Below are 132,889 nucleotides of genomic sequence, written 5' to 3' on the forward strand. Positions count from 1 at the left end.
TTTTTGGTGATGCCCCCTTTTCGGGCCCCCGGTGAAGCATTTATAGCCCCAGTCGGGGTTGTTTTTCGTTTACATCGAGGGTCTTACCCCGTCTCTCGATTTAATCAGGATGACTGATGTTGTTGCTAAAAACCCGGGATGGTGTAGTCCCGGGCTATCCCGATTCGAACGCCGAGAATCTCGGTCGGGGTGATTCAGGCCGTTTGTGACCCTTCTGTTGTTAGCCACTATGCAGCGCTAATGCTTGGGTTCCCGAAACCCTAATCTATTGGGCTTGCTTTGCTAGGTCAAGCTGGCATGGCTCGATTAGGCTTCATTGGACCCAAACAAACTCTTCATTGGACCTGAAAATAAATAATAAATAATATTAATATAATATATATAATGTAATGAGATATATAACTATATAATATGCAAGCATATAATAATATAATATGTTTTCAAAAAAAAAATTAAAACTATATAATATATATATATATTTTTTCAAAATATTGTTTTCAAGACTATATAATATATATTTTCAAAAATCGTTTTCAAAACTATATAATATATATTTCAAAAATCGTTTTCGAAACTATATATATATATTTTCAAAAACCGATTTTTAAAAAGTATATATTATATATTTTCAAAAACCGTTTTCTAAAATCTATATATTATATTTTTTTCAAAACTATTTTCAAAAACTATATATACTAAATAAGCCCTGGACGAAAATTGGTGTCTACAGTTAGAATTTAGAAAATTAATACATAATAAATTTTCATATAGTGTTGATATTATGAAATTATGGACTTAGTTTGTAGTAAGAAGTAAGAAAAAGAGAAGTATAAAACACAAATTGAGAGGAGAAAGTACTTGTCAATTCAATTGCCTTGTATATGATGAGTTCAACAAGACCACTATAGGCAATTTTAAACCCTTTCCTTCACAGTTTCTTAAACCCCATAAAATAAATTAAAAACAAAAAACCTAGAACGGTCTAAACGTAGGAATTCCCTGCAAAAATGGATGTATCTCAAAGAGCAAACGATCTTTTCCAGCTGAAAGTAGCATAAAGATGGAACCAAGTGAAAGCAAAACGTTTGAGCAACAGGGCACAAACTCACTTTTCAAGGAAAGGAATGAGAAAGCCGTTTAAGCTTTTGTAAAGAGAGTAAAACAATTTGTGACATTTTTTGTTATATAAAGGTGAACTAATTTGAGCTGAAGTTACATCAACAGAATGCTTTTATACGTCTGGATTGATATTTTTTTTTTTGTTCCCCTCCGGTTCAAGGCTTTTGTCATGGTTAATCTGAACCGACCCGGGTCGCAACTGACTTTGGTAGGTGAGTCTATCAGTGGAGATTTTCTGCATATACAATGACTCGAACTGAGATATTTCTTAAGCGATATCAAGCTACTTATCACTTGAATCGTTAAATACATACGGATTTTGTTCCAGCTGGTATCATATAAGACTATTATTGGTTTGATTCCCGTGAAAAAGCAAAAATAATTGGGAAAAGTTTACTTGCAGAATGTTAAGAGTGTTATTAATTTGTTATGGTTTGTTATTAGCTTGTTATTAGTTTGTTATGTTGGTTACTTGAGTTATATAAGCCATGCTTTTGTATTAGAATGTAAGCATAGTATTTTCCACTGTTTTTAATAAAGAGCTTCTTCTGTCATCTCTCTCTTACCGTCTCCTTCCTCATTTGTTAACTCTTAGCCTCCGCGGTTGTATTCTCACATGGTATCATTGGTTAAAAGATTTTATCGTCGTTTTCCTCTTTCCGCCGTTGCGCCAACGATTGAGTTCCTTTACTGTTATTTTTTATCTCCCATCAAAATTCGTTTTCAAAGTTCAACAAATTCTCTTCCGCTCAAAATCTGAAACCATGAGCTCCGCCGCAGAAACTATCAAAGGAGGCCGAGGCAAGCCGAAGTCGAAGGTCGTTTCTTGGTCCAGTAAAGCCGGACTCCAGTTCCCCGTCGGTCGTGTGGCTCGTTTCCTTAAGAAAGGACGATACGCCCAGTGTGTCGGATCTGGTTTTTCCAGCTTATCTCTCTGTCGTACTCAAATATCTCGCCGTCGAGGTTCTGGAATTGGCTGGAAACGCGGCAAGGGACAACAAGAAGAACAGAATAATTCTGAGGCATATTCAGTTGGCGGTGAGGAACGATGAAGAATTTTCGTAGTGGCATTTCTTTGTTTAGTTAGTTCTCGTGCTTTTGTAGTTTAGTATGTTGACTTTGTTATCTTGCTGCTCTTGAAAGTTGGTATTTTGTTACGGCATGGTTCTATCTGCTTGGATTTCTTATTGAAGTCTAGATACTATGCTTGTTGGTTCTTTGTATGGTGAGTATATTGCAATTTTGTGTTATATGCGCCTCCAATGTGTTTGGCTAAATGCTTCAATGATATTATTGTTCTGTTATGTGTTACACTGCTGGTTGGAAACAAAATGTTGACTGGTTCAAAGTCGATAAAACCACAGATAAAATTGCACTGCATCCAAAGTCTCAAGTTCAGTCTGAAGCAGGGAAACAAACTTCCATTTGTCCTTGTGATTAATCTTGAGATTCCTGCAAAACCGAACTATAGTTTGGTCCTCTACTATGCTGTTGATCGGCTTGTGAATAACGATTCTTTGCTAGAAAAGTTTTTGGATGGAACAGATGCATTTCGTGATTCAAGATTTAAATTGATACCAAACATTGTTGAGGGGTATTGGATGGTCAAGCATGCAGTTGGAACAAAAGCATGCCTACTTGGGAAAGCTGTTTCGTGCAAATATTTCAGGCAAGACAATTTCCTAGAGATTGACGTGGGCATTGGATCATCATCAGTAGCAAGAAGTGTTGTTGGCCTTGTCCTTGGATATGTCACAAGCTTAGTAGTAGATCTTGCAATACTAATAGAGGCAAACGAAGAGGCAGAACTGCCAGAGTACACTCTAGGCAGTGTTCGACTGAATCGTGTGAGGACAAATTCTTTGTAAGTTGATGTTGAATGTCGGACATTGATTCAACATTGCTTTGCTCAGCTATTGACATTTTGGTTTCTACATTCACTGTTATTTCTTCTCCAAAGTTTGACATGGAACTTTGAGGCTTAACAGCCAAGTTACAATAGAAAATCTCTGGGGAGGGTTAAGTGTTTAACAGCCTTGCCTTCCTTAACCAGACAAAATAGGATGTTTTCTTGCCCAAGAGATGCTTCAGATTGCATCCGGTAGCTCGTAGCTGAACCGCCTTGCTTCCAACAAAAAGAAAGTCACAATAAGTGAAGATGAAAAATAATTCTTGAAAAGCATAAGAAAAAAAGCCGAGGAAAGTTGAAGAAAGATGTTTTTTAGGTGAAAGAGATTTTGTCCGGTAAATTGTTCATCAAGACGGCAAAACGGTTGAATTCCAGCTTATTAAGTTTGCATTCTTTGTTTGATCAACTCTCTAATATCAAGTTCATTTTTGAAGAAAATTGAAAGGTTGAAAAGTAGAGTGAATGTTAAGAGTGTTATTAGTTTGTTATGGTTTGTTATTAGCTTGTTATTAGTTTGTTATGTTGGTTACTTGGGCTATATAAGCCATACTTTTGTATTAGATTGTAGGCATAGTATTTCCCACTGTTTTTAATAAAGAGCTTCTTCTGTCATCTCTCCCTCTTACCGTCTCCTTCCTCATTTGCTAACTCTCAGCCTCCATAGCTGCATTCTCACACAGAATGAGAGCATGGAGTGAAACTATACTTGTTTACGTATCCATTTGCATGTGTACATAATAAAGAATCCAATCATAAACCCGAGATTAGTGGGATTCGAATTGATCCGCCTTTAATTACGTACGCAATTATGGTCGCAGGTGGGTTGAATGATGAATGAACAACTGCCTAGTAAGACCTGAAAAGAACGAAAACCATGTCAAAGCTCTAGCTTGAATTCACATAACCATCCCAAATCCCTTCCTTTTCCTGTATTTAGTGTTCGATCAGACACCGTCCAATTCTATTGTGCGGAACTAGCAAATAAAATACTAGTGGAATGTCAGACAGTGTTAGTCCGTGTATAAACAAAACCAGAGGAAAAAAATGCTAACCAGATAAGACAGATACAAGTCAAAAACTCTGTTGGCTTCTCCCCCGTAAAATTCACTAGTAATATTTTGCTCCAATCTATAGATAAAAAAATAATGGTTTTATTGGAAAGAATGAAAATTCAGTAATGAAGATTTATTTCTATACTACTAGTAGTAGATACAGCATAAGAGAAAAAGTGGGTGACAATTTTTCGACAGAAGACACTAAAAATTGGCAAAGAAAATGAAGCAGAGATTCTTCTTCTGCCCTTTCTCAATCAACAGCTGCTGAGTGCCTCATATTTGACTTGAAGTGGACGATTGAACCCCACTTGTGACAACAGGTTCCCAACTACAGCAAGATCCCTGCAAAACACACCTTGGAACACGTTTGTGTTCGAGCTAATTGGGGTGCTTTTGTTTTCACTCCCACTCAAACTTGTTGAAGAACCCAGACTTGTTTCAGTTTCCGATTTAGACTTACAATAATGGGTTTGCTTCACTTGAATTGCAGCTTTCTTCCTTCTCTTCTCGGCTGCTTCTTCTTCCATAATCGTACACATAACGCTGGAATAACTCTTTTGAAGCAATCTGTAAAGGACCAAAGCCGACATCTTGGCTCGGTCTTTAACCAAGTCGAGATCACGGTGATCGGCAAACTCGCATCGATCGATAAAGCTGGTAGCTTTATCGGGTTTGTGTCTTAAACAGAATAATAAATGAGCCCTCTCCAGTTCAGACCTTGAACATCCACGCCTTAAACCGATCAATGCATGGTAATCAACGTTTCCAGTCTCCCCTGAAGCAATTATTCGTTTCAATTGTTGAATTTTACTCGTTAAGGCACATTGTTTCCCTTGAATCTCTTTGTACGTCACATTGTGACGCTTCCAGACAGGGCCGGGAAGCTTTCGATCTCGCAAAATCGAACTGTAAAGCAGTTTTAAGTGTTCGAAATCGTGTAAAGAGTCCGGTAAGCAGCGGATGGTTTCCAAAAGGGAGGCTCTGGTGTCAAGCGCTTCGATGCAAGTCGGGTCAAGAGCGATGGTTTTGTTACAATCGGAGATTGACTCAGCTATGCGACCCAAGGCCCTGTAGGCGTATGCTCGATGCATGTAACACTCGGCGAGAAACCCTTGCGGGGCAGGGCGGCGACCGTCTACGATTTTGGAGAAATGGCGGATGGCTTCGGAGTATATGCCGGCATCCAAGGCGGCAATGGCGGCGGTTCTACGGCGGATGAGGAGCTTGATGTGGGAGAGAAGCTGGAAAATGTTTTCTGATTCGGAGAGAGATGTGGGGTTCTGTGGAGGGGTGGAAGGAGGCATTGTGGCGGCGGCGGCGGCAGCAGAGATGGAGAAGCTATCGTCAGACCAACAAATGCTTTCACGGCGGAACGCGGCGTAAGCCAGGCGTTTCCCCGTTTGGAGGAGAACCATAGCGTCCTCCATTAAGCCTATATGGAAACATGCTTGGCCTAGCACCAAATACCTCCACTTCCCTTCTTTCTCACCATTCTTCCACAACCCGGCCATGAGTTTCTTCTTCAAATAGGAAACAGAGAAGCATTTGAAGGACGGGTCAGTCCTAGATAAGTCCGAGGACGAGTCACTAGAAGGAAGAAGCTTGACTCGCTCCCTCGACAGCTGCTGAGACGAGTTATCAGAGGAAACGGAGCCAGAGTCGTCGGTTGACATTTTCAAACTCGGAATGTAATCCTGAAGCATATAAACAACATCCCTAAAACGCCTCAGATGCAGCAAATATCTGGCTTTGAGTTCAAGAGCGGTCTCGAGACGAGGCATAAGTGCCAAAGCCGAGTCAAGAAGGTTGAGAGCTGAAGCAATCTCGTCTTCTCCTTGCGTCGCAACCAGGCACTTTGCATCTTTAATGTACTTATCTACAAGCTACATAAAAATAGAACTCTTTCTATATAAAAAAATGGAACTTTGGTTTGAAGACATGATCAAAGTTGAAGGCTTTCAAAGTATTTTACCTTTCTATTGGTAAGCCACCAGTGTTTCTTCTCATCATTACCACTTAAACATGGAGACACAGCCATGTGTTTTTTTCCCCCTTATCAAATGCTATTATCCTTGTTGAGGAAGAATCAAATTCGATCAATCATGAACCTTCCTTCTCTTTTTGCTATCTTGCTCTTAAATCATGCGCATTTATATATTTATAGAGAGACAGAGAATGGGAACTTAATGAAGGAAGGTGTCTCTTTCTTGCCTCAAATAAAGCTTCATTCTCAAGCTTCATAGCTGCCGCAATTCCCTCTCTTTCACTTCATCTAAATAACCCACCACTTAATTAAAACCACTACTAAATATTTAAATAACTTAATTTAAATGTCATTATTTTTTAATTATATTTCTTTTGTTCATTGGTATAAATTTTGGATGTGAGACGTTTATATATCACCCACTAACCTATTACCGTATCAGATTTTATCATACCACAGTCGGCATGTTAATATCCAATTTAGACTATCATCAATTTTTTAACTGAAAATGACCAAACATAAAAATAATTGAATGGTCATTTTGTAACTTTTAATATTCGATGACTCAATAATGTATTATAATTAAGGGATCATTTCATAATTTTAAATAGTCGGGGACTAAACAACATTTGAATTCTTTACCCCTGTTCCAGACTCTTATAATATTCATCTACCCTCAAATCCATTAACTTAAGTCGATATGGCCATTACAATCTTTGTTTAAAGTTAATTTAATCATTATATTTTATTAAGATGTTGATAAGTTTATTTTTAAAAAAATTTAATCGAATCAACTGATATATCCGGTGAATGCATGAATCTGACGGTATGGAGCCGGTGAAGCATCACGGGTTTAACTACAAGGGGAAAAGGATAAGACGGTAACAAACTGGGCCTTGAGGTAAAGAGAGTGTGTTGTTAATTTTTTATCACATTGGAAATCCTCAACCTTTTTAATATAATTTGGAGTGCTTTTCACCACCGAATCCCATGCATCGTCTTTAACATTTCAACACGTCAACGGTCCATTTAAGGTCACAAAATTAGAGGAAAACAGGATGTACAAAAAGAGTCACTCTTGTATGCTAATCCACAAGAAATCAATAATCATGCTCTTTTTTTCTTTCTTTCTTGATCTTGTTTTAATTTCACCCACGTTGATGAATGAATGCAGATGGAGATGTGGCACATGTGTTTGTCTTAAAGGGCCACTTATCCATCTCCTACTTTAACTGTCATTCGCCCCTACAAACGACAGCTCCTGCAATCTTCTTCCTCCCCACATTCTTTGGCTTCCGTCTCAACCATATCGGTAATAAGTCAAGGGAAAACAAAGGTCCTACAACGAGTTTGCTTTTACCGTTGGTGCTGCCGTTTCATGTTCCTATAAGCATGGGACCATAGGACCCAGTGGAGGACAAGTCAAGGTCTTGTAGTAAAAGGGTTTGGTCCCTCTCATAATACATGACATGCACCTCTTGTACAGCTAAGAAATTCCAGGTTGTACACAAGGTCTCGGGACCCTCTTATCTGCTCCGAATTCAGGGCCTCCACAACTTCCATTGCTTTCTCCTCCACCACCAACAGCAGCTTCTATATTTAAAGTTGGTTGTTGTTCCTTTATATTCCAATAGAAATATAGTCTAATTAGTGATATAGATCTCATCAAACTCAAAACTTATTGTATTGTATACAACATCCAGTTGGCTCGTGTTCGTGCTCGTACAATTATATGTCTTCGACCTTTATCGCATATGTTTTACCTTTTTTCTGATAAAATTAGTACATTTTTTTAACTTTTTAATCTATATTTTCATTTCTTTCATTTTGATCCTAAACGCTATGTTGGAAGCTGCCTTTGAAATCCCTGCCATGTCAACAAAGGCATACCCTACAAAATGGGTATTTTTCTAATGTTATTTACATAAATAATTTTAAAATGAATATTGTTCTCATAAAATTTCCTAATCTCAAAACTATACATGAACATTTGTTAGATGTGCAATATAATCCGTGAGCCATTTTATGCAATTTAATTTATGCAAGGAAAAAATCGATTTGATTTGGGTTTCACACATTACTATCAGAATTATCAACATAGTGTATGGTTTTATGATTACATATTGCAAAAAAAAAAAACAATTATATTAATTTAATATAAATATAGATGGATGTATTTATTTTTTAAAATGTATGCAATTGAACTAAAGTGAAAGTTTAATGTGTATATTTGTACAACACAAGGGTGAAGCCATAAAATTTTTCTTCAAGGGTACAAATAAAATTTCATGAGAGTCAAATATAATTTTACCTCTGTGTTGGCTTCTAATTGTATATATTTTAGAAAAGTTAGTCACAGTTTTATCAATTTTTTGGGGAATTATAATTCTACTATGTACTGACTTATGCTTTTATAAATTTCAGAGGAGCTTAAACAAGAATTTACCAATTTGGGGGCATGCCCCTTGTCCGCCCCTCTAAACTCGTCTGAAAACAAATATCAAAATTTTACATTCTTACATCAAATCAAAATTCAGACGGAACTATATATGAAGGGCTTTGTGTTGTATGGAGTCATGGTGTTGATCTGTTGGAAATCCAGACGGATAGCGCGCAAGCCTCAAAGCCTCTTAACTCGTCTGATGCTACAAACCTGAAACCACCCTATTTCGTTAATCAGAGGTATTGTATCCATGTGAAATCGCCAGTGGAAAACTCATGTCTGATGGATTCCTCGTATTACAAATTCAGTTGCAGACTGCCTCGCAAACATGGCTCCTCTGGGCTTGCCTGATATAGCCTTCTTTGACTTAGCTCCAGCCGGCGTTGCTCTTCAAGTGGACCAGGAAGCTCGCCACCCTCCTATGTCTCTTATTTGCTAGCTTAGTTTGTTAAGATTCTCTTCAATTAAAAAATTTATGTATCATATTATATTTCGAATTAATGTCTATCTATAAAAATTTTAATATCTGCATTTTTTAAGGAAAAAAATAAATATGATTCAAGTGATCTCAATAGTTAAAGGGATGATTATTATTTATAGAAGTCATAGGTTCGAAATTCGATGATTGCAAAATAATGAGGTGTTTATTGTCAAATGATTGAGAATTTTCAAAATAGACACTATTACTTGTAATCACCCAAAATTAATAAAATAAACAAATATACCAAACTTTATTTAATTTTTTTCGAGTATATTCTCTAATTAATATCGTTAAAGTGACTCATGAGCAGCACAAACTTTATTATGGGACTGACCTTCTCTAAGTAAAATTTATAAAAGCTAAAAGGAGGGTTGATAGCCGTGACTCGTGAGGAGCCCCACCAACTCACCAGACTGGTTAATGCTACCTTACAAGATATTTAGAGGAAATCCACGTATATAACTCGGATGTGAGTTTAAGCCTTTAAGGAAGCTACCTAAAAATCTTATGTTCGGGTTTTCAACATGGAATCGCCGGGGAAAAAAAAGGACAAAACCGATTACAGGGGAGCTCAAGATTAACATCAACGGGACATTTAACCCACATTTCATGGTAACTGTTATCGGAATGGTTGCACGTGATCACCATAGTCTTGTTGTTGGAGACGTTGCACGAAAGCTTGATGGTGTCCATTCTGTCGAGTCTACGGAGGCTACAACTTTTAAAGAGGGGTTGAAATTTGCTAAGGAAAATGGGTAGAAGCGGGTAATTGTTGAAAGAGATGCAATCTTCGTTGTGAATCGTCTGACAAATCCGACTAAAGATATTTCTGTAATTAGATTGTTGTTTAACGAGGTTAGAGAATTCTTGGAAAAGCATCATCCATTAAGGTGCGTTACGTCAACCGAGAGGCGAATCGAATGACCCATGCCCTTGTCAATTTAACTTTGTAGAAAATTAATGCACTTTGGTTTTATATGGATGAACGAGAATGTATCAAATAATTTGTAATAAATGGTGTCATTAGCATTTAAATGAGATTTACACTTCAAAAAAAAAGATGAAAGTGATGGAAATTTTGTAAGTTCAAATTCAATATGAAGTTTTCGTGATAGCTATAACCAACATAACTAATGAAAAATCAAATCGCAGAAACAATTGGTTTGGATTAATTAAAAGGGTAAAACATAAAGATGGTTGCTAAATTTTTAAGACACTTTCACTTTAATCGCTAAACTTTTAAAATTTCAATTAAAATTTCTATTTTTTGTAATTCATCTGCAAACTTGAATTGATATATTAAAGTCTTCCTCCCAAATAAAGCGTAAGATTTCAAATTGGAAGCCGCCTCATAGGCTCCAACGAATGGAGTAATTATCGGTTAAACCAAACAATGGAAATGTTCAGGGGTGAGCAAAACTTGACTTAACTCAACTCGATCGAACGCTCATCCCTGGGAAGGTTTTGTTTGGCTCAAAGATTAGCATAGTTCGATTTAAAGTTGATATGATAATAGATAATGATAGATAAAGGAATTTAATTCTATGTTTCAATTAAAATTTGAAAAGATTAGAAGGTTTTAAGAAGAGTTTGAACCGATATAAAGAAGAAGAAGAAAAGTAATTCAATTTCTTTTCAATTGGAGAAATCACTTAATGATGAGAGAATCAATAATGAAGGATGTGTGACAATTGTCAGATTATTTTAGAATTTTTAACATATCACATTAATTATCATTAATGATTTAATGGTCTAATAATTGAAATGAAAGTTTTTTTAACAACAATAATTTCAATGAAAGTGTTTCAATTTTATGATTAAAATAATTTTTCCCCTAAAAGTTTAGTGACTACTAGGTTTAATTTACCCTAATTGAAAAAAATGGAATTTGGTTAAAATGGCAGACTCCTCTTTTCTAGACATGTTTGTGCTCATGGGTGCAAGTTCATGACGTGAGAACTCCCAAAAATCCTCTTATCCATTGATAAGAAAAAAACACAAAGACATGCAAATTCAAGGTTAGATTATAGCTTCATAGGAACCACAAACAATGCCTTATTTTAAGCAATCCAATGCTTTGTTTTAAGCCAAGCAATGGTTTTTGTCCTTTTGATTCTCTCTCTTTTCAGATAATGGAATTCGAGGCCACTCTACTTTTTGCTCTCATCGGTGGAAAGCACTGCAGAAACCGGAGAGGCAACGGAGGAACGCACGTGTTTAGTGGATCTGTAATTGATGGCCGGTATGATGTGGGAGAACTGGCGATTATGATAAGAAAGTAAATATAATAGTAGAAACAATGAATAACCCATTTTTATTTGGGTGTATGTACCCTTCTTTCTCTTACATCTAAATTCACACAAAATCTCTCCATTCACAATATTAGCTTATTTTCATAGAGAAAAAAAATCTATTCCTTTAGCATCTCATGTTTCCCATGGACCAATATTAATCTTCAACTATAATGGAAGTAATTTGAACACTTTGAAGTTTCTTTTTAAGGTTTGAATATGGCCTTACTTAGAAATCGCATGCCTGCCTAGGTTTTGATAACCCCTAAAGTTGCAGCCTGAATGGATAACGAATGCTTAACGCCACCGATATGGAGATCGTGTACACCGATCGGAATTCTTCGAACACCGGAACGGTCCACGACACTCAGAAACTTGCACACATGGATGTTGATTCCCACTCGTTCTTGAGACCCTGCTGGAACATGCACTTTCGCAAAGGCCACAAGCTGCTTATGCGGAGCCCAATGCCCGGCCGGTGGCGTCCAAAATATGAGCATAGTGTTAGTACCGTCCATGGAACCCGTATTTTTCACATCTACTTGAAGCCCTACGGAGAGCTTGTTGCATTTTGCATGATTTACTTTTATCCACTTCCCTGAAATGGTTATGTTTCCTGAATGACGGTGGCCATCAATAGAGACGGAGACAATAGTGGGTGCACTAGCGATGGTATGAACAAAGTTGGTGTAACTTAATCCGTGACCAAATGGGTACACTACCGGACCTTTGTAGAATCTATATGTTCTTCCGGGGTAGTTTCGATTTGGGGTCGAACGCATGGTCATGTCTGTCATCAGCAAATTCGAGACATAACCTTGTGGGTACCATGTCATAGGCAGCTTGCCCTCTGGATTGGTTGTTCCATACAACACATCAGCAATGGCGGCACCTCCAGCTTGGCCAGGGTAGCCAGCCCACAAAATGGCACTTATACGTGCGTCATTCTCAGCAAAAGACACATCAATGGGACCACCAGACATCAATACTAGTATGGTTGGACCCTTGGACGCCATTGCCACTTTAGAAACAAGTTCCTGTTGGCGACCAGGCAAAAGCAACCCTGTTCTGTCTTTGAACTCCGCCTCGATCGACTGATCGAGTCCCATTACTAGAACCGTCACATCTGCTTGACGAGCAGCATTTATCGCCCCACTAAATAACTTGTCATCTGTGCAAGCTACGTCGGCACATCCCATTCGGTGAATCGTCTTTGCGTAATTGCCGATCCCTTGCAAGGGAGACGTATATCCACATGCAACACCTAATGTTCGAACAAGAACAAAATTGTTTATAAGGCAAGCCCTTTAACACCCATTCACCAATAGAGAAATATAATTGTTATTAAAGTTTACCAGCATAGTTTCCAATCATGGTAATGGTGGCATTGGAGTTAGGTCCGATGACAGCGACGGTGCGGTGAAGTAAGTGGGATAAAGGCAACGAAGGATTACGATTTTTCAGCAGGACAATGCCTTGTCTTGCAGCTTCAAGAGCAAGCTGTTGGTGAGCAGGGGTGCATAAATCTTTCGGGCCCAAGTTCCCAAATGGTTGAGCAGATGGCTCGCCGTCGAACATTCCGAGTCTCATTTGGACTGCTAGCGTGTTTGCCAAGGCACTGTTAACCTCAGCCTCATTTAACAATCCTCTTGTTACTGCATTTCCAGTGTATTGCGCCAAGAAGGGCCCACAGTCCAAGTCCAAACCTGCTTTAATGGCATCTGCGGCTGCTTCTTCAGGTGTTGATGTGTAATGTTGCGTATTATAAAACACCCCAACCGAATCACAATCCGAAACAATGTACCTACGGCGACCAACATCCAACGGTTATCGACAAATAGATAACGAATCCAATGATGATCAACAGAGAAACAGTTGTGTGATCTTTGATCTTACCCGTTGAGTTTCCATTGACCTCGTACGGTGTTCTTCAGGAGATTAGGGTCGGCACAGGTCGGGACACCATTGACTTGGTTGTAAGAGCACATAACGCTGGCGACATTTCCGTCTTGTACACACATTTTAAATGGTACATTGAATGTGTCCTCGATGTCCTGTTTACTTACCTGATCAAATATGTGAAACCCCGTAAGAACAGGATTAATGAATATAGAAATTTATGTTGAGGGATGATCTAACCTTGGCATTAAAATGGAACCTATCTACTCCATTCCAGTTATCGAGATCATACGCCGTAAAATGCTTACAACAAGCTGCCACCTTCAAGCGGTCACCGTTAGTTCCCTGTAAACCCTTCACATAGCTCGCCGCATATGTTCCGGCCACCACCGGATCTTCACCAGGAGTCTCCTGTCCCCGGCCCCATCGTGGGTCCCTGAAAATATTTACATTTGGACTCCAGTATGTTAGACCAGCCGTTCCCCCGTTGTACATCGCCCTTGCCTCATCTGACACAACCTGCGGCATCGGTGCACAAACTTTACGTTAGACTTTATACATATTGTCCCATCGAAACACCAACCAATGCTATCGTAAAGCGGGTAAAGAGAAGAATGTTACCCGTCCGATGGCTTCCCATAATGTGGCATTGAAAGAAGCAGCGGTTGTGATTACTTGAGGGAAGCTGGTGGCCCCAGGGAAGGCCCCACCGAACTTGGTTCCGGGTCCCACATTGGAGACACCGTGAAGAGCCTCGGACCACCATTCGTACCCTTTGATCCCCATCCGAGGAACGGCTATAGCATTGTTCACCAGCAACCTAACCTTCTCTTGCAACGTCAACCTTCCGAGCAGGTCCTTCACCCTAGCAGGTATCGGCATCGAAACCTTGCAAAACGGCAAGCTCAATGTCTTTGAGTCTTTGGGGTCGCAAGCGAACGCGTCACGGGCTTCTGAGGAAGCACCCAGGAGGAGGATAAGGAAGAGAGCAAGGATTTGGGATGGTAAGGCCATGGGTGCTGAAGAAGAAGAAGCAATGTAGATATGTTGTTGTGATGGTTCGAAGGTGAACAAGAATAACGAATAGTATTTATATGGGTGAAGTTAGCTGAGAATGGACATAGTGATTCAACGAAACTAACTTTGATCATTACATGTTCACATCAATTGTTCTTTAACAGCTCAAAATATTAAAATAATTAAATAAAAATCTAGCTAGGTGACATATTATATATATATTAGTTCTGATATATTCGAAGAGTTTAATTTATTAACAATGTATAAAATTATATATCATAATAAATATTGGCCCATAAAAGTGCATAACATTTTTCCAATATAAAAAAAGCTATTTGAGCAGGGATACATTTATGGTCAGATATTTTATCTTTTACAGAAGTAGTTAACATTATGTGATGCGAGTGGCCTATAGCTTGGCTTTGAACAGAGGGCAGATGCAGTACGCTAGACAGGACCTTCAATTTTCAACCCATATCTGACGGTGGAACGGTCATGGTCAATGGAAGAATTTTTAAAAATAAGGTATTATAAAAAAACAACTTTTACATTTTTAGTTAATTTAATTTTTGTTACCTTCTTAAAATAAAGATTAATTTAGACTACAGTGACGCTAATATTGTTTATATAAATTAGTTGGTGCATGTAAACTACCATATATAATTACACAACACCGTATTACTTGAACTTGAAGTAGAGTAATAAAACAACCTTCGGTTAAAATGTCTAAATAACACATTCATTGATTCATACATGATATTCTTAAGTCTCACTGTTTTGCACTATATTCTTGTTCCTCTACTGATATTTAATAATCTCTATTGCAATGTAATTAGGGTTTATACAGGGTAAATTTATTGAGTGATTTCAGTAATAAAATTAAATATTATTTTTTTGGGTTAACTACATAGATGATCACTTATGTTAAGTGTTTTGTCTACTTTTGGCCACTGATTTTAAAAATACATGAGATATATTCACTTTCGTTTTTATTTAATTAAGATGTGGTCACCCCGATTTAACTGTCGTTAACAACAGTTTAATATTTTAATATAATCACACATTTGGTCCATGTTATTTATATATTCTCTCAATTTAGTCATACTTTTAATAAATTATATATTTTTAAATGAAAATAAAAATAAAATATTTTTAAATTAAGTTAATAATAAAATATATTTAATAAGTTAGTGTAAAAATATTTTAAGTTAATATATATAAAATTATATTCTATATAATTCGGGTCACAGGTACCCGATTCATAATTTTTATTTATTTTTTAATTATTTTTTAAAAACATTATATAGAAAAATTTTAAATTTAAAAATTTAAAAATCTATAATATATATAATAAAATTACATAATCGAAATAAAATTTATTAAAAAATTAAAATAAAGAAATATAATTAAATTTCAAATGCTTTGAAGTTAAAATAAATATTTTAAAAAATAATTTAGAATGTTAAAGTGAAATAATTTAAGAAATTAAGAATTTAAATGTTATGGTGTCAAAATTTAAGAAATTATGATTTTTAGAATGCTAGAGTGATAATTTGAAAATTATGAATAAAAATGAAAAATGAAAAATAATATATATAATAAATCAGGTATCGGGTCGGCAGGTACCCGATTAACCAGCATTTTGTGACCCAGGTAGGACCCAAAAAACCCTAAAAAATAGTGGGTCGGGTACCCGACCTGGAAAATCGAATATTTTTATTATAAATACACGATATTTTTTAACTGGGTAGTATGGTCGAAGGATCGGGTCAATCAGCTCGGGTATTCTTGAACACCCTTACGTGACATGACATGTGTCATCATTCAATTGAATGACTAAATTTATTTTAATTTATTAAAAGTATGACTAAATCGAGAGAATATATAAATAATAACCAAATGTGTGATTATAGCAAAAATTTTCACTACCGTTAACGCAGTTAACTCGGGGTGACCACGTCTTTGTTAAATAAAAACGAAATTGATCATATTTTAATTAAATAAAAACGGAAGTAATTATATTTTACGTTTTTTGAAATCATTGACTAAGAGTTGATAAAATGCAAACATAAGTGATCATCCATGTAGTTAACCTTATTTTTTAAAAAAGATATGATTTTAATTGATCGATTCTGCAAGGTGTATAGCATTGAAATTTTAAATAGATAATCTTATAATTTTATCATTCATAGTAGGTCGAAATAAAATTTCATTATTACGTTAACTTTAAACTTTAAAATATAAAGGGATTAAACTGAAAACGTGATAGTGCAATTACATCTTCTTCTTGTAACCAAACTAGATGATATCGCACTTTTTTTTTTTCAAACTAACATCGACACTTTTCCCTTTAACGACCTCTCCTTTTCATATTAATTTTTTCAAACCTTTGCTTGCATTTTCAAGAAAAAAGAAAGGCAGATTACAACGAACCCCAATGCTTTCTAGTGCAATTCTCAAATATCTCATATTAACGAACGAAAGAAAGAAAGGTACTGTTTACCAATAAGGCAATAACAAGAAGTTTGGCTCAATGTGGGTTAAAATGTAAATCTATTTAAAAATTTAAATAATTTGAGTATTACTATTCAGATTTGAACTTAAAGTAAATATTTTTATTTGCCAGATATCTTTAAAAATCCCTATTCAACATTTCAAATCATATATTGAAAATTTTGGTTTATAAAATCTAAATTCACTAAAATTTGAGATGACCAAAATTCTTTTAGAGACAATTATGTTATCTATTTTGTAATCTAAAAACGAATTTTAATGTTGAAATATACGGATATATGAGCAACAATGGCTACCTAATCATGACTGCTAAGCTGTAACAAATCAAAAACAAATTTGCACCTAAAAATTGGGTCACGAAAAGAGCGAACCCCTTCATCAACTTTAGGGCATGATTGCAATGAGAATTACAGCAAGGCCGGGATGGGGAGAAAGATGAGTGGATAAGTATGTGTTACATGAAAATGATTCTTGTCCAACATGTCACATTAACTTCTACTTTTGAGTTTTGGGGGAATTATAATTCTTATCCATTTAGAAGATTTCAGTTGTCAACATCGGGCCAATCGCATGATATTTAGCCTTAAAAATGTACACCTCGAGTGAAAATATAGTACCAAGTCTTTGGAGTATTTTTTTTATATAAAAAAAACATGTAAATGGGCCTATATTTTAAATTTATTATGAAATTCTAGTTTTATATAAATGTTTTAAATTTATATGATTATGTCAACAATATTTAGGGTGTTTAATCAGTCTGTTAGGTTAACCGACCTAACTGAACTTCTAAAATTTTATTAATCGAAAATATTTTTTACCGTTAATCGAACCGAATTATTTTTTTAAAATAATTAATTGAACCGAGCAAAGTTTGGTTAATCAGTCGGTTAATTGAACTAACCAAAATTTATAAATAATATATATTATTTATTAAATATTTTATATTTTCAACTAATTTGGTTAAACCAAAGTTTAAACACGCTAATATATAAAATAATATACATAATATAATAAAATTTTTAATAATTTCGGTTAATTCGGTTAACCGACAGATTTCAAACTGAATTAACCGATAACCAAAGTTAAAAAAAAAATCATTAACCGTTAACCGACTAAACCTAAAATTAATCGACCTATTAACAAACCAAAAAAACTTTGGTTCATCAGTTAAATCAGTTTTAACCAAACTTTAAACACCCATAACAATATCTAGTGTAGGTGGTTATAAGTTATTTGTTGATATTTTCTTTCTTTCTTAGGTTGTGGATTCAATACTCATTCGGATTAAAAAGCTTATACCCTCCTTCTAAGAAAGAATTTTTAAGTAAGAATTGTTATATATATATATAGAGAGAGAGAGAGAGTTTGAAATGTAATTTGATACTTGTGAGTTTAAAATGATTTTGAATTGTAATAGTCTTGGTGATTTAATGTAGCATCAAAGAATTTTAGATATTTTAAGTTGAATTTGAAGGTGTCATGTCTTTTGTCAATTGATTTATTTTCATAAAAAAAAATTGAAGATGAAATACGAAAAGAAAAGTTTAAAGGTGAAAAATAATTTATTTTTATTTTTATAAAATACTTTACACTCGTAATGTCATAAATCTAAAAATATATAATTTAAGTCATACGCATGAAAACTAAAATGCCATTACGAATACAAATTATTTAATGGACAAGTCAATGTCAACTATGCATCTGCGAATATAAATGTATAAATTTATATAGTTATAGTTTTAATCTAATGGACATCTTTAGAATACCTATACTGCCAAAATGAAAAGAATGAAACTCGAAAGTCTTAACAACAGTAGTAATTTTTAAGAAATTTCGAAATAAGATAGCTGTTGTCAAAACGACATTTAATTGATGGTTATTTAGACAATGAATAATGAGTTTAAACATGCACCGGTGCGTGTTAGAGCGTTTTCGAAATCCGGTCAATAGAATTTAATGTTTTATCCCCGGCCACAGAATTTAGCCAACACATTATTATACGTGACATTTTCTTATATTTAATTTCAATAGAAAATATATTAAAAAAATCTAAAATATATAATAATTTTAAAATTTCAGCGTGAACACTACCTTTATTCGACCCTCTCAGTCTGTCCTTGCTTGACGAGTTGGATTTATGTTTGTGATTGATATATTTGATGTTTATTTAAATTTTATTTAATTTCATTTTTTTAATAAAATAGTTTATATGATAAAAGAGAATGTTATTCTTTTTAGAAATTTGGGGTTGAGCAGTTGAATATGTAGAGTGTGTGTTATTAATGGTTAAGAAAGATTTTGAATATATACATATAAACACTTCATAATTTTGAATCCTCAAATTTTATAATTTATATTTTTGAATTTTATAATATAATTTCTTAAATTATGATTGTAACACATGTGACGTCATATATATTGTTGTCAATCTTTAGTTTAGAGGAATACGTATATTTTATTTCTTAAATAATGCTAACATAATTTTTATGCATATTTATTAATGATTTTTTTAGAGGCCAAAGACTGAAAGTAATATGTATGCCTGTTAGAAAACTGGATTTAAATTATATATAGTGAATATAAAATTTAAACAAACTCAAAGTCTACTAAATTATAATTTAAATGAAGTCAGCTTTATTTATTAATTTATAAATTAATTCATAAACTTTCTTTTATATTTTAACATTTTAAAAGTTTATAATTTACTCCTAATCCAAAAAAAATGGCTTCGTACCGGCTCAAAGCATTTGATAATCAAACAAAGTTGTTCCCTGTAATGATATGAACATAATTGCACAATGTAGACGACTACCCTAACAGTAACAAGTTTTGGTATCCAAGATCTTCAGAGATTTAACTATGGCGGAAAGAAGAAAAAAAATACAGAAACCTAGAGCTAGCCGCTTATTGTATGCTTCAAAACAGCCAATGAGGTACCTTAACCTTTCTCTCAACCAGCTTCTCCTTTATAGTATCCAAGCTTGGCTTCCACCCCTTGCCTGAATATTGCCTAATCAAATACTCCGGCCTACCTTCCACCGTTACCGGAAAAAACTCCGTTAAACATCGAACTTCTCCATGCATCTCACCGCCGTTTTCCTTCTTCTGCGATGGGATTTTACGTCCCATCTCGTGAACATCATTTGCAGGGCAAATCCTAGCGAAAAGAGGGAGAAACTTTGATGACTGTAGAACCGATTTCGACCTCAACACCGAGTTTGCACTCAACAGCACACGACGAGCTTCCGACGACGACAACGTGGCGGGCTTCCCTCGTTTGACGGGTAGCATTACGTAAACCTTTTTCACGTCGAGTTCGTAATCCGCCGGCAACGGAACCGGTTTTTTCTGATTCACCGCCGCCTGGAACTCCGCAACCACCTGTTGCGGATGCTCCAGCATCAGCTCCGCTACTGTCAACGGGCAACTAAACTCCTTCACCGATCCGTCCCATAAGATAACTCTCCTGGACGTCCCGGATGAAGGGCATGCGAGAGCAGCAACATAGTTACCCATATTTGATCTTCCAAAAGCAAATTCTCACTGTATAAAAAGAAAAGGTTTGGGGTTAGAGTTTCATTCATGTGAGTTTGATTATGAAGAAGAAAGCATTTTTATGAAGAAATGTGAAGGAGGTGTTTGTTAAACGGCTCCATCTTGTGAAAGATTTTATGGTGGATTTAGTGGAATGACAATAAAATTTTGGGGTCGTTGGCCCTTTTTTTGGAGGGCACTGACCTATTTTTTGTTTCATCTACATCGTTGATTTTAATTTATTTTATATGAAAAGATGAATTGGGCGTGGATGATTATAAGAGACATGTGGGGTACTGTGTTTGGCGTAGATATAAAGTCAAAGAAATGGTTCAACCGTAACTATATTAACCAAATTAATGGTTTAGATTATTCGTTACGTGACGGAGGATTTACATTAACCTTATAGACCTCCACCGTCCCTCCAACTTCCTGTGTTTTTCTCTCTCTCAATTATGTATATAAATAAACGTATATATGTTCTAAATACACTAAACTATTTGACAATGAATATTCAATCACCCTGCTGCAGCCGCTGGTGCTCAAACATGTGACCTCTAGGAACAACAACGATTCCTTTAACCGCTTAAGTAAGTTGATTCGTGCAAATAAACGTATTAAATAATTTCAGTTATAAAAATTTTAAAAAATATTATTCTTTTAAATTTCAACTTTAACTATATATATATATATATTATCAATACATTAAAAAATTCTAAATATATATTATTTTATATTCATCACAAATTATTTTAAAAACACACTCTTCTATCTCGTTTTTATCAATACTCTTTAACGTAATATTATAATTTGGTAGTGAATATAATATATATAGCATGTTTATATATTTATGATTTTAATATGTATTTTTTTAATTCATCTTGGATAAATATAAGATAGTATATGTTTAAAGATAATTTTAAATCATTTGACATTAGACGTTTAAACTGTTAACAAACTCAATATTTCAAAGAATAACAACAATTCTTACCACCGATATCATTCCAATAGTGCATAATTTTAATCTATATAATATATTATAAAGGTAAAATAATAATTTTAAAAGTCAGACAAAGTAAGCATTTGGTATAATTATCTTGCTTCATAATGTGTTTCTATTTTATTTGATTTTTTAATAAAATTCCCATCTAAAGCATATCATTATCTCATTTAAGGCATATCATTGAGAAACTTTTAAGTGGCATGATTTTCGGCATCTTAATCTGAACATAATGTCAATAGACTTGAAATGTACACAAATCATTACTATTAAACCAAATACTCTGTGGAAATATTTATATTATATGAAATTTGATAAGTTTCTAAAGTTGTATATATATATATATATATATACTTTTAAAAAAAACCGTGAATGATATAAATACGGGTAAATTACAAACTAGTAACTTAAATTTTATCTTTCTTATTTTACTCGTTGAATTTTAAAAAAGTTTATTTTAATCATTCAAGTTTACACATTGAAATTTTTTAGTTACTCTACCTTTTTCCCTAGCCCTGTGATGACGTGGCTGTTTTATTAAAAAATTTATCCATTAATATTTAGGGTTTTCTAAAATGTACTGCTTGTGTGGCTGCCACCCACAATAACCATTGCTACCGTAGAAATGAAATATTAAAGATACAATTTTGTGTTTTTTTAAAATTTTATAATTTATTATATCTAATTTTCATCATAATTTTTTAAAATATCATGTTTTTATATAAAGTTTTATATTCGTTTGTATTCGAACGTCTGATATCGATGTGGATGTAGTAGTAGGGAAATGGCGGTGTCTGTATCCTAAATCTTAAACATAAAGGCTCTGATTTATTTGGTTTAAAAAAAACAAAGGGAGCCGGGGTTAACGTGAAGTTGACAATTGGTGGTTCCTTAATTTGTCGGACAAAAAGGCAATAATAATACATTATTAATTTAGTGAAAAGGACAAAGATGTCAACACCCAATAAACAACGGGGGGGAGTTGGCTAAAGGAATGAAAGCTGCTACACCTTAACTTCGTCAACGTTATGGCATGTAACCAATAAGAATTTGTCAAGATAAAACAATAAAAATTAATTATATTTTTCATATAGTGAAGATTATTTATATTCACAAATACATATATTTTTAGAGAATTGTGATCTATCTTTATCTTTATGTTGTTTCGTCGTTTATATTAGTAGAATTTGAAGGTAAGTAAAATATGCTGAATCTCCCAATCAAACCCTCTTTCAGTTGGTTTTAATCAAATCGTGGCTTGTCTTGAATAAATGGTTCATTGCTTGAAAGAGTTTTATAACTGACATGATTTTTCATGCATCAAGATAGCTTTTTATATAGAGAGACAAAAGAGTGTCTAGCGTGTGAATAGTAAAAAGATTTTTAGGTGTTCGATTTTAAATCTAGTGTATTAAATATAATATTCTAAAATAATCACAAAAGTATAATTTTTATTTGTTAAATGTTCAAGTAAACATCGGTTGATGGTAGAAGAGTAAAATTTGACTCGACTTAAAATAATTAATCTTTTTTTACTTAAATCCACGTGGAAAATCTTAACTCAAATTGATCCGACTCGTATATAAACTCGACTTAGTTTAAAAAAAATAAAATTCGAGTTGAGTTATAAAATAGAACTCGAATAACTGGAAAACTTTAATAATTAGTAGATATGAATGATTTTCAAGTTTGAGTCGAATTCCTCAACTTTCCATTATATATATATATATATATCGTATATGAAAAATATATATGTATATCATTTATGATTATAGAAAATCATTTAAAGTAGAATCAATTAATACTTTAACATAATAAAATTTACAATTAAATTTAAATAGAAACTCAAATAACTCGATTTTAATTTCATAAACCCGACTCCACTAAAAAATAAAATAAAATTTAAATTATAAATAAAGACTAATCAACTTAAATAACTCGAAATCTTTTAACTGAATCCGACTCAACCGAATACTCATCCTTAATTATTCATATAAGAATTTAACATCTCAAAATGGTGAAATAGGAAAGAAAAAGGAGAAAGGGAAAGGGGAAAAGGAAAGAAAGAGACAACGACAAGTGACCAAGTAATATAGAAAAATATAAAAAGAGCGACACAAGAGAAAAAAGACGGTTAGGGATTTATAATATATTGTTATTTTACTAATAAAAATTATAATTTGATTTATATAACACTTTAAATAATTTGTATACATAATTTTTATAAAATATTTTTAATCATTTTCTGTTATCATCTTATTCTACCATTATGATTAAATTCAAATACATGAGCATTTGATTTCAATCTTGTCATCAAACCATTTAATCTTAGTAATATAGTAATGAATTATTTTTTAATTAATTAGAATCAATTTCACCACCAAAATGGATGATTGCTTGAAAACTACTTGTTGGCCTAAACGAAAATTGATCATCCATACCAATACCCTACAACTTGAGAGAGCGATATATAAAAAAAAGGGAGTATAACGATGTGAGCAATGACTAAGCCTTAAAATATGGATTACTAACTTAGAAAATTTATAGACATTTTCTTATTAATTTTACAATGATTATAAATGGCAACATCTATGCTAATAACTCCCACCTATTTAAAAATTTTAATACCTTTTAGTAATATAGCCGAATTTTTAGGAATAATAATCATTTCTTCAATCATATAGATCTTTTGGATTATGTAATATTTTATAGATATTTAATTTATTTTTATAGATTAAAATATTATAGATTTAAATGTTAAAATTATTATTTATTATAGATTTTATGCATATAAAATTATTTATATTTTTTTGCCAGAAGGGTACCTAAGGCTCAAGTACTTTTAAAAAAAAATCAATGTGACCCTTCATTTTTTTTGCACCCAAAGTAAAAAAAAAACTCAATGTGGTCATTTGACCAACGTTTTCTGTCATTGACCAACAATTCCGTTACTTTGTGCCAACGTGGCATGTTAAACAGGCCAACATCATATTTTTTCTTCTCAATTTGGCCCTCCAACTCAAGAAAATAACTCAATGTGACCCTTGACCATCTATTTAATGTTGTCATAAATGAGAAAATTATACCATTCATCAGTCAACTATTTTTTATCTTCTAGTTTAGTCACTATACTTTAAAAGTTTTCAATTTAATCACTCAACTTTTGAACTAATCCTATTTTAATCATCATGATTTATTTTATTAATATTTATGTATGATGTTATTTTATTAATATATTATTAAAATAATATTAATTAAATTAAAATTTTAAAAGTATATTGAAACAAAAAAAATTGCCAAAATTATAATTAAATTAAAAAATATTCTCTTTGCTTTATATATTTCAAAATCTCCACTCTCCTCCTTTATCCTCTCATTTCATTTTTCTTCCTTTTCAACCAAAGATTCAGTAAATAGGGATGCCATCGATTCGATGAGGTCATCAAGTACAATGGTAACAAACACTACACATGTATCAAGGAAAGAAAAGAAAAACCAGAAGGTTAATACTGCTTTTGATAGATTAACAAGAAATAGAAGATACCATAAGATAAGCCTCTACACTAATTTGAGGACTGAGGAGTAGACTTTTTATATAAGAACATATATGTTATGTCATTTTTTAGCAATAATAATTTATGAATGTTTTAATATTCATTAGTTTGTAACAATCTAGATCAATTGTACCAAAGAAGAGGAAATGAGTTGAAGAACCTATGGGTACTCAAGAATCAGTTGCATCAAAGAAGATGAAGAACATAGAAATTGTGGACTTGAATGAGTAGTTCTTTTTGAACTTGTTGCTTTTTGTGCCTAACTTGATATGGGAAACAATTGGCAGTTATAAATAGTTTTTGGTTAGCATGATAAGAAAGGGATAGAAATATTGTCAATTATTTTTTTGCATGAAACATGTTATTTATGGATGAACATGATATTATCCATCATTTTGTATATGACACAAACACTATCAATTAATCAACATCGTACTATCCATCATTTTGTATCTTTACAGGTGTAATTTTTTTTAGATGAATGATATACATCAACGCTAATTACCATAACAAATCAATTATTTTTCACATAAAATTGGTCCAATTAATCAAACAATCTTGATTTTTTTTGAAACAATACAAACAAAATTACATCGAATTATGGATGCACTTATTATGTATAATTCACATAAAATATAGTGTAGATAAATAACTTAATAGTTCATTCTATATAAGTAGTTGTCAAACACTTAATCTTTGACACAAACACTTAATCTTAAAATTTGAACACTGAATAATAGACATACATAAACATATAATTGTCCTGTTACTTAAACCCTAAACCCTAAATTACTATTACAAATACTATTATCACAAAGATAAGTATGACACACAACGTAGAGCAAATGCACATTGTACTATAAAAATCTTTTTGTTTCTTCGATGCTTTAGATTTTTCCTTCAAGCTCTTAATCTTTCGTTTTAATTCATTATTACTGACTTCGCATTGCATACTTTCATTATCTTTCACTTTACTTTGAACACTTTCACTCTCTTCTAGTGGCATACTGTTGATTTGACCAGTGAAAATACATCCACAACTTCTAAGTTGTCTTTTAAGTCTTGTATTCTCCTTCGTTAAATTCCGTTCACTATTACGTAATTGTATTAGCAAGTGGTTTGCTCGTGTAGGCATGATGCCATCTTACCATTCAAAATACCTACAACCATGCTACAGTAAGAGAAAAATCAAATTTCATTATCAGTTTATATATACATATCTTATTAGAAGTCAACTAACATGATAAAGTATCAAATTTTCTTACCGAAAAATTTGGGCAACCATAATACTTTCTTTCGGGGTTTAAATCGCGCCATGAAGTTTCTCTAAGAGTTAGTTTATTACAATAACACTTTTTTTGTTCTCCATCATCCACGAAATTTCGTCTAGAAGAACTAAAGATGGTTGCAAAATCGGACCTGTCCATTAGACAATTTCTACCAACCTAAAATCATACAAACAAGATTATTTATTAAAATAAATCTATTTTCTTATCCTACATACATCAAAATGTGGATTTCAACAACCTACCAACAATGTTTCATACTACAAACCTAAGTAAAAACAAAAAATATATCGAAGTACAAAATAGCCCTAACGAATTCATTTTGAACTATGCTATAGAACAATATTCAAGGGTTATGAACAACTCATTCATAAAATCTAAAAAAATCCAATCGAAATTGGCACAAACCCTAACAATGTTAGACAAATTATTTCAAAACCCATTTAAAAATAGGGAAATTCACATTGATTCGATTCACAAAAATAAACTCACATTCGAAATAATTTGAGGAATGTGGCAATAATCGTTTGGAGAACAAGAAAACCCACCTCTTCTTAATCGATTGGAAGTTGTGGTATAAGGAATTCGAAAAAAATGAGAGGGTAATAAAACCCTAAACCCCAAACTATTCCCCAATCTATTTTAAGAATAATCGGGACTGGGAAGATGAGATTATGAAAAGAGGGGAAAGTGAGATTATAAACGTGTGTTTTAATTTTTTCCATTAAATTCAAATAGAGTATCTATTAAATATCGTTTAATTCATTATTTAACCAAATAAGAAGCTTGATCTTGTTGTAAAAGCCGTGTCATTCCCCAACCTTTGCCCAGGTTCGATTTCCCTCCCGCGTGTTTCCCTTGTAATTGTTACTTTAAACAATCATGGACAAGTCATGTCAGGATGGGCAAAACCCGATCAACTTGGCTCTCTTCCTACGCAACCGCCACCACATCAGGCAAAACCCTAGAACCACCACTTTTTCTCCTCTTATTTCCGCTACAAGCTGCTTCTATTATTGCCATATCCGAATCCGTAACTTTGCAATGCAACCTTTGTAGGGAACCAAAACGTAAACTTGACCAGCCAGCGGTAGATCTTCAGCTCGCATGGCGACCACTCGGCGAGTTCGTCTGAAGTGTTCCACTGGAGAGATGACATGGAGCATGAGATCGGCTGCCTTCGCCAATTGTAATGAGCTCCACTTCCCTCAGGTTCCATTGAGCATTGATTACCGAGCGTGCTGGAGGTGAAGTTCCCCACGTTGAGAGAGTAAAGAAAAACAAGTGTCGTACAACTGGGAATTATTTTGATGGTTGAGTGGTAAGTGGAGGCTGATTGGGTATATATATATAATAAAGGAAAGAGCAAGAGTCAATTATTTTGAAATACACGTCGAGATTAAGTCAAATTTTCATCCATACATCGATTTCATATGATAAATCCTCTTTATAATCTGGGATATGGAGAATGCAACGACGAATTTCATAAAGGCAGCATCTTCTAGCAAATGATGTTAAGAGTTAAATATCATGTCAATAAAATTCTCATTAGAAAAATCCGGTGCACAAAAATGCTGGTCAACCAATTTCACCCTTTCCAGCTAACCAAACTAACACTTTACAAAATGTTAGACGCTAGTCGGTCACAATCATATTCACATCACTATATCCAAAAACGATTCCATCATTGTTGATGCAGAACCATCCTTACCCTCTGTTGAAGTTCAATCAAGGAACTAATACATGTGCCCTCACTTGTGCTTAGGCCTATCAATTCTCGAATCAAAGCTACCACTATCTTATCCGGGCATCTTTGCATCGGCAAGTTGTCTTCCATTCCCTTTCTTCTGTGTTTCCCGTATACAGTCTCGAATTCTCTAGACTTACTCGCAGCTGTTCTTAGCACCGAGTCAGGAAGCCCTGAAATGATTATCAGTCGGGGGATATTCATCATCATAGGCAAAGCTGAAATTTTGCACCTGGGGTTTTCATTCAGCAGATTATGAAGAAATACCTTACTATCACAAAAAATCTATCATGTACGCTCGCAGATCTCTTCTGAAAGGCTCTTAATAACAGGAGTTATTGACTAATGCACCTCTATTTGAGAAAATGAGCTACATTCAAGAAAATGCAACAAAAAGCTAAATCTTTTTCCAGTACAAGAGATGTGCCACATGGATTCTGTAATCTACTGTGTACTCTAATTATACATCACTCAGACTTCAAAATCCCCTTCATTTCGTTAGTTTCAGCCCACAGTAAACATTAGTTATTCGTTACAATATATAAGCAACCATTAAAGATAATGAAGCCTCATTGCCAAAGAAGTCCACGTGATTCACAGCAGAAGGGAACCAAGATTACAAGGAACCTTACCAGCTATCCGAGCAACATTTACACCATAACTTTTTGGACAGGCACCAGAGGTCAACCTGTAAAGAAATGTAACTTCTTCAACACCTTCAACTCCATTTCCTATTTGGCATGCCATATGGCAGAGAGAGACCTGTAAAATTTGGGAAGAGGTTAAAAAACGGACAATAAGAGGAAATTGAAAAAACATTAACATGAGCAATGCATTTTACAGATTCACTCATTGCAAGTACAATGAAATAAACTTGAGTTTTAAAAAAATATGTTATCCCAGACACACCTTGGAATTGTTTTGGTAGTCCACAGCTAAACGGTGGTAGTGTGTTGAAAACATTCCTCGACACTGCACCTTGTGTACAAAATGTTCAAGAACTGATTCCCTGATTGAGTAATGGGAAACTGAGATCAAGTCAAAAAAAATATCAAACAAATACTCAATGGTGTATAAATTGGCAACAACATACGCAATGGCTTGTCCATCAGAAGTTGATGTTCCACGTCCAAGTTCATCTAATGCCACAAGTGAATGTGGAGTTGCTGAGGACTGCATTAACCATCATGAATATGTTCAGAGATACTAAAAATTTAGAATTAACATTTAGTAAATCTACTATTGTTTTTTTTAAAGCTCGAGCAAGATTTCAATACTTGAAAACTGAAATAAATAAAACACTGTTTGTGCTTATGTAGATTGTGAAATTGCAATGCCTAGTAGGCTATTACCAGTGAGAACAAGCAAAAGATGTGAGGGATAACAAGAAAAGTTGTGAAGAAACCTCAAATAAATCCCCTTCAAAGAAATTGTGTAATTTTTTAAAATTCAAAGTAATACAGGTGGGTATGAAAACGTTCACATATTGGTAACCCTCAAAATATCTCATATTTACTGCAATCAGAACAAAACCGACAGACGAGGATTGCTATAGATCAGAATTAAATAAAGTACCAGCATTAATGCAGTTTCTGAAAGCTCAGTTAAAAATGTACTCTGTCCTGCCATAATATGATCTTTGGCACCCATCCGAACAAAGATTTTGTCAACAGGAGATAGTTCAAAATGTTCTGCAGGGACATCAGCTCCGACCTGGGGAGAAGCCAAGCATGAAGACCAATGAACACGAGACAAAATCTACAGTTTATAGGAAGAAAATATTTACTTGGGCCAAAATCGTCGCCAAGCAAACTTGGCGAAGAAGAGTCGACTTTCCACCCATATTAGGACCGGTAAGAAGGATAAAACTTGCATGACCAGTACCACCAATAGTGATGTCATTGGGGACAAATGAACCTTTGCCTATAAAATCACTTGTAAGAATAGGATGTCCTAAACCTTTTGCAGAAAGGCATGGCACTTCATTTGAACATGAAGAGCCCAAGATACGAGGACGACAGGTTGGCCCTTCATAAAAATCACTTGCAATTGCTAGACTGAACAGTACATCCAGTTCTGCAAAATAAAACCACCAGTTCAGATAACCGAAGTAAACAATGTGTATTCTACCAAAATCTTTATGTTGTAACAATTAGTCTTCTAAAATTTCTGTAACTACATGTAGTCTTGGCTCTAAATCAAAGTTATTAGCTAAAATATAAGCATAGATGTTTGCAAGATACACAGGTAACAAGAAAAAAACTTAAACAACTTTAAAGCAACAAATCACTAGGTACATGAAAAAAATGAAATAAATGAAATAAATCAAGCTTCAGTACAGCTTGCACTTTGCATAAAAGTGATCAGGCCTACCCGCTGTTGTTGAAACTAGTTGCCTCCATTTATTGTGATCTTCGCAGAATTGTACAATTAACCTCTGGAGAATGTTCTTTAAAGCTGTCTCCTTTTCAGATTTAGCTAGCGAGAGTTCTCCCAGGAACTTTTTGATACATGGAGTCCAATAACGGAAAAAGCCCTGCACATATCAAGCAGGAAGTGAAAACACTCAAGTCAAAAAGTGCCTTTAAACTGATCAACTTCCAACCAATCTCGACCTATAAATCACAGAAAAAGATTTCTTTCAAGCAGAGGTTATAAAATCTAATATGCTAGAAAGTTACAGGAGGTAAAAATGTAAGATCAACACCGATATTTAAATACGACTTATAATTATGAGTACTTTATTGTGAAACTCTGCCAACATACATAGCAAAATGCTTATAACAAGTAAACAACAAGCATAACAAACCTGCAGCAACTCTGTCAAGATATAAAGTGACTACTTGAAAATTGAAACCGAGTTAGAAAAGCATAATCCATCTGACCAAGCAAAATGCTTGCATGCAGTGATATGATCAATACTTTGTAGTTTACAACATGATAGCTTTGTAACAACAGACATCTACCACCAATAGAATAATAATACCTTGAATTTAATCAAAAAAGAGGGAGACAGTGACAGCGAATTACCTTTTTGGATGAACGTAACTCATAATCTCGAGGTACACTCCCACGCAGGCTTTCTGGCACTTCCAATAGATATGCATCTTTTCCAACTGTGACATAGGTGATCTACAGAAGATATCAAATCAAAGAAAATTTAGTAAAACATTACAAGTAAACAACTACTTGTATCATTGTAACATCCGAGCATTTGTTGACAAACTTACGGATGAATCTCCAAGTAACTTCCGCAGTTCCTTGAGGTGTTTTGCCAAACTAGATTCAATCTCCTCAACTCTTTCACATGCCGAGTCATATTCCAGATCAACTCCTTTATGAGGTATTATACGTCCAGAATTGTTGGCATCAACCCAATCAAAGGCATCTTTGAAATGCTTTAGAATATAATGGATATTTGGAAGACCTTTACCTGTGCAGAGTTAGCAACATAAGATGCCTAATATCATTGAGAAACCATATAAAAAAACATAGTTCACATTACCAGTGGTTAACAAATGATGAAGCAGTGTAGATTCCACATCTTCCAGAACAAAACCAAGGGAAGAACATGCTTGGACCATTAGTTCACAGCCACGCAGCGCTGATACGAATTCCTGGAGTAGCTTCTTTGCTGCATCTTCATATAAAACAACTTTATTTGCATTTCTTCCATTAGCCTCACTGCATTTAAACACAAGTATAATTTAATTATTGAGGAATGCTCAATATATCCCCCATACCTCATGAAGGAATACATACAAATGAGCTGCATTTTATCCAAGATTTACCTGCTAGCAAAGATACGTGCAAGTAGCCTCTCCATGTCGGGAAGCCTGGACAATGCCTTTCGAAACTCAAGGGCATGTGATAGATTTTCCCCCTAAACAACAGAAAAGACAACATTATACACAGTGCTAAATTCAGCAAAAGAGACGCACACTTAGATGAAAACCTAACACCAACCAGAGTAAGAAATAATGGAATGCTTGAAATTGAGTAATTAATTATTCAGACAAATTCAACTGACTGCTTGAATAAATTTCTCCAAGATATAAATCACAATTATAATGGAAAACTCACCTTTAGGCCTGCTACAGCATCTTGCCGCTCCTTAATTAAATGAGTATGATATAACGGTCTAGCAAGCCATGTTCTTAGCAACCTCTTCCCAAATGCAGTTACACAGTGATTCAATTGAGCATAGAGTGTCCTACACATAAAAACCCGACCAAGCATAAGGTTGGATCTCTGGACTAAACTGATTAAGAAAAACTTACTAGTGCATGCGCACATACCTAGAAGAATCTCCATTTAGGCTGTTTTCAAAGATCTCAAGGTTCTCAAGGGCAGCAGCATCAAGAAGCATGTAAGGCTTTTGAGCAACACCACTGAATCCAGAGGATGGAAGTGATTCAAATTTAGCAAATCTAAGCAATGTCACATCTAGAAAGGCCTGTTTCAGGTAATAAAGAGTGCCTCCAAGAGCTGAGAGCGCTAGGCTGCCATTTGCACCAGCACTCAGTAGACTGCAAAGGACAGCTGGCAGGCAGCTCAACTCATCATCCTTGGTAGAATTAGAAGCATCTGCGCCCACATCATTAATAGATCTAGCAGCTCGTTGATCATTAACACACTTGTAGATGGTTTTGACTTCATGAATAGTTTTGTCTGCATCCCAAAATTCTGCAGATGGGACCAAGTCATTCACTAAGGGAGTTCTAAAATGTCTCAGCATAGCCCTCTCAGTTTCAAGGCTGAGCAGGTTAGTGGGTTTTATAATTTCTACTGGTCTTAGCTCAGCCAATAGACAACACAAAGCACTGCACTCAGAATCATCCTCAAACTGGAAAGTGGAAGTTAGAGAGTATATCAGTTTTTTTCGGAGAAAAAGGAGACAATCAGAAATCTTAGATCTTGTAGGATAGCACACATTTTATTTCTAGGAACAAAGCTAAATGTCATGTCTGAACAAAGAATGGATAAAACTAAGCAATTATCATGCAAGGAAAGAAAACCTACCTGTCCAATAATAATCCTGCTGGTTGCAACATCAACGGCACATACACCAAAAACCCTCTCACTTTGGTTTGTTGAACCTTGACAACTTTCGGTCACTGCCAAGAGGTAAGAAGGGTCAGGATTTGCCGACAGCATTTCACCTTCAGTTAGGGTTCCTTTAGTAACCACAGAACATATTTCACGCTTGACAACCTAAACATATTGGAAAATATCAATGAGTAAGTTATACAGCTTAATATCACCCCAACTTCTCTTTTTTCCAGCAGTTTTACCTAATGTACCCCCACAGAAAAAAAATATACGAAACAAATTCCAAAGAGCATACTAAAAAACAAATAATGAATATGAGATAGATGAAAAGACAGAAATGAGCCATCATATGCCCTAGCCAGAACCCAGATGGAATTATTAATGATCCTCAGCATCATACATGTAAAAAAACTTGTACATTTAATAATTCTATTAAGACCACGATGATTAAATATTTGGCAACAATAGACAGTAATTAATCAACACAAAAAGAAGTATGGAGAAAAACACACTCCATTTCCAATCAGGGGAAACTGTAAAAATATGGAAAACCAATAAAAATCAAATTGATCTTCTCTAATATCATGAATGGTATAGCACACCTTATCCTTGGCACCTTTCTCTTTCCGACGAAGCTCCAGCTGTTCAGGAGTTTCTGTTTGCTCTACTACAAGCACTCGATAACCCTGTTAAATCAATAAAGGTCAAGTAAAATTTCCATTTGAGCAGAATATGCTTATTAAAAAAGATGAAATCATAGCAAAGCACGTCATGAGAACTACTAGAAATAAAAATAAATCAGACAAACCTTCCGAGCTAAGTTCTCCACATTCATAGAGAAGTTCCTCTCAGGAAATCCACAGTGAGGTTGTTCCCCCTAAAAATGGCAGTAAAGTAAGAGAAATAGTTAAAAAAAATAACATCATGACAAGGCTTACAGTTTATAATGGAGCTCCTGTCTTATTTTCTATGTTGTCTCCAGGCCATGACAGTGGCTTAAGATAAAAATAAAAAATAGTTTATCCATAAAAGGATTCAGTTTGAGCTGAAGGAACTTGGAAAGGTACCTTCATGTATTGCAAATTCAGTTCTTTTGCCCCTATATGTGCATCCATTTCAAAAAGCTCATAAAATTTACCCATCTACATTAACAACAAAATGTCAAATGACAGAAAACTAATGAAAACAACAAATCAGGGTAGATCATGACATACCTTGAAAAATAGAACTTTGTCCATATGTTTTGACTTAAATTCCCACCATTGCCTCTGCATGATAATAGAGGTCAACCTATAAGTGCCAAGGAAAAATAAATCTCGGCGTACTTGACAATTGAATGCCCTTACTTGGCCGCATGATAGGCTCCTCAAGAAATCAGGAGGCAAGAATAAAGTTTTTGGATTGTAGTTTACATCTCCAGGACGCTTCCTATTCGCATCTCTACGCACCTTTCTTTAGGACCACGAAAATAGAAAACAAAATAAATTACATGTGATTAAAATACTTGCATCAGAACTAACAATCAGCCTCTATATCCAAATAAATTATCAGCATTGCAATGCCATAAACTCACATTTACTACTTAATTGGTAATCAAATAGTTTAAATGGCAAGTGTTAGACTTAGGCTAAAGATGACAGAACGCTGCATTAGTAAAATCTAATTACATAAAGAAAGCCACCACGTGTTTCAAATCCTCAAGGTGTAGTTATATTTATGGGATCGATGTTAATGAAGGAACATGAAAAGAACAAAATTAAAGAACTTACGGTCCAAAGAAGTGCAACTTCTCAGCTTCGCGCTTCCCAAACCTTTCTAATCCATCAGCTACCAAAACCTTGTCAAAATCACTAGATGCCTTCTCAACTGTAGCAAAAAATGTTCATATTCACAACTCAAAGATATGCAACCATTCAATTGAGGTGATTTAAATAGGAACAAGACAGACAGGAAAATAATCTGCGATACATCCAATATTTTGAATGACTTACTAGTTAACATTAGCCACAGTAGAATAAATTTAAATGTAAATAGCAGCAGTAACAAATGAAGACGTATAGAGTTAGAACATAAATAGAAATATTGATAAAAAGAGGAAGAAAACAAATTCCTTTAGAGGTGACAATTAGAGGAAAATAAATAACAAAATTTTCAATGTAAAGGAATTCATTTCTCAAGAAGGGAACTTTATTATTTAATTTTCCATTTCGAAGGCAGCCAACTAAAAAAGAGTGGCACATAAGAATCCTCATTACTTACTTTCAATTTTCTTCACTGGTTCAGACAACCATACCTTAAACTCTTCCTTACTACTAGCATTTGCACTGGTCTTACTCTTCTTACCAGATTCCAATTTCCCTCCCAATCTTCATCACTAGAATCGTCATCATTATCGTCACTCTTTTCGTTCAAATTCTCCGCCACATCCTCGTCCTTATCTTCAATCACCACTTTCTTAAAAACCAAAGAACCCCCACGCCGCAACCGCTTAAACCTGCCTACGGTTTCTTCAACCCACTCAATCTTCTCCTTCCCCAAATCCAGCTCCTCTTCCTCATCATCATCGTACAGAATCAAATGCTTTCCTGTGTTCTTATCAAAAAGACTTCACTACGCCCTCGTACCATTCCTTATCCAACGGCCAGTGAACCCTTAGCCTCTTCTCGATCACTTCATTGCCAAACGTTTTGTTGCTCAGCGACGAAGGACTCGGGGCAGGTGATTGTCCAATGACTAGGAGAGGCTTTTTAAGCCTGGATTCGAAAGGAGACGGAGTTGTAGGGCTGGGACTTGTACTTGGACTGCGGTTACGTTTAGGGTTAGGGTTGAGTTTAGAGGTCTGCTTGGCAAGATGAGGGGGAGTCGGAGAATGAGAGAGGGAAGTAGAGTTCTTTCTAGTGAAGAAGGAAGTGATTTGGCTCTGTTGATTAACGATCGGAGATCTGCCATTGCTCTGCCGACGCGGCGGCGCCATTTTTCCCGAATAATGATAAAAATGAGAGGCGAGAGGGGGAAAAGTTGGAAATGTGAAGTGTGATCACTTTTGTCTTGAAAGCGGAAGGGAGTAAAAAAAAAGGGAAGAACATAAGAGTTAAAGATGGCGGGATTTGCCGGGAAAATGTTGTGGTCGGGGGTTTTCTTTGGCGGGAATTCCAGCAGCTAGACAACTCTTTTGACTGTAACGCATTCAATCTTACTATTTCCGAGAAGGTAAAAGTAATTGGAATTAGGCTCTCATAGACCCAACATGTTGAGCCCAGGGAATCTTTACCCACGCCCAATATCAGCTCAAATTATTTTAATTTTTTTTTTCTTTCGAGAAGACACCATACCAAGGTTTAATATTTTAACTCGTATTAATCGATTCGATATTTATATTTGTCAAACATTATATTTATAGGGTATGTTTGTTTCATTAAAAATATTTTTTTAATTTTTTTCTAGTAAAATGAATTATAATTTTTAAAAAGTATTTTTTAGAAAAAAAATTACGGTGTTTGAAATAGGTTGTGTAAATCATTTTTCACTAGTTAGTAAATTTTCTATAAATTATTTATTAAAAATATTAAATACAATAAATAATATTATTTTTTTATAAAAATTTAATATTATTATTATTAAAATATTAATTGTATAATTTTTGAAATAAAAAATACAAAGACTAGTATATTCTATTAAAATTAAAAATATTATAAATTGTAATAATTATTTATTAAAGTAAGAATATTATATTATTTTAATAATTATTAATAAACATATTTTAATTTTTTATTAAAATGTTATTAAATTATTATATTAATATTAAATACATGAATAACATTATTCATTACTAATAATTTAATAATATTAATTTATGAAATTAATAAATAATATACATTTTATTAATAATTTATTGTATATTATTAAAATAGAATTATAGTGTCATATATTATTATAATATAATTGACTATATTATTACAATAATATAATATTATATTAATAAAAATAATAAAAACTATTTTGAATATTTTAATAACTAATATTTTTATTAAAATAATACTAAAATATTGTATTGATATTAAATATATAGAATAATATTATTTTGAGTATTTATTTTTTGAAGTGAAAAAATTTAGAAAATAATAAAAATCAAATCATAAGTCATTTTTCAGAAAATACAAATGAGAAATCCAAAGCCAAAAAAGGGCCTCAACTGTTGGGAGTCCTAGACCGTCGAGAAGTATATATATGCTGTTTGCAATCCTTTTGTGTGCAGTTTTCTCTTTTATTCCTGGATTTGCAAATAATACTTGTGATTGGATTTCCAAATACGCTAGAAGGGTGCTTTGCCCTGCCAATTGGATTCAAAATGTACCATTGGCTTTCTTTATCTTTTACATGAAAGGGATGCCATCACTACTGCTGGATAAGTATTTACTTGAATTCTTTATTTCCCACAGCAAATATTCTTTAAATATATATATATATATATTTAAAAAAAAGAATAAGCAAAACTCAATTTCATGAAACACACATCCGTGCCCAATACTCGGGATAATTCGCGTTTGACATAGACTCGTACACAAACACAATACTCGTGGTATATCGGTAACAAAGATGAATACTATTGAATTCTGATATTCATGACATAAGCCACTAACATAGTGACACAGCAGACCATGAAAGCATGTAACAAATAGATCGGCTCAATATTACTTTCTAGAAGACAAAATAGGTACATTCTCGGAAGAAAATCATTGAAAATGATGAATCAGTTAATTGATTCTCTGCTAATAAACAAGCCAAAACAAAATCGGATGCTCCTATTACCTAACGAAGAAGCTCAAGGTCAAACCATCGAAAGAAAAAAACAGAACAGTTGCATCAAGAGAAGTGTATACCAGCCTTGCTGAACATAGAGAGTAAAGTTAAAAAGTTTTCCTGTGAAAGCTTGGACGCCCTCTGCTCCTCAAAATTCCCTTCCTTCAACACACTTAAAACCTTATTCTTAAACTCTTCTCCTTCCGCTTCATCGCATTCAACATCCATCTTCCACTTCCATACTCTGATCCCCAAATCTCGCTATGTCGATATCATCATTCCCACTCAAAGGAGCATTTTGTGAGCCCTGCACCGGCTGCAAAGTCTTATAGTTCTTATCCAGAACAGACAGTACATTTTTCTGCTTGAAAATGGAACCCAGTGTTTTATTCTTCCGAATGAAACAAATTCTTATGAACCCATCCCACTCTTTATGATTCACTTCTGGACGCAGTTTCCTCGCTCGATTCTTACTACTGATGAATCAACCTTTGGCGGAGGCCGGAATTTATTCTTTCCAACTTTGAGGAGATGGGAAACCCAAGCATAAAATTGGGTATTAACTGAAAGTCGGCAGTAAAGAGTATCACCCGGCTGAGCAACAAGGCGCATGGCAAATTCTCTCTGGAACATAATAATAGCACACCTAAAAGCAGGCTGATGAAACAGTAACTTGAACGTAAGAGGAGAAGATATTTGATACGGAATATTCGCCACGCAAATATCAAAATACGGTAAATCCGTCTTCACCACATCCCCCTGAATAACCTAAACAACATTGGCAATTTATTCAACATTGTCAAATTCCCAATTCTAAAACATTCAAATTTATCAGGTAATCGACTATTAAAGCTCCTAGGGTTCAGAATTTGGTAAATAGTATACAATCCAACAGAATTCATCAGGTAAATTGAAAATTAATACAAATAAGCATACCTTTAAGCGATGAGAGAAAGGGGTGCCTTGGAAGCGGCGTTGAAGTTCGAGAACCATACGAGGATCAACTTCGACGGCGATGACATTTTTACCGGCTTCGAGAAGCTTCTTGGTAAGGTTTCCGGTACCGGGACCGATCTCGAGGATGGTGTCGGTGGTTTTGATGCCGGCTTTTTTGGACAATAGAGTCGACCAACAAAGGGTTTTTGAGGATGTGTTGGCCTTTGGATTTGTGGAAAGTGACACCGCCTTGGTAGTGATTGGAGGGTGCTCTCCTCTTTCTTCATCTTCCCTCCCGCCATTGGAAATCACGAGTGTAATTGATAAGCAGAAACTAGTTGAAAAATCAGTAGGAAGCTCGATTAGGGTTTTTCAGTTTATAAATGCAACATAAAGTCAGATATAAATTACAAATTTCATCCCTTAACTTTATCTATATTTCATTTTTGGTTATTTAAGATTAAAACATTCAATTTTATCATTAAACTTTCCAAATACATTTATTTTGCCCACTCGATCGTTTACCTTTAACTTTGAATTTAAACAAAATCCATTGAATTTAAGGGACGTAAGAAGTAAGAAAGAACCTGATCTCTGCCTGCCAGGCGCTCTAATTTAGCAAAAGAATACAGGATCTTATCCCTGATCTCAGAATCAAAATGTGGGTGTTCCCATTATTGAGTGTTGGGGTATTACAGCTCCCAAGCACTGTGCCGATACTTACAGCCACCCTCGTAAATAACTTCATTCTTCAGATACAATACCTTTGTATGCTTTCGAAGATAAATTGTCTTCATTTTCCGATATCCCTGCTACTTCATGACCTACTTTTAGCTTCAGGTTATAGTTCCAAGCATCCTGCTCCTGTGAAGCGGCCTTCCTCTTTATGGATTGTGTTGGGTGATTTGCATCAGCTGCTGCTTCGGTAAACACAGTTTCTGAATCATGATCCTTAGTGGACGATCACCTATGGACGGTAAAGATTTATGCATCTCATCAGAAGCAAACTCTTCCATCATAACTCTATCCAGATCTTGCATTGCAATGCAGTAGTAATTAACTGTCCCTCTTCCCCGCATGACAAAACATATCCATGAATGTGGATTTTATGTTGGGAATAAAAATACCTATACATTCTATATTTAACATAACCATTTGAAGACCTCTTTCTGTTAAGAAAAATCTCTCTGTTCACAGAATCTGGTTGAGATTTGGGGTGTTCATGAGACAATACAATGCCCTCAGACTCTTATTCCTTTTCTACGGACTTCAGTTTCAGTCTTTCTCTCAGTTTCACTGTTCTGAGTACTTGAATCTTGAGACACTGACTCCGTATTAGATGAATAACCTTCTGAGTCTACTTCATCTCCATCTGTAGAGGTCCCGGTGATTCTAGACATCAAGCTACGAGCATTACCTGCAGCAACCCTCGGAGGTCTTAATGTCTTTCCTTTGGAAGACTTCCTCTTTGAAGCTTTTCTGCCACCTGAAAAAGATGATATTTAGTTTAGAACATTGTCCAAACAATAATGAAAACAGGTAGAAGGCAAATCCCACTTACTTCAGGGCTGCATTTTCTTAATGATCTGCCAAGTCCATTTTTTGTGACTGCTTGCAACCTCACTGTCGTCTTCACTGCACCTCTGTGCCTCTAAAAGAAACAAAAGGTACCCCTGTTCATCTTCTGCAGAACGTTCCTCGGCAACATTGTACTTCGAATAGTGTCATCACTATAACTTCGTTTTCAGGATCCCAGTACTCCGATAAGGTTCTGGGTATGAAATTATGCCTGGAAGTTCCCACCAAAATCATTAGCTAAATCATATTACGATAGCATGCTAAACAATCCACAAAAGAAAGAATTGTAGTCAAACTGGTGTATCACAAATAAGATCTCGTCTGTTCATGCGATGCGGAGTAGAATGTGTCTCCTGCAGAAAAGTTATATGAGTAGCACATCAATTGCACAATGATGCTCAAGCACTACATAGGAACAAGAACAATCTTTAAAGATCTCCCGGTCATCTATGTATTTCGACCTCGGGATTCTACGGCCTTAGCGTAAAATTCTAACAGCTAAAATATAGCCACAGTATGACATATGTGGCTTCTGGGATTGGAGCCCAGGTTTTTACAGCCACACGTAGAATTCTTACCACTAAACTACAGCCACGTTACTGACAACGGTTACAACTGACTAGGTCATTGTCTTTACTTTCACTAGTATCAAGTCAACTCAGAAAACTTGAGGTGGAAAAAGAAAAGGAACAAAACATTAAGAACTGTGGCTACTTTCACTAGTATCAAATCAACTCAGAAAACTTGAGGTGAAAAAGAAAAGGAACAAAACATTAAGAACTGTGACTGCTGGGATTCGAGCCCAGGTCTCTACGGCCACAACGTACAATTCTCACACTAACCTACAGCCACATTGTTAACGTTGGTTACAACTGACAAAATCACGGTTTATATTTTCACTAATATCCAATCAGCTCAGAAAACTCGAGGTGGAAAAAGAAAAAGAACAAAACGTTACATAATGTAGCTCTGAGAATCAAGCCCAGGTCTCTATAGCCACAACGTAAAATTCGCACCCCTAAGCTACAGTCACAGTGTTGCAGTAAAGATATTAATATTTTAATAAATACAAAAGATGTTTTTAATTTCATTTTTGTGTTTTTTGTTTTCATCTTGATTCAGAACTTAAAATTACAGTTTCATAACTTCCAAATTAATAAGTTTAAAATACGTAAGAACTTCGAGTTCGAGATTTTAACTAAATTTAAATCCACTTTCAAAACACTTCTACTACTCTAAAATACTTTCTATATCTTATTTCATATAATCTGACACACCAAGGTTGGGCAATACTATATATATAAAGGATGTTTACTATATTCATATATATAGTTAACTCATCTTTACAGGATCGTTTACACTATTATTATGAGATTGATTTTATTCTGATTATTGAATAAAGTACTATATCAATTAGGTCATGAAAATTTTATTTTGATGTCAATCAAGTCATGCAGTTAAAAAATTAACAAAAATAGTGTTATGACTTAATATAATAATAATTTTAATCTCTAATGTTATGTATCCAATTAAGACCTTAATTCATGTATTCAATTTGGATTCTTCACTCAGAAGAAGTCGAGTGTCACCCTTGGGAAACTCACAGCCTAATTGGTTTTGTGTAGTTTTTGGGTTACAACCTCAGAACCAAATCAGCCAAATATTGGTGGGCAGGTGAACAGACGTCGGTAATAGGTAGATTTTTTTTTTCTTTTTTGAAGGACGGAAGTAGGTAGATGAACCAACGATACGAGGACAACAATGATGACAATGCATCTTCAATTTGTGTCATCCTCTGTTATTTTCTTTACTTCTTCTTTTTTCTGTCTTTTTCCTCCAATCTTACGGACTTTTGGTATGCTAATAAATAAGTTTTATAAATAAAATAGTAAAAAAACAAAATTACTTTTTAATGAAATTAAATCTATGTGACAAATACATAAAAAATCAATAAATTAATGTATTAGGTTAAATTTTTGTGATTTACATAACAAATTTAATGAATAAACATGTTTGGTCAGTTGACAAAGCTTTTTATATTTATTCTCTTACACTTCATTCAGTTATGGATTCTAGACTCATTAGGAGTACTTTTTCTTTCTCTAGAGTTTATCTTTTCCCTCTCCTTCAGATATTATTAAGATTAGATTTAGAATTTATAAAAAATATATATAAAAAATTTTAATGATTGAGTGTTTGTTTTATTACAAACAAAATATAAATAATAATAATAATAATAATTATATATATATATATATATATTAAATTTTTCATATTTAGAGAAGGGAAATATAAGTTTACTCCTACTTGATATTGAACCCACAACTATAAAGAAAAAATATTTAGTGTTTTTTAATAGAAGTCATTAGTTTTATTAAAAAGTGAAATTACCCAAATTACATTATTATTTACAATTATCATTTTAAACTAAATATATAATTTAGACATTTTCATATAATATTGACACACACAAAATATTCACTTTAGATCATAAAAGGACTATACATGTAAAATGTTAAAAGTTCAACCAAAAGACTCGAATGAAAATCTATATAAACATATCTGATTGCATCGACAAACGAACCACAAAATGGGACTAAACTATTGAAAGACCACCGTAAGCTACAAATTAGAGCCAAACATCGTGAGAAATTATCCATAAATGCACAATCACGTATTTAAATTCAATACGAGGGTTTAGAGCAAGGAATATTAATATGATTATAAATATCATATTGATCAGTCATAGCGTCATCAAATCCAACCTTGATAAAATATAAAAAAAATGACTAAACAAACAATAAATAATACTGAAAACATGTCACAAATTAAAGAAAAGTGTGCAAAAAAAGTAGAGTTGTTTTTATTTTAAAAAAACTTAAAATAACAAAAAAAAAAAGAGATCCATTGATTCACAATTAACATTAAAACAAGTACCGTCGAAGGCTAAATAAAATTAAAGAAAAAAATATTATGTTACCTATAAAAACGACACAATAAAAAAAGTTACACGTCAAACCCTAAAATTAGAGAACGACACTATTAATTGAGTATTTATAATCACTTATTTAAAAAAATGTTTATATGTTTTTTTAAAGCTTTAATGATAGAAGATACCCAAACTTTAGTGATATGGTAGCTTACCCATAGGAAAAATATCATAATAAATAATATGATAGTTTCTATAGTAATATATGAAGTTTTAATATAAAAATAAGTGTTAAAATTACATCTAAAGTAAACTTTTGATATTTAATTTTTTTTTATTAAAAATAGGCATTTAACTTTTTTTTATTATATTTTTAGATATCTACTGTTAAAAAATCGTTAAGTAACACATATTATGTTTATATTTTTTAAATATGAAATATTATTTAAAAACATTTTTATAAAAATCTAAATGTAACACGTGTTATTTAATATATATTTAATAGTAACACCTAAAAAAATAATATAAAAAACATTAAACATGTATTATTAAAAATTATATATAAACATCAAAAATTAATTTTGATTATAATTTCAACATTTATTTCTACATAAGTCATATATTAATAATAAATCTTCAAAAACAAATACAAAATCCCATTCGTTTTTTGGACTACTTGAAAAGTAAATAAAATAAAAATCCATAAGGTTAAAAATCTTTGAAGAGGACAGCAAGAACGCATTAAATGTGCATTGTTGGCGGTGACATCGAACGCACTGCTTCCAAAAGTAATCCGTCGAAAAGACCAAATACACCCTCCACCTCCATTACTATTATTTATTTCCTTTTAACTAACCTAACCACAGTTACCAAATCAAACCCAACCAAACCCCCCATCCTTGCCTATAAAACCCCGTTCCCACTACGATAAAAAGCCTTCTTTCATTTCGCTTTTGGTCGCGAGCGTGTCGTCTACTTTCGGTCTCTCCTCGCATTACCTTTCACCAACCAGCTAAGTATTCTTCATTTTCTTCTTCCTTTCCAGTCTCCATTTTACCTTCTCCTTTTCGTTCAGATCTGGTTTAGATTTAGGATTTTTTTTCTTTGTTATTTCTCTTCTGTTTATTTTCATGTTTGATCTGCGGTTTGTAAAATCGTTTCAATGATTTTAGATTTTCTATGAACTTAATCCTCATGCGGCGAATCCGTATTCTTCACTCGTTTTCGGTTGTCTTCCTTTACTGGTTCTACGTTTTCTCATGAATTTGCTCATCAATCTTGACTATTGAAAGTTCAAATCCCTAATTATCATTCAATTTCTCAAATTCCAATCTAAATACTCTTCTCGATTGAAAAGAAAACCCTTCCCCTATGGCTACCGTTCAAAGGCAGACGAGTTCTTCTGATTCCGATCCTCGATATGCAAACGTTGACGAGAGGAAAAGGAAAAGAATGTTGTCTAACCGTGAATCCGCTAGGCGATCTCGTGTTAGAAAGCAGAAGCAGCTCGAAGATTTGGCGAACGAAACGAGCGCATTGCAGAAAGATAACGGTCTTCTCTCCGAGAAGATCAACATTGCAGCTCAACGCTACATCGAAATGGAAAACGACAACAACGTGTTGAGAGCTCAGGCGATGGAATTGACCGATAGGCTGTGGTCTCTGAACTCAGTGCTGCACATTGTGGAAGAAGTCAGCGGGTTTGCCGTTGATATACCGGAGATTCCGGATCCTCTGATGAAACCATGGCATCTCCCTTTTCCGATAGAACCAATCATGGCATCGGCCGACATGCTTGTGTTGATGGAATAACCATAGACCCATCCTTTCCTGTTTGGCAATCGTGAGTTTGTGCTTGTGAGTCGTTTGTTAATTAGATTTTTGCAACTTTCTCGCAATATTTTATGTAATTAGAAGCATGCAATGTGGAGTCTGTTGAATTGGGAGTTTGGTTTCTTTAGTGTGATTATGCTTTCTATACCATGGAATGTTGGTTTTCGATTTCAATGCTTGCTCTTTTATTGTCAATTTCTTTGTGATTATGTGTTGATTCGGAATCATTAACATGGTTCTCAATTTGGTTTGATTAATCGGGCTCTGATTTTCAGATTTTCAAATTCGAAATGGTTTGAATCAGTAACACTGAATGATTGCTAAATGATTGGATTTAGAAATGAATAGAATTTAAAATATCCTAACACGTAATGATTTAGATCAGATAATTCTACAAATTTACTAGCTGGGATCATCGACCCGTTCAAAATAGATGATCCAAAATCGAGTTTTGTTAGGAGGTGGAATTGGCACATTAATCAAACAAGGATTACTCCATCCTCGTTTGTTATTTTATGTATAATAAATTGTCAATTTCAACATAAACACGTCTGGTAAACATTATCTGTTCCCTAGTCAAACCTTAACTAAATAATATAATAATAAATCACGGATTATTTGAAACCGTTTTCAATTTGGATGGCTGCCGCCAGTCTCAGAAGACAACGCAACGGACTAAAGTTGGAATTAATATGATTTTATCCATTGCACTAATATTCTTCATAGAAGATAGATTTGGCCAACGCCATAAAATAACATATGAAGTTTACAGAGAAAAAAACCACACCTGAATGTCGATATCAGTTTGACCTCCTTGAGCTCCACCAAGAGGTTGATGCATCATTATCCTTGAATTAGGTAAACTGTATCGTTTTCCTTGAGTTTCAAATAAAACACGGGATAAGTGCATTTAGTAGACCGGGGGAAATTACATCAAACAACAGAGCTATGAATGATACAAAACACAAGCATTTGATATACCTTTGGTTCCTCCACTAAGCAGAAAGGCTCCCATCTGTTCGTGGAAAAATAAAACATCTCCATTACTAAAAGAAAACAATTGAATCCACATGAAAATAGAAAATCTTATTCTCGGTAGCATCCGTAAACATCTTCATTCTTAGAAATGCATTTCACGAAAAACGGTTTACAAATTTCCAAAAGTCAATCTCATGGTCTTGCATTAGAAACTTTAACCTGTCATATGATTAATATAGGTGACGCTATAACCCAATTCTAAGCTTCCAAACATCAGGTTAATATTAAATAAAGAGCATAAGACTCTTTTTTTCAGTCAATCGATTGTGTGATTATGGTCATCAAGATTCTAGGACAAAGTTGGGACGCCAAACGTAATGTAAAAAGGTCAATCGAGCAGGGGAACATGAGAAATAAAACAAAACAAAACAAATCCTATCACTAGACCTCCTCGATCTCAAATAAATTCAAGTAGTACGGCCTATTTAGCCAAAAGAAAAATACATATATTACACATATTAACAATATACTCATCAAGGATGCAACATCTGTTAGAATGAATCAAAAACCATAAGTTTCGAAGTTAAGATAAATTATCCCTGATTAATAGACCAAGCAAGCAGGCATAGCTGCAAAACTATTGTTATCTGAATATTCGATATTTAAAAATATAATTGGACTGTGAGCAAAAATAATTTACATCAATCAATTTATACCTAGCTGCAAGGGCTGATTGACCTAATTGACCCGTTTTTTTTTTAAATTCTCCCGTTCTAACACCCGTTGACCAATATTTCCTGAAGTAGCACCCTTTCGGGTGAGGTGACACAAAGGCGCATCCCCAGGGAAGCGCTTTACTTGGGTTTATGCTAAGTCGGATGCCACGTGTGAAAGGCGTATCTCCGGGGATGCGCTTTATATGGGTTCTGCTAAATCAGATGCCACGCTGGTATTTCTTTTAATAATAAAGATTTTATTTTTATTATTATTATAAATAATTAATATATTATGTAAAGTGTTTCGATTATAATTTAAGAATTATCGAATGTATTTTTTAAATGTGTTAAAGGTGGAGCGAATTTAGGTTTTAGTATTATATGTTTCAGGAACTTTGGCATTCACCCATTCCACGCGACATTAATCAGATGGAATAATAGATGAAAATAAGCTTTGATCTTATTGTAGTTATAGGACATATGTATGAAATTATAATATTACATGTATTGTTATATATTAATTATTTATAATAATAATAAAAATAAAATATTTATTATTAAAAGAAATACCAGCGTGACATCCGATCAAGCATAATCCTGTGCTACATAAACCCAGGTAAAGAGCGTCCCCAAGGATGCGTCTTTGTGCCACCTCAACCGAAAGGGTGCTACATCGGAAAATATTGGTCAACGGGTGGGTGTTAGAACGGGAGAATTTAAAAAAAAACGAGTCAGTTAGGTCAAATCTCCAGCTGCAAGTCCAACACACACAGTCGAGACATCGGGCCGTATATGCCTTGTAGTGTCAAATACAGCCATACCTAAAAAGGGGGAGGGGGTGATATTCAAAACCACACAGGTTAGCCAAGTCAATGAACATTGTCCAGAGATTGGTATTTGAAACCAACCAATGGAAGTATAAATACATGATTCCCATTAGATAGATACGTTACCGGCTGTAACTGATCCTCCAGGGGAATTGACATACAGGACAATGTCCTGTTGACAAAGATAAAACAACACACGAATCGTAAATAACATGCATACTGGCTCCAAAGATGTGTATTTTAGAGCAGGAGTGAGCAAACATGAAACATAAGAGACCTTATTAGGATCAACAGAATCAAGATAGAGAAGCTGAGCTACAATAATATTAGCCATATCATCATCAACGGCTCCACCACAGCGAATAATTCTCTAACAACGGAAATAAACACCCAACATAAGAAGCTGAAAAGAGAAAAACCCTAGTTTTGTTAAAGCCAAAATTCACAACCAAACCAAATCCTTACATATTGAAAAAGTTGGCTGACAACACTTTGAAATCTCTATTGCACCATCGGAGGCGGTCCCTGCCCTTGTGCATATGCAGGAAAGTAAGGTGACGATGGAACTTGCAAATCACCCCTGCATAGTTATAGAATAAAATCATTAATCTTTATGTATAACAATTTTACTTTTCATTTTTTAAAAGGGTTATAGTTCCATACAAGCTCTTACCTTATCGACCAAATTCCCTGTCGAGAACTTGTCTCTGGAGCCCAAAACTCTCCGGTGTAAACAGCCTTTGGCTGAGAACTAATCGCATTCTTTTGATTACCAAGTAGCTTCTTCAATTTCCTGAAAAAGAAATAAAAAACACTTTTAAAACATTAGCCAATTAGGTAAAAACAAAAACATAAAAAAAAGGATCATGGACCCTCTCTGAAGAAATTAACATTACAACAAAACATGGGTTCTGTTCAAAGATGAAATTAAAAAGAAAAGGAAGTACCTGGGACGAAGGGGATACAAAGGAAGAGAAAACTTATGAGAATCAAGACTGTTTGGAGAGATTAGCGGAGAACTTAATCGAAGAGACGAAGCCGATGCCGATATGCACGTGCTTGTCATTCTTACCTATGAACCGAGATTAAACCAAACCTGGAAAAAGTTGTTGAATTTAGAGGCTTGTTTATGGTTTTTTTTTTTTAAGAGAAAATCGCCTCAGTGACCAAAAAAAAGTTATAATATACGATTTTAATCAATTTTTTTTGGATTTGCCAAAATGACCAACAAAATCGCAACGCGATCCCCAGAATCGCAAATCAGTTTCCAAAATCGCAACGCGATTCTTGAAAATCGCAATGCGATAGTACAAATTCGCATTGCGATTTTCCAAAATCGCAAACGCGATTCTTGAAAATCGTAACGCGAACACATAAATCGCAACTCGTATCCGTAAATCGCAACGTGTATCCGTAAATCGCAACGCGTATGGGTAAATCGCAATGCGTATCCGTATATCGCAACGCGTATCCGTAAATCGCAACGATAATACATAAAATCGCAACGCGTATCCGTAAATCGCAACGCGATATTTAAAGCGCCATTATAATCGCTACGCGTATTTTATTTTCAAATTACAAAAACGAATATTAAGACAAAATCCCGTAATCGCAACTCATAACCTAAAACCTAAAATCACAACTCAGTCCCATCTCAATCTCTCACTCTCTACGGCGAAGAAATCCGTCCCCATCTCCGAAGATTTCCGTCCCCATCTCCGGCGAAATCCCTCACAACCATTCACGGTCAGAAATCCCTCACAATATTCAGAAATGGAAAATCAACCTCCGAGGGTTAGTTTTTTTAATTATTTTTATTTTGAAATGTTTGCATTATTGTAGGTTTTTCATATTGAAACTGATGATAAGTTTACTGGTCATTTCAATAATAGATTAACCATTTCACTTAGATTTCATTTCGCGTTACGATTCTGTCGTTGCGATTTTCATTTCGCGTTGCTATTCTCTCGTTGCGATTTTCAAGTTAGTATTTGTCTTTGTCTTTGTTCTGTCTTTTGGTTGAAGTAATGCAATCCATTCAAGTTTCAATTTGCAGAAGAGTCGCAACGAGATAAATGAAAATCGCAACGAGAGAATGACTGTCGCAACGAGAGAAATGAAAATCGCAACGAGAGAATCGCAACGCGATATGAAAATCGCAACGAGAGAATCGCAACACGAAACCAAAATCGCATTGCGATTTTCATTTCGCGTTGCGATTCTCTCGTTGCGATTTTCATTTCGCGTTGCGATTCTCTCGTTGCGATTGTCATTTCGCGTTGCGATTCTCTCGTTGCGATTTTCATTTCAACCAAAAGACAAAACAGTGTTGCAAATTTTAGTTTCAAGAATAAACTACTACTTTTTATGTTTATTGTTTTTGGTATATCTTCACAGTGTAGTTTTTGGTATATCTAACTTGGTATGTTTATTGTTTTTGTAGAAATTTTTTTCGGCTCAATTGACCTTGAGAAATAAAGTCAGCCTGGCCACTACAATTGCTTCGAAGCTTTCACCTGCTCAAAGACAATTGTTTGAGGAAACCTGCTTCGGGCCATGGCTGAGAGTACAGCATCCGGGTGGAGATGCTAATTTGACCCATTTGTGGCTTCAGACCATGACATCAAATCTACCCGACAGTATACAACGTGGTGAGGAAGAGATATGGTTTCATTTTCCACCAGCGTATACTTGTTTTGGGCGGAAGGAGTTCTGCTTAATCACTGGTCTACGATTCGGACACGATGATGTAGGCCGGTACACTCGTCATATCGCCCGCCTATCATGGTTATCCCAGGTTTTTCCGGATGAGTCAATGGAGAAGCCGAACCTACATGTCGACGACCTGAAGAAATTGTTTAATAAGAAAGCTGGTTTCACTCGGATGGATGACGTCGATGTTGTCCGAGTATGCCTTCTACTACTTGTGTATGCCGGCTTTTTAGGCAGAGAGGCCAGACAACCTATTCATCGGGAGCTAATAATATTGGTAGAGGACCTGAATGCATGGAATCTGTTTCCGTGGGGTTCGTATATATGGAAAGCTACCTGGACTAAGTTGTCGTCTGCCTTTGATGACCGCAAAAGTTTGCGGGGCGATGGGTCCAAATACACTTTGTCAGGCTTTGTTTGGGCCTTTAAGGTAAGAATTTCTATATAATGTTTCTAAAATTATAATTAATTATTTAACAATTACTAATTTTGTTATTATATTGTTTGTAGATTTGGATATTCGAGGCTTTCCCCAGCATGCGTACATATGCAATAAAAACGTCAAATGATATTCCCAGGGCTATTTCCTGGAAGAGGAAAACTCTGTTGGATTGGGAAGACTTAATACCATATGCGACAATAAATAATGTAAGTTAACACAAATACTTTCATATAATATATAAACAAGTTATTAATAGTAGACGTTTAACTTTGTTTGAGTTTTTATATTTTAGGAGGCCAACATTCCATTACAAAGACTGACACCCACGGAGGAAGAGCTTGCCACTGATTGGTGGCAAGCTAGTCAGAGTTTTTTTGATGGCACGGATGATGAGCAGCATCCACTTCCTCCAATTCGAGAGCCATCACCTCACCTAGAGCCATCACCCGATCGACCCGACTATACACCTCTAGAACGAGAGCCATCACCTATCCCGTCACATCATCGAGCCTCTTCTCCACCATCACCTCATGATAGGCGACCGGCAAAGATGCCACGACTCCTATCTCCCTGTTCTCCACCTCCACCTCAACGGGATGAGTCAAGGGAGTTACGTGATGAGGTCAATGCCTTGCGTGAGGAGATCGGTACTCTACGCGATAACGATGGTGCATGGCGTGTGGAGGTGTCAACTTTACGTGGTGAGGTTGCCGCTCTACGTGAGATGATAGTATCGTTGCAGAATGAGGTTCATACTCTACGCAACGAGGTAAGTTTAAGATTTTCCATATTTAACTTAATGATAAATTTACTCGTAATTTCACTTAGATTAGCCATTTCACTTAGATTGCTTAGTAAATTTATTCGGTTGCTGCCAATTCTGCTAAACTGTGTATTCTTTAACACTGTGAAATAGTATTTGTCTTTGTTTTGTCTTTTGGTTGAAAGTAAATTTGTTCGGTTGCTGCCAATTCTGCTAAACTGTGTATTCTTTAACACTGTGAAATAGTATTTGTCTTTGTTTTGTCTTTTGGTTGAAAGTAAATTTGTTCGGTTACTGCCAATTCTGCTAAACTGTGTATTCTTTAACACTGTGAAATAGTATTTGTCTTTGTTTTGTCTTTTGGTTGAAAGTAAATTTGTTTGGTTGCTGCCAATTCTGCTAAACTGTGTATTCTTTAACACTGTGAAATAGTATTTGTCTTTGTTTTGTCTTTTGGTTGAAAGTAAATTTGTTCGGGTGCTGCCAATTCTGCTAAACTGTGTATTCTTTAACACTGTGAAATAGTATTTGTCTTTGTTTTGTCTTTTGGTTGAAAGTAAATTTGTTCGGTTGCTGCCAATTCTGCTAAACTGTGTATTCTTTAACACTGTGAAATAGTATTTGTCTTTGTTTTGTCTTTTGGTTGAAAGTAAATTTGTTCGGTTGCTGCCAATTCTGCTAAACTGTGTATTCTTTAACACTGTGAAATAGTATTTGTCTTTGTTTTGTCTTTTGGTTGAAGTAATGCAATCCATTCAAGTTTCAATTTGCAGAAGAAGAAATAGTTTACTTTCGCAACACGAAACTTAAAATCGCAACGCGAAACCAAAATCGCAACGCGAAATAAAAATCGCAACGACAGAATCGCAACGCGAAACCAAAATCGCAACGACAAGATCGCAACGCGAAACCAAAATCGCATTGCGATTTTCATTTCGCGTTGCGATTCTTTCGTTGCGATTTTCATTTCGCATTGCGATTCTTTCGTTGCGATTTTCATTTCGCATTGCGATTTTGGTTTCGCGTTGCGATTTTAAGTTTCGTGTTGCGAAAGTAAACTATTTCTTCTTCTGCAAATTGAAACTTGAATGGATTGCATTACTTCAACCAATAGACAAAACAAAGACAAATACTAACTTCAGGGTATTAGTTTGAAACATATTTTTCTTTGTTATCTGATGCATTTTGTGAACTATGATAGAATAATGACTTGGGTGAATACAATGCAAGTTTGAAACATATTTGTCTTTGTTTCACTGTTTAAATATCATGTCTGTTTATTTACTGATTTTTGTATTTAATTATTTAGCGGCCCGATAGAGTGGATGCTTTACGTCGGGTTATGCTTGCACGACGGAGTTCACGCATCAGACAGCGTGCACGTGCTATTAAGTCTCCGTACACCCCAATAGTGCGAAGACACCGTAAGAAGAAGCCCGACTCGCCTGTCATCCCTCAAGAGTCCACTCCTATCGTTGAAGAGGCCCCCCTATCATTCCTCGAGAGTCCCCTCCCACCGTTCAAGAGGCCACTGTCATCATTGAAGAGGTCCCTCCCACCATTCAAGAGCCCGATTCACATGGCGTCATATGTAGGCTTCTTGAGAAACCCTCTGACGTGCCGGACATGATGGATTCAAGTTGGCTCTCGTATGAGTTACCGGCCAGTACCATACCGGTATCTGAAGAGGAGAGGGAACAACTACCGGACACAATTCTGGATAACACCCTTTGGGCTAAGACCGCTGTTGATTTTTATCTACATGAGCAGAGCCAGGGGTGTTTCACTGACATATGCAAGCTCACCGATGATATCTATTTGTTGCTTGATCGGTCTTGGTGGGGCGTATTATTAGGGGTCGAAGACAATGACTATTTCGATGGGGGTAAGTCTTATATTTTCTTATATTTCAATTTGATTAATTTTTTTTTAAAATTTATGTAAGTCACTAATATATGTCTTTTTTTGTAAAACAGCATATCGATGCGTGGGTGACACGTCTTCTAATAATAAGAAACTTAAGAAAATAAAAATATACGATATACAATTATGCCGACGTCTTTTCACGCCGTTCACTTGAAGAATGCACGAGATGAATCATTTGATTTGGGCAATGGACAAGCTAAACTTTATCCTGCATGGTGGGAGGTCGATAAGGTTAGTATTTATTTTAGATTGAGTTTAAAGGTTTTATGAAATAAGTGCGCAAATGAATGAATTATTACTTATGATTGCAGGTGTTTATCCCTGTTTTGGAACGTAAACATTGGATTCTCGTCGAGCTTCAGCTCCCATCCCTTAAGACAATAGTGTATGACAGCATGATAAATTACATATCATTGGCTGATTTAAGAGATGTTATTAAGGGATGGAGCTCTCATTTGGCTAAATTCTTGGATGCGATCAATTATTGGACTCGTTCTGGAAACAAGAAGCCAAAGAAGCTCAATATTACAGTTATTAGAGACGAGACCGCGCCACAACAAACGAGCGGAGCCAGAGGAGATTGTGGTCCTCTCGTATGCTTGGCGTTGGAGCGTTTGACGACGGGAAGCATCAAGTATCTACCTCCCACCGATAGAGATAGAGCTGCAGTAGGCTTGTGGTTTCGGCATTATATGGCTAAATCGATATATACGAGACGCTGCCTACCTGCATCCGCGTTATAAAAATGTCCATAAACAATTGGTAAGTTTATATACTTTTGGTTTGAAAATGTTTGGTTAAGTACCTAGAATTCAATAATTTGCTGTTTGTAGGTTTTAGATGTGTAGAAAGTGTTGTTTGAGCAAATGTTTGGTTTCTGCAGGTTAATCTCAGAAGTGAACTGCGTGAAAATGATGTATGGCTGCAAAAGTTGATTCAATAGTTTAATTGATTGTTTTTTGATTGTTTAATTGATTTGTAAAAGTTGATTCAATAGTAGATGATCGGAAATAAGAATTATTGCTTATTTTTTGATTGTTTAATTGATTTGTAAAAGATGATTTGTAAAAGTTGATTTGTGTAATTGATGCGAACATAATTCTTATTTGTGCTTGTTTAATTGATTGAAATGTAATGGTTGATTTTGTTGATTTCAATCTGCATTATGTTGAAGGCAAAAATGACTATCGCAATGCGAAATGAAAATCGCAATGCGAAATGAAAATCGCAACGAGAGAATCGCAATGCGAAATGAAAATCGCAATGCGAAATGAAAATCGCAAAGAGAGAATCGCAATGCGTTTATAATTTCGCATTGCGATTCTCTCGTTGCGATTTTCATTTCGCATTGCGATTTTCATTTCGCATTGCGATTCTCTCGTTGCGATTTTCATTTCCGCATTGCGATTTTCATTTCGCATTGCGATTCTCTCGTCGCGATTTTCATTTCGCATTGCGATTCTCTCGTTGCGATTTTCATTTCCGCATTGCGATTTTCATGTTGGGATTTTCATTTCGCGTTGCGATTGTAATTTCCGTGTTGCGATAGTCAAATTGATAACAACTGAATAACAAGAGTTGGTTAAGTCAAAATGGTTGGCCTGAGACATTAATTCAACTGAAAATGTTAAAAGTTCACACATAAAATCCACATAATACAACGTTTGCATTTAAAAATCACCTAAGTTAACAGTCCCAAAAGGTGAAGCCAATTGTGATTGGGATTTTAAAGATGATTGCCTTTTGCTTGACACCATATGAGCTTTGGATTTTGATGAGGATCCATATTTTGGTAGAGGAAAAGATGATTTTGATGGCACTGGTGATCCACATGTCAACCTTGTATGACCACTTTCCTTGCACCGACTACATGTCGATCTCTTCTTCTCTTCACCCTTAGACGGTATACGATCGTGACTTTTTGGTCGGCCAGGTAGCCTTCTGTCCATGGCTGGTGGCAAAACTGTTTGTAAGTCATCTGGTATGTCCCACTCAGAAGGATGTGGAATAGGGTAGACAATCTCGGCATAAGTCTGTCGATAAACTTCTGTAGTGTAGCAATCCATAGCGTATGCGCTTGAATCATCTTGGTTTAAATGAAGAGCAACTTTTATAACATGGCCACACGGATAACCAGATGTTTTCCATTTCATACAACTACACGTCTTTGCATTTAGATCGACTAGCTCATTTAAGTTATTATCCAGTACTTGAAACAAAGTGTTTGAACATGGTTCAACTCTCCATGACGTTGACTTCACAACACGTTTCGTTATCTTTTTTTCAGTCCATGGTGTAACACGATGTTCCAATGTTCCTGTAAATTTAAATAAACAATACTTAGTAAAATATATAAATATGATAAGTTACGAATTCAAAGAAATAATACCTGCATGGTTTCTTTTCTTGTAGTACCACTGTTGAATAGAGGCTCGAAAAAACTCCATTAACATAGTAATGGGTAATTTCCGGGAATGACACTTAGAGCGTTGATTGATTCTGCACTATTAGACGTCATGAAACCATATCTTGCTCCAAGTTGATGTACTCTTGACCATCTTTCAAACCCGACATCTTCTAGTGTTTGAGCACACTGAGGCAAAACACGTCTTAAACAATTTATATGCTTATTGAAATCCACTTCCCGATAAGCTTTTACAGCCTTCCAGTATGTCCATTTGTGCTTTTTTATACCAGCAGACCTTGATTTTAGATTTCTATACAAATGAACACCACAAAGTCCATGAAAAGCATCTGGGAAACACCTTCTAACAGCGTTGTCAATTGAGTTTGCCCTATCGGATATGATTGTCAGATTGCTAATAGGACCTATGCAATCCCTAAGATGCCCCATAAACCATGTCCATGAATCAGAGGTTTCAGATTTGCCAACCCCGTAAGCTATTGGCAATATCCCATTGTTAGCATCCATGGCTACTACTAATAAGTTTACTCCAAGGTATCGACCTTTCAAATGTGCTCCGTCAACTATAATAACTGGGCGCATGCAAGTAATAAACGAACGAATCTACAAAATAATATACACAAGAAATATAATCATTTAAATGTGAAATGCATGTAACTAACAAAAATGAGTCAACAAAATTATATTGATTTACTAACCGTAGCACCAATGGCGATAAACAGCAACTCAAAGCGTCCATCTCTATCTGTTTTGATATGAGTTACCGACCCAGGATTTTTCAGCTTTAAATTGTGACAATAAGCCGGCAGTTGGGCAAACGATGCTTCTGGCGACCCCCTCAACAATTCCAAGGCATAACATTTGGCTCTCCAAGCTTGAGAATATGATATACTAATCTTGAACCGAGCATTCATGTCAGTCATAATTTCATGTCCCCGATATACCCTGCCATTCAAAAACATTAACTCAGCCAGAAAACCACCCAACACCTTTTTGTTTGCCTGTCTATGGTGAGGAAAAACTTGGGTTCTTGAACATGTATGTTTATCAATAAAAGTCCTAACTTGAAACATTTTGCAATCTTTTATTCTCTTTGCAATCATACGCCACGTACAGTTTTTGTCAATCATACACCTTGTTTCGAAACGATCTTTGCTTGATTTGTTAACTTTTAGTTGATAGCCATCTTCCACACATTTCGTATATAAAGCTATCTTCAAGTCTTCCTTTGTATCAAAACAATCATCTTTCTTGATACGAATAACTTTTGTGTAACAATCAACTGCTTTCTTTATCAACTCTTCTTCCGGTATCTGAAGTAATTCTGGCATATTCCAGTTATACGCCCGTGGCATTTTCTTTTCTTCGGGGACTTTTTCTTCTTCTTTTTCTTCTTCAGGATTATATGAATTACAGAATGGATGTTCAACATGTTCATTCACAGTCGTAACTTCCTCCTCATTATCATCAACAATACATTCTTCGGCAACGGCTGTTTCATCATCAAAATTCGGGTATTGACCAATATCAATATCATTACACGCATGGTCTGTTTCTTCTTCTGAAACATCATCAAAATCCGTGTATTGACCAATATCAAAGTCCGGATATTGACCAAGACCAAATTTCGAATACTGACTAGTACTCACAATTTTTCTGTTGGCTCATCATCGTCTAACTGGTCAATACGAAAACCGGAATTTGGTGCTGAAAGTTGATTGGGATTTGGATTAGAGAAAGGTTGTGGGTTTTGAGAAAAACTTAGTTGATTACTACCCGCTACTGACCCAACAATACTACTTCTAGGTTCAACAACATACAATGTAACATCATCTTGTGAAACCCTAATGTAAGCAATGAATCGTTCAACATCTTCATTGTCGGTTAACAAATAAACTTTACCATTTATCTGATAAGATAGCCTAAATCCACTTAGGGGCTCTAAATTCAATTTATTTGAAACACGTAGCATTAGAGTTTCATAAGTTAACTTTTGTAAAGACAATTTTAGTTGAAGATTCATGGGTAAAGGCATATATTGTAAAACACCATGAACATTATCCCATGACCCTCCAAAACACAAATCTATCCAAACATGATCAACATTAGATGATTTCATGGTTGTAAATTAATTTACTAAACAGACGAGCTGCGAAACTAAAACCTGTTGCCGGATTGGGAAGGATGTCGTTGGATATAGGAACGGATGTCGCCGGAGAGAGTGATAGATGGAGATGGAATGAGTTGCGATTTAGGGATTTAGTTTATGATTTCAGTGTTATATACCCAAAATTTCAGTGTTGTGATTTACATATTCTCGTTGCGATTTACGGATTATCGTTGCGATTTACAGATTCTCGTTGCGATTTACGGATTATCGTTGCGATTTACGGATACGCGTTGCGATATACGGATACGCATTGCGATTTACCCATACGCGTTGCGATTTACGGATACACGTTGCGATTTACGGATACGAGTTGCGATTTATGTGTTCGCGTTGCGATTTTCATATTCGCGTTGCGATTTTGGAAAATCGCAATGCGAATTTGTACTATCGCATTGCGATTTTCAAGAATCGCGTTGCGATTTTGGAAACTGATTTGCGATTCTGGGGATCGCGTTGCGATTTTTATTTCGCGTTGCGATTTTGTTGGTCATTTTGACAAATCCAAAAAAAGTTGGTTAAAATCGTATATTATAACTTTTTTTTGGTCACTGAGGCGATTTTCTCTTTTTTTTATTTGAATTGGAGTGAGGAGATGCAGGTCATGGCTACGTGTGGCGTTGGCGATAAGGGTAGTGGAGCTGCCTCTAGAGAAGGAGTGCAGTGCTGTAACTACAAACCAAATTTTTGCTTTCGATATCCTTTCCCCAACCAACAAATTATCTCCTTGTTTTGACCCCATTTTGGAATACGGACGGTACCCAGAAACAAAACAAATACTCTTTTGGGTTAAAATGCTCTATATATCTATATGATTTTCATTCTTAGGTTAAACTGCCAATGGTCATGTCTATGTGCGGCAATTTTATTATTATTTTTTAATAAAACCGATAAAAAATTATCATCACTCAACTTTTAAGGTGCTATTAGTTTGGTCACCAAAAATTCCTTCAATTGAATCATCCAATTCTTATATTGTTATGAATTTAGACACCACTGTTATATTTTTTGTTTTGTTTGAATACCATAGCTTAAACCCTATTAGACGCTACTGACATGTCATTTATTGAAATAAAAAATAATTTTGAAATCAAATATTCAAATCCAGGTGCTTCAAGAAAATATTTAAATTTGGTTAGTTAAATTGTTCATCTTTATTCGTTCATATTTTATTAAGTCATGAATTCATATTCACTAAGAGCATTCATATTCCTTCTCCTATTGATAAAATCTTCTTCTTCTCCCTTCTAGGAAGGATTAAGATTAAATTTAAAATTTGTCAAAAAAATATTTATTACAATTAATGTTATAACCTTAATACATATTAGTTACTTTAAAAACAATACTAATATTATAATTAATATATTTTTTATAAAATAAGTGTAAATAAATATCTTAGTTGAGAGTAGCGGTTGTGGTAGTATATTAATATTGAAACTAATTTTTATTTTATTTTATATTCAATCAGATAGTGACACCTCATCATTATAGAATAACAATTAGATGACTTAAGTGATTTTTTTCTTAATAATGGCGCCTAAACTGATAACATTTTAAAAATTGAATGGCCTTTGAAGTAGTTTCTCCTTATTTTTAATACATTAATAACATTTCACTTCATACAATTAATATAAAATAACATCATTCAAATTGCTGAATATAATTAAACATACTTAACTATTTTGATATAATAGCAACAAAAGATAATTAAATTCAAAATGAAAATAATATTATTTTTGAAATTTTGGTTACATGAAATAATTTCAAAATGGCTCATTACCACAAATAGATCGTTACAAAACAAAGCGACAAATCTGATAAAATTAGTCTAGAGAGACGAAATATAGAGTGGCTAGTCGCAATGTTGAACCAAGTGGTCATTTGTCCATAAAGGTGCCAAAGAGAGTTGAGCAATGAGCATGGGGTCAATTCCCAGCTCGACCTCAGGAAACAAACTCAGTAAACTATTTTTTTGTACCTAAAATAATTACATTAATATTATCACCAAAAAGGGGGAGACATTTAGCTCAATTTTTTAATCAGTCCCTCAGATGAAATGAATATATAAATGTGCAGAATTTACCACATGCACAAGAGGGCAGAGCTTGATTTTCAGCAAGACTAGCAGGTCGGCTGCTGTTGAATCGCCTTGTAGCACTGCAGGCTACAAAGAGGTAGCTTCAACTTCGAATCTCGATATTTGTATGGGTTAGTGCACGATGGACCCGCACAGTTTTCACGAGGAGCAGGGTAACTGGATATGCAGACCGACCAAAGACATAAGGAACCAAACATTTGTTAAATTGAATTAACTTCTGAAAGGGGTAAATACCTCAAGGGTTTGGAATCAAACATAGGAGGGAAACCCAAATCCCTGGGAAATGTCACTGTTGTTCCTGTAGGACCCATGACCAATCTGATGGTATTTGATGCAAGCATCTCTTCATTAACAGCCTTTTCCTACATATATACACATGGAAAGATCAAGACAAAATGACATAAATTTATAAGGCTTGCAAAAAAAAAAAAACTTGTGTTTCATAAACTTTTGTTTCCAAATACCTGTGCCAATGCTTCTTGACGCATTTTTATCTTTTCTTCACGCTTCTTCCGACTGGAGTCTTGGCCAAGTATTTTTCTAATAGCCTCAGCCTAAAGAATTAATTCAAACACACTCAACTTTTTGCATAGAAGTTCTAAAATTCATATTCAAACATATGATGATCCGAAGAGGGGAACAAACCTCGGATTCCCTGTTGGCCTTTTCAACTTGCATCCTTCTTCTTTGAGCAGCCTCCGCCTTCTTTAGCTGCTGCTCCACTTCTGAGAGTTTCTCCTTTTGCTCTACAATCCACAACAATTACTGTAAAAAGGGAGGTCAATGACCAATAAATTGCATAGTGTTATGGCTGAAACAAGTGCTTACTTCTCGATGGGGCAGGCGGTAAACCGTTTGGAAACTCAACTAAGCTTGAACCAGGTGCAGAAGTGGCATCTTTGCTTGTTTGAAGAGCACGTTGACGTGTTGTGAGAGTTATTTCCCTTTTACTCTCCATTGATGTGTCAACAGTCTCTTTCCTCTGCTTCTTTTTCTTCTTACCTTCAAGCTCAGTATCAGATACTAATTCATCTTCCTCCTCATAGTTGGTATCCTCAGATACCTTATCTGATTTATGCTTCCTTTTCTCATTTTTGGCAGACCTTGACGTGCCAAACTTTTCTATGTTGGAAACCGTAGAGATCTTTTTCTGTTTCTTACTAGATTCATCCTCTTCTTCCTTATGTTCTGGACTAATCTTTGAAATTTTAAGTTTTTCCATGCATCGGATCTCATCATCACTGAATTCCCCATCAAGTAGACGTCTCTTAGGGACCCGCTTGCTTTTACGAACCGTGCCAGCATGGTCTCCTAGTTTACCAGAGATATTCTTTCCAGAGGTCTTTCCCACCAAAGAATCCTCTTTCACAAAACCAAATCCACCTTTGGAGAAATCTTTCCAGGGTACGCCTTGCAAACCACTCCTATCTGTAGGTGAGTGCCCATCATTGGCACTTCCCTGCAATAAAAAGACATAATAATAAGATCATGTGGAATTCGAAATGTTACTAAAAGATGTAAATAATGATTGTAAAGTACAATGATACATAATTTTCCTTTCAAGTGCCAGACTTCGCAATATTATTATCAAATCATTGAATCCCGCATGATCCATACAGTTCCATCAAAAACCCATACATAATCTAGAGCATGATAATTTATATGCATGCAGTATCATAAGGTATTGTAATTTTTAGCTCCTAAACTAGATCCTTCTTTAACACCATTCCAGTGGCCGCCTGCTATAAAATACATTGTACTAACTTAACTGAGAGGAAAAACATCCACTTTAAACAACAAAGGAGAACACTTTTTCAATATAAAATTGCCATATCAAACCAAAAGCTAACTACCTGGAGATTGTTCTTCCTCACAGAAGACGCAGCCCTTAGCAACCCATTAGCTGCCAAGTTGGCATGAATTGTGCGCATGACTCCTCCAACCTTGAGTTTAACCTTTTTAACCTTGCTTTCATTACTATCAGTAACAGCTTGCACTGAACTCTGAATCTCAGCATCCCTCGACTCTAATTCCGACTACTCCTTCCCCTTGCTTGTGCTTTTCCAATTAGCAGGAGAAAGTACACCCTTGCTAGAACGCTTATTATTTGACCCGCTTCGCCCAGGCTCATTGTCATAAAACGCATTGAACCCTCTGTCTTCTTTCTTTCTTTTATGAGTTTTCTCAACTACAAAATCGGTATCAGGAGAAATCCTAGAAACATATTGATTAAGATTGACTTCTTTCTGCTTCGAATTAGCATCACCACCAGCACTCTCATTGCTAGGGACCTTGCTCACATCATCTGATGGTGGTGTTGATGACAAAGGCGAGTGATCTTGACTTTCAGAAAATGACTGTGAATCAGGACGAGGCCTACGACAAGGCCGACTCCTCTTCTTCTTCACAGCATTGTTCACACCATTAAGACGAGTACCAAACTCTTCCATGGTGATAAAATTGTTATTAGCCAACTTCCCCAGAAGGACGATCCAGCAAGATCACTAATCCTGAAAGAAAGGAAAATCAAAATTATGAGATTTGAATTGCATACATCTTGAATCACAGCAAAGCAACTTCAATTTATCACAGTCAGATCAAATCAAACAAGAAAATGGAGAACAAAAAAGGCTAAAGAATCTCATATATGATATAGCACCCTTCAAAACCTGTAAAATACATAATATAATGACAATTAAGACTAGATCCCTGAAAAACGCTAGAAGCATGATCCAGCTAAAGGAATTTAACCAATGTAAACAATCAGAGACTTGAAATTCCATAAGAAATCGATCAAATTATCAAGATTAAGTAAACCGGGAAAGAAAGCAAAGAAATTCAAATGCAGTATCAGAAGGAATTACCCCAAATCCACATGGTAAAACCAAAAAATTCTATGAAACAAATTGTTACAAACGATTAGAGAACAAAATTATCCCACAATTCAGAAAGGGTCAAATCACCATCAAACGAAAAGCAAACCCGAGATTAGAGAACTCCCAAAATCCCACAAATCAATCCATCGAACGAGAAACTGATAATAGAAAATTAACCAGAATTCAACCCAGATCAGATCATTAAACGGGAAATAGAAAAAACAGAAAGAACCTACGACTAATCGACTACGTACCTTCTCGAGATGGCAATAAAGAAGAAACCCAGGAACCCACGAAAGAGCAGGGAAATAAAAAGGAGAGGAAGGCGGGAAAGAGAGTAAGGAAGAGAGACGAAGGAAATAGGTTCGGTGATGATGTGAAAGAAGAGTATAATGATTTTCGTAGAGGAGGGGAAAAGAAAGGAAGAGAAGGGTTAAAAGGATAAAGAGGTTTTAGGGTTTGAGAAGGATGGACGGATGGTGTGGTAACAAATACAATCGTCTCCTCGTTCACCATTTTTTTGCTATTGCCACACCCTCCCGTTGTGCTCTCCTTTTGGATGTGGGCTGGGAAGTTGGGGATTTTGGATTTTTAGATAATTTGACTCGGTCGCTTGACTCGCTGAACCGACTCACCCCATCTTCTGTGTCTGGCGCCCTTTTTATTTTCTCTCATTCCCGTTCGTCCTTCATTTCTTTCCTTGTCTTTTCTTCACACGGTTTTACGCTGCAAAAGAACGTATATATTATTTTCGATAAAAATAGCGTATTAATCCTTAGACTATAGTTTAAATTGCATTTTAGTCCTTATAATTTAAAAATTTTAAAAAAACGTGTATATTAGAAAGACAATCAAATTGATGATTTTTAGGATTGTTATTTATTACACAAACACTGAAAGATAAAAGATACATCAAATAATATTAGAACGATGACATGTATTTTTGAGTATATTTAATTTGAGTTAATACATTTTTAGGTGTATAAATTATATCTCTAATTAATTTTTGGTGTCTAAAGAATTTTTTTACTACAAATAGGTGCCTAACATTTCTAATATTATTGTCTGAATCATAACGACCTTAAATGTGGCCATTATATGACACATTTCATGCATATAAAATTTAAAAAAATTAAAAAAACACTTTCAGATGCCTAAACTATACCTCAAATTAACTTTTGGTGACTAAAGATTTTTTTTATTAAAAATAGGTGTCTAACGTTTTTTCCGTTATACTTTTAGGTGTCTACCGTTATATTTTTATTTTTAATAATAAAAATATTATTTAAAAAAATCAAACCCTCCCCTGAGTCATTCCTCTCCCTCTCATCTCCCACTTCCGACGAAATCGAAGGATCACCTCCGGATAGGTTTTGTTCGGAGCATGCGAGAAACTCAATGGTGATCATCGTGTAACGTACGATCAACTGTAACTGTTGGAATCATAGAAAAACAACGAAGGAAGTTAGAAAATCCCTTCTCGGCGCTTTTCACGACAATTGATGTAGTTTCACGGTGAGTGGGGGACTGAATTTTGGTCGCAACAGCGAGACAATTCTGATGATATTAACGGTGATGGCCACGAATTGACGGTGGTCAATGGGCGGTGGAATTTGGGGTTTTTTTAATTATAATATTAATTTTTTTTAAATATTTTTTTTTGAAATTTTATATGTTTAACACGTGTCTGTCCAAATTTAATGACCGTTACTGTCTAACACCTAAAAGTGTAACTTGGAAACTTTAGACACCTTGTTTTAGCAAAAAAAATCTTTAGGCACCAAAAGTCATTTTGAGATAAAGTTCAGGCACCTAAATTGTATTAAACCTTAAAAAATAAATAAAAAATTATAATGATAGACATCTAAAACTGTAATATTATATATTTATTTTTAACGAAAAATTTTTTAGACACCAAAAGTCAATTTAAGGTATAATTTAGGCACATGAAATTGTATTAAGCCATTTAATTTTTGAAATATATTAATTAGACACTTGTCAACGTCCTATTTCTATTTGTGAAAATTTTATTTTCTATTTGTAAACTGATCGTTTTATTCATTTTTCTAGCGTACGTGTAGTTTTCTTTTCATTCTCAAGTATAAAGACCAAAATAAAATCTGCATTAACGTATAAGGACTTGCGCAATATCTTTACCTTTATTTTATTGCATGTTACTTTTTTATTAGTTGAGTGAATACAAGATAGTATTTATTCGAAATATTCTTAACAATTTAACAATAAATGTAATACATCCTTACCGACATTGTGTTTGAATCCGAAACTTTAACGGATAACAAGTTAACAACATTCCTTACCGACATCGTGTTTGAAATTGCATATTACTTTTAAATGATAGAAGTTATATTGGATCTTTCAATGGGTAAGCAGTTACTATAATCCTACAAAGCCATTCTGATGAAAAGGGAAAATAAAAGGTTAAATACATATGTACAGAACTTCATCCCAGCATTGCATGCCTGGAACGGTGGTACAACAACGATTGGGAAGAAGCACCCATATTTCATCCATCAAAATTCTACATAAACTAAAACCCCTCCGAAAATACTATTTCAAAATTTTCAAGTTCCTACTGCGAAATTTTCTTCTCCATGTATTCCATTGTCGAGCTTCCGTATACAAGAGTCTGCTTCAGTATACAAGAGTCTGCTTCAATTACTCTCCCTTGGAAAGCGTTCATCGTCCCTCGTGAAGATCTTCAGAGGAAACTGCTGTACGTGAGATGTCATTTTCGAAAGCACCGAGACCAGAGAAATGACCAGAAGAGAACATTGAAGATGTCTCTTCAGACTCGAAAGTAGTAGAAGAATGCCTCCGGTTGGGCCGGTTATTGTAAATGGTTGATGCGGAATCCTGATATTCTGTAATGCGCTGCACCATTTTTAATGACTGTACTACTTCACCCATTGCTGGCCTTTGACACGCCTCATGAGCAACACAAGCTGCGGCAATTGTGCAAACCCGTATGAAATCCTCCTTCGGGTACTGCCCTCCAAGCCTTGGATCAGAAGGCAAGAGATTAATAGAGGTTTATGCGTATGGATCCTTAATCAAATAAAATCTGGATAAAGAAACATTAGCAACAGCAAGGCTAACCCTAGGTTACTACTCACCCAGGAGACGAGGTTCTCCTGTTCCGATGGCTGAGCATTTCGGCAGGTGTCCTTCCAGTGAGCAACTCGATAGTACAACTCCATAGCTGTAAACATCACTTTTTACAAGTAGATGTCCAGTCATAGCATACTCAGGAGCTACATACCTAAAATCGATCTCATTCTACATTCGTGTCAAATTTAAACAAGAGAGCAAGATTTCTGGTAGTGTATGAAAACCAACCCAAAGGTGCCCATTACGCGAGTAGACAGGTAATTTGTTCTGCCTTCGGGTGCTTGTTTGGCAAGGCCAAAATCAGCAACTTTAGCATGAAAGTTATTCTCGAGTAATATGTTGGATGCTTTGAAATCTTGGTGGATAACGCATGGTTGGGAATCCTCGTGCAGGTATGCAAGTCCTCTTGCAGCATCAAGTGCAATCTTCATTCTGGTGTCCCAGTCCAAAGGACACTTTACTCCCAAGGGGCCTGAGGCAAAACAGGAGCAAAGACAGTATAATGTATCACAACTGGCTGTAGATAAAAGGATAACATCAACGAACAAACTGCACATGGGGTCAAATTTAGAGAGACAAGATACCATGGAGCCAGGCTTCTAAGCTTCCATTCGGAACAAGCTCATAACAAAGCAGGTTTTGTGAAGACTCACAACTGCTATAGTAACCTACAAGTTTCACATGATTACGATGATGCAACTTGCTAAGCATCTCAACTTCAACCAAAAAATCTTTATCTCCTTCAGGCCCTCCATTGGTAAGCCTTTTAATTGCTACAGCAGTACCATCAGTTAAAACACCCTTGAAAACTCTGCCGAACCCCCCTTCCCCTAGTATGCTTGAAGGTGTAAAGTTGTTTGTTGCTTCTTTGAATTCTTCATACTGTAGAAACCTTGTACTGCTTGGGTGGGGGAAAGACCCTGCTTGGGCAACAGCATCAGCTGTCCTCGGCTTTATTGAAAATAAACAAATAAAAATAGGAGTTAGAACATTCATATTATCAGCAAGAATCTGAATACTGATATTCATAAAGTGTTAATTTTTTCGGTTCTGCTAATGTTTAGGGTTCTGAAACCCTTTCTCCGTCAACTATTTTAGCTCAATACTGATATTCAGTTCACAGTGATAGTCATACATGAAAAAAAGTCTTCTTATTCAATATTTCATCCACGTCATATAAACTCATAGTTTTTGTGCTTATACACATACCAGATTCCTTGCGAAACGCCTTTGTCCTTCCTTCATGAAATATGCACGAACAAATTATAAGCACTGATATTATAGAAAAAACCAGTATGCCAGCAGAAATACCAAAAAAAAATTGATTTTTTTCTCTTGTTTGAGGAGTTGAGTGATGTAGAATTGTAGGATTGATGTGCTGATGCTGCTCTCGGTCTAGAAACTGAGACAGGAGTTGTAAATAAGATGGCACTTCGTCAGGACAAATAGAACAAGATAAGGTAATCCCCATATATAAAATTATGGTAAAACAAAAGCTATGAACTGTCAGGAAGACCAGAGATATAAGGACAACCATTATCCAACCAAGAAAAAAATAGAAGTCATTTGATCCTAGAATAATTTAAGTTCTATCATAAGTTACCTGGGGAAGGCGCTGGAGGCTCAAACCAGGTAAAATTAAGGATTTTGTAGTCTCCAACTACACTTGAGTCAAAACGAATCCTATGCATCACAAGTGAAGAGTTAATTTTTGATGCATCACTGGCAGAGAAACTATCTCCGTGTGTGGAATAATATCCATAGAGATATTTAATCTTGATAAGCTGAGCATATAAAAATTGATAATCTCGACTTGATCAGGCAACAAATCAAGCTGAGAAGTTAACTCAACTAGAAAAGCATTCCAATTTGCGTTTTGAGAGACATTTAAAAGGAGAAGCTCAAGCTTTATGGGACACACACAATGACAAGCATGAGTCCCTCGTTTCAAAATTGAACCTGGTTTGCAACAACCTGGCCAAGTGAGAAAATACCATGTAAGCATCTCATACAGTGTAAATATATAAATTATAAATTCTCAGGATGCTACCTTCTAACCACATCGTGCATAGAAGTGCTATAAAGGATGTTGAGTTGTGATATTACGTAATGAATACATAAAGAAGAAAAATATAATAAAGTTGGTAGTAAAATGATTTAGAAAATATCTTACTGGACCCTTCAGGAGACAATGGTGGTTGAGCTAAACCAGCAGAAATTAGACCAGGACTGATCTGTGCAGGAGCAATATTTGGCAAGTCCACACCAGGAGGCAGTAATGCACTCCTCTTCATCAAAGGTTTTGATAGGCGTGAACTGATAGGAGGGTGACTGGCAATTATTAATGGACAACGAAGAGGAGGTAGGGTTGGTGCTAAAAGTGTTGGTGCACTGCGTGGTGACAAATGTCTACGGTGTGGTCTGTAAACCAATGGCAGATTGGAAGGTGAGGGAAGATCAGAAACAGCTGGTGCACCCTCAGCCGCCAAGGTGGGAGATTGTACTGGAGCTTGGAGTAGATTACTGGAAAAATCAGCATTGGTGATGGAAACTGAACTCAGAACAACAACTTTGACAAGAAATGAACAGACAGTTCCCAATGCTCCTGTTGACGAAGAAAACACTCAATCAAGCAAGGATGGAACCATATATATGTATCAACGATTAAACAAAATCAATTTTCTACACTACAACACGAAAGAACTCCAAAATTAAATGTGCATCACAAACGTGACTGGCTACAAAAGATTGTAAATCTAAATCACCTAGGTGAAAGTATACTTCCTTCTTTGCAAAATAATCAACCTTCTTTCGTTCAAGGACTTATGCAGCTAAAACTACAGCTATTCTGCGAAAAAAAAATCTATCTACTGATAAAATTCTTTGATTATTAGAATTCTATCTCTCTTCTCTCGCTCACTTCTTCTCACTCTTTACCCCAAACACAGTGATAATTGTAGCATGAAAAACAACTAGCAGGAAATTTACTGTCCCAAAACTAAGTTTCCAGCTAAACAAAAATGATTGCATGAAACAGTGAAAGCTTTTCCTTCTTATATCTCTAGTGCAAGAAGCAAAATGAAAATAAAATAATACATAAAACTCTACTTCTTGACTAATTAGGTTATCTTTAATCTAGGCTGAAAAGAAAAACGACGATATAGCTTGTTCTTAGTCCTCGATTTTCCTAAGCAACCAAATTGAAAAGCGTGAATAGTTAAATTTCTACTCTGACATGGAAAGTCGAAGAGAGTAATTACCAGTGGGATTTGAAAGGGAAATAAGCGACATCACTAACGCCGTTGATTTTAACCAAATATAACTCAGATCTGGCGAGATTCCAACAAACCAACGGCGAGATCACGGTTTCAGATAAGCATAACTCCAAACACATAAAAGCGACACTATGAGAATTAACTTATTTGCGACAGCCAACAAGGGAGGATTCAGCCGTGGAGAGAACATCACAAAAATCAGAACTCGTAAGAAATGACTCGGAGTCGGAGCAGCCATTAATGAGTTACCCAGTGGAAGAACCTCAGCTTAAAGAAAGAAGGGGAGAAAGAGAGTCGAGTTCCAAAATGAGAAAATTGAAATAAAACAGTGAATCAGATTGACTGTTGGTGAAAACTGGATGGCTATCGTTGGCTTTTTCTCACTCAGTTGTACTGGTCCTCAATGGTCGGTCCTTTTTTTTTCTTTTCAATTTTCGATAAGAATAATTGTGTTTGTGACACATTTTTAATTCCTTTATGACATTTTTTTTTAGTTGTTTGACTATTTTTTTATTTTATTTTTTATGGTTAGATTTAATGCCGTTATAACTAATGAAGATGACTTTTACTTGTAATTTAGTTGATTTTTCATGTTATAGATCTTCAAATTGAATTTAGATATGTGATTTTGTATTTGTGGATAATTTCTCATGATGTTCGACTCTGATTTACAATTCTAAGTAGTCTTTTAATAGTTTAATCTCTTTTATGGTTTGTTTGTCGATACAGTCAAATTTATTCGTATCTATTTTACTGTGAGTCTTTTAGTTGGATTCTTAACCTTTTTTATTATGGTCCTTGTATAATCTAAAATAATTATAATATTGTCTTAATGTTATATGAACATGTATAAATTATGTATTTAATTTATTATATTAGTTGTAAATCTTTATTGTAATTTTAGATATTTTTACTTTTTAATAAGATTAGCTACTTCTATTAAGAAAATTAACCAATAAACTACAACTAAAGTATTAGCCTATGCCTTTAATATATATATTTTGTTTTTAAATTTAATGGTACGTGAAATCTTCAGTTTAAAAAAAAATCATCTTTAAGCTAAAAAAGTAGTTTAATCTTACTAAGATTCAAATGTTGATTAGAATAAAAATTTGAGTAATCCAAAATTAACCTAACTTGACCGGTTTAATATAAATTCGAACTAAACCCAAACCATATAAATCTAATTCGAATGAAAGTTAAACCAAATATAATTCATATACGAAACAATCCAACTCAAACTTGATTCGAACGACTCGATTGCTACATCTACATTTATTTATGATGTCGGTCGGCTGCATTATTTTAATAATTTGGGCCAACATTAGGTGTACAGGCTTGATTGAAAAGGCCCAGAGCTCGTCACTAAAATTTTGTTTAAAGATTAAATTGAAGACTAATATCAACTAAAGATTTGCTAATAAAATATGCGACTTCCATGAGATTGTATTTAATAATTTCAATGTTAGGGCTTTCCATCTGAATATTGGTAGTTAATGCTCTGCCACTTATATTATTCCCAGAAAGTCATCAAACATGTGATGTGCTCAAGGAAATGGAGCAGACCATTCATCAATAACAGAAGCTTTACCAAAAGCAGAAAAATAAACTAAAAATAAACTCTCCTTTTTAATTTAAAATTTTTAATAAAGTGGGAAGGAATAGTACAAACTCAAGCTAAGCAGTACAAAAACAAGCAATAGTACAATCTCTAACATGTATGGTAAGCTCGAGCTCAAACTCGAGCTCGATGAATTCTACAATGGCAGACTTGAATATCTATATAATCTAAAGATTTTCCATTGGTGTGAATGGGATATTATTGGGTCTGGAAACTTGGTATGCTACAAATACGGCCACACAAAGAGCTGCTACTGAGAATAAAAGAGAGAATGCAGAGGCGACATCCCAAGAGCTGCTTGGTTTCGTCGACCCCGTTAGCTTAGAACCACCTGAAGCAAAATCCAACGACACCCAATCGCAGTTAATAGTGTAGTGTCCGGATCCATGCCATGGATTCCCGTCAACCGGATACCAGAGTGCAACCGACATCTTGCTCGATCCACCTATTGTGAACTGAACATCCTGCAATGCAACAGAGAAGTTACTCAACAAGGTAAACAGTTTTAACAGAAATGAAACACAGCATTATCGTTTATGTCTTGACATCAGATTTATATAGCATATTCGATTTTCGTTCGAAATGTCAGCCTTCTGCTAAGGTAGCATAGTCTACCAAAACCACTCAACTTTTAGTAAGGAACAGAGACTTCAAAGCCATGATCCATGAACTCGCTTGTATGACAAGCAACAGAAACAACATGCATACATCATAATATACGATGATTAAGAGAATTTTCATAAACACAAAAAATGTGGTTTCTATTTTATAACATTAGTTAAAAGCCTAAAGCCAGAAGATTATTTTCAAACCTGTTGAAGACGGTCCATGGTTCTCAAAGGCCTAGAAATTTAGAAATAATATGTTCCCTCCTGACCTGTAGAGTAAGGGCTGTCTTCCTCCACAAAACCTGTTAAAAGTACGTACTTTTGCCATTAAGAAATTGAAACAGGAAGTATTGACACCAAGGGGTAGTTTAGCATCGATATGTTGGTTGAAAAACACAAGAAATAAACCAATTGTATTCCTTACCTGTTACAGAATATATGGCTCTGTTACGTTTCCTAAAATTATTTTTTAAATTTTTTATTCTCCTATTAGAAACAACTTTCATTTTCTATTTTTTGAATGAAAAAAACATATTTGATAAATAGATATAAAAGTGTGATTTCCATAATTAAAAATGTGAAAATGTGTTTGGTATCTATTTTCTCGTAATAGAAATATGAGAAATAAAATAAAAGAGTTCCTATATTTATATGAATTCGAACTAGGATTAGAAATTTGATTAAAAATTACTGGAAAAGTAATAGTTGTGTTTATAAGGATTTGATTCAATTCATCATTTAAAGTAAAAGTTAAAAATAGTTTTTATTTTAAACTCCATTTTTTCAAAGCATTTTAGTGAAAATAAAGACAACTTTTTTAATTTGGGTAAACTACACTAAGAGTTACTGAACTTTTTAAGCACTTTCACTTTGGTCACAGAAATTGAAAAACTTTCATTAATCATTTCTGTTAAGAAAAACTTCTATTTAGATCATTCGGGTGTTAAACCATTAACAAAAACTAGCATGGCACGCTAAAAACATTAAAAAGAACATGGCAGCCGTTGCTCCTCCTTTCGCCGTCATTTCTGCCTTTGTTCGATGATTTCTCCATTCAAAAAGATCACCGAACTACTCCTCTTTCTTTCCTTCGTTTCAAACTTACTGAAAAACCTTCCAATAACCTAAAATCTCAATCGAAACTGAACACTAAAACTTTTCAATCCGCCATTGTCAAGCATCGGTTTAGCTTGAAACTAAACCATGTTAATCTTGTAGCCAAATGAATGTTAATCTTCTAGCCAAATGAAACCTTTCCACTGTTGACCGACAACCACTCCATCCATCGTAAATTTGGCCTTTGCAGCGGCTTCCAATTTGGAACCTTGGGTTTCTTTAAGAAAACTTCAAGACCATATGAAAGAAGTTCCGTGACTATAATGCAAGTTCTAAAATTTTGGTGACCAAAGTGAAAACACCCTAAAAGCTCAGTGACCATCATTGTAATTTATACCTTTGATTTTTACATATTTTCATTTTCTAAAAACTGTTTTTAAAATTTTCAACCAAAGCAAATTTTCTTCAATCTTTTTCATTTTTCAAGAAAACGCTTGTTTCCTGGAATCAATAGGAGCTTAATGCTTCTTACCAACTTGACACACAGGAAATTGCCTATATAAGCTCCAAAAACATGTAAAAGGAGTGCTTACAACTCGGCAGGTTTGCAAATGGACCATGACTTGTAGAATAAATGCACATCAACCTATATAACCATTCTGTTTGTAAATACAATCATTACAGTTTCATTACCTGAATGAACTGTGAAGCTACTATGCCACCATGCCCCTTTCCAGTCATTCTGTGCACTGGAATCATTTCCTAACAGTGAAGCATAAATCTTATTATTTGAACAATGAGAAAATCAATGTTCTATTACAACCAATACCTTTTAAAGGGGACAACGGGGCAAAGAAAGGAAAGAATCAGAGCAGGAAGTCATCATTGGATAAAGATATTAAATGATATTAAATGAAGCCACAAGAGAAATACAAGTAACAAAAATGTTATTTTTGTCTAGTACGTATCTCAAAATCAATCAATAACTAAAAGACACCAATATGAATCCACTAGCTTTATAGTAAATCAGACCCCTAGATGTACAACCAATACCTTTTAAAGTTGGCCAGGAAGCAAGGAACTATTGCAGACTTAGAAATGCAGCAGCATTTAGACTCATGGAATAAGACTGGTCTGTGTAAGGGATTTAAAAGTTCTCAAATTGAGACAAATTGAGACAAATTGACGCCTTCAACCTAGAGTTAGATCGATAAGTGGTTTAAAGAATAGAGTTTCCTAAAAGAATGTAATCTTCCTGATTCATTCACTGAGAAGGAAGAACACTATTTTATGCATATAGATTGGAAAGGTGGATGACCTTATAAGAGGAAGTTCGCATCTGGATGAAGAGATTCAAATATAAACCAGAGAAGAAACTCGTAGAGTTGTATATAAAGGTAAGTTCTCAAATGAAATATAATCAAGCAAAGCAAAGGAATTTTTGGTCTTCAAAATAAACAATCGTAAAAAAGTGAGAATTGAGAATCTGATTAGTCAGAAATGTACCAGAGAGGAGGAAACAATATCTAAAAAATAAGATCAAAAGGGCCATAATTTCTCCTATGAAGACAATAGTAGGAAATTGGGAGAAACCTAAAACGATAATGAAACAACTGGATTATCCTATCAAAATAGTTCTCTTCCTTCATAAAATAATACAAGATAGCAGAAACAAGCAACACCTAGAATGAGTAAATTTGATCCTGGTTGAAATGAAAAGTTGAAGACAACAAGATAAAAATGTAATTTCAACACTTAAAACAATACCCTGGCAGGATGGTAGCTATCAAAACGCACTAAGATAAATACACAACCCTAGTCAATCAGATTAAAAATAATTGCTGGTGTCTACCCCAAATATTATAACATTAAAGAAGTTATTAATGCTTCAAGATCTTCAAAAAGTTCCTTCTAGTAAGTGCAATATCCATTAAGCAAGCAATCTAGTGTCTCGTATAAGATAAAAACTTGACTTTTGGGAGTTGTTCTCATCCTATGACACCTTGATAACGCCAGTAGTCACTTTCTTTAGTGCCTAATCCCACTTTGTTTCACTATGCTAAAAGGAAGTCCCATCGTTTTCATCTCAAATAAGCAAATATCATACTCAAAAAAAGAGGCCAATAAGACTCAAGGATCTTAGAATTTACCAGAAGGACCCATGCCATCAAGGTATCTACAGTGCGGGTTCCAAGCATACACATCAACCAAATGACCAAACCTGTCAGCAAATAAAAGTATTATCATAAAATACTAAATTCCTGAACATTTTTTCCACAAGAGTACATTGTTTCACTGCACTATCGTGAAGGCGAATGATACATTGTACTACTTCAAACTATGTTGTACTACATTACCTATCACCGCCATTTCCCTCTCCGTTATCTATGGGATTGCCACCATAAAGCCTTCCAGGTATAGCATTTCCAATAGAAAAGTGCATAATGTCAACTTCATGTCCCTTGCAGGTCTTGTTAGTGCAAGAGTCCCTTTGTTCTTTACAGCCACCCATCTTGCACCACAGTAAACTATTTCTCAACTTTCAAACTTGCAACAAAGGGAAGCTAACAAATAGTATAAAAGAAAAATAAACATGGCACAGGATAAAATAACTTACATTATGATAAGTAGCAAGGTCGCCAATTTGAAACATGAGAGCTACAGATGGACATTTGGCGTTGTCCCTGCATTTAAGAGTAGAAACCCGGTTAGCCCCAAGGCATTAACATAGAGAAGTCATGGCATCAGTGACAAATCCAGAAATATTTTTTAGGGTGGGCACAGAGATATTAATAACACGTAAAATCTCAGGGTGGGGACAACTAGTAAAATACGTAACTAAGATCAGGAAATTTGGATGTCAACGGATTCAGCTGAAAATTTCCTCTATTCAGTTCCCGTTACTGAAAGAATGGAAATTGAAACTCATACCACAAGAAACAAAGAAAGTAAACAGATTCCGCATGCCATGGATGATGGCATCATGATTTAATAAGCTTCCTTTTTCGAACCATTTGCGTGAGACACCAGCTTGCTAACCAACTTTACTGGACATCTTAAACAGGACCAAGAAAGACCAACATCTGCTGGGGTTCCAATCTTAATGGCTAACCCGTCAAAAAGTAAACTATATCTAGTTCTAATTAAAAAGAAGCTTACCCTTTGGAGTATGCATAGTCCCCATCAACTTGCAACAAGAAGAAGATATCATTCCCATCGTGTAAGGCCTAAGACAATCCAGCAAAAACGTTTGACATCAAAACTCATGGACAAATGTTCTTCCATTTTGAAATTCAAGCAATAGGCGATAGCATTTACCTTCGCTGTCATTTTCCCATCTTTGTACTCGTGATCCTCGTCGGGGTCAAGAGCAGGGAGGAGAGAGAACTCGAACCCATCAATGTCTTTCCAATCATCGGCGTGACCATCGAGGGTTATGACTCCGGGTCTGAAATCCGCATGGACTTGGATCTCCGAGTTTGACTAGCAACTCCACTCACCAGATTCCTCATGCGAGATGACTCTTCTGGTTAGCCCGGATCCCAACACCAATAACGTTAGCAGGATGAGTCGAAGCATCATCGTCGACCACGAAATCTCGTTATTGGAGCGATTTCTTCGGATTCCGTCTCTTGTTTTACAAATTTAAATCGGTCCACATCCAATAGCCGTCGTTGAATCAGATTCACACTTGACCTTTTAATATTACAAAATTATACAGTAATTGTTCGTTGTATTACAATTTCCTTGCATCTTCATTTGTTTGAATAGTACTACTACTAGTTTTAATCACAAGGGTAAAACTATCAATTTCAATCTGTATTAATATTTAAAATTTTAATTTTTTTAAAATCAGATCTAACGTTTATTTTTCTTTCATTAAAGTACCAATCATTAAAAATTTAACGCATTTTGTACCTATTTTTTTATTTTTTAAAATTTAAAGTTAAATTTGAAACAAATATACTAAAATAAAATAAAATCTAAAAATTTTAATGACCGATACTAAAATAAAACAAAAACTACTAGTTTTAAAATATTAAAATGAGCTAAAATTAATAATTTAAATACTAAAAATATAATTTACCCAATCACAATTACATAAGTACTAAACTTCAATTCCAATGTTTTCATATAAAATACACAAACATAACCTTTTGAGATAATAATGTTTTATTAAAATATAAATTCATCTGATTATTTGTGATAAAATTTTGTTTATATCTTGAATTAATAAATTAAATTAAATATTATATTGTCCCTAATATATAACACTCCTTCAACTAATCACTCTAAGTGGAATTTATATCAAGTTTTATAGACCTTTCCCTTTAAATTTTCACCTTTTTTTTTCTTAACCTGGTGATGGATGAAACACCATGCATCATGCATGTATTGCACCACACCCGCCTTGTTTTTTTACCGATCTTTCTGGGATTTTTTTAGAGTACTCGAACTGCGTGGATGTGCGACACTTGCCCTCATAATTTGTGGATAGGTGTGTAATTCGCCTATTGTCTCTTGACTTTACCAATAACGTAACATTATCCTAAAATGCAATCATTGCATTATTTATAATTTACGAATCAATGGAAAGTAAAATCTATCAAATAAAATGGTATAAAATTATGTGTCGATTTTAATATTATATTAAAGCACAATTTTTTAAATAAAATTAATTACTACTTTCGACCATTCAAAATTTCAATAAAATTTAATTAAACATTTATTATTCATTTGACTTTTAGAAATCTACAATTTAAGATAATTGTTATAAACATATTACCCAATTCCTAGGTCCTACCACTGACTGTTGCTTTTCATTACACTAATAAATAAACCTTTTTAGAATAATTTAAAATTACGATCACAATCAATATAAGTAAAACAATTGCAGTCATAAACACCATGGAACTAACAATCAAAATATATTTAAACCGCAGCATCCCTCCGCCTAAGTCTAATACATACTTTACAAAGCTGCAACTACAGTCCTTTACTAAAATAAACCCAAGTTAATGTGTTCCTGATCTGAGTTTTCCTATCAAAATCACAACAGCAACCAAAGTGTCCATAGCATGCAGATGCTGCCACCTGATTGCAGTTAAACACACGTTGGAACCACAACAGGACTTGTTTCAGACTTCATTTCCAAATGGTCCAGTCCCTGGAAAATCGGAATCAGCCCCCAAGTGAATGACATAATAAGGAAACCGAGTTTGACAAGCAGCATCCACAGACGCAAAATACATCTAGAAAATTCTATGAAGTTTTTGCATTAAAATAAATAAAAAAATCTGTATCGGTTGTTCATCAGTTACTTTGATTGCAAGGACTCTGAGCTGGAAAAGGGTGCAACGAGAAAAATGAAATAACAAGAAAAGTTTAAACAAAAAAATATAGATAAAATAACTTCAGTGACCAAAAATCTCAGATAATATACGATTTTGATCAACTTTTTTTGGATTTGCGAAAATGACCAACAAAATCGCAATGCGATCTCTAATTCGCATTGCGATCTCCACTATCGCAAATTCGCGTTGCATTTCGCGTTGCGATAGTTGGAAATCGCGTTGCGATTTTCCATTTCGCGTTGCGATAGTTGAAAATCGCGTTGCGATTTTCCATTTCGCGTTGCGATTTTCTATTTCGCGTTGCGATAGTTGAAAATCGCGTTGCGATTTTCCATTTCGCGTTGCGATAGTTGAAAATCGCAACGCGATTTTCCATTTCGCATTGCGATAGTCTACAATGTCGTTGCGATTTTCCAAATTCGTTGCGATAGTGTACAGTTTTTGTTGCGAAAGTCTACAGTTGTCGTTGCGATTTTCCAAATTCGTTGCGATAGTTAAAAAAAGATTTTGTTTCTTAAGAATTTTCTCTAAAAAAATAGTATCCGCGCGGACGTATCGAAGACACGTATTACCACGACGACGACCACGAGACGAGACGGACGGACGGCGGCGGCGGCGCGCGAGAGTCTCCCTTGTTCTCTATCACTCAACAAGGAAGTGAGAAAGCCAAGCCTTAAATACCATTCCCAATAGTGTTTCCAATACTATGTGGGATTTGAGCATTACCAACACTTGTTCCCAATACTATGTGGGATTGAGCCTTAAATAGTGATATTATTTTTGAATGTTTTGCTTAAAATTGCAATAATCGCGATTGATTGTAGATTGACTTTTAATTATGACATATTTAATCGTATAATACTAATGCAATTGGTTGCTGATTCAGTTGTTTTAAGGTGCATGATTGTTAATTGTTTCCTGAATAATCACATTGTATTGGAAACAAGTGTTGGTAATGCTCAATCCCACATAGTATTGGAAACACTATTGAGAATGGTATTTAAGGCTTGGCTTTCCCACTTCCTTGTTGAGTGATAGAGAACAAGGGGGACTCTCGCGCGCCGCCGCCGCCGTCCGTCTCGGGTCGGGTCTGGTCTGGTCTGGTCTGGTCGTGGTCGTGGTCGTGGTAATACGTGTCTTCGACACGTCCGCGCGAATACTATCGCAACGCGAACTGGAAAATCGCAACGCGATTTTCGCAACGAATTTGGAAAATCGCAACGACAACTGTAGACTATCGCAACGCGAACTAGAAAATCGCAACGCGATTTTCAACTATCGCAACGCGAAACGGAAAATCGCAACGCGATTTTCAATTATCGCAACGCGAATTTGCGATAGTGGAGATCGCAATGCGAATTATAGATCGCATTGCGATTTTGTTGGTCATTTTCGCAAATCTAAAAAAAGTTGATCAAAATCGTATATTATCTGGGATTTTTGGTCACTGAGATTATTTTCTCAAAAATATATTGTAATTTCTAACCATTGTAGAAAAAGGTTGTTCAACTTTGGGTTTCTGATGCATTGGGCTGGTCTGAAGCTGCACCTCTGGACTTTGAGAAACTTGGTCTGCAAGACCAGTCAAGTCGGGCTGAATATGTTCACCTGATTTTGCTGCTTCTGCAACAGTTTCTCAAATACTGCGAATTCCTCTGGCTTATTCCATTGCAACACAGATTGCTAGTCACTTGGAAAGAAAAACTACAAGCTGCAAAATGCAACAACCGAGTAAGGCAGGAAAATTATTCTGCTTTCACAAGTGACGCAATTATAACAGTACTTGTTCCCCTATGGGCAGGTGTATTCACTCTAATCACACTCTTGCAAAGTCTCAAGACTCTGCGGTCCTGCAGGCGCAACTGAAGTAGCAGCAATTGCCTGGCCACTTCCACTCTGTGGAAACTGAAGAAACATGAGAAATTGGAGTCGAATTTTCAATTAAAGCACATTATCATAAGAGGAAAAAATGAACAAAGATAAGTGAATAAAAAGACGAGTGTTAATATTATTGAAAGGGATCCTTTTGATAGGCATCTACATGGGCAAATGACATTGACATGATAGTTACATCTGTTTCCTATTCAAGTTCAACAGATAAAAGCTCCAACAATAAATTGGATTCTCAAGCCACATTTGTGCTTGGCATTTAACATTTCCAGACTCCTATAAAGAAAATAATAAAATAAAAATACTTTCTCTAAATTTATAAAATAAACCTTGAACCTCTAGCTTGGGCACATTTGAATTCTGCTGGGCTATAACCTGTGATGATGGTGGTATAAGAGGCAACTGTTTCTGCTCAGAGACAGCTGGGTGAGATGATTGAGAACTTTCCTGTGGAGTTTGTGTTTGCTGCAATGGCAGTGAAGTTGGTTGTGAGTGTTCGTGCTGAACTGGAGAATATGATTGGTAAGTACCATGACATGCTGCAACTTGAGGGTTTTTCCAATGAGAAACACCCCGTGGTTGTGAATTTGTAGAAATGTGTTGCATAGGATATGATGCATTGGGTGGCATACGTCCTCCCATTGAGTCACCGAGATTGGGAACAGGTCTGGGACAAGCAAACAACAAAGACGCTCCATCAAATTTCTTGAACATGAATAAAATGTTAAAAGTAATAAAAAAATTATGGGAAAAGAACTTACCTCATAGCAAATTCTTGAGGATGCGAGCCAGAAGTTATGCTATTAAAAGCATAATTGCCCCTGGAAATAGAGCAATATGTTAACATAGTTTAACTATGAAAGAGCATGCTGTGTTAAAGGACTCAACAAAATAATTCTCTATAGTTGAAGGACTATTTTATAATTTTTAATAATTGAGGGATTTAGTAAAGTAATATCCTATATTTAGAGGATCATTTATGTAATTTAACCTAAAAATTATGTATCAAATAATAATTTTATATTACATCAAAATTTATAAGATTTTCATAGAAAGATGATAGTGAGAAACTTATTAGGGATGTGAAAATATAAATTTCAAAAGAAGAGGGTTTAAATGAAGATTATAAAAAATAAGGGTTACAAATGAAATATTTATTAAAAGAAAACCTCGAAGATGTGTCCCAAAAACAGAAGTAAAAGCCGCTATCACAGCCACAGCCCTAGAAGATTTGATATTCGTCGTATAAGTCGTTCGCCGCTCAGAAGGTCCCCCCCCCCCCCCCCGGTATTTTATTTTTTTTCACCGGTGGAACTGATTAATTGCTAATTGCTACCTGGAATGAATTTTCTGTATTGCAGTTTTATAAATAGATTTATGGGAAGCCAATTCAAAACCTATGAATTCTGCTGGAAATTGTTAGCTTATTAGAATTATACATGTTCCCTGCGTTTTTTTTTTGGTTCTCAAAATTTTGCTTCCAGATGATAGATAACGATGAATGTAATTGGTTGGGCAGGGTATTGTATATGGTTAGTTTGTTTTAATATCAATGGCAGGCAGACCAGACCCAGATATCGATGATGATTTCAGTGAACTTTACAAGGAATACACTGGTCCGATAGGGTCCGCAGCTTCCAAGGCACAAGATAGGGTGAAAGAAAACAAACGTCCTCATGCTGGTTCAAATGAGGAAGAAGAACAGCCTGACCCTAATGCGGTGCCCACTGACTTCACCAGCCGGGAAGCTAAGGTTTGGGAGGCTAAATCCAAGGCTACTGAGAGGAATTGGAAGAAGAGGAAAGAAGAAGAAATGATTTGCAAAATATGTGGAGAATCAGGCCACTTCACTCAGGTTTAAATATCAATGGGTTTGTATTTTTATTTTAATAACTAGTTGCTTCAATAATGGATATCATGAAAAACCTTTGTATAATGTTGGAGAGCCCTGTTTAAGTGAGGTAGAGTATCATTTTTTTTATTTTTTGACTGACTTTCCTTGAGAACAGAAGATTTTCCCCTTGTTTCCTCAAGTGTTATTCTGTTTCATACATTTGTAGGGTTGTCCCGCCACTCTCGGAGCAAATCGCAAGTCTCAAGATTTTTTTGAAAGAGTACCCGCTAGAGACCCACATGTAAGAGCTCTTTTCACAGAGAAAGTTATTCGGGGGATCGAGAAAGATATTGGCTGCAAAATCAAAATGGATGAGAAATTTATAATTGTTAGTGGTAAGGATAGGTTAATATTGAAAAAGGGTGTGGATGCTGTACACAAAGTAAAGGATGAAAGTGATCAACGGGGTTCTAGTTCTCGCATGAGCAGATCAAGGTCCCCTGAACGAAGTCCTGTTGGTGCACGGTTGCGACGCCCTGAATCACAAAGGGCTCATTTAGGGCCACATAATTCACCACACTTCCAACAACGATTTGGTAGGCAAGATAAGGCTGTGGAAGACCGTGTCCGTGATGATCTACGGAAAATTTCTAGAGATTCTCCGCAAGGTAGGGACAGCATAGGATATGTTTACGGCATCAATATAAAGCTGGTAATCCCAGGCTCGTGACTTGTTTATTGTCTAGGTTATTATGTACTCATAATTTTTTATTGTACATATTAATAATGCTGCTTACTGCTTATCATTTGTTTGCAGCAAGAGGTAAGTTCTTATGTTCAAGCATTATGTGTACGATTCTGAAGTATTGTCAAGTTTTGGTCTGAATTGAATGAATCGTCTCTAAAACGAACTTATTTAGTGAAAGCATTTGTGGATTTCAACGGATGGATTCACTTTATGAATATAAGATTGTATGTCTAGTTAAAAGCTGATCTTTCCGCATTTGAATCAAGTGCTTACCATTCTCTTCATTTCATGAAGCTTATGGTAATGATGGAGCTAGAGGACACTCGAGCCACTCTAAATCCCCAGGTCGTTTGCCTTATGTGGGTAACTCATTTAATAACTATGAGGGTCATAATCGAAACATGGGAGCTTATAGAACTGATGGATGGGATACTGGGAGACGGGGATCTGATTTGCAATCTGGCAATCAGTTCGAATACCATGCCTTCCCTCAAACGTTAGATGAGTTGGAGTTGGAATATAAGAGAGAGGCAATGGAACTTGGGAGAATTCGTGATAAGGAAGAAGATGAAGAGAATTATAAGCATCGGGAGGTAAGATATTTATCTTGTTTGATTATCAAGAGTGCTTTTGGTGCTAAATGGTTTCTTTGATAAGCCCTGATCATTCTGGGATATGGTTAAAAAAATTAAACTTTAGTTATCAGAATGGGATTGTAATTTTTTTTGAACATTAATTAACTGCAATGAGCACCGTGAATTTCAAAATTCTGAAGCTGGAAAAATTTATTTTTGTTCTTGCTTTGTTTCTTAGTTAGTACAACATATTTTTGGAGTGCTGCATAGATTCCCCCCCTTTTTTCATTGTCTGTCTATCGGTCTATCTCCGTATTCATCTTCGTAGAGCCAATCTTACACCCTAGACCATACGTTTATGGAAAGGCATACTTCATTTAGGTTGTATATGGGGATTCTAATGGTGTGGATTGAATGTTAGAGATGACCATGTGGGGTATCTATCCTTGTCAATGAGCTGTCACATTGAATTATCTGATCTCTTTTACACCGGGGAACAAAAAGAAAGAACTGTTGCGTGGTCTTCATCATTGAATGATGCAGGCAGAGCCATTCCGCTGTTTGTTGTAGGCTTGTAGCAGTATGGAAATTCTGATTCTGACTTCCGGTTTTACAAATTTTAGACAATCAATGAGATGAGAGAGAACTACACCAAGAAATCAGCTATACTGAGGGACACACATGTAAAACAGTGGGAGGAGTTTCTTCAATTGGATGCCCAGAGGCGTCAGCAACAGGCACGGCAACAAATGTCTGCCTCAGGCTTTGGTGGTTATAAACAGCAGGCTTATTCTGAATATGATGAATCATCAGTCCATTCTCATTATGCTGGAGCTAGTTTACCCGTGGATTCTAGGGGCAGGTACCCAAATCCTATGGAAAACTATTCCTCCAGGCTTCATGACTCTTATGGTGTGTTTCAGCATCAGAGGCGTGAAGATTTTGGGAAAGCTTACAATCGATACTAAATCGATTTAATGGGCTTGATTAGGTGAGTTATTGCATGCTTTAATAAATAATGGGAAATGATTGGTTCTGTTCATCTCGTCTTTCTCAATTCCTTGGATGTTCATAATCTTGTCGAAACTTGTGGCAACTAGCAAGTTTCTTGCTGGATAAGACATTATTGGGGTGTGGATGGAAAGCGGTATCCAATTGTTTTTGTGGTTATTTCTGATTTTATTTCCGCTTTGGATTAAAGTTAAAGCTTTGCTCCAAAAATTTTCAGGGTCCATCATAACTTGGTCGGTAAGGGAGTAATACAATGGTGAGCTCAAGTCTAGGAAAGTATGTTGGCTCTGTATCGGAGTTGAGATGGGAACACTGACTCTTTGAATATCTTATTTCAGTTTGTTCCAATTTCGATTTTGTAATTTGGCTCTTAAGAATGTCGGACGAGGTTTTGGTTTTTAGCTAGAGTAGCTACGTTCGGGAATAAACCTTGTCTCGAATTGTTGTTTATTTGCATTAGCTAGTGGACTCGACATTTTAAAGAACATGAGGAAATTTCTCGCTGTTTTTGTATGGTTGGACCAATTATTAGCACCCAGTGTGTCATTATGGAGTATTGAACTGTCTATTCTCCCGAGGTTTATTTTTCTCTTGCAAGCAATTTGGTATTGTGGCGATTCTTTTGGTTTGAAGTGGAAATGTTGTATCGTGGCTTGGAAAATCAGGTTATTTGCCTGAAGAGGTCATATTGAAGCGTTCTTGGTCTTTAATTAGTAAGTTTGGTCAAGAACACCAACCAGTTTAACCATGTCTTCGTTGCAAATGCTTATGTCTGCAAGAGCATTTGGCTACAAAATGCTTGCCGTCTTCACCTTCGTTCTGGCTCATACATTGGTTTTACTCTTGATCATATAATTGAATTATTCCTTCTTTAGAAGGATGATCTATAAACCTGTTTTAGAATGGTTAAAATATGGTTTTAGTCCCATACTTTTTGTACTTTTGGAATTTAATCTTTTTTTTAAAGAATTTAGCCTCTATTGTTTATATTTAATCCAATTATTAGCATCCTTACATTTTCAATGTTACTTTTGAGTTGCATGGATGTCAAATTAGTATGTGGTGATCATATATAAAAGAAATATATATGCTATCGTATATGGTTAGGTTAGACAGATTCTTCTAAATTGGAATGTAGAAATAATTATGATTAAATTTGAATAAAAATTCCAATAAATATATTCAATTAACTTGATTCGAAATTTTCAAATACAATTTAAATAACAAAATAATATTAATCAAATAGATTAACTTATTTTTTAATTGATCAAATATTCACCTCTAAATAAAAACTCTCACTGCGGAAAAGTGGGTGCTCCAGGTTAGATCCAAGTTCATGTTCAATGGCCGAGAAGGTATTATTGCAGGTTTGAACTGTAGATGAAAGTCTCATCCAATAACATCAATGAGCAGCAAAATTGCCACCAGGGCCCTGAGCCTAGGCGTGGGGCGACCGCCTAGGGCCCATTCTTGGAGGGGCCTATTTTTAAAAAAAAAATAATTTAACTATTAAAAACTCAAATTTTTTTTATCTTTTACCCTAGAAGATATGTAAAAAGAAATGGGTATAAAGACTCCACAACATCTGGTCCCTATTTTTTTAATAAGTACTAAAAGCTGGATGACAAATATTGAAAATTGGCATGAACGTGATTGTACCATTTTTCTTACAAATGAATTATAAAATAGGGCCTCATTTCTTTAATAAGCACTAAAAGCTAGATGGCAATTGACATGAACGTTATTGTACCACTACCATTTATATTACAACTGAATTATAAAATAGGCCCCCATTTCTTTAATAAGCACTAAAAGCCGTTTCATTCTCCCCATTTTTCTCTGCAACTCACAGTTGTCTTCTCCAAAACCTTCAGCATCTCATCGACCACCGCTCTATTTACCTTAATCCAAATCAAAACTGAAAATCGCATAAATAAGGCCAAAACGCCCTTAAACAGTTAAATCGAGACTGAACTTTGGTTTCTGTTTTCTCCGATGAACCCGACTTCGATGGCCGATGGGAAGCTCCGATGACTCACAAGTAACGCTTTCCCCTTTCTCTTTGACTCTATTTTGCTTTATAAATTTTTGTTTTTATTCTTGTTGTATTCGAAATAAAAAAACGAATGGATAAAGACTCTTGTATTGATTCTATGGTTTGTGTGTTGGTTCAAGAAATTATGATTTGTCTTGTGTGTAGTAAAGTTTTGGCATATATTTTTGGTGTTAAATTATGATTTGTCTTGTGTGTAGTGAACTTTTGTTATAACTTAAATGCTTTAAAAGGATGATTGATACAATTTGCTAAGGCTCTGTTCGCTTGATGCTTTTTGATGTTTTTATTTTGGTGTTCATGTTATAACTATTAATATTTATGTCAACAGAGTCAATTATCAAATTGGGAAATTGGGTGCAATTGTTACAATTCTAATTGAAGAATCTAGGTGCAATTGTTCTTTTCCTATACTTATTTATTAGAATTAGTTTGTGTTTGACTCTTTGATGAGATGTTGCCTAAAAAACATTTGTCTGGAAGTGAAAAAAGAAAAAAAAAGGAAGCCAGAGAGGAGTTAAAGAAGTCACAAAAAGGTGTTCTTGATAAATTTGTGTTTAAAAAGGTTGATTCTCGTGAAACTTTGAATCAATCAATTGAAAATTTACATACTGAAAATTCTGAAAATGTGAATGATGAAGTGAATGATCCAATTGACTTTAATGATGTGTCAATTGATGAAAATGTTGAAAATTTAGGCATTGGTGAAGAAACACTTCCTCATTTGAATATATATGATCCTATAAATTGGGAGAATCTTGACAATAATGTGAGGGATATATTAGTTGAAAAGGGCCTATAAGAGAAATGGATCTTGAATTTCCTGTTGATAAATATTATAGACATTTCTCATATGCATGCTATTCTAGAAAATTGAGCAATGGTGAGACTAGTGATAGAAAATGGTTAGTTTATTCCAAAAATGTTGACAAAATATATTGTTTTTGTTGCAAGTTGTTCAAATCGATTAGTAATGAAAGTTTGTTAGCAAATGATGGTTAGCCAAAGGCTTAAACAACTTGAAAATAATGTTGAACATATGACTAATATGAATACTTGGAATGAATTGAGAGTTAGATTGGATAAAAATCAAACAATCGATAAAAATTTGCAAGAAGAGATTATGAAAGAGAAAGAGCGTTGGAGACAAGTGTTACAAAGAATATTCTCAGTTGTGAAATGTCTTGCTAAACATAATCTTGCATTTCGAGGATCCAATGAAAAACTATATCAAGATAACAATGGTAATTTTCTGGGATTGATTGAAATGATTGCAGAGTTTGATATGATTATGCAAGATCATGTTAGACGCATTCGGGATCATGAAATTCATTATCATTATCTTGGACATAAAATTCAAAATGAGTTTATTTCCCTTTTGTCTCAAAGTGTGAGAAATTCTATCATTAAGATCATTAAAGAGACCAAATATTTTTCCATAATTCTTGATTGTATGCCTGATGTGAGCCATCAAGAACAACTAACACTCATAGTTCGATGTGTTAATATATTAAATAACAAAGTTAAAATTGAGGAGTTATTTTTTGGAGTTTTTAAATGTGGATGATACATCTGGATTAGGACTCTTTGATGAACTACAAAATGTTTGGAAGTCTCTTGATCTTAATATTGATGATGTGAGGGGACAAGGTTATGATAACGGTTCTAATATGAAAGGAAAGCACCAAGGTGTTCAAAAAAGATTTCTTGAAATTAATCCAAAAGCATTATTCATGCCTTGTGCTTGTCATAGTCTAAATCTCACTCTTGGTGATATGGCACATTCTTGTGTTAAAGCTATTTCTTTTTTTGGAGTTGTTCAACACATATATGCATTGTTTTCGGGTTCTACAAAGAGATGTAAAATTTTACTTGATAATGTTCTTGGATTAACTGTGAAATATTTATCAAATACTCGATGGGAAAGTCTAATTAAAAGTGTCAAAGCTATTAGATTTCAATGTCCCCAAATAAGATTGGATTTGTGTGAATTATATGAATCTTGTGAAAATGATGCAAAGTCAAAAAGTGAAGCTGAAAGTTTGGTGAATGCACTCTCAAGTTTTGAGTTTTTGCTTGGTGTTGTGATTTGGCATGTCATTTTATTTTATGTTAATATGGTAAACAAGAAATTACAATCTAAGTCTATGTACATTGATACTACCATAAGGCAATTAGGTGTGATGTCATACTTTGAAAAATATAGAGATGAAGGCTTTACAACTAGTATGAACGTAGCTAAAAGTCTTGCACTTGAAATGGATGTGGAGCCTATCTTTCCCACAAAACGTCGTGTGATTAGGAAGAATTTTTTTGGAGAGAATAATGAGGATAACGAAGTTGAATCGCCTGATGAGTCATTTAGAGTCAATTATTTTTTGGTTGTGGTAGATATGGCAATTACTTTTTCGAAGCATAGATTTGAGCAATTGAAGACATCTGAAAGTATTTTTGGATTTTTATATGATTCAAATAAGTTAAAGTCATTAGATGATAATGAGTTGAAAGAATGTTGTGCTCATTTTCATTCTACCTTTTCTCATGGCAATTAATCGGATGTTGATTTAGATGATATTTTCTCTGAATTGAAAGTCTTACAAATGACTTTGCTGACACAATTGTTATCTGCCACTGAAATTCTTAAGTTTTTCAAATCTGCAGATTGTTATTCAAATGCTTCAATTGCTTATCGAATTTTATTAACTATGCCTGTGACCGTAGCTTCAGCCGAAAGAAGTTTCTCGAAGCTTCAACCGAAAGAAGTTTCTCGAAGCTTAAATTAATAAAAACGTACTTGAGGTCATCAATGTCACAAGAAAGATTGAATGGTTTAGCAACATTAGTTATTGAGAAGGAGATGATAGGAAACATTGATGTTGATGTTATTATCAATGACTTTGCATCTCAAAATGCTAGAAGAAACCGTTTCTTATGAGAATTTGTGTATGTTGTTTTGTAGGTAAGAGACGTCAATTTTCAATTGAGAGAAACGATTCTAAGAGATGATTGAAGACATAATAGGAGAAAATTGAGTGAAAAATTGTGATGTCTCTTTATATATTTGGTAAAATAATGTTGGTTAATGAAATAGAATCTACTCGTATAATTTTTAATGAAAAAATCTGTTAGACGTTAACCGAAATTTATTCTTGAATTTTAAGTTATTTGTTTTAAGGGCCCTTATCTCTTATTTTGCCTAGGACCCTTAAAATGTTAGGACCGACCCTAATTGCCACCTTACAACTGCGTCGACACCCAACTCCTTTATATGAACGACATGCCTCCGTCCATCAAGAGCTTTGCAAGTGACCCGAATGTAATTTTCGTAGGGATCGAAATCGAAGGAACTCTGTTTAAACTCCAGAATGGGTATGGGCCGAGTTGTCGAAAGAAATTTGATGTTCGTTCCATGGCCAAGGCATGGTTCCCACTAAGCTTCTATGGGAAACCTGGTCTGAAAGCCCTTGCCATCCCATAAATTGAGACAGAGTGATGATGATTGATGAGTGCTTCAATCAGACGGACTCGGGGATAAACCAGGTGGGACGACAATCCTCTTTAAAAAATTTAAATTCTCATATATTTTAGATATTTGTCACTCTCCTTAAATTTATAAGTTCATCCCTTTTATAATATTATAAGTTCGTTACCAAAATAAAATCATGTATCTGTCCTTGGATAGACTTCTGGTTTCTAGACGTAGATCAGGTTAGGTTTGCATTTATAAATACGCATGCTTTGTACAGAATTGGTCACAAGCTTCTCAAAGGAGGTTAAGGTCTTCACAAACATATAAATATCATCAGATTATGTTACACTCACAATATGGATGAATGAATACGAGTGAATATTACGTTTCTTCAGGAGTACATAAACATTAATTTCATTAATTATCACAAATTTTATACATTGCGCATAGGCATTCAACACTGCAAACGCCATTTTCCACTTAAAGCAAAGTTACATTTATAGGATAAAAGTAACAGCGGTATCCAGCACACACAAACACGTTACTTCAACTTTTCATATTTTTGCAGCCAAGTTCCGGTAAAGTGCATCGATTTCAGCCTGTTCAAACATCATGCAAAATAACTCGAGTCAGTTTCCAGATAACTTGAACCAGAAGCATATATGCAAGTGATGTCTAAAATTCGTTACATGCAGATTACCTGATAATATTTGAGCAGATTGTTTCTTTTCTTCTTCAATGTTGCAGTCACCAGATCTCGTTCCATGTCGAAAGGCTGAGCTTCCAAGATCACTCCTTTGATGTACTCGAAACCTCTCATCTGGTTTTCAAAAGATCCAGAAGACGAGTAAATAAACGAACATGTAAATGAAGTTGCAGATTGAACTTAAAAGTAAACGTTACCTTGTTTTTCTCGGCTGTGGATTTCAGCTCGAGAGGACATGATACTGAAGCTTACTCAGGGAACAGAGCTCGGAGAGGGAAGCAGTGTAACCACTTAAATCGGCCCACTTTTTAGCATTTTCTTCATGTAGCACAACTATGGAAACCAGCATTGATTTGAAGCTGTTTCCATAGACCCATACCTAATGAAGGTTTTTAAATGGACTTAGATTACATTTCTTTGTTGGGAAATCAGTAAAGAAGCTAATGAAAGGAGATGCTCACATCGTCGACGATCGGAGTTACTCCATAAACGTTTTCCAAGTGCTCTAGCGCCACATACTCTCCCTGGGAGAGCTTAATAAGATTTTTCTTCCTGTCGATGATCTTAACAACTCCATTAGGAAGCATTTGCCCTATGTCTCCTGCAAGTGTCGACCACGATGGAATTAGAATGCAAAAATGGTGATTAAAAGATCAGTTTGAGAGTTTGACCCAAAACCGAACATCCTAACCTGTATGAAACCATCCATCCTTGAAAGATTCTCTCGTCAGTTCAGGGTTTTTATAGTACTCTGAGAAAATAGTCTTTCCTCTCACGCATACCTCACCACAGGGAGGATTTCCCAGTGGATCGTAACCCATGTCCGGAACCTCCTCTAAACGCAGCTCGTTGTACACAGCTGGGGATCCGACAGCACCAACAAAGCACATCTCGTCCGGAAAACCAATAGTGCATGCTCCACAAGTTTCAGTCAATCCTATAAAAAAACACAAGATAAATTATTTAACATGCACAAAAGCTGTACGACAAGTGACCTGCAGGAACTTAAAAGGAAATAGATAATGTGTGCTTAATTTTCCGTACTTCAACAGACAGGAATTTACCATATCCTTGGACAACAAAGCAACAAGAAGTGACCCGCAGGAACTCCTCCACTTCAGAGCTCAATGGTGCGCCTCCAGATAGTAACAACCGAAGGCGTCCACCTAACTTAGCTTTGACCTTGTAGAAATCGAAAAGAGATGATAACACATTAGAACACACTTTTCACCTCTGGAGACGATAACACGGGAAGGATTCGGCTGGTTTTGGCCAAATTTTTAGTTCAGAAGTTTTTAGAGTACACCAAGAAACTACCTTCCTGAAGGCCAACAAATCAGCTAACGGTGATGCATATTTATGCTTATACCCTCGATCCATCCATGAAAGTTTGCTGTAAACAAAAACAAGCATGCATCAGCATCATGGTCATTCTGTATGCACTTTCCTTGCAAATCGAAGGGAATGTGCCTCTATCTGTAGGGAGAATTGTCTTACTGTTTATAGAGGGCGTCAAAAATCCACTTCCTCAATGGATTGAGTTCTTGTAGTGCTTTTTGAATACCTGAAACACATAAACTTCGATGAGGGAACCATTGTCACTCAAAATAAATCAGAGATAAAGATTTTTCAATGACTTGCCTTCATGAATCATATCATAAACTCGGGGTACACCAGCTAAAAATGTCGGTTTTAACTCCATTATGTCATCCCTGAGTTCCTTCAAGTTCTGTATAAACATATCTTTTATATTTAAGTTATGATTAAGTTGCGAACAAAAATTATGAAAGAGGGTTCCAGCAGCAAACCCCGTGGTAGTAGCCAACTGATGCTCCTCTATGGAAAAAGTATTCCTCGATTGTGCGGTCAAGGCTATGAGCAAGGGGGAGGAAGGACAGATACACATCATCCACTGTCATCTGCGTAACAAAGTACGTATGAGGAAGGTGAACTGACATTATACTTATACGAATGCACACTTGAAATCGGTCCCAAACTAATTGTCTATATGGAGAAGATCCCATTTTGAAGAGATAGTATATATCGAGTTCAAGCATTATATATACCTTGTCCTCAAATTGATCCATGAAAATATCGACCCCGTTTACAAATGTTGCAATTGTTTCATGAGTTAACACAACACCTTTAGGATCGCCACTGGTGCCACTAGTATACATTATGGTGCAAATGTCAAACGGTTGAGGTGCTGAAATCTCCTGAGGATTTTCCTTGCCCTGTTGAAGCAATAGGCTCAAACAAAAAGATCACAACGAAATCTCGAGAGTACAGACGTTAAGATTGGATCCTAACTGTGCGGAGAAACTCGTTCCACGAGTATGTCTTAATCCCCATTTGAGATGCCTTAGCATTGTCTTCTTCGGTCAACGATGTGAAACAAACCATTGCTGCCACCAGAATAAAATTTAGTACACATGATTCAAGCAGTTTCAAAAACCTTAAGCTTATTTAATCATTTTTCACCTTTCAACCGTTGAGTAGATCTACAATTTGGATTCAAAAGCTGCAAAGGCATGAGTAACATCAGAATGTTGATTCGGACATCGTAGAAAAATATGGCAATAGGCATAGGTTAAACGGAAACCTTACTTCTTTTACTTTTATGTCTTGAACGAACACGAAATCAATCTCTGCGTGATCTATAATATAATTTACGGCTCCAGGACCTGCATAAAGTTACAAGAAGATAGATCCTTAAGCTCATGCTGTTAAGAAGAATGCTGATTTTTCTCCAAAAGAACGAAATTTCTCAAGAGGCATTTACCGAGTGTATCATAGAGAGGCACACAAGCCAACCTGTGGGCACCACAAGCCTACAAGCATTGGAAGAAAAGATGTTATCACATTGATACAATAGCACTGAATTCAGAAAGATTATTGCATTTGATGCAATAACCTCTATAAACTAGTGAACCTATTACTCAAAGTTCTGGAAAACATTTCATATAGAAAATCCGGAAGCAGACCTCCATCGCCATGATCCACTGAGGGCAGTTTGCTCCATAAATCCCCACTCGACATCCCTGCCACAAATATGTGAGTAGAACAACAAAGAGGAAAGATCAGAATAAACAGCAAACTTGCCGCTTTTCTGCCAAGGCCTTAGAAAATTGACATGTTTATGCTTACTGGTTCAGCACCAGATGCTCGCAATGCGGAACCGACATGCAGAACTTCATCATAAACTTCCTTATATGTTTTCCAGATATAAGGGCCCACCTAAAAACTAAACAAAGTAAACAAAACAGCTGGTACAAATCTGGCACAATACTGAAATCGGCTTGTGAAAATAAATTTAACCTTGCCATCAATGATTTTCCGCCATCCAAGCATCCTGTTTCCAGGGTACTTCTCAACAGATGAACTGCAGAATAAGATATCCTTCTTGTTGTCAAGATTCTAGCATGCTAACTATGAGCTAAATTGTATTAGTCTAATCACATACTAGATAAGGCCTTCCTTCTCACAGGCTTTGTCCATGCAAATTCCTTATCTAGTATGCTAATTCATCAAAATAAATGCAACATGGAAAGTTACCTGAAAAGAGTCCATGTAGTAGACATATCGGGATCGAGTGGAGGGTATCCTTGCTTGGCGAGTAGGTTACGATAGACGGGACCAACCGATGGCTTACCGTCTTGTCCTTCCCTTCCATCCTCCACCTTAGCGGAAAAAACCTTCATTGTTTCCATCTACAGAAGCTGTGCAGGGAAAACTCTAAGCTCTTAAAAAGACTTCCAAAAGGCCTTAAAAAAACCAATTAGTCAATTACAGTTCAACGAATTCAAAGCTAACAATTAACAAAGGTCAATGCAAGGGAGAAAAACAAGTCCTCCATCCTAACAAATTTCATTGAACAGCAATAACTGAGACACACTAAGGTCCATCACAATATCTAACAAAGAAAAATCAAAGTAAAAACTGATAACAAAGAAAAATCACATTTTTACCTGAAAATATGAAATCCTTAATGTTAAAAGCAAGTAGACACATAGAACACATACACACACACGTGTATATATATATATAGTATTAAAAGTAAAAACTAATACCCAAAGCCCACCATATATCATAATAAAACTGTCAACAATGAAAACAAATACCCATAGGCTATAACCCAAAAGTAAAACAACCTTTATGAAAACCATTGCCAGACGGCAACTTACAGAACAAAACAAAACTTAAAAAAAAAAAAAAGAATCCGGAGCTGCTTACCATAAAGTAGAGAAAACCCGGAGTTGAGATGAAAGCAAGGGAGTTGCTTATGAAGTGCAACCATGAAAGCCTGCGATGATTGTGACGAATTTAAGGGGAGAAAAGGAGAGTGGGAAGCGAGTTTCCTGGCCATGGTTAATGAGTTTGTAGAAACAGGTATACAGTGTGTTAGTACTTGCATTACTTGCGAAATATTAATAGCGCCTTTAGCTTTAACTCTTTCACGCCGTCTCTCTTCTCTTTGCTTTGTGGACCAATCAACAATCCTGAACTGTAGGGTTGTACTTTGTGATAGTTGAAGGGAGTAGATGGATCATTACATCTTGGGTGAACTATCGAAATATTTATTCTCGTTTCATAAGTCTTCACTTTTGATCATCAATTTTTTTTTAAAAATAAATTTATATTATTAATTTATAAAGTTTTAATCACAAACACGTTAAATATTGTTAGTTTAGTGATGTAACACATTAATAAATGTGTTAATTGTTTATTTGAATCATAAATTTTAAATAAAATATAAACTTAACTCTTAAACTTTAGATAAAATATCTAATTAACTCTTAAATTTTAGATTAAAAAATCAATAAATTTGATTAGATTTAAAGATTAAAACAATATTTTATCAAAAAATGAAGGTTCAATTTGAAGGATTACAATAAAATTACTCAATTAATTGATTGTAACAATTACGTTAATCATCAAAAGGCCCCTGTCTCAGGATATTCATAAAAAATAAACTCTTCAATGTTCAAATCGTCGAATGGAGATTATGATCTTTTAAAATTCCAAAACCTAAAATGAGTTTTCTTTCCTAGTTAATTCAGTGATTCATTTATATATATATATATATATATATATATATTTTTTGAAATTTGGATCACTCGTACGTAGTCTTACCAATAATTAGTTGATTTATGGTGTAATTTATCCAATAAAAAAATATCAAAAAATTCCTGACGACACTTGACAGATGGTTCATTTTTAATGGTCCGTTATTTATTATGACAACCGATTATTGAGTGATTTATGATTTTTCAAAAATTAGACAACATACGTGTAATTTTACTAAAACTTGGTGGCCTATAATAAAATGTATTTAGGATTATAAAGTTTTCTTTAGGCTTAATACCAAAATAAGTGCCCAAATTATACCTCAATTCTTGAATAGGTGTCTAAACTATTTTTTGATCCATGCAGGTGCCCAACGTTACAAATGTTACTATTTTAGGTGCTCGGGCTGTCAACGGTGTTAATTTCTCCCGTTATGTGACACGTTTCAAAATCTAGTATTTTGAAATTTATTTTTTAAAAATATTATTATAATTATAAAAACCCTAATTTTTCTTAAATTATAAAAAAAAACCCAAAATACCTAAAATCCCCAAAGCCTATCCTTAATCTGTTGCCGCCCCCTTTTCGACCACGACAACCGTCGATGACATAGTCCCTGTCATCCTCCAAGTCATATGTCATCGTAGTTATCGTCGATTGGCCGTCAAGATCGTGTGGGATCGCGATTTTCATCCTAGGGTTCGCGGGGTATAAAACATCGATCGGTCACGATTTCAAGGAGGTTTTCATTGTCGGGGGGAGATGAGATCAGCTGGAGCTTCATCGACGACAAATGGCGCAGGTCGATATGGGTTTAGAGGTTAAAATGAAGGTTTTTAAAGCTTTGGGGTTATTTCAAAATGTTTATATTTTTCTTTAAAAAATATATATATAATTTTATTTTTATTAATTTTAAACAAAATTTTTAAAATCATTATATTATGACATGTGTCACTTAACGGAAAAATTAACGTCATTAACGGCTCGTGCACCTAAAATGATAACGTTTGTAACGTTAGGCACCTGGATTGGTCAAAAAATAGTTTAGGCACCTATTCGATAATTGAGGTATTTTTTGGACAATTATTTTGATAATAAACATTTTTTATTAATATGGAGTAAGTACAAGTAGTATTTGCTTAAAGATAATTCTCATACATTTGACATTGAAAGTTAATACCTTTATATTTCTAATGTTTGAGCTTAAGACCTAAAGGAATAAAAATATTTTTTAAAAATTATAAAGTTAAATATATGTAAAATTACACTTTGATTTATATAAAACAACATTTTGATCCAATCCTGTGTTACCATATTATATCAATCTTTGCATCACGTTTATACTCATTTTATGCTTACATGACACATTATTATGATGTTGTTACCATGTGGTTTTATGTCACAGATTAAAAAGCAGACCCCCTTCCGGCATTCTGCAGATGGGCTACACGTGGATTATGTTCGTTACCTGGATCGATCTTCACCTTCATGTGGGTAGATTGTTGAGACCCGTCGGGCTCACGTTTATTAGCTTAAAGACTTTATTAGAAGTTAAAACTCATGAATCAATGTCTTTCAGCCTGCTAACATCAAAGGGGCTGGCGGCCCTTAATTCCACTATATAGGCTAGGAAACACTGAAGCAAACGACACCGTTTGGGAGACCCGTCGGGCTCACGTTTATTAGCTTAAAGACTTTATTAGAAGTTAAAACTCATGAATCAATGTCTTTCAGCCTGCTAACATCAAAGGGGCTGGCGGCCCTTAATTCCACTATATAGGCTAGGAAACACTGAAGCAACGACACCGTTTTGGGTTCATTCTTGACCTCATAAAGATCAATTTTCCTGAATTATCAGCAATTATTGATGCTTTTGGCGGTGCTGGCACTTGGCTGGAATTGTTTCTTTCTAATTCCGAATACCAAATATTTGAACGACAAAACCTAAAAGCTAACCAACTTGTAGGAATTGAAAATTACGAGACAAAGATGTCAAAAAGTGTATACAATTCGCAGAAGATTCTGTTGAACATAATAAGGCTAACCTGCCTCATGATTATTATATAACGCAATGCAAGTAGGCTTTTTGAACGGTCACTGTCTGCAGACTGCAAGTCCAAGATTCATTCCGTATGCAAACATTCACAAAGATTTTACAGCTATATGATGCCTGCACTGTCTTCGTCTTCTTTGTTTTCTCCCTGTTTGTCATCATTTCAAAAGTGTTCCGCTTAATCATACCAGATAATTAACAACTCATTCCAATTGGCTCTCACTTTGAATATATATCCCCACGACAGCGAAAGAAATACTGTCTGTAATTTTATTTATGGTTGTCAGTTGACATGTAGAAAGAGCCAGGGAAAATGTCAAAGGCAAATCTTGGTTACACAAAGCCTGGGGGCGACGATCATGTTTTCGACCAGTTTGGAACCTATTGGACGCATTTTGACTACCTATCCTTTTTGGTTGCCGGCTAGAGTCGTTAACACAATAGTTGTTTGCTTTATTATTAAAAGGTTATTATTTAATGCACAAAATTATTTCACAAGCATACTTTTTTATCATTAATATAAGGAGATTACAAGGTAATATATGTTAAAATTTTAAGAAGGTTGAACTAATAAAATATGAGGGGAATGAGTTTATAAAACTTTAGGAATGATACTTTATAAAATTTTAGGAGACGAAAATAGATTATTCATAGAAAATACAAAAAAAAACTTATAAAATATATAAGAATTTGAAATTTTCAAAGAAACGGTTGCTCGCCTAACACCTACCCCATTTGGTCCATCCTTACTTGTTTCAATGTCATTTAATATATTTAAACCATTGAAAATTTTAATTTTTAACTCATAATCCTTATACTATAAACTTTAAATCCCTATAAATTTTAAATCCTTAATCCTAAACTATAGAACCTGTAACTCTAAATGTTCATATCACAACATCAAAATCCTGCCTGTGGAATATTTTTTCTACCGAAAATTGTATTCGTAACAATTTTCTATTATTAAATTGTAGAATTTTAAATATACACTTGGCATTTAATAAAAAAAATGTACATTTGATATATGAACTAGGCATTTTCTCCAAATTGGTATCTTAAATGTTTTTGCTCTGGTACATAAATTAGACACATTCTCCTAAGTTAATACTTAAAGAATTTTTGCTCTCAAATTGGTGCTTAAACTTTAATTTCATCCTCTGCTTTAGTACTTTTAATATATATTTTATAAAATTAATTTTTTAAAAACACATAATAATATCATTATTAACATATAATACAATCTAAAGTTGCCATGTTGTCGCAAATTAACAGTGTGAATGAAAGTATCAAAATAATGGCTAGAACCAGTAGGGGAGCCACGGATTCGACAGGGTAGGCACGTGCCCATCTTGAAATTCGAATTTTCTTCGACTAGTTATTTATTTTATTGATGGTATCCAACTTGAATTTTTTTGTGCCCACCCTGAAATATGAGTTTTCTTATGTTAGTTACTTCTTTTATGGACGGTGCTCACCCTAAAATTTTATTTGTACATGTCTTATTTAAAAAATTTATGTTGTTAATATATGTGTGCTCATTCTAAAAAACATTTTTGGATCCGCCGCTGACTAGAACTAAAGTTTTAATACCAAGTTGAGAGCAAAAATCTTTAGGTACCAATTAAAAAAAATCTATTTAGGAGCAAAATTTTCTTTAAAAATCAACTTGAAATGAAATGGCTAATTTAAATATTAAATGTATATTTAAATCAATTATAAAATTCTATTATTTATTACCCATGACGATCGAAAGATGTGATAATAGATTTTCTTTCAAACATTTGACTCGTTTGAATAAGAAATTATCATTATGAGGATGGTTTTACATAAATATCACACATAAACAAATATACTAATTAATTAATTGTTCAATAATCTTTGCAGGTGTAATTATATATATATAGAGAGAGAGAGGCCTGGCCCAATATATGTGTCAGATGGGCCTTAACCTGGGGCAATATGTTTGAGGGGCATCAGTTTTCTAGAGTTTATAGTGTATATATATATATTTGACTCAAAAAATTAGCCCAAAACACCTGATCGGTCGATGGAAGGCTTAGGGTAGGCGACAAAGATTCAAAAAATTAGTATTGATATTGTTTGACTATAATTTCTATTACATTTTTGTTTAAAAAAATTATTTATGTTTTGTCTATTATATGGTACAAGTGTAGGGGCATAAAATTATTATCTCGCCCAAGACATTAAAATTCATTGGATCGGCCCTATATATATATATGAAAGGGAAGTTAAGAAGCAGGTGGTTCCCAAAAGAAATAAATGGGTGGACTAACTTTCATTAAAGAAGGTTTATTATTGAGGCAGGTTCATATAATTTTCACATTTACCTGCTTAAGCCTAACCCGTAACCATACCATGCATGTTGTACTAATTGTCGTCAAATAATAATTCTATCATGATCTATTAATTAATCGAGTAGTTAAGAATATTAATGTTAGCTCTCTTTATGTGGGTCCAAATCTTGATATTTATCTTAGAAATGTAATACATCTCTACTTAATAAAAAATAATCCTATATTTTTTCATTAAGAATTAATTAACAGATATTTTCCTATAATCATGCAGTTAATCTCTTTACTTTTTGAATTTTCACCATTTGCTTTATTGTTTAGATTTCATCCACATTTGAAGGAGTTTGGTAGCTTTTGTTATGCATATAAATGGCTCTGCAGTAATCAATAAGTTTAAATCAGTTTTCATTCTTCTATCATTAATGTAGTTTCCGTAATATTTATTTAAATAAATATATCATTTTAAAAGATACATAATACTCATTTTACATATTACATATTCTTAATAAATAAGGGTTTTTTTTTAAAAAAAAATGAAACTTGACTAATATGAGTTCAATTCAACAGCGTCAACATGGCTGTTATAAACGTCTATATAAAAAATAAAATGAATTAACAGTTGATGTATTGATGGTGTATATTAGTAAATGAGATGATGATATATAATTTAATTTTAAAATTTTATAATTTAGATCATTAACTAATTTACTAGATATATAAAATTATATACTGTTTATACATTAAATATTAATTTAAAAAAATTACATTAAATTTGAGTATGGCACGAGGAATGGGATTCAAAGCATGCATCACTCTATAACAATGTTATTTATGGTGAAAACTTGGCAATCAGACTTATGTGGCCTGTTGTTTTATTACACGCCACGTGGAGAATGAGGAAGATTATTGAACCAGCCTCTTTTTTGCCCCCGGTTAACAACATGAAAGGATGACACGTTCATGGCATCGCATCGCATGAATTTTATTTTAGTTTAGTTTCGTTGTCTGGTCTAAATGTTTCAAGCCGGCCGGCCTTGTTGTTCGATGGACAACGACAGCCACTATGGAGATTAAATACAATACCAACTCTCCTTTAGCCTTGAGCAGAGATTTGTTTACTACAAAAGCTCTAAATACCATAAACAAATAAGGGATTTGAATATTCCATTCAGTTGATTTTTAAATGGATTCGATGGCCCGGATGATTTTAGTTTTATACTTCAATTGAAAAGAATATTCCACAATTACTTACCTTCATAGTCTTATTAAATATAATTAAAATTATAATATTTTACTTCTATACGTTGATAAGTTGATATAATTTTTTTTTCATGAATAAGTCAATACGCTAAACAGAAGAATTTACTTTAAAAAATATATTTTTTATTTATTTTGCTTCAACGATGAAAATAACTTCAAATGTTAAGACTTTACTCTTCTTTTCGTGTAAGTCATGGGGTTGATCTTCCAAAATTTATTCCTGATTGTTCATATTTAGACTTGCAATTAAACGCAATACGGTTGGAGAAAATTTGATTTCAACCCAATAGTCAATTAAAGACGCAATTAGTTGCGAATGGCCCAGCTTGAATTCTAGGGCTAGAAAATCTTGGTTTGCGTACCATATATGCCTATTGGCCAATTTGGGTACTTACATACGGTTGAAGGTCAAACACTCAAACTAGAATGGTAGTTTCTTTTATCAGTACGTTATGATTATGAAATAATATATATCTAACTAATCCATAATATACTTATATTCTATAAATATAATTGTTTAAATTTAAAAGATTAAGATTTTTAATAAAAATAATATTCTTTTTTATTATCAAGTTACTCAATAAATTTACAAGTAAATTTATAAGTGTATTACTTTGTTATTGTTAACGAAATAAATTAATGGAACAACGTAAAGGTACACGTACGATACTTAATCGGTCTTTTATTATTAATGTCGCTGTCTTTCAATCTATCTCACTTGTATAAATAGTAGGCACCTTCTTACCCAGCCATGATAAAAGCTGAGAGTACTTCATTAAATTCTTTATCTTCCAGTTTCCTATTGATTTAGTCTAAAAAAATATGGTTGCGGTGTCGTCGCCGGCTTGTATGAGAGCCAAGAAAACCAAGGCAGTTCGGATTCCGGTGGTCGATCTTTCACTCGACAGGTCCGTAGTGACGGAGCAGATCGTCAAAGCTTGCGAGGAGTACGGTATCTTTAAGGTCATCAACCATGGTATCCCTTGGGAGGTAACATCTAGACTGGAAGCTGAAGGTGTTCGATTTTTCGGCAAACCAGCTGGTGTTAAGCAGCGGGCGGGTCCGGCCACCCCTTTTGGCTACGGTCTCAAAAACATCGGACTCAATGGCGATAAGGGTGAACTCGAGTATCTTCTTCTCCACACCAATCCTTTCTCCATTGCTGAACGTTCCAAATCCATCTCCAATGAGCCTCAAAATTTCACGTATGATGAACACATTTCAAACGAGTAATCATAAGCATGATTTAAATATGGCATTTTCGGTGGTATTATTATCATTATGGATATTACGATTTTTTAATAATATTTTCGATCCATACCTTTATGTTTATATAATAGTTGTTATTCTTGTAACGGACCATTATTTAATTCCTTGATCATAAATTGAAATATTATGATAATTCGTTTGATGCAGTGCCATTTTCTTTTCTTTCTGCAGCTGTGCTGCGAATGATTATATAGAAGCAGTGAAGGAGCTAGCGAGCCAGGTTCTTAATCTGGTGGCCGAGGGTCTATGGATCCCGGATAAGCACGTCTTCAGTAGGCAAATCAGAGACGTCCAAAGTGACTCAGTCCTGAGGTTCAATTATTATCCGGCAGTGAACAATCGGGACCCATCTTCTAAAGCTTGCAAAGAGGTTCAAATAGGATTTGGAGAGCATTCGGACCCTCAGATCCTCACCGTGTTACGATCCAACGATATTGCTGGACTTGAAATCTGTTTGCATGATGGGTTTTGGATCCCGGTTCCTCCTGACCCGACTCAATTCTATGTGATCATCGGAGATGCCTTGCGGGTCAGTTTTTATAGTTACAATAATGCCACCCTGCATGCTAAACATAAAATGATATTTTTGAAAATTTTAAAATGTGAATTGATTTGATTTGAATTTGATTATAACCGTGTTTGGGGTTATTTGACAGGTTCTAACGAACGACAGATTTGTGAGTGTCAGGCATAGGGCGTTGGCGAACTCGACTCGGAATTCACGGATGTCGATGATGTACTTCGGAGCCCCGCCTCTTACCGGAACCATATCGCCTCTGCCGCAGTTTGTGTCACCCCAGAAGCCTAGGCTATATAGGCCGTTTACATGGGGCGAGTACAAGAAGGCTGCCTACTCCACACGCTTGGGGGATTGCCGTCTTGACCTCTTCAGGCTTCGTCCCAGCGACGACAAATTGGATTTGTTAAGCTAAGACAATTTTCATGCTCTTGCGAGGAGTTCAACTAAATAGAAACATGTTGAAATATCAAAATCATATTAATACACGGTATAGGATTTGAGTTGTAATTATACAATAAACCTCAAAGGGTGGAAATCGGTAATTACGAACGTTTTATATTCTTAAACCACGACTCTGCTGCATCAAAAAGTCAAACTAGTATTATATAATGTATCGGATGAGAAAATAAATGTTATTTAATGTATATAATAAGCATCACATTTTCCTTGCAAACTGTTCTATTGGGGTTTGAAAACTCAATCTTTCTAATTGTAGTGTAGACGATTCTTTAGTGGAGAGAAATGTTTTAAAAAAAACAACAACAACAACAAGAAGTTAGACGGAATGTAGGGGGTATAGTGGAGAGAAATATTAGAGCAGATCATATACTACTGAACATATAGACATATGATAATTGGTAAGGTAGAAAGCTACTGGAATTAGACCAAGAACAAAGTTGAGCAAAAGAAAATATTGAGAGAGCTTTTGAAATAAGAATGTCAAAGTGTCAAACTGTTCAAATTTTTTTAAATTAGTTGTGAGAACTCCTATTGATAAGAGTAGACAACATATTCTACAAAATAATATAAAATAAGAGTCACGGAATCAAATTGCTGATACGATAGTTCATAGTGTTGACGTGATGGTTCACAATATTAATGATGAAGTAAAGAAACTAAATTAATTTTTTGATTAACTTCAAGGGCCAAGTTATTTTTAAAAAAATAAAAATTGTTTTACAAAAGTTGTGTTGATTCATTCGGACTTACTCTCATTTTGTGTTATCTTTTGTCTAGAATTATTCTACTCTCAATTTGTCTAATTTGTACATTTTATATAATCATAAAAAAACCCTAAATTCATTTTATGTTGTTTTTCAAAGTACCAAAATAATTTATTAATGGGCAAACTACACACTTAGAACCTAAACTATCAATTTTGATCCGTTTTAGTACCTAAATTTTAAATTTTTTCAAAACCACGCCTATCGTTTAGTTTTCATTTCATTTAAATACCCTATCATTAAAAACTTAATGCATTTAATACCTAAACTATCATTTTAGTACTTAAACTTCCATTTTTTTTTTCAAAACTTAATGTTAAATTTTGAACAAGTGCTAAGATGAAACAAAAACTAAAGTTTTTAACAACGGGTACTAAAATGAAACAAAAACTAAACTCTAGATATGATTTAATTGAAAGTTTAGATACTAAAACATATAAAATTGATAGTTTAGGTACTAAACATGTAATTTACCCTTTGTTAATTTGCAAGCAATTAGACGTTCAACCATTAATTTTTATTACTATGAGCTGTTGATTAATTCTGAAATATGCTTTGAAGAAAGATTCTTTTAGTAACAAATAAAGATTGGTTTTAAAGGATATATAGATTGATTCGTTTAATCTAAATGCTTATGTTAGGCTATTAAAAAAATGCTTATGTTAGGAAAAATCCTGTACAACTTTATCTTAAGAAACGAATATGCAAATTCATTGATCAAATGCATACTGCATTAGTTCCGTGTATTTATTGTAGGGTATTGATTGTTAAGCATGAATAAGACCAACTTAAAACAGATCTTAGCCGCGCCTTTGTGTATCTTCTGTTCAACAATCCATTAATTGGGCAGGCCAGGCCCACTTAGCTTCAAAACCTTGCATGAGCTTGGAATGATCGAAATCGGTTAAGAAACTGTTTGCATCATGCACCTAGCTCAGTGAAGAATGAGCTATAAAGGGTGACCATGCTTAAAAAAGCATTCATGGAACAAATAAACCAAAACATTACAACAATGAAACGAGGTAACAACCAATTTCCCCAAGGAAAGTGTGGTCCTAACTCCTAACCTTCTTTTTTGGCAGCAATATCTAAAGATAATACCACAAGGGAAAAAACAATTCTTCTTGTACTAAAAGAAAAAAATAGCAATGTTTTGCGAGAATATAAAACCAAAACACTTAAGAAAAACAGGGGTAGACATCCATATAACTCAAAAAGGGGCTTGAATTAGTGAGACTGACAACCCGATTATGCCGTCTATGCCTGCAAATTGTGTTCAAAATATCAGAAACTTAAGAAGCCAAAGGCTTAGAATCAGTCAACTTCAGTTTTAACTACAAGGTTATTAGTGTGTGAGCTTACCTTGTTTCCAATGTTGTTGGAGAGCCAGTCCAGCCCCTCATACAGTCCTTCACCGGAAGTGGCGCACGTGCTCTGGATGTACCTGCAAAATGTATTCTAGAGTATGATATACAATAACCACAACTTGAGAGTGTCTGATATGAGACGTGGGGAACTGTTCCTCTTACCAGTGGCGCTGGCGAAGAGAATGCAGACCAAGCTTGTCAGTAATCTCAGCAGCATTCATAGCATTTGGAAGATCTTGCTTGTTTGCAAAAACTAGCAGCACAGCATCCCTCAACTCATCCTGCCAACACACATAAAATAGTATGTTAAATGTCGGCAGAACCACCCCTTTCCATCCAAGAACCTCACAACTGTGTTAAAAGCAATATTTTGAACAGTAACAAGAAACTTCACTGCTCAGATACCTCATTCAACATCCTGTGCAACTCATCTCTAGCTTCAACCACACGATCACGATCATTGCTATCAACCACAAAAATAAGTCCTTGTGTGTTTTGGAAGTAATGCCTCCACAATGGTCGGATCTATGTAGAAAATCAAAGCAAATAAGCCAATTGATTAAAACAGATAAACAAACACCATAAGCCCCTTTTTAATTATTCTAAAAGATCAAACAAAACCTACAATAAACAAAACAGAAGCTACAATTTTGATTGCTAAGCATCAACCTCATACTAAATGAAGATCCAATTCATGTCACCTCATTTCAGGAAACTACAAAGTAGTCAGTTTATCAGGATATAGTTGATAGAATCTATGAGACCATCACATTACCATCCATGGCTATTATAATAAAAAAATACAACGGAAGATGCCCTAGATGAGAACCTTTTGATACAATTTTTTTTACAGTTAATAATATAAAATTGAGGAAAACTAATACAAGGTACCTTGTCCTGGCCACCAACATCCCAAACAGTGAAACTGATGTTCTTGTATTCCACAGTCTCAACATTGAAACCTACAAGATAATAATAGTAATATATCATAATTAGCCATCTTTTAAACAAACGAAGGCTTAATGCTGAACTACGAAACGCAGAAACATCGGCTTACCTATGGTGGGAATGGTAGTGACAATCTCTCCCAGCTTAAGCTTGTAGAGAATTGTTGTTTTACCAGCGGCATCAAGTCCAACCATCAGTATGCGCATCTCTTTCTTTGCGAAAAGCCGGCTGAATAACTTCCCGAAAGACAGCCCCATTTTTCACGTCTGCAAACACCGATATCAACCTTTCAGTCCGATATCATCAATTTATTTGAAAATCAAATCATCAAAATAATTATAGTGTACAAGATCGGAGCAGATCCAACGGCTATATTTGAAAACTATCATAGGATTCGAGTGGCAATCGGAAACCAAACAGAACCTACATTATTCCAGATCAACACACGGAAATCTATATAACAATAAAATACTGCAGGAAATCAATTTGAAAAACGAAGATCGACGCAATTCAAAGAACTCACAATGCTTCAAGCAGATTAAACAACGCAAAGGATTGGAAACTCAATGTATTTAAACAAAAATTAAAGTCATAATTCTAAAAGAAAAAATACAGATCGGAAAAATTATGTGAAAAATGAGAATGTTCTTTAGTTTTTAAGAAGAGAGAGAACTTGCCTGAGAGAAACGAGATCGATTATTACGCGAAGCCGATCAAAGGAGAGGAGCGAAGATCTACACCTCTCTCCCAAAATCGAAGGAGCTGTCTTCCAGTGAATTTACGCGTATTTGGAGATTGGTCATTCTACTTATAAATCCAAAACAGAAACTTAGTTTAACGGAACGCCGTCTGCCCATTTTTTATTGTTCCCAGACTCCCTTCTTACCTTATCGCTGTCCTTTTGGCAAATAAAAGGTCGGTAGTCGATTTCCTCTCGAGATATTTTTCCTAAAAGAAACTTCAATAAATAGTAAACTTTTGGTGAAAAGTTCTCTTAGGTACCGCCCAATTTGAAATTGGGCATATTGGTCTCTATTTTTTTTTGGGGATAAATGAAGATTATGTTCATCCAAAAGAACTACCTGTACAACTGTTCCAAACAAACCTATACAAAACTAATAACCAGCCAGCCCTACCAAAACAAAAATTGCCAAGAGCCAACAAACAGAGAAAACTCAAACAAAACAAGAAAAAAAACAAAGAAAAAACAAATAACTAAACCAAATCCCAATCAGCAGCAAAAGCTAAAGAAGAAGAAACAACCTTAACACACCCCTTTAGCCTCGAAGCCACAGCTCGTCTAATCAACAAAGTCACACCCTCCTTATGCCTAGGGAGCGCCCCATGGATCCTACCATTTCTCTCCTGCCAAATGTAGTAAAGGTAGCTACACCAAGCCACCCGAACAACAGTAGCCCTCAAAGACTTTCTCCTACCACGCTCCTGCACCCAACAAAACATATCCCCCCCCAACTATAGAAAGAACCACTAACCTGGCAGGCCTGCATAACCATACCCCAAACACCCCTAGAGAAAAGACACTCAGCAAATAAATGGTCCCTAGTTTCATCCATACCATCACAAAGAACACAAGCAGGATCAAGATGACCTCCCCAACGCATCATCCGGACCCTCGTTGGCAAACGATCCAAAATTATCAACCAAACAATAAAAGAATGACGGGAGATTGATAAACCTCCCCCAAATAATGCAAGACCAAGGAACTCTCTCCTGCTTATGCCTAAGATCCCCCCACACCTTCATAGCTTGGGGTTGCCCATCAAAGGCTCCCACAAGAGAAAAATCATCACGTAGCTTCAAGATCTTCCTTCAAGCCTAGCTGCTACAATTTCTTATCGGAGCTTGCCAAATCGAATAACCCTTCAAAACATAGGCTTCAATCCAAGCCACCCACAAAGAACCAACTTTAACAAGAATAAGCCATAAACAACGCATCATACAGGCTCTATTCCAAACCAAAACATTCTTCAATCCAAGCCCATCCTCACACTTGGGATGACAAACCTTTTTCCAGCTAACCTGAGCACCTCGAGTTGAAACCTCCGAACCCTTCTAGAGAAGGAGTTGCAAAGCCTTTCAACCTGCTTAATAACTATGAAGGGTAACAAAAACATCCTACTCCAAAAGTTTTGTATACTAAAAATTACAGCATGGATAAGATGCAATCTACCAACAAATGAAAGACATTTAGAAGGTCAGCTCCTGATCCTCCCAAGAATCTTCCCAACTAGCCATCACAATTTGTAGCAGAGATTCCTCGCAACCAGAGGGACCCCAAATACCTAACTGGGACGTGCCCACACTAAATATTAAATTTAGTATCATATAATGTACAAATTATACAAATGTTGAACGCTACATTTTTTGGTTTTCTAAAATTAGGACCAATTTAGCATAATATGTAAACACTAAATATTAAATTTAGTATCATATCAATCAAAATTATATAAAACTTATGAAAATGTTAATAATTGCTCACTTTTCAAATTCGTACGGCTAAATTGCTTCTTTAGTGGGACAAATTGCTTAGTTTTGATAATATAGAGACCTAAGAGATCTTTACAAGTAAGTTTTTTCAAAAAAATTAATTTTGTTCACAATTCACTGCAGCCCTTTTCGTCAAATTATTAATATTATGTTCCAGGTTTGAGATTTATTTCCTATAATTTAGCATAATGATTACTTTAAGAGAGTTTAACATAATTTGATCCTTTACTTTTATTACATCAGTTAATCCAAGTAACTAACATCGTTGAAAATTCTAGTCAAAATACTGATTGAATTTTAGCATGAAATTGTGTATTACAAACGTTAACATGAAATTAAACAGGGTGATTAATGGTGTAACTATTTGGCCTAATTGAATATTATATAAAAAGCCTAAACTATGTCAAATTAATTTTTTTAAGAAAAAAGAGACTAAATCCAAGTTTGAATTATTAGAGGGACCAATACCATAATTTGACCCACCTAATCCAGAACTAAAGAACGGCACTATAACTTAATTATTCAATTCCATTTTATTAGCTGAATTCTGATGAGGTAGTAAAACTCCATGACTATTCGTTTCTTCTAATTATTCATTTCAGCATCAGAAAATATTAATACACAACAACGGCAGTACATAAGCTTCTCTATGGCTGCAACATGCAGCAGCAGGCAGTATGCTTAAAGTATGCGTATGCTCTGCTAATCAGCGATGTTGATATCATAACTTAGGTCAATGTAGTGGCTGACATATCAGCACGGCCTCCGGTCATCCTCTCAGCTTTCTCTCCGCGCTCACCTGAAAAATTGTCTACAGTTACTGAGGACTTGCTTAAAGAGGCATCATCCTTGATATGGTAGTTGCTAAAGCGAAGAAATGATTCATATTAAATCCTGAATGGTTATCAGAAAATTACCTGTGCGAACTCTTATAAAATCCGCTACAGGTATCACTGTAGAAGCAGCAAACATGATCAGAAGTTTGATCGGCGGTTTAAAGATATCAGTATTAATTGACAACCAACAGCTTAAATTCTTTACAGGCATGAAAATCAGATCATTTGGACCCTTTTACTAACAATTTCATTCATTCATATGTGGCTAATGGCTAGGACACGAGAAGAAAAAGAAGAATAAACAGGGAGAATTCAAAATGCAGCTGACATTTGGACTTAGGCAAGCAGCATTCGATCAATATTCTAATTTTTTTCTGAATGCCAGAACAAAAAAGGAGAATTTGATCATCTGATAAACCCATCACATCTTATATCATATCATAAGTTTGGTGGCATGACCGTTTTGCCTTCACGAAAGAACAAAACTAGGCTAAAGTTTCTCATCAAAGAGGTTTTGTACTTAACCTGCTAGTTCGAAGTCATAAATTTCAGTGAAAGAAAATAAAGAACTTCAGTATTAGATGCAGAGAGTAAGCAGTGAGTTCTTACAGAAAATCTTGCCATCACCAATTTCACCGGTCCTTGCTTCCTCAATTATCTTGTCTATCACGAATTCCACCTTTGGCAGGATAATCATTTAGAAACGAATATCAATATAATACCAAATCATTCATGTATAGGAGAAATGACTCTTTGGATTATGCATGTATATACCTGATCCTTGCTCACCACAATCTCCATCTTGACTTTAGCAACAAACTTGTCTTCGGAAAATTCCGAGCCTAGTTAATAATAAACATGAAGTTAAAAAAGGGGATATCAGCAAACCGAAGTCTGTCTAAGAAAGAGGAGAAATGGACTAAAAATCTGTTGAATTTCAAATATCAAAAGGTATAACTTTCAGCCCCTTGTATATAACCACAGCTTACCTCCGTGTCTCTCTGTTGAACCTCTTTGAGAACCAAAGCCTCGAACATCAGAGACCGTAACACCACGAATACCCATTTGAAGAAGAGCCTATTTTAAGAAAAGAAACTAAATATTAGATCAAGACACTATTCGGTTAGCATATCTCCTGAGTAAACGTGGAGGGCTTGAGGTGAAACAGACCTCAATTTCGATGTCAACCAACCAAGAGGCATTTAGACACTTATTAAGCATAATCAGCTCATCTTTTGAAACAGTGACGATGCACACTATAACCTGACCAGACTACCCCGCATAACCGATGCATTGACATGGAAGAGTGCCAGAATAATGCCTCAGTACCATTACAAGGCTTCCTATTCGAGGTTGAATTTGAACACAATTTAAGAAAGTAATGCTCAAAATCACTGCTAGTATGCTAATCAAGACCATAGGTGCAAATTTTAAGGATACATTGTCACATTACACCACCTTTTAGTACTATCAACTCAAAAGACAGTAACAAAAAACTGGAAACAAATGAGAATGCATTATGCATACATCACTAGTGAAGTTATAGTAGCTCTTACCCAATAAACCTGCTGAACTCGCCATGGTCTATTCCGTTCAAAGATCCCGTAAAACAAAAAGAAACCCAAATTAAATCAGATATGCTATAAACTAACAGACCAACCATAATGCCACGCGCTGTAAAATTATTAAGAAAGAAAACAGTGAACACCTTATAATCGCCTCAACTTTATGAAATTCTGCGTCGGGGGTATAATCAACTAGCAATAGAAACAGAGAAAAAAAAAGCCCAGTAAAATTTAAGGAACCCATTTCTATGCATTCCATTGAAGAGAAAAATAGAGTCAAATAAAAGTTTATAATGCTATTTAGCTGTTTGGTAAGCTAAAGAGCCATACCAGTGAAGTTATAGTAATTTTTTTTTTCTTTCAAAATAAGGCACAAACAATTTTACTTTGGGATTTACGACAATTTTTTACTGTGCATACTCGTTACGTCAAAATGAATAATTTTAATAAAAAAATTATTCGAATTTTTTTATCTTGATGTGATAATTTTAATAAAAAATTATATTTTATTAAAATTTATCACATCGTTGTGATTAGTTCTATGAACATGATAGAAAATACGATAGATTCCAAAATAAATTTTAACTTACTTTATTTTATCAAATAATTTACCCGTCGTATTGAGTAAAAAAAAAACAGCAGCAAATGTCAAACTAGGTCCCTGTTTCCAGCGGATTTTTTCAGGAAACTAATAATCATAAAATTCCCAAAGAGAAAATGTCGAGAGTTGACATAGTAGGAAAAAGAAAATTATGTTTATATAGCATCTTTAGTCATTATCTAAAAAATATTTAAAAATTGTGTTGACCGGCGGCCTGCTAGCCACCATAACCAGTTGTGATGACAAAGATAAAGACTCGTAGCCAATGGTGTTTAATATTTTATGCAATCATGTGAAGATGCTACTTTGGTTGAATTTAACTGCAATAAACTATTGCCTGTTGCAAAGAAATTTCTAAAATATACATGACAATTCCTGAGATGATAAATAGACAAGCTCACTGGATCAGAACCACAAATCCGAAAGGTTTCCTATTAATTAGTTAGTTTCCTATTAATTAGTTCGAGCAGACTCAGATGTCAAAGCTACGGTAAGTTAATAGAGATGAACTGAAGAGGTTGATGGGATAATCGTTTCGATAAAAAATTTATTTATTTTATATAATTTAAATATTTTTTTTAATATTTTCTACTGGTTGATAATATGTATTTCTCTAATGCTGCAAATGCGTTTATAGAGACTAATATGCCGTGTTGTATGTCTTTTTGTAGGTTGCAAGGTAAGGTAGCTATTATCACCGGTGGCGCCAGTGGGATCGGTGAGGAGTCGGTGAGGTTGTTTGTTGAACATGGTGCTTTTGTTGTTATCACCGACGTCCAGGATGATCTCGGGAATCAAGTCGTGGCATCGGTAGGCCTAGACAAGGTTAGTTACCGCTTTTGCGATGCAAGAGACGAGAAGCAGGTCGAGGAGACAGTGAGTTACACGGCGGAGGAGACTAGACATTTTTTTCAGCAATGCTGGTGTCATGGGCTCGATGACCGGAATCTTGGAATTCGACATCGACGGCTTCGACAATGTCATGGCCACGAATGTTCGAGGCGTCGCGGCCACGATCAAGCATGCCGCTCGAGCCATGGTGGATAAAAACACACGCGGATCAATCATTTGCACTGCAAGTGCAGCATCATGTGTCGGAGGACTCGGTCCGGTCGGTTACACGACGTCGAAACACACGATCGTAGGGCTCGTTCGAGGAGCTTGTAGCGAGCTAGGGGGTTACGGGATAAGAGTGAATTGCGTTTCTCCATACGGTGTTGCCACGCCTCTTGCTTGTAAAGCTTACAATCTGGAACCGAGTGAAGTAGAGGCTAATTGTTGTTCTGTGAGCAACTTGAAAGGTATTGTGTTGAAGGCTAAACATATTGCTGAGGCTGTATTGTTTCTTGCTTCGGATGAATCGGTCTACATCAGTGGGCAAAACTTGGCGGTTGATGGAGGCTTTACAGTGGTTAATCACAGTGTTTCAGAATTTCAACAGTAATGGTTGTAAATTTATCATTACCAGCGCATTCCATGCGCATAACCAAAAAGATGTATTTTTATATGCTCAATTCAAGACTTATCGAGTCCATAATCAACTCAGTTCAGTGTCATTAATGATGACAGAAACTTGAAGCTGAAGCCAAGAATGCTGCCACATTAATTCCGTGATAACAGACCAAAAAAAAAAAAGAACGAACAGCAGAAGAAAATTAAAGAACAAATTGGTAAAGTAATAATCTTCTTTGGTTCTTTATCACCTGGTTTGTCGACTTCCTTTGATGCACTCACTCCTTTCCAAAACGAAGATTTCTAAGACCCATCACTAGAAAAAGAAGAAATAAAGTACCAGTTTGTTGATCGGGCAAGCCCTCCACCATTGAAATGCTGTTCATTATATAAAACATAGTGTTCTTTTAAGAGTTTGTTGAAATTTCTCAATGAATTTAAAACACGTTATAATCATGAAATTTGGTCCATTGTAGGTTGAAAGAGTTTGTTGTCGGTTTTTCATGCGTCCCAAAGTGTGTTGCATGCATTTTTTTTTAATCACTAATATCTGATCCATTGATTGATCATTTTAAATCAAATTTTTTAGAGATTCATAGTGAAACAAACTTTTTAATCTAATTGCTCTGTTCTAAAATACTAATATTCAAAATTTTGATTTTGTAAAATAATTTAATTTTTTATCTTACTAGATCATTTTATTATTATTAATACGTTCCATATATTTTGATTAGGGGTGTTCAAAATTCAATTTTAACCGAATTAACCGACCGAATCGAATTAGTTCGGTTAATTCGGTCGGCCACCGAATTAATTCGGTCGGGGAACGGTTTAGGATTTTTTTGGAATTCGATTAACGGTTAATTAGGTTCGAAATCGGTTAATTAACCGAATTAACCGAATTAACCTTTAAATATAATCATATTAAAAGGTCCAATCCATTTAAAATCCATTTAAAACCCAAATCAATATTAATTAATTAAAATAATATCAAAACTAAATACAAAATGTTTGAATTAAATTAATTAGATATTATTTATAATTAGATATTATTTAAATTAATTGTAAATTATTTTTTTAATTAAAAAATATTAAATTCTAAAATTCTAAAAAATTTCGGTTAATTCGAAAATTAACCGAATTAACCAAAATTTATTCGGTTCGGTTAATATTTTTTAAAAAATTCGGTTCGGTTAACGGTTAAAGAAAAAAAAAGTTCGGTTAATTCGAAAATGATAGTTCGGTCTATTCGGCTATCGAATTAATCGAATGAACACCCCTAATTTTGATGATACACATGTTGTCGGGCTAGGATAAGGTGGCGGCCAACATTGAACTATATTAATGATGTTGTTATAAGTAAGACAAACACAAAATTCTATATTATGGGATGAAAAAAACGAATTTAAAGATGATAATTTAATAAAAAAATATATTAAAAAAAATTAAAATATATAATAATTTTAATTTTTACTATAAATGATTGTCTCTTGTCTCTTCGGTACTTTCTAAAATCCTAAAAATAAATGAATTTATAAAATTTTAAGATGTAAAAACAAATTTTTAATAAAAAAATATAAAATATATGATATTTTAAATTTTCACTAACAAAACGCTGGTGTGACAAGTAAAACTAACTTGTTTGGTGCTATTTAGCCACACGAAACAGGAGTTGACTAACCTTACCTATTATGTAACTACCTTTTCTCTCTCACACTTTCCTATTTCTTTCTTCTGTGAAGACTTTCACAAAGCAAAGAAAGTAGCATTTTAATGCCCCAACAATGGCCTTTCAGCTCTGTAGCAACAGGGTTTTCCAGTTCTTTTGTTTTGTAAAATCAAAGAACTAAAAGTTTCAATTTTCTTACATCTTCCCCCCTCCAAGTTTTTTAAAGGATGAATAAACAAGATGTCATCAAGATGTAGGAACTATCATGTCAAATTAGCTCACCTATACTTTTCTTTTCTCGATAACGTTGTTTTGATTATATTTTCAACACTGTTTCTGGTTGTTTTGTTTACAAGCATGATTTCGCAAAGTAAATGCACAGTGTAGGTGTGATGAGTGTAAGCAGAAGATAAGGAAGCTGCTGCAGAAAATTGATGGTATTTATACATATATAAGTTAGATATTCTTTTTGAAGCATTAAGAAAGTTTACCGAGGAAAGCGACCATAATGTTTGAAGCGGTAAGCTAACATTTAAGCACATATATGTATTAGACATATATTACATGAAAGTAATGAAAGGTTCCAACTTTGGAAGGTAAGACTTATATCTTCCTGCTCGAAGTCTCAAACCGTCTCTATTTATGACCAATAAAAGCTCAAAACAATGTAGCAACCGCCTTAGATAATACCGATTTTATTTGTCACATATCGACATCCATCGAGTAGGGTCAGAGTTTCAACTAACTCGATTCGACTCGAAAATTTACATACTTCACCTAAAATCTGATCCGGGTTCAAGGTGACTTCAACCAACCCGAAACAGACCCACCTTTTTGACATAAAACCTAACCTGAAATAATAAAATATACTGATTTTACTTTGATTAAAATAAAGATCTAATTGAAAAATAATATAAAAATAAATATTATTACAAATATCCCTAAATATATAAGGTATAATTAAATTATTTCTTGGGTTGGGTCAGATATTTTTACCCTAAACCCGAACCCAATCCACCTAAACATTCTCTGAAAAATCTAACCCGACCCGATTATAAATTTTTTAAAAGAAACTCAATCCAATAAGGTCAGGCCTGGTCAGAATCTATTGAATCCAGGTTCTATGCCCATCCCTAGTCACATCCAAGGCATTTTAGTCTAGTGTGATCTATCCAACTTGACACGAAAATTATAAATCCTCTATCCAATCCGAATTCGACCCGTAAAATATACACTGACCCAATTTTTTAGATAAAATCCGAACTCAATTCGACCTGAAATAATATATTTATTAAAAAAATATTATTTTTATTTAATAAAAATAAAGATTTAATTGAAAGAAAATAATATATAGAAGGATATTATTACAATTATACCTAAATATAAATTATAATTACATTTTTTGAATTGACCAAGCCGAGTATTTTTACTCCTAAACCCAAACTGAGTCAAACATAACTTTAAAATACCCTGACTTGTCTACTCCCGGACCTAATTTTTTTTAAAAAATATTATCCGATCGAATCAAATCGGATTTAGGTCATGCCCATCCCTTGCGGGGATTGCTTAGTTGAGATAGTGTAGAACTGAAAATCTGAAGGTCGTGTTTATCCATACCGCAATTTTACATTTTTTATTTACCTTTCCCCCCTTTTGGAATGGAATAACCCTTTAAAGTGTCCTTGCCCATTATCGTTCCTTTTAATATTACACCGGGTTTACATATCAAATACTTTTATCCTCCTTCCCACGGAAATTGCATGCAATCTTTCCTTATGAAAACGGTAAATTACATTAATTCCTCAATTTTAATGTAAATCTATTTTGGTGATTGAATATTTGTTATCATAAACTTCAGTTTTTATTAGTTCACCTCGTTCAACTGTTATTTTTTTTATTAATATAGGGAATTATTAATTGTTTAACGTCAAAATCAAATCCAAATATCTAGCTTTGAGAGAAAGGTCTCGTAAGGGTTTTAAATAAATTCACTCAAAATTTTAAAACAACGTTAAATATTAATGGTTGAATGATCCAAATGTGTGAAATTCAAAATTGTAATCATTAAATTGGAAATAGTTACTATTATAAGATCAAAAAAGAAACACAATGAAAATTGAGTCATTAAACAAATAGTTTGTCCCTAAAGTTTCTGCATGCATCCTGTGGTTGTTGTCACGTCATCTTGTCGGCTACAGCCTTCACGAACCGAGTCGACTTCCTCCATCGGCTGCGGGCTTTGTTGGCTTCTCTCTCGGCTTCTTTAATTACATATTCAACAGTCTACCCTGGTTGGTGAGAGTAAAACTTAATTCCAAACCTGGTTTAATATTAAAACAAATCAATAATTCTGATCTTGGACTTCAAATTACGACCACTGAAATGCTGAGGTTGTTGAAAACTGGCCAACTCCATTTTGGAATTGAATTTCCCCACTACACCATTAAATAGAACGTGGGCAGTCCATTCAGTTTTGGTGAGGACACCATGTGTTCAACGTGGCAATAAATGTTGCCAAAAACAAGAGAGCATAATTTTATGTTAAAAAATATTGAATCTATAAATTTTAAAAACATAAAAATATATTTTCTAGTCAATTTCTGTTTAGTTTTATTTTTATATGAATTTAACGTATTTATAATAATATTTTCTATCGATTTTTTTTAATAAAAGATATAATGATATCAATGGTTTTGGTCTCTTGTGTAGTTTTTTTTTTATTATTATTATGGTTCTACTAGATTCCTTAATTGTTTGTTTTTCTGGTGTTTGGTTTTTTGTCCGTTTGTATATGGTATTTAATTAATTTTCGGATATATTTGTCGATTAGTATTTTTTTCGTTCGTCATTATTTGAACATATACTGATTTTTTCGTTCGGTATTTAATTTATTTTAACAGTTCTGTTGTAGTGAATGAGTATTTTCTTCATACGAAACATGACTTCGTCCCTATTCTACACTAATTTTCTAATTAAAAAATACTACAATAAATTTTTTATTATAAAATATCAATCAATGAATAATGACGTAAGGTTATCGTTAACCTTCACTATCACGTTATTAGCATAAGGTTAAATATATTAGTGGACATTGGTCTAAGGTCAAACACTTATTTTAATTGGTAAGCTTTCAAAAATTATAGAATAATTATAGTAATATTATAATAAATTGTAAAAGTTTGACAAATTTACTGATTATTTTGTAAAAATTAAATAAATTTGATAATTATTTAAATAATTTAATTATTATTTTATAACTTTTAAAAGTTTTACAATAAAATAATTACTTAAATATAATTTAATGATCACTGGTTTATTTTAACTGATAAAATGATAATAAATTGATCTCGAGGCTTTTTATTCAGGTTTAGATTTTTTTGGAGGTGTTAGTTAAACTTATTAAACATATGGCTTAATATTAAAATAAATGTTTAAACTATATTTCATATTGGTTTTTCATGACTAAAATTTATCTAATATTTTATCCGTTACACTTTTAGGTGTTTACCGTTAAAAAAACTAATAAGTGACACATGTCACTTAACATTTTTTTTAACAATAGACACTTAAAAGTATAACGAAAAAAATATTATACACCCATTTTTAACGAAAATTTATTTTACCACCGAAAAACAGTTTAAGGTATAATCATCTTAAAGAAATGGACAATTTGGTTTGATGCATGTGACCTAAGAAGGTGCGAGTGGTAAACTTTATGATTTAATAAGCATTTTTTATTAGATCAGATAAATCTAAATAATAATAAAATAGTTTACCAAACTCGGTTGAATTTGCTTCAATTTGAAAACTCATTCAAAATAATCTTTAATACATTTTATTACTATTTAATAATTTTATAGTTAGTGCGGTTCTACTTAAAATTTATCATTTTTATTAAAATATAATATAAACAAAATTAATAGATAATAAGGATTCATTTTTATAATGTATACCTATAATTGCATATGGTATATATACCAAAAGTTAAGATTAGATCAGATGATAACAAATTAGAAAGCCTCGTATCTTTTTGACTAACCTAATCTAATTTGAGAAGCATACATCTTTTATCTAAATTCGACTAAAAAAAAGTATACATTGATTATTGGACCCGATTCGAGGAGTATATTATTTTCACTCAAACTTGATCCAACTCGATTTTTATGGAATAAAAATTTGCATCCAATACGGTCGATCCAACATAAATATATATATAAAAAAATAAGGAATTAATATATATATATATATATATATATATATATATATAGAGAGAGAGAGAGAGAGAGAGAGAGGGGGGGGTAGTATTACAACAATTGTCCCTAAATTTATCGAATTGGAGTGAGTCGGATCAAAGATTTTTTAGCCTAACTCCAACCCAACTTAACCCCACCCCTCTCTCTATAAAATCTAACCAGGTCCAATCAAAAACCAATATTTTTTTAAAAGATCTTATCAAATCGAGTCGCATTACAATCTATCCCTTTCTATTTAAATTATCATCCCCGAATAAATATCTGTCGCAACCGTCTTTTGGTTGGGCCCCGGAATTGGGCTTCGACTTATAAAAATGTGGATTGGAGTCGCCACCGATCATTTATTTAAAATAAATGGGTTGATCGGATACCCTATTTCTTACCTGATTTGCGTCTTACCAAAGATGTATCGAATTCGGGAGTCGGTTACAGTCAAGGAAGGGTTAGCACCCTTGAACTGCCCTTTCGGTACTACGTAGTTTCCAGTTGTCTTAAATTAAGAAAATTGTAATTTTTAATTAAAAGGTAAAATTTGATCCTGAATTACTTACACTGATTGAGTGAAATACATCCTTGAAAGGTAGAGATTGTTAGAAAGGAAAAAAATGTGACAAAAATAAATAAGATAAAGTAATTAAAAGAAAACAAATAAGAACAAGATAAGATAAAGGCAATAAAAAAACAAATAAAAATAGGATGAATATAATAAAGGAAAAGAAACAATATATATATATAGTAAATAAAGTAAAATAATAAAATATATGTATAACGAGAAAAAAAAATATCAAAAAGGTACGATGATAATAATAAAAGAACAATAAATAAATAAAATATGTATGTTAATGATAATAAGTAATAATAACGATAAATAAGAATATATACATATATGAAAATGATAATAATAGTTATATGGATAAAATATATATATAATAAAAAGGAAATATATATATATATATATATATATATATATATATATATATATATATATATAAAAACAATAATGATAAAAAGGATTGAATTGAACACGAAATAAATTCAAGGGTCAATTTATAAAGATTTCGGGTATAAAAATCGATTTAGGGGACTAAATTAAATGTTTTAAAACATGGAGGGCCAAAGCGCGAATCTCTCTTTTCTTGTAAAAAACACTCGGGTCTGAGACTCGGATCGGGTCGTAGCGCGGGTCGCTAGGCCGGGTATGGGCTTTGTATAAAAGCCAATTTGCTCTCTTAATTTCTCATTTTCCTTTCTTCTCATACGAGAGCCTCCTCAATTCTCTCATCTGTTCTTCACTCTTTGAAGAACACGGTGGGCCTCCCACCATCTCCAAAATTCGACAACCGTGTGCCGCCTCACCGCCGCCGTTGATCGGCGGCGGCCGTCGTTCATCGGCGGCCAAACAAAAAAGTTTGTCTTTTTTAAAAGCTTTCGTCCTCCCGGTTTCAAAAATGTTTTTTGTTTTTGCAAAGTGGCCTCAGGGGAGGCTAGATCTGGATTTTAAAACCTCGACCTTCCCTTAAAAGTTCATCGGCTGAAATAATTTTTTTGGGTTGATTCGAGCCAAAATAAAAATGAAGAAAGAACACGCATGCAAGCCAAACGTTGCAAGGTATGGAATTTACCTCTTGCTGCTCTCTGTCGAAATATAAATGCTTCGAAGAAAAGAAAACTACTGTTATTGGATGCAATTTGTTTGTAACTTTTTCTTGGTATTTCGTATCAATCCCCCCATGTCCTACAAAATGTTTCTGTTACATGTATTTATAGCCTAAAAAATGCTATTTCAATGATGGAGTCCTGATGAAACTGGTGCTCTTGTTTGCTGTTATTGTGAGGTCCTTACGCCGGAGGTCTCTGGTTGTTGATGGCAAAACGTTTGGCCGTGTAACGTGGGGCTGTGGGACTCTCCTTGGCTGTTGTACGGCGCTGTGGAGTATAAGAGGCTAGGGTTTCTTATTGTACCTAGGCCACGGGCTGCTGACTTGTACTTGGGCCCTGTAAAAAAAAATGAATGTAATATTATTATGTAATATAATTTATAATATATAATATAATAATATTAATTAATGGGATGAAATTAAGTGTCTTCAGCTGCCCCTCTTTGCTCATTATCGTGTAACGAAAATAGAGAAAAGATTAAAAGACACAAATTTCATCTATATTGGATGTCCTCTGTCGTAGAGTTGAACACGATGTTGAAACTGGTTTTTTAATCACGAAATGACTCCCTAGTCATGAGGTTGAGTCAAAACTGGAAAATTCTGAGCACGAAATCCTTCGTCGTGAAGTTGAAATCGAACTCAGAGTATTGGGAAGTAGCTCATGGATCGTCTTCTAGTTAAAGATACTTTGTCGTGAAGCTGAAACTCGACTTTGAAGATTTTGGTGTTGATGTGTTGTAGATGACTCCCTCGTCGCGAAGTTGGGTCGACCTGTTTGTGAATCTGGAATCGTATATGACCCTTCGTCGTGAAGTTGAGCCTGAGAATTGGGTATCCTTCGTCATGAAGTTGAAATCCATGTATTGTTCCGAGTCCAATATACTCCGCTGTGAAGTTGAAATTGGTTCTGGAACTGGGAAATTGTTTGTTGACAGTCAGCCGCCCCTTCGCTGTGAAGTTGAGCTTGTGCTGTCTCAAGTCTAATGTCCTTCGTTGTGAAGTTGAAATTGGATCCGAAATTGGGAAATTGTTTATTGACAACCAGCGGTCCCTTCGTCGTGAAGTTGAACTTGCGTTGTCTGGAGTCCAATATCCTTCGTTGAAATTGGCTCTGAAATTGAGAAGTTGTTTGTTGACAACCAGCGGTCCCTTCGTCGTGAAGTTGAACTTGCGTTGTCTGGAGTCCAATATCCTTCGCTGTGAAGTTGAAATTGGCTCTGAAATTGAGAAGTTGTTTGTTGACAACCAGCGGTCCCTTCGTCGTGAAGTTGAACTTGCGTTGTCTGGAGTCCAATATCCTTCGCTGTGAAGTTGAAATTGGCTCTGAAATTGGGAAGTTTTTTATTGACAACCAGCGGTCCCTTCGTCGTGAAGTTGAACTTGCGTTGTCTGGAGTCTGATATCCTTCGCTGTGAAGTTGAAATCGTGGATGTTTGGCTTCGAGCTAGATATCCTTCGTCGTGAAGTTGAAATCTACTCTCGATCAAGTTGTATTGCTTTGAGTTCAATATCCTTCGCTGCGAAGTTGATTTTGACTCTAGCTAAGGCCTGTCTGGAAATCTTGATTATGGAATCATGAAGTTTTGATTCCTGATCTTCAATTCTTCAAATGTTCCAATCTGATGTTCGTTTTTTATCCTTGATCTGGGAAATGCTTCTCGACCACCTCAATTAGATGCATGAGCCTTGATCAGCTTCCGAGTACCTGTACTTTTCAATGAACCTTTGTACAGTAATATGCGAATATCTTTTGCATAAGTAAATAAATCATTAAGTTTAAGCTCAATCCAAGAGGCTCAAAAGGAATTGGCGTAAAGAAAATGATGGTTTTTTATTCATGAGGGGGAAAAAAACAATTAATACATGACAAACATTTTGGAGGATGAAGACATGATGAGGTGTAAATGAATGTCTTAGATTTCAATAATGTGGGCACTTCTGAGCTGAAAAGCCATTAGGTGTCCTTGAATACAACCTTTGCCAAGTGATTTTTGAGAATACGACAACATTCAGGAGAGTGCAACATTTCCTATGAAACATTCAGATGCCGGGGAGTTTCAACTGTCTAGATTTCTTGAATTATCCAAATCGCCCTTTCGGGTTTTCAACTTGGACCCATCCTTGGTTGCAAGACGCCCTTTACGGGTTTTCATCTTGAACCCACCTTTTTGTTATTTTCTTTTTCTTTTGTTCTTTTTTCTCTTTTTTCTATCTAGGGCGCCCTTTCGGGTTTTCACCCTAAATGTTTTTTTGTTTTTTTGTTTTTTTCTTTCGACTTAGGACGCCCTTTCGGGTTTTCATCCTAAGCGAAGTATTTCTTGACTGCATCCGAATTGATGGGATGTGGTAGGTCAGGTCCATCCATTTCGGCCAGGACAAGGGCTCCTCCAGAAAAGGCCTTTTTCACAACATAGGGTCCTTCCCAATTTGGCGTCCATTTTCCTCGGAAATCTTTCTGAACTGGCAAAATTCTCTTTAGCACCAGATCTCCTTCTCGGAATATTCTCGGGCGTACCTTCTTATCATGGGCTCGAATCATTCGTTTTTGATAGATTTGGCCATGGCGAATGGCCTTCAGTCTCTTCTCATCTATCAAATTTAGCTGATCATATCTGGATTGAGCCCATTTCGCGTCATCCAGTTTGACTTCTGTCAAGACCCGTAATGATGGGATTTCTACTTCAATGGGCAGCATTGCTTCCATTCCATATGCCAGCGAAAACGGAGTTGCCCCAGTCGAGGTTCGTACCGAGGTTCGGTAAGCAAACAAAGCGAAGGGCAGCTTCTCGTGCCAGTCTTTGTAGGTCTCAGTCGTTTTCTCCACTATCTTTTTAATGTTCTTGTTTGCTGCTTCTACTGCACCATTCATCTTTGGTCTGTAGGTAGTAGAATTGTGATGCTTTATGTTGAATTGCTCACAAGCAGCCTCCATCATGTTGTTGTTCAAGTTTGTAGCATTATCGGTAATGATTCTTTCAGGTAAACCATACCGACATATGATCTCTTTCTTCAAAAACTTACAGATAACAGATTGAGTGACACTGACATAGGAAGCAGCTTCTACCCACTTGGTGAAATAATCGATGGCTACAAGGATGAAACGATGACCATTCGAAGCCTTCGGATGGATTTGCCCAATAACATCCATGCCCCACATGGAGAAAGGCCATGGTGATGTCATGACTTGAAGCGGATGAGGTGGAACATTTATTTTATCTCCGTAAATCTGACATTTATGACATTTTCTAGCATAGTTGATGCAATCACCTTCCAGTGTGGACCAGAAATATCCGCATCTCATTACTTGTCTCGACATCATCTGTCCATTTGCATGTGCTCCACAAACTCCGTCATGTACTTCTTCCATTATCATTTTCGCCTCTTCAGCATCGACGCATCTTAACAGAACTTGAGTATGGCTTTTCTTGTATAAGACCTCCCCCTCAAGAACGTACCCAGCTGCCATCCTTCTAATGGTTCTTTTGTCGATTTCAGTGGCTTCCTCCGGATAACTTCGATGCTTGATATACTGCAAAATGTCGTAGTACCAAGGCTTAGTGTCTTTTGTTTCTTCAATCTGGTAGCAATGAGCCGGGTACTCATATGACTGCATGTCGATTGGCATCATTTCAGATTCCCCGCCAAGTTTGAATGCGGCCGCCAAGGTAGCCAAAGCATCAGCCATTTGATTTTCTTCTCTTGGCACATAGTGGAAAGTGACTTCATCGAATTCTTCGAGCAAATCCAACATTAGCTTTCGGTATTCTATCAATTTTGTATATTTGGTTTCCCATTCTCCACGGAGTTGATAGATTACTAATGTTGAATCTCCGTATACCCGCAAGGTCCTTATACTTTGCCCCAGCGCAGCTCGAATTCCTAAGACACAAGCTTCGTATTCTGCCATGTTGTTAGTACAATCGAAGTTCAGTCTGCTGGTAAATGGGTAGTGACCCCCTTCCGGAGAGATCAATATTGCCCCAATACCATATCCTAATGCATTGGATGCCCCATCGAAATACATTCTCCAGGAATTGTCTGTTGAAGTAACTGCTTCCTCTAAAGATAAAGCCATCAAGTCTCAATCTGGGAAATCAAAATATAGTGGCTCATAATTCTCGTCGGTTCTGCTTGCTAAGAAATCCGATATGGCACTTCCTTTTATGGCTTTCTGGCTCACGTACTCAATGTCGAATTCAGACAATAACATCTGCCATCGGGCTAACCTTCCGGACAGAGCAGGTACACCCATCATGTATTTTAAAGGATCTAACTTGTAAATCAACCAAGTGGTGTGATACAACATGTATTGTCAGAGTCTTTTTGTAGCCCAAACTAAAGCACAACAAACTTTCTCGATAGGCGGATATCTGACCTCGCAATCCGTGAACTTCTTGCTCAGATAGTAGATGGCTCTTTCTTTTCTTCTAGACTCGTCATGTTGACCCAAGACACAACCCATTGAGTTCTCGAATATGGAAAGGTATAGGAATAAAGGTTTGCCTGGGATGGGGGACATTAAAACAGGAGTATGAGATAAGTATTCTTTCACTTTCTCGAATGCGATCTGACAGTTTTCATTCCATGCCCCAGGGTTGTTCTTTCGGAGAAGTCGGAAGATTGGATCACACTTATCGGTTAACTGAGATATGAACCGCGCTATGTAATTCAATATGCCCAGAAAACCTCGGACCTCCTTTTGTGTTCGAGGTGGAGGTAGATTTTGTATAGCCTTAATTTTGTCAGGATCAACCTCAATGCCTTCTTTTCTGACCACGAAACCTAACAGTTTCCCGGATGTTACCCCAAAAGTACACTTGTTAGGGTTCAGTCGAACCCTTGATAATCATGTCGTCGAAATAAACCTCGATTTTTTTGTGCATTATGTCGTGGAACAGGGTTACCATGGCTCTCTGATATGTTGCCCCAGTATTCTTTAATCCAAAAGGCATCACTTTGTAACAGAAAGTTCCCCACATTGTGACAAAAGTGGTCTTCTCCATGTCTTCAGGGTGCAACTTGATCTGATTGTATCCCGAAAATCCATCCATGAATGAAAAGTAGTTGTTCCCGGCTGTATTGTCCACAAGAGTGTCTATATGTGGCAGAGGAAAGTTGTCTTTGGGACTTGCCTTGTTAAGGTCCCGGTAATCGACACACATGCGTACTTTCCCGTCCTTCTTCGTACATGTACTATGTTGGCCACCCACTCCGGATATTTGGCCACTTGAAGAAATCCGGCATCGAATTGTTTCTTGACTTCTTCCTTGATCTTGAGGAGCATTTCTAGCCGCATCCTTCTCATTTTCTGCTGCACTGGTTTGCATTCTGGTTTAATTGGAAGTTTGTGGACTACCATATCTGTGTCTAGTCCAGGCATGTCTTGATATGACCAGGCGAACACCTCTTTGTACTCCTGAAGTAGATTTATCAGGTTTTGTCTTGCTTCAGTCGAAAGAGTTGTACCGATTTTAACCTCCTTTCGATCTTTCTCAGTGCCCAGATTCAAGATTTCGATTGTCTCTTTATGGGGCAGTATCTGTTTATCTTCTCTTTCTACCATTCTCAACAATTCAGTAGGCAAGTTGCACTCCTCTTCAGTGTTGTGTTCATCAAATTCCCCAAGACAAATGACCGATTCAAAATCCACCTCCGGATCAGGATCATTAGTGCCTACATTATCGTTATCTGGGGATCTGAAAGATGGGAAAATGTGCATGTGTGAGAGGAGAATATCCCACACGAAATAATCAAGAATTAAGTTTTTTTAGGGAAAGTGGAAACGAAGTATTGAAATAAAGAGGATAGATAATGAATTCAAAATGAAATAAAGGAAAATTTGTTTGCCATGAAAAGAGGAAAAAATGCATCTTTTATTGAACTTAAACCTAATATTTATTCACCCTTACAAAAGATCACCTATTGCCCCGGGTATAGACAAATAGGGATAGTTCGAATATTACTCTGAAAAATTCTTGTAAAACACAGGTAGTTCTTCGACCGTCCAACTGCTAGGCACGAATCCAGGTGGCAAAGGGCATATCCCAGATCTAACGATGTCGTCAGTATTTCCATTGGTTACGACATTGATGCTCAGTTCTTCCAAATCCGTCTCTAAATCTGCCGGGGTGGTTTCAAACACATATCCACCCGTCTTGAATGTGTGGCAAAGAGGCGGGAATGTCATGGGCTCCCATTGAAGTTCACTTCCAGTCAACCTGGCTAGTCTTCTTTCTCGGTTCTTCTGAACTTCTTTCCTCCTTTCATGGTAACTGGGTTGAAAGCCGAGCCCAAACCGGTATGGCTTTGAAATGGGAAGAACTGGATCAATCCTCCCTTGCAGAAATTTCCCAAAACCTCTTCCAGTCTTGGCACCTTGTCCCAATGTTTGTATGATCTCCATTCTGGTACACTTGGAAAGTCGGGGTTTAGGAATCGTTCTTCCTTCTGCCACAAAGGTGGCACTCACAAATTCCAAGGAGCGGAATGAACACTCCACCGCTTCCTCATCCACCTCGATGTATGGGGCCTCCGTGGTCACACTTGCCACAATATCTTCCTCAGCATTAATAATTACTAAGGCCCCGTCAATAACAAATTTAACCTTCTGGTGCAGTGTAGATGGTACTGCATCAGCTTGATGAATCCAGGGTCTTCCCAAAAGACAGTTGTAAGAAGGCATAATATCCATCACCAGAAACTCAATGTTGTAGGTGGCTGGTCCGATAGTCAGCGGCACCTCGATCTTGCCAATTACCTCTCTCTTGGTTCCGTCAAATGCTCGGACCACATTCTGGCATGCCCTCATATGAGAGGTATCTATTGGCAGCCTTTTCAAAGTGGCTAAAGGCATTACGTTCAGAGCTGAGCCGTTGTCAATCAACACACTTGGCAGAGCATGCCCCTTGCAGTAGGTAGTGATGTGCAATGCCTTTGTTCGACCTCTTCCTCCGGATGGAATCTCATCATCTGAAAATGAGATGAGATTATCAGCTTGAATATTATTCACCAGTCGATCCATCTTACTGACTGGTATGTCCTGTGGCACGAATGTCTGATTCAGGACTTTCAACAGTGCCTCCCGATGTGCTTCCGAGCTTAATAACAGTGCCAACATTGAAGTGCGTGTCGGCAAGTTGTGGAGCTGTTCTACAACACTGTACTCACTATGCTTTAGAAATTTGAGGAATTCTTTAGCTTCTTCCTCCTTGATAGGTTCATTGATAGTCAATACATCTTCCTTGAAGGGCTCTAGTTGTCTTTGCCCCACATTGTTGTCACATCCTTCGGAAGTACTCACCTGGCATCCGTACTTCCATGGCACTTGCCGATTGTCTTTGTACTGAAAAGGTCGAGGGGTCATAATCACCACATTTGCTTGTGGAACTACTGTTGACATCTTTGCCTTAGGGGTAATGATCAAAGGACTACCCCTGCCGAATCTCTTGTCTGATGCTCTTTCAGTAGCACAAATGTCTGCTTCCGGGGAATCCTGAACTTCTTCGTAGAACTCCAGCTCCTTATGGTCCATCATGAGCTGGACTAATGTCCGGAACTCGGAACATCCTTGCACTTTATGCCCCTCTTTGTCGTGGTAGCAACAATAATTACCACCTTCATTCCTTGTTGGACATGACTGCGGTATAAGAAGCCCTGCCTTTACCATTTGGTTCCATACCCAGGCCAAAGAAGTTTTGATTTCTGAAACATTGGTTTTGACTCTCCTGCCGTCCCTGGTGGTGATTGCATTAATTCCAGTCTCTGGGTGATTAGGCAAGGGATTCTGGGCAACGTTCGGTGTTTCAGAATTAAAAGTGATCCAATTTTTGTTCCGCATTCGTTGTACAAGCCTCTTGAATGCGAGACAACCTTCGATCGAATGCCCTTGTACACCTCCATGGTATTCACAGTTCGCATTTTCGTCATACCATCTCGGATATGGGGGGTTTCATTGGATCCATTGGGTAAGGCGACACTGCATGAGTATCAAAGAGTTGTTGATATAACTCTTTATATGACATGGGAATGGGATCGAACTGCTCTCTTTCCCTTTCTTTCCTTGGTTCTCTCTGAGCTTGATTAGAAGTACCAGATGGTGCAGCTGCAGTGGTCTTTGAGCTTGAGACCGTAACGCCTTTGTTGACGTTATAGGTGTTGACATTATTGACCTCTCGGTCTTTGTTCTTCGTGGGAGGCTTTTTACTAGAGTCTCCTCCCTCGATTTTCCCTTGTTTAATGGCCAACTCAATCATTTCGCCAGCCATAACTAGATCTGAAAAACCCCCTGATGTAATTACCACCAGGTGTCCGAAGTAAGGTGTCTTTAGAGTTTGTACAAACAACTTTCTAGTCTCTTTTTCATCCAAGGGTGGATGAACCTGCACAGACAAATCCTTCCACCGCTGTGCATATTGTCGGAAACTCTCGTTGTGCTTCTTCTCCAGTCCTTGTAGCATAACCCGGTCTGGTCTCATATCGTTGATGTACTTGTACTGCTCCAGGAAAGACTTAGCTAAGTCTCTCCATGTCTTGATATAAGTTTGGCTGAGCTGGTTGTACCACCGGATAGCCGAACCGGACAAGCTCTCCTGAAAACAGTGAATCAGGAGTTGGTCATTCCTTCCATACCCTGTCATCTTCCGACAGAACATAGTGATATGGGCCGATGGGCAACTGTTCCCATCGAACTTCTCAAACTCAGGAATTTTAAACTTTGGCGGAAGCACCAAATCTGGAACTAGGCTCAGCTCTCTTGCGTCCACTCCATAAAAGTCATAGTCCCCCTGGACCAACTTCACTCGATCTTCTAACATCCTGATCTTTTCTTCTATCTTTTTCGCTTTGTCATCTTTATCGAAATCCGGGATACCGTAATCATCTGGACGATTATCAGGGTTAGTTGTGGAAGTTTGCACCTTTACAGCAGATGGTGCTTTTCTTTTGACAGCAGAAGAGTTCTCTTGTAGTGTTGGTATGATCTCGGGTGAGATAACCACCTGTGGGGCTGGTGATATGATTACCCCTCCGGAGGAATCTCCCTCTACTACATTAGATTGATGTAATCCAGATAACTTGGCCACAATTTGATCGACCAATGACTCCTGGTTCTTCTTGATGGACTCCAGGGTGCTTTGACTATTTTGAGCCATCCTGTCTTCCAATTCTTTTTGCAGTTTCGTCATGTTCTCCTCGAGTTTTTCCATTTTGGCCTCCATTTGTCTCTTCTTTGCTCGGTTATTATGTGGATGATGCGTATTTAATGCCTGTAGTGGTAGACTTGGTGTTTTCTCTTTCGCTTTCTGAGACATGTTCTGTTTGTTAATACGAATGTAAAAAAATGGAAAATATAGAAATAAACATGAAATATAGAATACAAAATATGCAATGCATGATGTATGCAGCTTAGAGGCACTGATCCAGAAAAAAAATGTTCATTATTATAAATAATCCTTATTCAGACAAAAATATCTTATCTTATAAGAGACATAAAAACAATCAAAGGTATACTCGGACTAAATCCTCTAAACCCCGAATAGCTTCTAGTAGATTGACAAGTCTTCTGCCTTCATCCGTCACTGGTTGAATACCTTTTCGAACCACTCCGGCTTCCCTTGCCAGGCCATGAAGATGACGAGCTACCTTCTGTACTTGATCTAGGAAGTCTCGGATGATTGCGTCTCTGGCCTTCACCCTTTGTTGTGCTTGCTCCCAACGGAAACGCCATTGCAGACCTCCATCAAAGGGCACTATCTGAAGCTCGGCTGCTTGCTTTTTGAATCCATCTACGATAGCTTCTAACTTACCTATTGTTTTGCCATCTCTCTCATGCTGTTTCTCTAGATCAGCCATCTGGATTCTCAAGCGTTGGTTTTGATGTTGACTGTCTGCTAAGCGCCTCTGAGCAATCTTCATATTTTCCTTCCAGGTTCTCTCCTCAGGCCCCTCAAACTTTCTTTTCAAGCTGTGAGCTTCGTCTTTCCAGTACTCAGAGGACACTTTCAACTTGGAGTTATCCTTGACAGCATCTTGATACCCCTTTCTTAAGTCTTCGAGCTCGAAACGAACTCTTTTCTGTTTCTTTTCCAGTTTGTCTGCTTTATCTTTCTGAGAGTCATCATCCAGCTTCCACTGATAGCGCTCAGCCTCAAGTTCTTTTATCCTCTGCCTCAGCTCATTATTCACAGCTTCAAACTCTGTCTTGGCTATCTCAAGTTCAGAAGGGACAGGCCTGAGATGTTCTTCCATAGTTCGGGTGTCCTCACAGTCTGGCACCGGAATATTGTCATTTTTCCTCAATCTTTGCCATTCCACATAATCTGGGGTAAGCATGTTCTTGGCAGCTACGATGTCCATCCGGAATATTTTCTTCCAAGAATCGGATGCTTCCTTGATCATCTTCTTATAGCTGTTACCGTAATATCCAAACTCTGATCCAGATAGTCCGTATGTTGCTGGGACAAACTGACGTGCCCCATACTGTCTTAGTGCTAACAATGGAGCATACCCAACTGCACCCCAAAGTCCTAGTAAGGTCATCGTGTCAGAGCCCTCACACCGGAAAAGAATATCACTGAGAAACAACCAGGGGGCTCTCCAGGCAATATCTCGGTCCTGAAGATGAGTGAAGACTTTCATCCACTTCTCTTTTGAAGCACCCTCATGCCATTTCATAGTGATGAACTCTCCCAAAGGTGAATAGGTAGTGCTAAATCGACGATAGGCAACCCCGTTGGTCTTCCAGAAGTGGCTGTGAATCCATACTTGAAGGAGCTGAACACACCCAATGAATCTTCCCCCACCAACTCTTCTGCAATGATTAAGAGAACGAAAGGTTTCTGCTAAGATGGCTGGTGCTGGGTTGACTTGTTTCGGTAGTTGTTCAAATAATTCCACCACGGCTGCGTCAATGCACCCCAAAGCCTTCGGAAAAATAATCAAACCATACAGACCCAGTGCGAAAAGGTCTATAGTCTTCCACTCATCAGGGTGGTTCTTCATTAATTGCCTTATGTGGATCCATTCAATTCCTTCCCCGCTGCCTCTGCGCTGAGTCCGATCAATTACCCATTTCTCGTCTACTCCCGCGACTCTGGCCAATGTACTCTTGAAAGGCTGACTTTTGGTGTGTTTAACGTAGACTCGCCCTAGTTTGATGTTTTCACAGTGTAGCAATGTGGTGTATTCTTCGATAGTAGGCACCATGTCTTCCCAGTTAAAAGTGAAACAACTGTATCCCGGGTTCCAAAATTGGACCATGGCTCTGATCAAGGGCTCATCAATCTTAACATGAAGTAAAAGTGCAATGTCACCGTACCGTTGACTGAACTTCTGTTTCCGATCATCATTCCAACTGTCCCAGATATCTTGAAGCTCCTGCACATTGATCTGTTTTAGGCTGATCGATGCGTAGCTAACCAGCTCTGACACATAGTTTCCTTGAAGGTTATCTCCCTTTTCTTTCCGAGTCTTCTCGGACCATAGTCGTACCTCGGGGTTCTTAGTCTCTTGTATTACAACACCTTTGTCCATTAATTCAGATTATTTTGTGTAATAAACACCTTTTCAGGGATCAGTAACCTCTTGTTATGATGCAAAATGCTATAAAACAAACACAAAGGCAAAAAGGTTAGTAAAATAATATAAAAAAATACATAAAAACAACAAGGTTAAAAAATGTCATAGGTTTCGGAATGTGGTTTCGGGGTAGGCATAGTCTCCCGGGTTAGGTTCTAAAAAACGGTATCCGAGTTCTCCTTGCCGGTGCCCCATTGGGCTTGCCAGACCCTTAGTCCTAAACCCATCACAGGCTTATGTGGACTAAGTTAAACTCGGGAGGATACATTCCCTTATGCCCATACGGAGAATAAATTCACACGAAGGCATAAGGTATATGAATCCCGAAGGTTACTTGCTAGGCCCATACGGAGAATAAATTCACACGAAGGCGTCGCTTTCACCCCCACTTAAATAGGGTTTGGAGCTCGGGTATAGAGCATTTAGATGAAAAAGTTTAGAAAGCTGAAATCATTAGAAAACAGTCAGTACAACTATTTACTCGAAAATGTAATCAAAAGTAAGTAATAAGGATCGAAAAATTACCTTAAA

General features: G+C 35.4%; 13 protein-coding genes, 1 long non-coding RNA gene and 6 pseudogenes across 16 annotated transcripts; 5 read left to right on the plus strand and 15 right to left on the minus strand.

Annotated features, from left to right (window-relative positions):
* The first annotated feature begins 1,751 nt into the window (after positions 1–1,751).
* On the plus strand, positions 1,752–2,196 carry LOC120186238 (histone H2AX-like). The gene has a single exon (XM_039190229.1). It carries the CDS (start codon positions 1,884–1,886, stop codon positions 2,169–2,171), a length of 288 nt encoding a protein of 95 aa, XP_039046160.1. The 5' UTR covers positions 1,752–1,883; the 3' UTR covers positions 2,172–2,196.
* Positions 2,197–4,272: 2,076 nt separating this feature from the next.
* LOC120186194 lies at positions 4,273–6,255 on the minus strand. Its single transcript, XM_039190194.1, has 2 exons — positions 6,056–6,255; positions 4,273–5,966 (listed from the first exon to the last, which is right to left on the minus strand). The coding sequence occupies exons 1-2, from the start codon at positions 6,119–6,121 to the stop codon at positions 4,338–4,340; spliced, it is 1,695 nt and encodes a 564-aa protein (XP_039046125.1). The 5' UTR covers positions 6,122–6,255; the 3' UTR covers positions 4,273–4,337.
* Positions 6,256–11,278: 5,023 nt separating this feature from the next.
* LOC120186193 (probable beta-D-xylosidase 2) lies at positions 11,279–14,228 on the minus strand. The gene is made up of 5 exons (XM_039190193.1): positions 13,803–14,228; positions 13,422–13,700; positions 13,179–13,348; positions 12,638–13,086; positions 11,279–12,546 (listed from the first exon to the last, which is right to left on the minus strand). Exons 1-5 carry the CDS (start codon positions 14,193–14,195, stop codon positions 11,531–11,533), a joined length of 2,307 nt encoding a protein of 768 aa, XP_039046124.1. The 5' UTR covers positions 14,196–14,228; the 3' UTR covers positions 11,279–11,530.
* Positions 14,229–19,504: 5,276 nt separating this feature from the next.
* On the minus strand, positions 19,505–20,228 carry LOC120186308. The gene has a single exon (XM_039190290.1). It carries the CDS (start codon positions 20,226–20,228, stop codon positions 19,629–19,631), a length of 600 nt encoding a protein of 199 aa, XP_039046221.1. The 3' UTR covers positions 19,505–19,628.
* Positions 20,229–27,659: 7,431 nt separating this feature from the next.
* LOC120186242 (DNA mismatch repair protein MSH6-like) lies at positions 27,660–36,056 on the minus strand. Its single transcript, XM_039190232.1, is given in 23 exon segments — positions 27,660–28,006; positions 28,466–28,595; positions 28,743–28,842; positions 28,927–29,006; positions 29,409–29,546; positions 29,620–29,909; positions 30,207–30,369; positions 30,864–30,965; positions 31,064–31,266; positions 31,339–31,517; positions 31,625–31,716; positions 31,917–32,046; positions 32,132–32,679; positions 32,856–33,047; positions 33,488–33,571; positions 33,694–33,762; positions 33,953–34,027; positions 34,100–34,153; positions 34,232–34,337; positions 34,655–34,751; positions 35,145–35,246; positions 35,249–35,486; positions 35,488–36,056. Coding segments are annotated over 23 exon segments (3,780 nt in total). The 5' UTR covers positions 35,860–36,056; the 3' UTR covers positions 27,660–27,770.
* A 1,537-nt stretch (positions 36,057–37,593) lies between these two features.
* On the minus strand, positions 37,594–38,995 carry LOC120186244 (annotated as a pseudogene).
* A 5,084-nt stretch (positions 38,996–44,079) lies between these two features.
* On the plus strand, positions 44,080–45,135 carry LOC120186247 (bZIP transcription factor 53-like). Its single transcript, XM_039190234.1, has one exon. The coding sequence runs from the start codon at positions 44,500–44,502 to the stop codon at positions 44,938–44,940; it is 441 nt and encodes a 146-aa protein (XP_039046165.1). The 5' UTR covers positions 44,080–44,499; the 3' UTR covers positions 44,941–45,135.
* A 592-nt stretch (positions 45,136–45,727) lies between these two features.
* Positions 45,728–46,871, minus strand: LOC120186248. The gene is made up of 3 exons (XR_005522192.1): positions 46,656–46,871; positions 45,943–45,976; positions 45,728–45,837 (listed from the first exon to the last, which is right to left on the minus strand). It is a non-coding gene; the product is annotated as an uncharacterized LOC120186248 (long non-coding RNA).
* Positions 46,872–47,235: 364 nt separating this feature from the next.
* Positions 47,236–48,621, minus strand: LOC120186246 (annotated as a pseudogene).
* Positions 48,622–59,715: 11,094 nt separating this feature from the next.
* On the minus strand, positions 59,716–63,588 carry LOC120186243 (INO80 complex subunit B-like). Its single transcript, XM_039190233.1, has 7 exons — positions 63,146–63,588; positions 61,869–62,525; positions 60,844–61,474; positions 60,661–60,761; positions 60,480–60,569; positions 60,250–60,377; positions 59,716–60,171 (listed from the first exon to the last, which is right to left on the minus strand). Exons 2-7 carry the CDS (start codon positions 61,944–61,946, stop codon positions 60,039–60,041), a joined length of 1,161 nt encoding a protein of 386 aa, XP_039046164.1. The 5' UTR covers positions 61,947–62,525; positions 63,146–63,588; the 3' UTR covers positions 59,716–60,038.
* Positions 63,589–65,312: 1,724 nt separating this feature from the next.
* On the minus strand, positions 65,313–69,420 carry LOC120186301 (annotated as a pseudogene).
* Positions 69,421–70,924: 1,504 nt separating this feature from the next.
* On the minus strand, positions 70,925–76,288 carry LOC120186299 (annotated as a pseudogene).
* A 3,253-nt stretch (positions 76,289–79,541) lies between these two features.
* Positions 79,542–80,643, minus strand: LOC120186300. The gene is made up of 4 exons (XM_039190280.1): positions 80,586–80,643; positions 80,161–80,491; positions 79,684–79,839; positions 79,542–79,602 (listed from the first exon to the last, which is right to left on the minus strand). The coding sequence occupies exons 1-3, from the start codon at positions 80,588–80,590 to the stop codon at positions 79,747–79,749; spliced, it is 429 nt and encodes a 142-aa protein (XP_039046211.1). The 5' UTR covers positions 80,591–80,643; the 3' UTR covers positions 79,542–79,602; positions 79,684–79,746.
* Positions 80,644–80,965: 322 nt separating this feature from the next.
* LOC120186298 lies at positions 80,966–84,546 on the plus strand. Of its 3 annotated transcripts, none has more exons than XM_039190276.1 (6): positions 80,966–81,099; positions 81,343–81,679; positions 81,885–82,326; positions 82,701–82,999; positions 83,605–83,972; positions 84,210–84,546. In XM_039190276.1, the coding sequence occupies exons 2-5, from the start codon at positions 81,377–81,379 to the stop codon at positions 83,947–83,949; spliced, it is 1,389 nt and encodes a 462-aa protein (XP_039046207.1). In that variant the 5' UTR covers positions 80,966–81,099; positions 81,343–81,376; the 3' UTR covers positions 83,950–83,972; positions 84,210–84,546. The 3 variants fall into 3 exon arrangements, with proteins under 3 accessions (XP_039046207.1, XP_039046209.1, XP_039046208.1); XM_039190278.1 differs by having other exon boundaries at positions 81,071–81,092; positions 81,344–81,679; XM_039190277.1 differs by lacking the exon at positions 80,966–81,099 and adding an exon at positions 81,123–81,132 and having other exon boundaries at positions 81,344–81,679.
* A 5,445-nt stretch (positions 84,547–89,991) lies between these two features.
* Positions 89,992–93,956, minus strand: LOC120186296 (annotated as a pseudogene).
* A 7,723-nt stretch (positions 93,957–101,679) lies between these two features.
* On the plus strand, positions 101,680–103,263 carry LOC120186304 (gibberellin 2-beta-dioxygenase 2-like). The gene is made up of 3 exons (XM_039190285.1): positions 101,680–102,117; positions 102,353–102,710; positions 102,838–103,263. Exons 1-3 carry the CDS (start codon positions 101,735–101,737, stop codon positions 103,111–103,113), a joined length of 1,017 nt encoding a protein of 338 aa, XP_039046216.1. The 5' UTR covers positions 101,680–101,734; the 3' UTR covers positions 103,114–103,263.
* Positions 103,264–104,935: 1,672 nt separating this feature from the next.
* LOC120186305 (ADP-ribosylation factor 1-like) lies at positions 104,936–107,065 on the minus strand. Its single transcript, XM_039190287.1, has 7 exons — positions 106,917–107,065; positions 106,349–106,505; positions 106,183–106,253; positions 105,697–105,816; positions 105,454–105,572; positions 105,287–105,368; positions 104,936–105,187 (listed from the first exon to the last, which is right to left on the minus strand). The coding sequence occupies exons 2-7, from the start codon at positions 106,494–106,496 to the stop codon at positions 105,182–105,184; spliced, it is 546 nt and encodes a 181-aa protein (XP_039046218.1). The 5' UTR covers positions 106,497–106,505; positions 106,917–107,065; the 3' UTR covers positions 104,936–105,181.
* A 389-nt stretch (positions 107,066–107,454) lies between these two features.
* LOC120186309 lies at positions 107,455–107,861 on the minus strand. The gene is made up of 2 exons (XM_039190291.1): positions 107,733–107,861; positions 107,455–107,682 (listed from the first exon to the last, which is right to left on the minus strand). Exons 1-2 carry the CDS (start codon positions 107,859–107,861, stop codon positions 107,455–107,457), a joined length of 357 nt encoding a protein of 118 aa, XP_039046222.1.
* Positions 107,862–109,286: 1,425 nt separating this feature from the next.
* Positions 109,287–111,378, minus strand: LOC120186306 (nitrogen regulatory protein P-II homolog). The gene is made up of 7 exons (XM_039190288.1): positions 111,292–111,378; positions 111,140–111,167; positions 110,573–110,660; positions 110,358–110,425; positions 110,193–110,262; positions 109,665–109,700; positions 109,287–109,546 (listed from the first exon to the last, which is right to left on the minus strand). The coding sequence occupies exons 3-7, from the start codon at positions 110,646–110,648 to the stop codon at positions 109,476–109,478; spliced, it is 321 nt and encodes a 106-aa protein (XP_039046219.1). The 5' UTR covers positions 110,649–110,660; positions 111,140–111,167; positions 111,292–111,378; the 3' UTR covers positions 109,287–109,475.
* A 1,028-nt stretch (positions 111,379–112,406) lies between these two features.
* On the plus strand, positions 112,407–113,193 carry LOC120186310 (annotated as a pseudogene).
* The last annotated feature ends 19,696 nt before the right edge of the window (positions 113,194–132,889 follow it).

The sequence above is a fragment of the Hibiscus syriacus genome, unplaced genomic scaffold (genome assembly GCF_006381635.1).
Source record: "Hibiscus syriacus cultivar Baekdansim isolate YM2019G1 unplaced genomic scaffold, ASM638163v2 tig00113337_pilon, whole genome shotgun sequence".
NCBI lineage: Eukaryota > Viridiplantae > Streptophyta > Magnoliopsida > Malvales > Malvaceae > Hibiscus > Hibiscus syriacus.

Coding starts and splice junctions, on each gene's coding strand:
- LOC120186238 (XM_039190229.1), top strand. CDS start 1,884: ATGAGCTCCGCCGCAGAAACTATCAAAGGAGGCCGAGGCAAGCCGAAG.
- LOC120186194 (XM_039190194.1), bottom strand. CDS start 6,121: ATGGCTGTGTCTCCATGTTTAAGTGGTAATGATGAGAAGAAACACTGG. Junction 5,967..6,055: donor GGTGGCTTACCAATAGAAAG/GTAAAATACTTT, acceptor ATTTTTATGTAG/CTTGTAGATAAGTACATTAA.
- LOC120186193 (XM_039190193.1), bottom strand. CDS start 14,195: ATGGCCTTACCATCCCAAATCCTTGCTCTCTTCCTTATCCTCCTCCTG. Junction 13,701..13,802: donor TATGGGAAGCCATCGGACGG/GTAACATTCTTC, acceptor CCGATGCCGCAG/GTTGTGTCAGATGAGGCAAG. Junction 12,547..12,637: donor CATGATTGGAAACTATGCTG/GTAAACTTTAAT, acceptor TTCGAACATTAG/GTGTTGCATGTGGATATACG.
- LOC120186308 (XM_039190290.1), bottom strand. CDS start 20,228: ATGGGTAACTATGTTGCTGCTCTCGCATGCCCTTCATCCGGGACGTCC.
- LOC120186247 (XM_039190234.1), top strand. CDS start 44,500: ATGGCTACCGTTCAAAGGCAGACGAGTTCTTCTGATTCCGATCCTCGA.
- LOC120186243 (XM_039190233.1), bottom strand. CDS start 61,946: ATGCGCACAATTCATGCCAACTTGGCAGCTAATGGGTTGCTAAGGGCT. Junction 60,378..60,479: donor GTCAAGAAGCATTGGCACAG/GTATTTGGAAAC, acceptor GTATATATGTAG/GAAAAGGCTGTTAATGAAGA. Junction 60,172..60,249: donor TTTGATTCCAAACCCTTGAG/GTATTTACCCCT, acceptor CTGCATATCCAG/TTACCCTGCTCCTCGTGAAA.
- LOC120186300 (XM_039190280.1), bottom strand. Junction 79,840..80,160: donor CAAATGTGCCCAAGCTAGAG/GTTCAAGGTTTA, acceptor ATGTTTCTTCAG/TTTCCACAGAGTGGAAGTGG.
- LOC120186298 (XM_039190276.1), top strand. CDS start 81,377: ATGGCAGGCAGACCAGACCCAGATATCGATGATGATTTCAGTGAACTT. Junction 81,680..81,884: donor AATCAGGCCACTTCACTCAG/GTTTAAATATCA, acceptor ATACATTTGTAG/GGTTGTCCCGCCACTCTCGG. Junction 83,000..83,604: donor AGAATTATAAGCATCGGGAG/GTAAGATATTTA, acceptor TACAAATTTTAG/ACAATCAATGAGATGAGAGA.
- LOC120186304 (XM_039190285.1), top strand. CDS start 101,735: ATGGTTGCGGTGTCGTCGCCGGCTTGTATGAGAGCCAAGAAAACCAAG. Junction 102,118..102,352: donor AATGAGCCTCAAAATTTCAC/GTATGATGAACA, acceptor TTCTTTCTGCAG/CTGTGCTGCGAATGATTATA. Junction 102,711..102,837: donor TCATCGGAGATGCCTTGCGG/GTCAGTTTTTAT, acceptor GTTATTTGACAG/GTTCTAACGAACGACAGATT.
- LOC120186305 (XM_039190287.1), bottom strand. CDS start 106,496: ATGGGGCTGTCTTTCGGGAAGTTATTCAGCCGGCTTTTCGCAAAGAAA. Junction 106,254..106,348: donor CACTACCATTCCCACCATAG/GTAAGCCGATGT, acceptor ATTATCTTGTAG/GTTTCAATGTTGAGACTGTG. Junction 105,573..105,696: donor TGCACAGGATGTTGAATGAG/GTATCTGAGCAG, acceptor GTGTGTTGGCAG/GATGAGTTGAGGGATGCTGT.
- LOC120186309 (XM_039190291.1), bottom strand. CDS start 107,861: ATGCGTTGGGGAGGTCATCTTGATCCTGCTTGTGTTCTTTGTGATGGT. Junction 107,683..107,732: donor TGGTTATGCAGGCCTGCCAG/GTTAGTGGTTCT, acceptor TGTTGGGTGCAG/GAGCGTGGTAGGAGAAAGTC.
- LOC120186306 (XM_039190288.1), bottom strand. CDS start 110,648: ATGGGTATTCGTGGTGTTACGGTCTCTGATGTTCGAGGCTTTGGTTCT. Junction 110,263..110,357: donor TTGTGGTGAGCAAGGATCAG/GTATATACATGC, acceptor ATCCTGCCAAAG/GTGGAATTCGTGATAGACAA. Junction 109,547..109,664: donor TTTTATAAGAGTTCGCACAG/GTAATTTTCTGA, acceptor ACAATTTTTCAG/GTGAGCGCGGAGAGAAAGCT.